General features: G+C 37.3%; 9 protein-coding genes, 1 long non-coding RNA gene and 3 other non-coding genes across 19 annotated transcripts in view; 1 reads left to right on the forward strand and 12 right to left on the reverse strand.

Moving 5' to 3' along the window:
* Positions 1-2,470: 2,470 nt before the first annotated feature.
* On the reverse strand, positions 2,471-12,098 carry acadm (acyl-CoA dehydrogenase medium chain). The gene is made up of 12 exons (XM_041993178.1): positions 12,000-12,098; positions 9,805-9,916; positions 9,509-9,606; positions 9,031-9,100; positions 8,652-8,752; positions 6,709-6,789; positions 5,896-6,026; positions 5,498-5,606; positions 4,656-4,796; positions 3,892-3,987; positions 3,494-3,742; positions 2,471-3,404 (listed from the first exon to the last, which is right to left on the reverse strand). Exons 1-12 carry the CDS (start codon positions 12,012-12,014, stop codon positions 3,333-3,335), a joined length of 1,275 nt encoding a protein of 424 aa, XP_041849112.1. The 5' UTR covers positions 12,015-12,098; the 3' UTR covers positions 2,471-3,332.
* Positions 12,099-13,751: 1,653 nt separating this feature from the next.
* On the reverse strand, positions 13,752-17,104 carry rps8a (ribosomal protein S8a). The gene is made up of 6 exons (XM_041993204.1): positions 17,051-17,104; positions 16,069-16,175; positions 15,741-15,840; positions 15,340-15,515; positions 14,652-14,781; positions 13,752-13,905 (listed from the first exon to the last, which is right to left on the reverse strand). The coding sequence occupies exons 1-6, from the start codon at positions 17,052-17,054 to the stop codon at positions 13,796-13,798; spliced, it is 627 nt and encodes a 208-aa protein (XP_041849138.1). The 5' UTR covers positions 17,055-17,104; the 3' UTR covers positions 13,752-13,795.
* On the reverse strand, positions 14,895-14,963 carry LOC121645325. Its single transcript, XR_006011410.1, has one exon. It is a non-coding gene; the product is annotated as a small nucleolar RNA SNORD38 (small nucleolar RNA).
* On the reverse strand, positions 15,623-15,691 carry LOC121645324. The gene has a single exon (XR_006011409.1). It is a non-coding gene; the product is annotated as a small nucleolar RNA SNORD38 (small nucleolar RNA).
* LOC121645326 lies at positions 15,923-16,030 on the reverse strand. Its single transcript, XR_006011411.1, has one exon. It is a non-coding gene; the product is annotated as a small nucleolar RNA SNORD46 (small nucleolar RNA).
* A 552-nt stretch (positions 17,105-17,656) lies between the features above and the next one.
* On the reverse strand, positions 17,657-28,880 carry hectd3 (HECT domain containing 3). Its single transcript, XM_041993159.1, has 20 exons — positions 28,795-28,880; positions 27,989-28,439; positions 25,797-26,050; positions 25,576-25,711; positions 25,218-25,339; positions 23,007-23,120; positions 22,805-22,887; positions 22,542-22,707; positions 22,307-22,388; positions 21,165-21,347; positions 21,026-21,078; positions 20,778-20,946; positions 20,587-20,700; positions 20,014-20,103; positions 19,549-19,755; positions 19,331-19,460; positions 18,942-19,016; positions 18,733-18,814; positions 18,544-18,615; positions 17,657-18,407 (listed from the first exon to the last, which is right to left on the reverse strand). The coding sequence occupies exons 2-20, from the start codon at positions 28,340-28,342 to the stop codon at positions 18,323-18,325; spliced, it is 2,571 nt and encodes an 856-aa protein (XP_041849093.1). The 5' UTR covers positions 28,343-28,439; positions 28,795-28,880; the 3' UTR covers positions 17,657-18,322.
* Positions 28,881-30,325: 1,445 nt separating this feature from the next.
* Positions 30,326-40,045, reverse strand: best4 (bestrophin 4). Its single transcript, XM_041993176.1, has 9 exons — positions 39,894-40,045; positions 39,721-39,821; positions 39,415-39,648; positions 39,087-39,241; positions 38,917-38,994; positions 37,191-37,343; positions 36,583-36,663; positions 36,345-36,499; positions 30,326-30,681 (listed from the first exon to the last, which is right to left on the reverse strand). The coding sequence occupies exons 1-9, from the start codon at positions 40,043-40,045 to the stop codon at positions 30,423-30,425; spliced, it is 1,368 nt and encodes a 455-aa protein (XP_041849110.1). The 3' UTR covers positions 30,326-30,422.
* Positions 40,046-43,940: 3,895 nt separating this feature from the next.
* si:ch211-106k21.5 (leucine-rich repeat-containing protein 38) lies at positions 43,941-53,573 on the reverse strand. Its single transcript, XM_041993180.1, has 3 exons — positions 53,333-53,573; positions 47,916-48,076; positions 43,941-47,831 (listed from the first exon to the last, which is right to left on the reverse strand). The coding sequence occupies exon 3, from the start codon at positions 47,827-47,829 to the stop codon at positions 46,606-46,608; it is 1,224 nt and encodes a 407-aa protein (XP_041849114.1). The 5' UTR covers positions 47,830-47,831; positions 47,916-48,076; positions 53,333-53,573; the 3' UTR covers positions 43,941-46,605.
* Positions 53,574-55,005: 1,432 nt separating this feature from the next.
* LOC121644911 (zinc finger protein GLIS1) lies at positions 55,006-104,614 on the reverse strand. The gene is made up of 9 exons (XM_041993167.1): positions 104,534-104,614; positions 82,106-83,213; positions 72,788-72,949; positions 68,087-68,200; positions 64,623-64,749; positions 62,207-62,363; positions 57,149-57,285; positions 56,958-57,056; positions 55,006-56,826 (listed from the first exon to the last, which is right to left on the reverse strand). The coding sequence occupies exons 2-9, from the start codon at positions 83,003-83,005 to the stop codon at positions 56,684-56,686; spliced, it is 1,839 nt and encodes a 612-aa protein (XP_041849101.1). The 5' UTR covers positions 83,006-83,213; positions 104,534-104,614; the 3' UTR covers positions 55,006-56,683.
* A 7,260-nt stretch (positions 104,615-111,874) lies between these two features.
* LOC121644926 (heterogeneous nuclear ribonucleoprotein C) lies at positions 111,875-119,707 on the forward strand. Of its 5 annotated transcripts, none has more exons than XM_041993186.1 (9): positions 111,875-112,028; positions 114,296-114,400; positions 115,784-116,052; positions 116,793-116,886; positions 117,049-117,099; positions 117,276-117,442; positions 117,931-118,044; positions 118,178-118,344; positions 119,162-119,707. In XM_041993186.1, the coding sequence occupies exons 2-9, from the start codon at positions 114,396-114,398 to the stop codon at positions 119,264-119,266; spliced, it is 972 nt and encodes a 323-aa protein (XP_041849120.1). In that variant the 5' UTR covers positions 111,875-112,028; positions 114,296-114,395; the 3' UTR covers positions 119,267-119,707. The 5 variants fall into 5 exon arrangements, with proteins under 5 accessions (XP_041849120.1, XP_041849123.1, XP_041849124.1 ...); XM_041993189.1 differs by having other exon boundaries at positions 116,814-116,886; XM_041993187.1 differs by lacking the exon at positions 111,875-112,028 and adding an exon at positions 112,042-112,437.
* A 2,138-nt stretch (positions 119,708-121,845) lies between these two features.
* LOC121644934 (putative ferric-chelate reductase 1) lies at positions 121,846-126,513 on the reverse strand. The gene is made up of 7 exons (XM_041993200.1): positions 126,367-126,513; positions 125,877-125,971; positions 125,428-125,634; positions 124,323-124,427; positions 124,044-124,185; positions 123,802-123,918; positions 121,846-122,796 (listed from the first exon to the last, which is right to left on the reverse strand). The coding sequence occupies exons 2-7, from the start codon at positions 125,967-125,969 to the stop codon at positions 122,744-122,746; spliced, it is 717 nt and encodes a 238-aa protein (XP_041849134.1). The 5' UTR covers positions 125,970-125,971; positions 126,367-126,513; the 3' UTR covers positions 121,846-122,743.
* A 9,809-nt stretch (positions 126,514-136,322) lies between these two features.
* LOC121644981 (DNA ligase 1-like) lies at positions 136,323-138,479 on the reverse strand. The gene is made up of 3 exons (XM_041993253.1): positions 138,459-138,479; positions 137,463-138,333; positions 136,323-136,384 (listed from the first exon to the last, which is right to left on the reverse strand). The coding sequence occupies exons 1-3, from the start codon at positions 138,477-138,479 to the stop codon at positions 136,323-136,325; spliced, it is 954 nt and encodes a 317-aa protein (XP_041849187.1).
* A 4,576-nt stretch (positions 138,480-143,055) lies between these two features.
* Positions 143,056-143,151, reverse strand: part of LOC121644942 — a 3,030-nt gene continuing 2,934 nt past the window's right edge. For all 3 annotated transcript variants that reach the window (XR_006011331.1, XR_006011333.1, XR_006011332.1), the window contains one exon: positions 143,056-143,151. This exon is cut by the window's right edge and continues 239 nt beyond it. This is a non-coding gene — a long non-coding RNA (uncharacterized LOC121644942).

Raw genomic sequence — 143,151 nt, forward strand, 5'->3', positions numbered from 1 at the left:
CGGAGCTGTGAGTCTTTCATTTTTAAGCCATGCATACTCATACAAATTTTCCACGCTGCCCTTATCACACATATGTGCCATCACTGGAGTCTGATGTCCAACACACTCCGGCATGATGCATCTATGGGCAGAAAGTATTATTTGGAAACAAATATGTGGCAAGACGATGTGTGAGCATGGGAAGAATAAATCCATTTTCAGTTGGTATGGAAAAAAACACAATTTATTAGGCCGTTCTGACACCAAACAACCTTCTTCCCTGTGGGCAGTCCAACCCATCTGCTTGGCAGCACTTCCTATTTATTACCCAAGGCCCCACCCTCTCAATTCCAACAGACCTATCACAGCAGACTTCTGAAAAATAAGGTAACAAGCTCATTAACAAAATATCATGATCCTGAGACATATTCTTATGTGCTCATGAGCTTAATTCTGCAGTATACACAGGAACAATTCAAAACAGAATTTTAGAAAAAACATATTTAGTACAATCCTTTCCCTTCAACTTCTCATTACATCCATTCAATTATTCAATTAAGACTGAGAACGCACCCACACACATACAGTCTGTAAGGAAACTCCATGGTAAACATGCCTCCTCATTGAACAACGACAAATTCTTCACTTAGAAGAACAACAATTTGACAGGAAATGATTGATACAAACAAGAGAAAAACAGTGAATGTTAGGTGCCCATGATTCACCTTTGCAAACAAGAATAACAAAATGCAGAAGGGAGCTAGTGCCTCCTAACAAAATATTCCAAGTTCTATCCAAAACGTTAACTAAAGTTTGCTCTGATGTCGCTAAGGTTTATTTATTTATTATATTTTTCCTATATTTTTTTTATCTTGTATAGTAGATTTTATATAGGTACATATGTATTACTATTTATTATTCTTATTTATTATGAGATTTTTTGCTCCACTAAAATGTTTTTATGTGGAAAATTTAGAGTAAAGTTGTTTTACATGGAAGTTAATTGCGGCCTGCTTAGTTTTTGTTGTGACGCGAAGATGTTTGTTGAGGGGAAATCCAAAATCTCACTGTCAAAGCATGGGGATATAGAGTGACCTTATGAAATGATTTTGATGAAAACACAAGTTAAATGAAAATATGACCAATACTGTACACCAACAGACCAGGTATTGGTGGGATGTCTAAGTTTGAATTATGCTGATCCAAATCTTATCTTATAATTTTTACCATAGATTATTTTCTTGATACTAATGAGTTACCCATAAATTAATAGTAATAGTAATAGTAATAGTAATATTAATAACAATAATAACAATAATAATAATAATAATAATAATAATAATAATAAGAAGAAGAAGAAGAAGAAGAAGAAGAAGAAGAAGAAGAAGAAGAAGAAGAAGAATTAAATTAAAAAATAAGAACAAGTCAGTCTTTTGAATTGCTTTTTGAAAGGAATGGCTCCTCAAGATCTCGTTCCCTTCAACGAGCCATAAATCCCATCTCTAGGACCCACTGCTTTGTATGTAACACACCTGAATGAAAAGAATGTCTCATTAACAGGCTTGCACAGAGGTTGATAAGAAAGTTTATTACTCTAAAAAAGTAGGAACACATCTAAAACATGCAGAGAATGCAGAGTAGTGGGTCCTGAGGAACACTGAGGGGATGTTTCAGCAGCACAGGAACATTAGTAGGACTCCCTTCTTATTAGAAGTATATTTTTTGCTGCAAGCACTGAAAATTGTAGTTTTCTTTGCAACCATCTGTTGGGGCAGCAGTGACTGAAAGAAACTAAAACTAATGAAGTGTAGCTCTATGATGGGGACTGCTCTTGAGCTCCTGGAGCTAATTGCAGAAAAAGGAATGTTGCGCAAGTTCCTCAACATAATGGACCACATGATGTGCTTACTCAGAGGTTTTTCTAACTTTATCTAATTTTTATTTTGGCTAGTAGACTCTTACATAATGATAATATATATTTTTCTTGTTTGATAAAGGATATTTTATTCCTATAACCCTTATATTTATCCAAACCCTGACTTTATTAGAGACAGCTAATCATTGTAATTAAAAATAACTGATAGTAACTGTGAATTTTATTCTTAATTGAAAACAAAGTATTAATCTGATTTACAAGAATGTTTGGCTTTTATCTCCAAGGACAAAATGCTTCATACAGTTACATTCAAGTATTCCAATGTGAACCATCATGTGATATTTGTTTGCTTGTTTGTTCTGTATGCGTCAGCCTCAGATTAATTACAGTACTCTATTAAATAGATCTGACTCATGTCTTCTCCTTCTGCAGTTAAGTGATAACATTTCTCTCTGCATATGGCAGAACATTAAAGGCACAAATTAATGAAAACAGACCCTACCTTGTTTGCTCATTTTGGGTTTTAATTTAATCCAGTAACAAGAATATATGAGAAAACTCTGTTAATTACCAATATTTAAGCTGGTAAAATCAAACCCATCAGGACTTCTAGACTGGATGGAATAATTTATTAAAAAGGATTGCAAACAGTCAGGATTCCTGCCTACATACTGCAATACATCCCCCATCACCTGTCAAATCTGGCCTGTAAAACTGATGCAGCCATGTTTGTGTTACATGTAGAACTGGCAGAAGGAAACTGATGAAGTAGAAAAGCATTGTGCAGTTGAACACATTAATACATCTCTACACATTCTGGTGAAAAATGTATTTTCATGCTCGAACAGTTATTTTACAAATTTAATCTTTTAAAACAGGCGCAGAAGCAGATGTGAAAGGCAGAATAAGGCATGAAGAAAAAGTTGGATTTTATGGCAAATACGAACATTAAAATGTCATCTGATCTTGTGGCTCAACCCCAAATGTGCACAACAGATCCTTGGAGAGAACAGTTTGTGATCAGACTGTCAATGGATCAAGTCACTCATGTCCACGTTTATCATCAGCAGCTTTAGTTTAACACAAGAAACAGCTCCTCATCAAATGTTAAACAATATTTCCTACAATCAATACATTTTAAAAAGGATGTGTCCCCTGCTGCCACCATTTCCAACCTGCTGAGGGTTTTTCCTACAGCTGACAGAAATATATTTACCTCAGCGCTAACCAGTACTAAACAGGACATGGTCATGCAATAAGATGCAACATGAGTTATTAAAGATTTTGTTTATGATATGCGACAGTGGTCTCTGTTTTGAGGGTCTGGATCAGCCCTATGAAGCACAGCATTAACAAACCACATTAAGGCAAACAACATTTTGAGCTGCATCCTGAGTTTAAGAGGCCAGATAGATTACAGAAACACATTATGTACAGAAAAGCTACAAATAACTGAAGACAAGTCAGACGGAGGGGCTCATTTCTTGAATCTTCCCAGGTGTTCTCTGGCGATAATGAGCCTTTGGATTTGAGCTGTTCCTTCGTAGATCTACAAAAAAAAAAAAAAAAAAATTAAGGTTGAAGTTTGACCATAAAGTTACTGCTAGCAGAGATCAGATGTACAACATAACCGCCCACCTGGTAGATCTTTGCATCCCTCATCAGCTTCTCGACCGGGTATTCGCTGTTGAAGCCGTTGCCTCCAAATACTTGGACAGCGTCTGTAGCTACCTGGTTGGCGATGTCTCCTGCAAAGGCCTTAGCGATGGAAGCGTAGTAGGTGTTCTTGCGCCCTTGATCCACTTCCCAAGCAGACCGCTGGTACGCCATCCTGGCCAACTCCACCTTCATCGCCATCTCGGCCAGGATGAACGACACAACTTGGTGCTGTGAATCATGGGAACGCAGTTTACTTGTCTTGTGCCGATCCAATAGTGAAGTTTCTTCCTTTTTATTTTTATTTATTTTGTTTTAAACAGAATTTCACCCCCAAAATATGTGTATCTGATAAATATATGACATTGGTACCAGCAAACCTCAGCAATAACTTTGCCAAAGGTCTTCCTCTCCAGGGCGTAGCTGGTGGCTTCGTCGAGAGCTCTCTGTGCCAGGCCTGTAGCTCCTGCTGCCACCTGCATTAAATTGGGCATATTAGTGATGCAATTTTTAGAGGAAGTTTGAGGTAAACTTGGGTATTAGCAGTTGAAACATCTTTTCAGCTGTTAATAATGAAGGGAATTTTGTTTTGTTTGTTTAATATCTAAACATAGAGACAAAAAAAAAACCCCCACCAATTTTAAGGACCAGAGAAACGTTTGGACAGTCAACGTTCACAACGAGGGAAGAATCTGGGTATATCCGGTATATATCCACACAAATCTACATGAGACCTAATATATGCAGGGTTTGTTCACTTCTGAACAGTTGTGAGCAGGACCCTGTTCTTTGGTATTTTAATGGTTTTCAGACTATGTGTCTGAGCTCATCTGTGACAGCTGGAACTCGGCTGACATATTACCTCCGTCCATCGTTTCTACAGTGGAGACGTCTGCAGCAGAACACATGAATCACCTTCACAAGTGGTGACAAAGTTAAAAATTTTTACTATAAATTAAGATTAAAAACTCTGATGGAACCACTAAAAATGTTTAAAATATTCATTTTTCTCTTTTTATTGGCAACAACAACTTTACTGATGTTGGTTGATAGGTTTGTTTTTTTTTAAGGCATGACTCAAAAGCCAGTCTCTCCTTCTGTCCTAGTGCCCTGTAGTGATCTTGACGAACACTGAAATACTTACTGGGGGCCTGGTGTTGTCAAAGGCACCCATGGCAATTTTGAAACCGGCTCCTTCTGTGATCAGGACGTTCTCTTTCGGTATCCTCACATCCTCAAAAGTGATACCTCTGGTGTCAGAGCACCTCTGGCCCATGTTCATCTCCTGCAGGCACAAAGCAAATACAAGCAGATGTTAACTCTTAGTGCAGATGTCACAAAAAGGTGTTTATGCACCATCCTAGATAGAGAACAGACACTCATTTCTCCTTTTATTACATAAAAGTAAGTCAGCAGGATTTTGGTTTAAACTCACAATTGTGGTGTTCAGTTTGAATTTACACAGTTATAAAACTCATGAAGTTGTTGCAGGAGGATAATTAAGTTTATCTCCCTTTACTTTGATGAAAGTATTTGCTCAAATAGTTTTGATTTTGCCTTCATATACCACATAAAAATGTTTACAATCTCTGTGTTTTTGTTTCAATGATTTTAGTCATATGATCTGATAATTATTTTTTCACTTTAACCTTTGATGAACATATTGTGCTTAAAAATTCACATCAATCATAAAAGCTCACGAAAAATGACATAAGGACTCCTGATCATCCCATCCCACTTTTACGCTTGGATTTTTTTGTGCCATCAGATTTTAAACAATCATATCTCCCATTTTACATGGTCTATCAATTTAAAACTAAATCTGGGAGCGTGTAAAATGTGCACTTTGGGATCAAGTTGTTAGCAGCACTTGAGGTGACCTAGTTTTTTTGTCATGTTGCTGAAAAATGCAAAAGTGATCTCATCACGACGGCATGATCGCAGATCTCCTATTTTGGATTCACAAAAGAAAAATGCTGATCTTACCTTCCTTCCCACTTGAACTCCTGGAGTGTCTGCATCCACAATGAAGCCAGTGAAAGCCTTGCCAGCAGAACATTTAGGATCTGGGTCAGTGCGGGCAAGAAGGAAATACCTAGCAAAAAACAAGGTTTAAACATTGTCTGCATTGATTTAAATAAAAAAAAAAAAAACACTTTTTTTTTTTTTAAATTATATATAAAAACAAATAGAAAATAAAATTTACACAAACCTTACAATCATGGAAGTCATAATTTTAAGCTACTGTTTTAATTAGCTTTATGTTAATGCATCTGTTTTTTTTTTAATTTTTTTTTTTTTTTTATTCAGAACCATAAAGATGGATCATCATTAAAAACTACAAAAAAGTAATCATTAAAACATAAGTAATACTGAGTACACACCAGTTAGCTTTCCCTCCGTTGGTGATCCACATCTTCTGGCCGTTAACAACGTACTCGTCACCCATCTTCACAGCTCGAGTCTTGATGCCGGCTACATCCGAGCCCGCTCCCGGCTCAGTGACACAATATGCCTGCCAAAAACATTACAAAAATAAACAAGGTCTGACCTAAAGAAAAACAAACAGCTGCTTACCACATATTTAAAAACATTTATCTATCCAGTGACTGAGAATCTGTCATTTCAGTGACACATTAAGTAATTGCTATGAGGCACCGTTTAAAAAAAAAAAAAAAAAAGACAAACTTATTCTTCAGTTGCTTTAATTACAAATATTCCCCCCTTTCTGTCTTTGCCACAGCTTTAAAATGTCTTTTTCTGCCAGTCCAAGAGCTGAAAACCTTTAGTTTCCCATCAAATAAAGGCCAAATTTAAACAGCTAAAACTGGCATACAATGGGGAAAAAAACCACCATTGTTAAGAAATGATCAGAGAAATTGCAAGTTTTACATCAAATACAGCAACCTCTTTTTTGCTAAAATATTTTTCTTGCAACTACTTACAACTGAACCAACCTCCCACACAAGTAGGAACTTTAATATTGGAACAATCAGATTTGATAAGTACAACTGGCTAGTTTTCATTTGCCATTTTGAGGGGAAAAAAAAGGAAAATCTAAGTAAGCTATAACCATGGCAGTTCCACAAAAATAGTGAATTCATAAGTATAATATTTTCCTCATAACATGATAGCAGAAACATTAAGATTTAAATATACTCCAGTGCAGCTTTTAAGTCAATGTATATTACACTTACACACATGAGAGGCTCCTCAGTCATCCTTCCCAGGTATTTCCTCTTCTGTTCATCACTACCAGCAAGAATAACAGGCATTTGCTGTGTGACAGAAAGAGTAACAAGTCAAATCTAACTTCCTGCAATATACTTTGTTCATCATTGTTATGATTAAATACCACTGTAACCTCAACATCCAGGGAGGACTGACTGTAGACGGATCACAGCACAGGTTTAATAGACATCTTTAGGTTATCATTGCAGCTGAATTCCAACATCTCACCTACTTTATATTGTTATGTCACTCTGTTAATGAGGTACGGCTTGGGTGCTAATTCGTGTGCTTTTTTGTTTTCATCACTGGCTGTGAACACAGATGTTTAAGAGATATTAAAGGGAAAAGAACAAACTTTTTTTTTCAAACTAAAAAATCAAACATATTTTAGATATCACCTCTGATGTTCTTGCAAAGTCCTTACAGAAATCTGTTATTCTTGTTACATCTGCAGTGTGTAGACAAACTCATCTGTTAAGAGCAGAGGTAACTAAGTCTATAACTGATTATTATGATCTTTTAACTGTAAATACAACTAAAAATATCGAGAAAAAAAAAAGCCTTTAAGTTTATTCTAGGCAGAGTACAGCAGAGGGAGAGTGGTCTTGGCCTTGGAACCAGCACACAAACGTGGCACAAGGCCACTTAGGCCCAAAGACTCATGCTGGTGGTGCAAGAGGTACATCAGCAAGAAGTGTCAGACAGGTACACAAAAGCTGTGGCACAGGCAAGGCATGGGCAGTGGATGACATAAGGAGTGGAAAAAAGGAAGATCTCCTGGCAAGAGCTGTGGGAGATGGAGGCATTCAGAACAAGCTTCACCATCAAGGCTTTCTACGATGTACTACGATCTCACAAGAACCTCAGCCAGTGGTATGGTTAAGATGCTACATGATCATTCTATTTGACTCCAGCAACACTGAAACACATCCTCGAGCGCTGCAAGACCAGCCTCCCCCAAGGCTGTTACACCTAGTGGCACAACCAGGTGTTAAAGTGTCTTGCAACAGTGCTGGAAATGCAAAGGATGAGTGCTGAACCGATGGTATCTAGGGGGTGAACCTGGGATGCTGGGATTTATTGTTGAACCCTCTGGAGGTCTTGTGGCCTTATCAGCAAAACATGGAGGAAGGAGGGTGCCCAATTGGTAACCCAGAGGGTGTCATCACTGACCTACCCATCCCACAGTCTTTTTATCCATCAATCCCTAGTGTCAGTGGTGCCTCAGGTATGGAATATGAGACAACTAGTCCTACACAACATAATATTTCCTCATACAGCTCATGTAGCTTCATCACCTGGCATCAGATGCCAAATTTAGCTCAGTCCAGTGGAAGGAGGGCTCTGTGGCTACAACATGCCAGCAGGGGATGGATAAACTTTATATAACTCATTTTAAAATCCCCCCAAAACAAAAACTATAAAATGTACTAACTAATTGGATTAACAATGTGTTGTTTCTGGACTTTCATCACTAGTACCCCTTAGTATGACATGCTCTCTGACATTTGAGACAGCAAACTCCTCCTCTGTTAGCTTACATAAGGTTTTGCTTGTTGATCATGTAGTCAGATGAAATGGTCCTACTGGCTCTTTACCCACTGAAGTTTTATTGTACTTACAGTAAAAAGTTCCCAAGGTGAGTAAAACATTTACTTTCCCATTATCTAGCGTGTAATCTCTCTTCTCTTGACTGATTCATATATTTATAAAGAGGATACACGGACAGGATATGAGCTGGCCTGGCTTTCTTCACATTCTCCAAATTAAAAGAGGAATTTAGTGGAGGATTTTTCATCACTCGTGTAGGGAAATTTACAGTCAGATGGATTTAGAGGATCAATAAACATTTTTGAATTAATGAACCATTAGCTGATCAATAATTGGCAATTCTGAAAATCAAACTTACTCCCAGAGAGTTTGCCTCCATGGCAGTCTGCATGCCTGTGCAGGCGTAAGCCAACTCCTCTGTGATGAGGCAGCTGTCAAAGATAGACAAGCCCATTCCACCTGTACACAAAATCAAGACATAAAATTCATCATCTCTCTCTCCAATACATAAGCCATTTTCTATTTTACTTTTTATTCATTCCTTTTTGATGCCATACAAACACACTCTTGACCTTGTTACTTTTACATAAGCAGTTAATTGGTTAAATGTAAACCCAGCTTTGTTATGACTAACACCAGAGTGCAAAATATTTACATAAGCAAAACTATGTAAAAGAGGAAGATCAAAAATTTATGTGAAAAGTTTGAAATAGTTGAAAAGAACGAAAACAATGTACCATATTCCTGTGGAATGTGGCCGTTCACCAGACCGAGCTCCCATGCTTTCTTGATGATGGGGAAAGGATACTGTGAAAGAAATTTTGGAGTAACTTAAAAACAGCTATAAACTATAAAATTTTAACTGCAGTATAACTGTATATATATATATATATATATATATATATATATATATATATATATATATATATATATATATATATATATATATATATATATATATATATATATATATATAAACTGCTTTAACAGGTGGGAAAAATAAAAAAAATAAAAATAAAAACAGTTCAGCACTTGGAGTTATTCGATATAAAACAATCTTCTAAATCCCATGCATGCGTTTTAAATCCTGCCCAAATAACTGCTCATTTGCCTTATCTAATTTGATATTTTTTAGCAGATTTTGTCATGTGGATGTCATGAAATTCAGTACACATTCAATCAGACAATACACACTGCAGCCTTTGCTTTACTCACTTCACCACTCCGGTCATAAGCGGCTGCTACAGGTATCATCTCTTCACGCGCAAATCTCCTTGCTAGCTGCTGGAACTCCTTCTGCTGATCTGTCATTTCTGCAAGTCAAGTGGAGATTCAGATTCCAAAGATTTATTCAGAGACAAAAATTTTCCCCACTGTCGCCACCCACATCACATAAGACGGGGGATATTTAAGAGGGGCTCTCTTCACAAACACTATGAACAAGGGGAACAATTACATATCACGTGTACATCACAATTCCCTTTTGAGTGATATTCTCTTATCTGACTCACCAAAAGAGAAGCCAAAGGATCCTGCATGGCTGCTGGAAGCTGTTGTAGCTTTGGCTGCAACAGTGCTGGTGCTCTGCAGACGGATCCCGGACTGCAGACCAGTTCTGAAGACCTGTGTGGTAGTTGTAAAGTCACCTTCACACCTTTAAAAATTATTTAAAGCGTCCAGTATGATCTTAGGAAGGCACTGGTTGTTGCACTTGAGTTGTATGCAGCATTCAAGCACATGCAAGCATTCAACTAAAACATAACTTGGAGCTGTTGTGCCATAAAGTGATCGTCTGCCAGAAACTGATCAGCCCCCGCGGGAGCGCACACAGCCTGCAGAGTCGTATTTTCTGTGTTGTCTGCGTTTACTCTCCCCGGAATCAAGCAAAACCAGCGAAAATGCGCCACGTTTTGTCCATAATAACTGGTAACGTGTGTTGTTGTGGAACTCGAGTTCTTTGACGGACATATTTGCAGACGAAGAGGTTTTTCTAAACTTTATTCTGCCATGTAGCCTATGGGGCTTTGCTATTTTGGCTGCATACGATTTGCCTTGTGTTCGCATTTCGAATATAAAGTGCATTTGGTATTAATGATTTCTCGAATCAGTATAGTAATAATAAACTCTGATTTTCATTTAAATGGCTCAATGTTTTATTTTCTTATTTCGGTTAAGAATATAGCCATTATTAATGTTGTCAAAGGTAAAGTATCATTAATCACATGCAAAAATACGTAGTATCTAGCTTCTAATGATCTCATTTATTTATTACAGACATGTTCTATAGATTTGAAGCCCACTGTCTATACTTTATACCCCCTGATGCTCTTTTAAGGTGAAATCAGGCATAAACATGGGCATTTTTGCTTGCCAAAAATGGATCAGTGCCTATTTTACATGCAAAAACATGTAGTATCTAGCTTTTAATGGCCTCATTTATTTATTACAGACATATTCTATAGATTCAAGGCACACTCTGTGTACTTTATACCCCCTGATGCTCTTTTAAGGTGAAATCAGGCATCAACATGGACATTTTTGCTTGCCCAAAATGAATCTTGAATCTTGAATCTATAGAATATGTCTGTAATAAATAAATGAGGCCATTAAAAGCTAGATAGTACATGTTTTTGCATGTAAAATAGGCACTGATCCATTTTTGGCAAGCAAAAATGCCCATGTTTATGCCTGATTTCACCTTAAAAGAGCATCAGGGGGTATAAAGTATAGACAGTGGGCTTCAAATCTATAGAACATGTCTGTAATAAATAAATGAGATCATTAGAAGCTAGATACTACGTATTTTTGCATGTGATTAATGATACTTTACCTTTGACAACATTAATAATGGCTATATTCTTAACCGAAATAAGAAAATAAAACATTGAGCCATTTAAATGAAAATCAGAGTTTATTATTACTATACTGATTCGAGAAATCATTAATACCAAATGCACTTTATATTCGAAATGCGAACACAAGGCAAATCGTATGCAGCCAAAATAGCAAAGCCCCATAGGCTACATGGCAGAATAAAGTTTAGAAAAACCTCTTCGTCTGCAAATATGTCCGTCAAAGAACTCGAGTTCCACAACAACACACGTTACCAGTTATTATGGACAAAACGTGGCGCATTTTCGCTGGTTTTGCTTGATTCCGGGGAGAGTAAACGCAGACAACACAGAAAATACGACTCTGCAGGCTGTGTGCGATCCCGCGGGGGCTGATCAGTTTCTGGCAGACGATCACTTTATGGCACAACAGCGCCAAGTATTATGTAATAGGAGCTCTATCTTAGAAGAGGCAAGAAACATTGACCTTAGCCTCATTGTTGTATCTGTGGAAATCTTTTCGCTTGAGAAAATGGTGTCAGTGGACCTTCACAGAGAACTTAGGATAGTCAAATATATTCCGACAGGAGGCCAAATTTGATATTTGAAGAGAAACAGTCGCCCAGCACTGCGCATTGAGCGTGAACTACTTTAAGTAAACGACTTAAAATGCAAGCTTAAAAATATTGTTCAGTAAAGAGAAACTACTGCGTCTTAGCCGTTGTAGCATTTTGCTAGCTACTGCCAGCTTGTGACGTAACTATCAAGCCTGTTGTGTGACTGGAGAAAACAGAAAATGTCACTTTGGAGGGCAGTTAGAAGCTTTAAGTGGTTTAATTTCTTTTTATTATGACGGATCATGTAAAGAAACCTACCTTAGTGAGCAGCATTTTTACAGCACTGATGAGACCTGTGGTATAAACAGAACAAACTGATGGCTACCTCTGCCCCACATCTACATGAATATCCTCTTGGCCAATCACAGCAGCGAGATTGATCACATGCCACTTCTCGGCATCCGCTCTGTGACTTTTGTCCCAGTTTTACGTTATCTAACGAGTTTCACCTTTTAATATATTTTATTAAGGGCTCTCTTCACAAACTGCTCACAAAATGCTCATGGCGTTGTCGCCATGGAAAATAATATCAAATGTCGTTAGTCAATCAGTCCGCGTCACAAGATCAGGTAGTAATGCAGTTTATTCTTACAGTATACTGCACGGATACTGGTGTTTGCATAAAACTCGATAAAGGTACTGAAAATGATACACAAATACGACCCTTAGTATAAGTGTAAAATCACACATGGACGAAAAGACCATAAAAAAATCACACGATATTATTTGTGTGAACAAATGATCAAACGACCGAAAATTCTCCATTTCTTGGGACTAAAGCAGCCACAGACACAAAATGTCTAGACGTTGACTTAAAACGACAAGGCACAAGACGGCAACCTCATTGTAATTAATAAAACTCAGGTATACAGTCTGTTTGACTTTGGGTCCTTGGCATCAGTTACTGAACACTGCATAGAATAAACAGAGAACAGTGTCTGCCAGCAGAGGGCGCCATATCTTTAAATCCCAAGACAAGAATTTAAGACTTTTTTTATACCAGAGTTGAAACTATGTTTATATACTACTGCTTCTTTGTTCATTTGTTTTGATTAATAATTTATTTAGGGGGAAAGGGGGCACTCTCTTAATGAATCCACGCATAAAAGTGCCACAGCACGTCTCACTTGGATCCAACAACCCATGGGGTTCTACACGACTCATTAATTTGAGCCAGGCATGTTAGACCAGGGACATACTGCAAACCTGCAGGGCTGTGGTTTTTGTAGGACCGATTTGAGGAGCCTTGGCCTAGATGCTTAGAAATAGATCTTGGTCAACAGAAACAGTGAAATCATTCCAACTGAGTAATTAAAATGAATTAAAAGGCAACAAAAACTAGTTAATGAGCCAGAAAAACAGTAGTTGAGACACAATTGTCATAAAGTCTATAAAATAGTTATTCTTACAGGTGTTTAAATTCAGAATATTGCTGGTCATTTAACAGAAAACACATGCTGTAATGGGTATTAAACTGCACTCCTTTGAAAATCTACCATATTTACAGCAGCTTATTTTCTGTGATAGAATGTTTATTTGGACTATAAACATTTTCCCTAAAAAGTGATACAGGCTCCATAAATTAAACACATCATATTACCTGTACAGTATTCTGAACTGCTTGCAATTGCTCCTCCTATGAAGCAATTATTGCTTAAACTAAGATAAAGGTCTACTTTTTCCAATGCCACTTGGTTCCTACTCTACTGCCAGTGTTCTCCCAGGCTTTTGGAAGAAAAAATAAAAAAAAAGTCTTTGTTAATGGACAGTACTTGTGCCTTCTAGACTTCCTATCTCCACCTGGCCTCTTTTTAGGAATCATTTACCGTGCTGACCTGTGAGTTGAATAACGAGGGACAGAAATGGTTTTTGTTTCATTCAAGTTGTGAAATTTTGAATACTCTGTTTTATAGTTTCTCAGCTTCTACACAGTCTCTTCTGGTTTACCAAACAGCAGTGGCCAAAGCACTTCCAATGTGAAGACAGAATAAAGCAGCAACAGCAGACCAGTGTGGGACACTTGTATTTTATTGTTGTATCAAACAGCTGTACATCTATTTGCCTTTCTTGGCCTTGATTTTCCTCAGATAGAACTCAAGCTCCTTGCCCTCCAGGATGTAGCCGTCTGCTCTGCCACACTGGCCGGGTCTGGAGGCGATGCAAGCTGCAGGATAAGATGAAAACACAACCAGAGGTCAATACTGCAATCACCTTTTAAGAAATGTTTTTATCTTGGAAATAATAAAATTGTCTACATAAAAGATTCTTTGGGGGGTTTTAAGATATTAATGCACTCAACCAATTCTACACATCAGTCTCATCTGTTTCTATGAGCAGCTGAGTGCTTTAAGGGAAGCAAAAATTATGCAATCCACACTGTTAAGATATTCTTGCAGAATTGATCAGTGGAGCTCAGTTATGGTCAATTCATGGTCACGGTCAAGTTTGATTAGTGACAAAAGTTTAAAAGATTTTCATGATTTTAAACTTGTTCATTTGATTTTTCAGCCTTAAAACATATGGCCATGGCAATTACACATTTTCAGTCAGAACAAAGACTGAGCCATTTGATGCCCAGAGTACAGAAACACCTCAGTGACAGATCTTTAAAATCAACTCAAAATACAGATTTCAAGAAGACATTTTCCAAGCAAACCTTAGACATAATTTTTTTTATATATATTTTGTCTGGGTTGTACAAACTGTCTAGTTTGTGTACAACAATTGGAAATCAGTATTGGCTTTGTACTTATATTCCGTAAGTATCTTCAATCGTTCAGTTATTTTGAAGGTCTGCAACTTCTTGCCTGCAGTCTCATTTTTTCCTCTATGAAGCACATGGGGCAGCACAACTGTATGAAAATTGGTATGTAAAGTTTAGCTGAGGACAATACACCAAAGTTTACTCACCAAGCAGTTTTCCCTGCTGGAACTGCTCCTCCAGAAGAGAGCTGATTTTGGCTGTCTTTTTACGCTCATCGTATTTCTTCTGGGTCTTCTTTGACCTCTTCTTGTTGAGGACCTCCTCTTCTTCTGGAGTCTGCAGCGGGAGAGGAAAGAAAGCATATTTCAAAAGATATGAAACTCCAAACTCTTGCTTTATAACACATGATGTAAATGTATAAACAGCAGCATCTGTAGGGTAAACAAGTCTTTCTCAGGGTCTCGAATATCACCACTTCCATTCAGTAGCAGAACTGGACAAAGTTATCATCATGGAAAGACATGCACCACAACAAATACTTTTTAATCCATGGTCAATAAAAGAGACTGCTGCATACGTTCAAATCAGTCTTTAGCAACCGCGATTAAAAACTTCAAAATATCTACACATCTAAAACTAAGGTTGAAACTTTAACCAGAACCTGCAGAACGGCACAGAAAAAGCAGGGATAATAAAGCAAGACCTGTGTTTTTATGTGGTATTACGAAAGACCATACCAAAGAAAATACTGCCTTTATTTTTTCTAACACAAGCTTGCTCTTTTTTGAGAAATTTAAACAGCTATAATAGCAGCATTATTGGGCCTACACAGAAAAAAAACAGGGATAACACCAATCTGCATGTACAGTAATAAGTTAAAACTATTTTACATACCAGTTTGGCTCCCTTCTTGCGTCCCAGAGGGGTAGCATAGTGGGACTCATACCACTGCCTGAAGGGGAGACTGTCAATGAGGACGATGCAGTTCTTCACCAGGGTCTTCGTTCTGACCAGCTCGTTGTTGGAGGCATTGTAGACCACATCGATGATCCTGGTCTTACGCGTGCAGCCTGAGTACACAGAGCAACCAATGTAAGAAAAAGATGACATCTTATTCAAATACTCTATAACCATATTTCAATAAATATTTGAAAAAAGTCAATACACTAAGCAGGTCTTTCTCAGAAGTCTCAATATCACCACTTGCATTCAGTAGCAGAACTGGACAAAGTTATCATCATAGAAAGATGAGTGTATCATCAGGTGGCTCAGCAAGTGTTGGTGGAGAAACTTACACTCAGAGCCCCATGAGAAGTTTCCATTATCCAACCTCAGAGCACGATACTTCTTGTTCCCACCACGGACCCTCACTGTGTGGATACGACGAGATCCAATCTAATAAAAAACAAAATAATTCATTCGTGTCCAAAAATTAAGCTGCAGCAAGAATACAAACCGCATCACAATTCTGCACCGAGGCGTGTCAGTGTAACTATGACAAGTCCTAACATTGGTAAGCCCAAAGCTTTGAACCAAAACGGCTCAAAAAAGACCTACCTAAGGTCAAGTTTTCATCACCCACGCTGCAACATTTAATACAGCAAACTACTGATCTTTACTCACTTTTGTGTTTGCAGGAGGACGTCCAAGCTCATACTTCCTCTTCTTGTGGTAGGGCTTGCGTTTACCGCCGGTCTTGCGGCGTTTATGCCAGTTGTCCCTTGAGATACCTGCATGAATGAAAAAGGATAACAAGCAGCATACTGGTTAGCCAACTATCACCACATGATCAAAGCAAAAAGTTGCTTGATGCTTGAGTGATCAGTTCTCCAAGGTTAAGGTTGTCCTCATTTTTTATTTGGATTCCGCATCAAGAGTTTCATCACATCACTCAAGCAATTAAAAGCCGTTTCTCTAGGCTAACTTCCAGCAGATACAAGTTTAGAAATACCAGATTTTTACTGACGTTTTCAACCACATTGAAAAGTTTCCAGATTATGCTGCAGATTGAAACTGCTAATGTTACTCATACTTAAGACCTTGAAACAACTGTGTCCTTTAGCAACCAAGCATAAAGTAGTGACTAAAGGCACCTAATGGCTAAAAATTAGCCAAATCTTTACTAAAATGACAGAAAACGACAAACAAGTATTCACATTAGCAGTTTTCCCTTAAGGGTTTTATCGGTATGACAAGATCACGACCAGCACGCTAGTTAATGCTAACACAGCATTAAGTCTACCTGTGGTATTACGATATTCACCAAGAAACTTCTGAAATTACTATAAAACTTGTAAATTGCATTCACACTGCCGACTCCTGCTAAAATATCTTAATCTCGCTAAAAAGACAGCATGCTTTCCACACTTTAGCATCTGCAGCTAGCTATATAGCCAATGAAAGCAGCCATCTTGGAGCATATCTGACCACCACTGGAAATTATTTAATTTTAACACAATAACATGACATCTGACAACAAAGTCGGCTATTTATCTATGTAAATAATATTTAGCTTCAAGATGGCAAACCATTTAAAGAATATCCTTTCGTAAAAACAAGAGATGGAGAAAGATTGTGCCTCCGACCCGAGCATGAAAACACGTACCCATTCTCAGGCGCCGGCTAGAAAGAGGAATCGCAAAGGCTCATGGGGAGGTTTCAAGCTAAGAGTTCTCGCGAGAATAATGACCATAGCGGACGAGATTTCCTTGTTCGTAGCTGAGTTTTACTTATCACAATGTTTTATTTATTAGTAACAAAGTTGTTTTATATCGCAATAAAGTATTACTAAACTACATTTGTGGTAAATATGATGAACTTTTTCTATACAAGAGAGCTTAAACTATTATATATTTAAAACAAACGTTTTCTTATTGTAGCACAACTGACATATTTTAAATTTGATATCACATATATTAAAGGTAGAATTTTGACTATCTTAGTCTTATAATGCAGTGATTACTACTTTTGCTTTTAAAGTTTTAGACACAAATATATAGATGTGGAAATTAAATATGACAAGATGATCAAATACATAAATGCTTTATAAAACTGTTCGATAACACTGTATACTAAAATTTATTTTGAATTTAGTTTTTTATTGTTAATTTCTTTGAATTTGTAATAAATATTATAAAAGTTAAGCTACAGAACCAAGGTAAAATCAATTAATATATACATCTGAAATATTCAGGCAAAATATTTTTCAGGTCTATTTACAGTCAGTTATAAATTTGCCTGAAGCTGACAAACTAGAAAACTTGTTTTACACTATGACACTCAATTCAAGATAATTTCTTACATAGCTCCTCAGCAGAAATGGTCTTCATGGCTGTTAATAAGCCATTCCCTAAAGGAGGGAAACAAGGAAAATAGGCTTAGGTATGCAAACTGACATAAGAACTGGACTGAAAAATCTCTGGCAAAAGGTCTAATGGAGTGATGAATCCTCCCAGAGCCTGGACTTGACGTTATTTAAGCAGTGTGGGATAAGCTAGACAGAGAACAGGACAAAAGGCAGCCAACATTTAAATAAGCCCTTTGGAAACTCCTTGAAGATGTCTGTGGACCTATTAGGGAAGATTGCTGCAAGAAATTACAGGAAAGCTTATCTAAGAGGGTTATGCTGAAGATTAAAGATAGTCATTCCAAATAATGACTTTCAAGCTCACTAGAATTGCACCAACTCTGAATTAAGAGAAATTATTTATGTTATAAACAAGAATCTCCATCAGTCACTTCCATGTTTCCATATAGCTCTTTATTATATACAGCTATTGTTGGCAGTTGTGAAGGTATGGTGATAAACTTGGCGAGATTTCTCCATTTTGCTGTGATCTGTGGACTAAGCAGCATTAAGTGTCGCAGCAGAGAGAGATCACTCTTCCCAGGGACTCATGTCAGTGTCAATAGCCACACAGTTGTACGCAGCATAACGTAGCTTTTCCTCACAAACCTTCGCACTGCAGTACAGAAAGAGAAGAGAGTAAAAATGCAATCAATGTTACATCTGTGGTAATAATAAGTAGTTTTATATGGATATAATAAAGGCAGGAAATTGTAAACATAAAGATGTTTAAACCACACAACTCTTTGTACCTTGGATAGTTGGGTAGATAAAGGGTGCTGGAACATGTGGATGACTGTGGAAGTGCATCAGTTGTTTCAGAGCTGAATTAGGAAAAACAAACATGTTAAAATTGAATGTTTTATAATGAATTATTTCCCCACTGGTAGCAAAAAGCACTTAATAACAATAAATGTAAAGTGGAATCTACATAAGCTCACCCTTGTTTGTCAGGGAAGATGTAAATAGGTGCAGGAAGACGACTTCTACCAGTTACAAACCTCAGAAACCTGCTGCGATCCTCTGAAAATAAATATATGAAAAGAACTGAGATTAAACCATTTCACTTATTCAGACGCATGTAAAGAAAGAGAAATATCTCCCTACTACCCAGGTCGAAAGAGAGTGGTGGTACAATTAGTGAACTTACCATTGGTGAAGTTCGTCAGTGCCTCCCATAAATATTGCACTCTAACATCACTTTGTTCCAGGTCTTCAAAACGTGCTGGTGGGGGGGATCAAAAGGTTATTATTAAGGTAATTTCTTAAAAGATTAATTTCTGATGGTTAATCTGTAACAACATGTAATAAAAGCTCATTTTCAGTACAAGCTGATCAAATGAAAAATGAAACAGAATCTTTCTTAATGTTAATCTAACTGTTTTGGGCTTTTCTCCTTATGATGAGCCAACACACCTGCTGTGGCTAGACCAGAATTAAAATAATCTGGAATTACTACTTCCCCATTACTAGTTGGTCTTCAGGTCTGACTTTTACTCTCTTGAGCTATGTATTATTCATTCCAGTCTGAATACTTACTGAGCCGTTTCAGAGCATCCACTGAGATTTCCGGGTCGCCACACACTTTTTTTTCCACTTCCTGCCAAGTAAGCAGGTCCAGCACAGCCTGAGGAACTACCTTCAGCAGGCCGGCCTGCATGGCTGCAATCTGTGGTGCCGCAAAAAAGATTCAGGCACATGATCGTACTTTACAGTTCCCGAAAGAGAGAGAAAAAAAGAAATAATACAAGTCTCACCTGCTGCTTGCTCTCCTCCAGACGAGCCTTCTGCACCAGGCGGATGAACTCGCTGCGGTCCTCGTACCGAACTGCCACATTACTGCCGCCGGGGATGAGCTCCACCATCTGACCGTCGGTCAGCGGGGTGTTGTAGACCAGCTCCTCCCCAAACCTGAACTCAAAGGTCTCCTTGTCTGTGTTTTCCATGGCCTCCAGCAAGTTTACCTGAGCACACATTTATCTGATATTTACTGAGATGAAAGTAAAATCAGTGGCCAGTCTAGTGAAATCTACAAGTATGTCTTGAAACACAGATGAGAAAATTAAAGGAACATGTGACATAAAACACATTCAGAACTGTCAGATTACAGGAATGAACATGATGAAATATAAAATGTACTAAACTGTTCTAAAGATGTAAATACTCTTGAGTTTTCTCCTTCTCTATAAGGTGAAAGCTGTAAATAATCTGAATGTCCTCACCAGCATTGAGTCCACTGCAGGGAAGTCTTTGCTCCAGCTGATGGCCTCACCAGTCAGCTGCTTCCACACCAACCCAGGCAGAGCCAAGACCTGCAGGACAGACACAGAAAATACTGAAAATCAAATATATACACTAATCTTATGACCCAAAAACATATAATTGAAGACACAACATGGAAATTAAAACCCAACAGTAGAGTTGCAGAATGTGTAGAGTAAGTACACCAGCTAGAATTAACAGAGAGATCAAAGCATCAACAAAGATTATCTTATTAAAACTTAAATAAAGCAATAAGGGGGATAAAGTTGGAATATTTCAATGCTGATACTAATCAATTAGTCTAAAATTCTGGGTTTATAACATCAAACTTATATTTAAACATTTCTATTTTCCTTGGTTTTTAATGGCTAAATTGTAATTCCTTTAGCATCTCAGCATGTGTTTTCAAACCTTAAATACAGATCAATATGAATCTGTCCCAGAGAGGTGACACATAAATGTAAATACAATAAATAACTCTTATTTGATCATGATGCAGATGTCCTGAAACAGGCTGAGACGAGGCGACTCACCAAGAAGTCTTTCCCTCTGAGAGCAGCTCCCATGAGCTGACCGATCCACTCATACTTGTGAAAGTCTTTACAGGATGGGCTGGGAACGTAGTAATCTCTGGCCTCTAAGGCGCCCTGACAGAGGATCAAATCAGTGAGAAAAGTGAGGACACTGAAGTCCAGTCTGATCCTGACAGCATGTAGGTGACTACCTGGTTGGACGTGCGGGTGAAGAATGGCAGAGGCATGGGACACTCTGCTGAGCTGGGGCAAAGCTCCTCCGACATGTCTGCCAGGCTGTCCCGAAATCCTCCTCCTTGGTCGATGATTCCCTCAGCGATAAACTTGCATTCCCACCACTGGTCATAGCGAGCGGGCCATCTGATGAGTTTAGAAATTAGATTACAACTTGAGTTACAGGTATGAAATATGAGAGGCATGAGGAAATGAGAAAACACACCTATAATCCAAAGTCTTCTCAAATTTATCAGATGGCTTCAGACCCTCAAACACCTGCAAGAGAACAAAAAAAGATCAGAAGGACTTCCCGTGTCCTGACAATGAAATTCATGTCTTTAAGGGTCCACACTGGCCAGTACCTGACTGAACACAGCGTTCTTGCAGCTGGTGTCCAGAGACGGGTTGTCTCTGTGCTCCATGGCCAGACGTCGGTTGATGTACAGTCGAGGCATGAAGTTTGGTTTACTGGTCTCTGAGTCCTTCAGGCACTGAGTGATGAGGGCTGAGCGGCGCTTGGATAGCAGTAAGAACTGCTTTATGCTCTGGGTGGAGGGGGTGGAGGGGTGGGGTCATAAAAACACTAGTTGAAGATTTATTTGATTAATGAAAAGCTAACTTCATTGGCAGTTCCTTGCATTTTATATGATATATATGATACATATATATAATAATGTATCATAACGCAGGTCAGCATTACTGTGTTACTCAAAATAGAAAACCCCTTCCACTTTGGCTTTTCAGGATTCTCATCTTAGTGTGAGACGTCGGAAGGCAAAAAGGACACAGGGACAACAAACAAAGGGACAATGATGACTGTAAATACAGGTAGGTGTCTTGTTTTCCTGCATTAGTGTGTAAAAGCATCTACATGATAAAGGAGGCATGAGAAAAAAAAGGAACTGGAAACTATTTATCTAATGTTGATAAAAAGAGCGGAACAAAAAGACTGATGCAGCGACAGATGAGACAAACAAATATTAATGAAATTCAGTCGCCAGCAGCAAAAATTGGATTCTAAATTCAATAGAAGCAGTTTCCATAGCCAAGAAAAAAACGGCATAATCTTCTCCAGTATCTGCAGAAACGCTAATGTCGACCATGGATTTGATAATGAGTGACCAAGAAAGTGGAAATCATAAAAACATCCAACGTCACATTGAAGCATTTGAAGGTGTCTAAGTAGAGTGTGGCAACAAAAATATTAAATAAATTAAATGAATAGAAATTTCACAACAATCTTTGTGTTTTTCTTTGTTCACTGTACAAAGCAGAAGCAGAAGATAACTATGATTTTGTTCAGTTTTGTGTGAACTGTTCTTGGTACGTACTCCACCAGCTGTTCTCAAAACACAGAGACTGTCAATAAAGACAATCAGGGTCAAAACTTTACATTTTTATTGATTTATTTTGAAATAATTTTGTTCTAAATTTATAGTAAATAATATGTGGTTAGTGGTTGTTCACTACACCGAGTGTATTAAAAGCTTTGGGGTGGACTCACTTTGATCTGGTTGAAGGTACCCAGGCTGTAGTCCCAGGCAGGAACCAGGTGTGGCAACACATTGTCCAGGAGACAGATGAACCTGCAGAGACAGAAGTAAATAACTTCTGCTTAAAATATAGACAATACCAGAACTTTACTGTCTTTACTCTGAAGAGGTGATGTCCTAAATAAGGATCCTAATACATGAGACATGTGACTGTAACAACATGGCAGTTTGAAGAGGCTGGCTGACCTCTGGATGACCAGCGCTCTGCGGTACAAGACGTCAGGAGCGGTGCCGTGCAGACGGGGGTAGCGCACCAGGTTAGACGGCTGAAAAACATCAGCGTTGAGACCCAGGTCCCTTTCACAGGATGACTTGATCTTTAAACCTCGGATCCTGACATCTATCCCCTCATCTGGCAAAGACAAAGGAGAGAAAAACTTTGATTTGGTTTTACTACAGAAGCTTTTGCATTAAACATGCAAATTAAAGCAGAGATTGAAAAGTCTGACCTCTACATTCCTCAATCCGAACCTCGATAACAGGCAGGTGGGAGGCCATGTCCTCCAGTACGCATATTTCTCCAATAAGATTACTAGGAACAAATTAAAAGCTACTTATGAAACATACAAAACTTTATTTTTTCTGTCCAATTCCGTAATTTGAAAGTCACATTTGTGAATCATGTTGAATATGTCATTGGAGGAAGCTCACTCGTCTATGGTGACGTCGCTCAGCTTCTTCAGATTGTCCCCTTCTCCTCCATACACTGTGACTCTCTTGGGCATGTAGTTGTCATCCGTTGAGTCCACGGTCAGTATCAGCTTACTAGTGAACAACAACAGGACCGTAAGTGACAAAAAACTTGTGTCTAGACTTTACTAATGAGATAACCAGCTGTTATGTAAATAAGGCTCAATGATTTGCTGTTTGGCTTGTTTTTCTATTTCTGTTGTGGAGAAACACTCACAATGCAAATATGTGGTAAGAAAATAAGGTGTGAGGTTTCATAGAGATGGGAAAGAGTACAAGAGCACCAGCAGGTTATTAAACATGAACGGAATCAAAGAACCAACCAAAAGAGAGAACTGAATTAATGCTGACAGCTGAAACCAAAATAAATCTGTGTGCAGGGGAGTTGTTACGAGTAAAGCATCATCGGTGTCCACGCAGAGCTGATGAATGAATCAGTGCAAAACATTTGTGGCTCCTATTGTCTATTGTTCAACACTGCTTTGTTATAGAGAAATCTGGTCCCCTGCAAAATCCCAACACCTTTTTTTTTTGTTTTACAAATTTAATAAAGTAAACAAATGATATTTCCTCTAAATACATACAGAGATGGGCTTATTTATGGAGCTACGTGTAGGGGTTTTTATGAAAGAAACTAGTTAAAATGTATTTTTTAAAACATGCAGTGGATAGATATGCTCAACATTTGGTTATTAGGTTTAAAGATAAGATAAGATAATCTTTATTAATCCCATATGGGGAAAGTTCCCTGTTACAGCAGCTCAAAAAGAGACAAAACAAGTTAAATAAAATACAATTAAATGAAAGAAACATTATATACACAATACAATAAAAGTGCATAATTAGCTGTCGGTCATACTGTCGTGTGAGTGTGGGTTCCAGTGATGCAGTAGATTGTAATGCAGCATTATACAGTCTGATTGCTGTGGGAATGAAGGGCCTGCGGAAGCGTTCCCTTTTACACTTCGGGTGTAGGAGTCTATCACTGATGGAGCTGCTTAAGGCCCCCACAGTCTGATGCAGAGGGTGAGAGGTGTTGTCTGACAGTTTTGCCAGAACTCTCCTCTCCACCACCACCTCAGTGGAGTCCAAAGGGCAGCCACAGACTGAGCCAGCTCTTTTTACCAGTCTATTTAGTCTGTTCTTGTCCGGCTCAGAACACCCCCCTCCCCAACACACCACAGCATAAAAAACCACGGATGCCACCACGGTCTCGTAAAAAGTTCTCAGCAGTTGCCTGCTCATGCAAAAAAAATGGACTGCGATATAACTTTGATGGAGGCTGATCATACAGTTTTTTTGATCTGAAGTTAGAATTTAGGGCCCAAAAACCAAAAACTTTTTCTTTTTTTTTTTAATTTTAGGAAACCTTGCCTACAGCATCATTGTGATGTCAGATTTTAGATGATACGGTTTGTCATCATCACATAAAACTCTAAGTTCATTAAGAGTTACTTCCAAATATCTTGTTTGACCATACCAATTTATAATCAAGCTAACAAACATGATGCCATTTCTTATAAAAGCACGATGGTAGATGGAAGTTGATTGATGACACTAGTTTGTTACAGATCTGTGGATGACCTTGTGATCCACGTGTGGATGTGTTCTTCTGTTCTTTACAAATTATGATAAACATAAATTACCCCCCGAGTGTTTTTTTATAATATTTTTTTATACCGGTCTGACTGTGGAATTACAGTAGTAACGTATAGATGCTTCACTTTTTGCAGCAGTCACATGGACAGACAAACGTGTCACTATAAATAAAAGTAGGAAAAAATATGATTTTAATTATAAAAAGTATACATATTTGTGTTACTGGCCTTAGATGAGATGAGAACCCACTTTATCATGTTTGAGCATGCTGTATTGTCCTTTAGGATGGCCTCTCCTTTTCACCTTGACTTAACTTTTGTAAAGGTTTCATTTAAAAAGTTTCATTCTACTTGGGTTGTGACTATGCCTGGATAAATGAAAACCATCTGTTCATCCAGTATGTTTATATTTAATAGAGTGATCTCACTATGTTGCATATTGTGTAATGAAATAATAAAAATGAACCAATGCATAACCGATATTAAAAAACTATTAACCAAAATCTCTTTTAATCAGCGAACAACATTAAACACACCACAGCTGGTCTCTCTTTGCTGCTCAGCAGCTTCTTACTTGACAACAGTGCCTCTCTTCATGTGCAGGCGGATCCAGTGCTGTCCCTGCATGCCGTCGCTCTCCCAGAAAGTTTCAGTGTCGCCGTCTGTTAGACAGCTCACCCCCCCGTTAGGATCCTCCTGCCAGCAAAGACCATTATAGTTTGATTTGTAAAATTAAATTCTAAACACCTTTAATTATTTCTATGCTGCAGAAACAAACCAGAATTTACTCAATCAACTAGACCTGTTGGTAAAACTCTTCCAATTTTATTCACACCTCTTTATTAAAAAATAATCTATCATTTTATTTTTATAGGATTACTCCATTTCAGGATTACAGGTAAAAGTAAACATTAAATCTAAATGATGCTCACTGAACATGAAGACACGTCGATGCTGGTCACGCACTGTCTCACACTCCCCAGGTTCTCGTCCTCCCTTCCTATGTGGTCATAGAAGTAGTGCACCAGGTCTTCGTCACATTCGTACGTCCAGGTGGGAGGAACATACCTTCAATGTAGGAAATCAGCATATTAATTCAACAGCCTGCAACAGCATCATAATTTAAAGTTCTGCTTCATATAAACAAGCTCACCTTAGCTTCTGGACAGCGGTGGTGTCACACTCTGCGATTTTGGGTTTGGAGCCGATGTGAAGCGAGTTCTCCACGTCCACCACCTGCTCCCATCTGTTACAGGGTTTGTGGTCGTAGCCGAAGAGCTGCTGGTGCCTGCTGACAGACTCCGGAGACTCCACAGGCACAAGCCTGTCGCCTCCTTCTGTATGTTTACACACCAGGATCCATCCTTCTTCCAGCTCCTGTCCTGGACGAAACTCCTCCAGCTGCTCCTGGGAACACACGTGGATCACAAGGTCATTAGAAATGTCACAAAACTGTGGGACAATCATAAGCCTCAGAGAAATAAAATGACAAACTGTGAAATTACAGGATTATTATTTTAACATTTTTAAGAATTGCTATTTGTCCAAGTATAAAATATTTTATTCAATGTCTTTTTGGTTTAAACCATTTAAAAATGCATTTCACGGCAAGTCAGACTCATCTATTACTTTAAATCTGTGGTTTAAAACTTCGGCTTAAAACACTTTATTTCTGTTTTAAACAAACTAAACTGATAATTCTGTCACAGGGATTTCCCATCCTCCCACTGGCTGCTTGGAAATGTAGGAATGAAGACAGACTTGTAATTAAATTTAAACAGACTCCAGCATTTACTAGTGATCTGTAGATGTTCAGAAGACGGTTATGACTGTCAGGTCATCCCAACAAGCCTGGTTCTTGGTGTTTGGGACTGAAATCATTTAGTAGTTTTTTTCTAAAAACTCTGCCTGCATTTCTTCCTGTTTCTAAGCAATATTTTGTGTTTTAGTCACAAACATCTTTTCCAGTTTGTAGTGTTGACATTAAGTAAACTGTATACCAGGGTTCTTTATCTCCAAACCTTGAAGGTTTTATATCTTTCCTGCCAACATTCACTTGGCCCAAAGTATGGCTCATTACAGGTTTGTACAGAACCCGAGAACAAGGTGTAAGGAGATCTGCTTCATTTGAACCAGGTGTGTTGAAGCAGGGAAAAAACTAAAACCTGCCGGGCAATGGCCCTCAAGGAGCCGTGTTAAAGAAGCCTGTTGTACACTAGCAGTAAAAAGTTACTTTAGGATACTTTAACTGTACCTTATTTTAGTCCTTAAATCAGGGCATAAATTAGTAGAAAAATGTCATTTTTGTTCATGTATAAAACATGTATATCCTATATATTTCCATTAGTCATAAATGTTATACACATCAAATTTTGAGAAACTCAATCACAATTTCATCTACACACACTGGTGTAATTTACAGAACATATTTTGATTCAATATCCAGTGTGGGTTTTTACAGATTTGCAATTCTGCCTTTCATTTCTCAGTTATTTTTATTGTTAATTATGCAAAAATCAGTCTTAATCCTGACCTCAGCATTTTAATAACTGCTCCATCTGTTTAGCAATAGTCTCTATCTTTTGCCTGGGTCATGGGTCAAGAGCACTATTGGTCACTCAGATCATGTCTTCAAAGAGAGGTGTGCCTTGATGCCCTCTGGGAGGCGCTATTTTGCTCCCAGCAAGAAAACAAACATGCCAAATCTTCTAGTTCTCTTGCCATCCGGCTTTAAATGCTAGTGACAGTGCTTAGTGTTACATGTGTTGTTTTTAAGTTTGAATCTATGTTTAACTATTTATTTCTACTGTTGCACTGCTGCATCTATTCTGGATCTTTTAGATGTTGATGTTCTATCCCGAATACTGACAGACCTAAGGGTAACGTAGAATGTGTGGATAATGTCCTGTCATTTGCCGTGACTCACTGCTGAAATCTAAATTGCCCCTTGGGGAAAAATAAAGTGTTCTGAATCTATCTGCATATCTTTTGAAATGAAACTCGATGAGTTGCTGAACCAGGAAGGTGTGGATTAGATCTGGAATCAAACCTAGCATTTTCTGGCTGTGATGTGAATTGTACTAATTACATTTAAAAAATAACTTTTCTACATGATTTTCAACAATCTAAAAGCTTTATTTAATCTATTGTTAGCCATGATTTAACTGTAAACATAAAACTGAAGAGCATTAGTATACAGCACAGGTGTCTTGGTACAAAGGTTAAAAGTTAGTAATGCACCTGTAAAGATAATGAGTTATGGCTGGTGTTTTTTTTCTTCAGTTTTCAAAAAGAAGCAGAAAGGAATAGCAGGATGATGTGACTGCACCAGTGACTGTAACTTACTTTATTCATTTTGACCCAAAGGCCCTGGCTGTTGCAGTATTCTTCCCCTGTCGTCCGGATGCAGGTCCCTTTCTTTGGCTCAATGTTATACTTGCATGTTTTCTTGTTGTGGGGAATTTGATATGGACTTTCAAAGACAGAAATGAGGGTTTTCCCGGTGGAGGAGCCTCCTGCAGAGGCCCCAACGGAGGCAGAGGAGCTGGATGATGAATCCTTGCAGATTTTGTAGCACACCTCTTTAGGGACATAACACAGACACTCGGGCACTGGTTCGCTCTTCCTGAAACTTTCGATGCACCTGTTCAAGAAGCGGATTCTGCCAAGAAGCAGGTGAGGGTTGTCTCCCAGAGACATGATGAAGATTATGAAGAATGAAGCAGTAGGGGGGCGTCGACTGACATAGCACTGCTGTCCTGCTTTGTTGTCCTGTCAAGCTGCTGCAGGGATGCTTCTGTCATACAAACAAAGCCGAACATTCTTGAGAAACAGAGGGCTCACTGGATACCTAAAAGTGTCCACATTATTCTGATTTAATGTTCTCTCACACTAGAAATGTACATTGTCTGAAAGGTCAGAGAGCCGCTAATCATCGGCCAACTTTTCCCCACCCAGTGGCAAAAGTATCGCCTCATTTCCACAGGCAAAAGTGAGTAAGCTAATGGAAACATGCTAGCTGGGTGTTCGGTGAATTCTGAAGCCTTTAATTGCTATCAACAAAAACGGCTTAGTAATCTTTATAATTGTCAACCGTTTTATGGGACAAAAGTTTAATAACTCGTGTTCAGAGACAGTAACCTGCAACTTACCTGCCAAGAAGTGTTTAGATTAGAACTCTTCTCTGCCCGTGTTTAACAGATTTCTAACAACGCGGAAGCTTTAAAAAATGCTTTTTGATCCTTCTTGACTTCCGTTGTTTTTTACCTTTCAAAATAAAAGAAAACCAACTTAAATGTTGACGAATTACTAAATAAATAAATTACTAAATAAACTGACGAATTACTACAAAATTACCTTTAGACTTTATTGTAGCTACATTGGAATTTTATTCAGACTTTATTTAAAGCAACACAATATGCAAATATGATGAGGCTTTTATCTGGGGGTGCTGAGGCTGTCTACAGGAAGAGGTCCGGCTTCTGGCAGAACGATGTCGGGTCAACAAGTTGTACCTGAACACCGCAAAGACTAAAGAGGTCATGGACCTAGTCTCCACGTCAACGGAAACCAGGTGGAGAGAGTGACATTCTTCAGGTCTTTTGGGTGTCTCAAAGAAGCTTTCCTTGTCGACCAGCAGCACAGCTGTGGACAACAAAGCCCACTGCCTAACCTCCAATCACTATCTACTATCTTTTGTCCACTGTGTATTTATTTTGATTTTACTATGTCTCAGTTATTGCTGTGTAAGTGTTTGTGAGTGCAAATTTCACTCAGAGGGTATTTTTTAGACTATATTTATTGTCTTTTAAAATAGTTTATTCAAGCACAATTTGGAGATAATGCTTTATTTTGTTGTATCTGTGTAGTGTCAGTAAAGTTTAATCATTTCTATTTCTGAATCCCTGTGCTATGGAAGTAGGAGATTTTCCACCATTGTGTGTCCCAACATCTTTGTCAGTGGTTGTGTAATTTCATTGCAAAATTGCTTCAATTTCTTAGAAATTTCCATCCCTTCAGTGGAATATCCACTACGATGCCCCCTATTAGATGCAGTCTAAACGTCTCTTTCCTCATTTGATAACTTTGATTTATGTGTAAACCTTTTTAAAACCAGAGTTTCTCCAATTGTGTGACATTTATTGAACAGATGCTGCCAAAATGGCAAATTGGAGACCTCACCTGAACTGTTTGTACTAAAACCTGTCTAATTTTGTTCTGCTTTACCTGAGAGTTGACTTTTGTGGCCTTTCACATATTGTATTAGAATTTGATAGAGGTTTAGAGATTTGGCTGCATCAGAATATTCATATTCATCCTGAAAGTGTTTTTTTTTTTTTTTTTAATAAGCCTGAAACTTTTTCCACTTGTGCTATGTGCCATCTGATGTTACACTTCTTAACACATCTTACAGTTGTTTACTTTATTATGACTTCAAGCAGATATCATAAAGAAAGACCCCAAGATCTTCATTATTAATAAATCTGACTAATTGCTTTAATTGGTTATTTATTAAGTGAATAAAATGTTCACAGATGTTAAAGATTTCCCCACAAATACATTAATACATTCAACACAGCAGAAAATAACTGGTAAAATTCAATTTTATGCAATTGATTCATAAAATGTAAACATACAAACTAAAACATGGCTGTTCATGCTAGTCTGTTTTTTCATGCCATCATTAATTTCCTGTGTCTTGTGAAAACTTTTATTTTAAATATTTGTCTGATCTTATATGTGAATACTTTCAAAATATCCCAGTAAGTATGAACATTTCTCAGTGTTCCACTGCAATAGCAATACTCTCTTGCTTTTTGTGACCAGTGACATCTGTGTCACCTCCATCAGCTTCATCTTCCTCATTTGGGTGGGACAAGATGTCCATCAGATAAGGGAGGCTTCCACTGCGCAGGATGCCTTTACCCTTTTGCAGGAGACCATCCAACCCATTAATCAGGGAGCCCTGAAGGGGTAAATACTGTCTGTTTACAGGTGCATCTGTTGGCTGGTGGATCTCAAGATCTTCAGCACTCATTCTGTAAATATTAAGGATATTTTATTTATTTATTTATTTGAATTATTGGACAGGGACATTGCATTTGTACATAATCACATAAGTTTGTAGGTGATACCATGCAAACAGGGTTTGTAGCCAGAGCTAATTCTCAACTTCCATCCCTGGTTGGGCCTTTTTACACTGTATCAAAGTACAATGATGCATTACAAAACCTATATAAAACGTACCCAAACACACAATACAAAATCTATAATTTGCTCATACATTTTGTAGTGGCGGTAGTGAATTGCCTTTTTGTCCATAACTTTTATTGCTTGACTGTACAATGAGCCAATGCACTTTAAGCACATGTGTTAGTTGTTGCATCCTTTTTGGAATGGAGTAAAAGTCCTGCATTTATTTGCAACTTCACTCCATTAATGTAATGAATAAAGTTCTCAAAGTATAAAAAGCAAGATTTTAGTACAGAAAAATATACCCCATAAGTTATTCTGTTCATGCTGTTATTAGAATATTGTTGTTACTTATGGATTAATGTCTGTATTTTGGTTTTAAAAGACCAAATTTAGTTTTTTTTTCTTTACATCTAGTAAATAACTTCATTGATAAATAGCTTCAACAAACATCATCCTGCCCTGTTGCCATTATGTGATTTACTTAAGAGAAAAACTGTCATATTAACCCAGTTTTTGTAAAAAAAAAAAAAAAAAAAAAAAGGAAGCAGGTCCATAGAATTTTAAATCTTTGTATTTGCATTTGAAACTTAATTTCCCCCCATTAGTAAGTTCATTGCTGTTACAGCCACTCAGTCAGTCATGACACTCCTAGACAGTCACTCCATTCACTCCTCACTTCCGTGATCCTCCACACCAGTTCCTGATCCACTCATCAGCATTAACCCAACCGGTCACACCTGTTCCCCATTGACTCTCCAGCCCTTATATACTCCACCATCTCAGTTACTCCTTGTCGGACCTTAAACTACACACCTTATGGACTCACTCCCTAGCCGTTCCTGGCTTCCGCAACCCCGTTACCTCTACCAGTATCGGTACCAGTATTATCCTTATTCTGAGTTCTGATCTGTTAATAAAGAGTCGCTAACGTGATCTTGTCTCCTTGGAGTTCTTGTGTAACAATTGCACTTTTTGTTGCAATGACAATTAAGTTTTATTCTATTTGGATCCCCACATAATTCTAAAGCAGACACACATGGTTTGAATTTGGTTATAAATCACATCTTATCTATCAATAAATAAAATACAGTCTTATTGCAAAAAAATAAAAAATCCAGCTCCAATCTAACCAGACAGACGGCTCACACAGCATTCCTAAACGATGTGTCTATCCTCTGACATGACGTCAGTCAACAGTTAAACAAATCAGATCCTACTGGATCGACGTCTCTTCATCTTGCAGCCAATTGAATTTCACCACGTCTCACATGTACGAGGTCTTATTAGAAAAGAAGCTTTACTTCCTTTGATCACCAGGACTTTCGCGTAGAAGCTACTGACTTTCACCAGTGTTTTAGTAAATGTAAGTTACTTCACAAATGTAATGTGGCTTTAATAACATTGTTGTGTTTCAGTGTAGCTGTTATCTCATAGATTAATCAAGTGTGTTAGGATTGGTGTAATTAGTAAGCTTGTATAGGAATATGTCCTATTTTACACTGTCATGTTGTAAAGGCACACTCTCTTAATTAAGAGTCTTTTTGCCAACATGGACTATATCATTGTTTTACTATTGTTGTTAGGTTTTCATTTAAGTCCGTTGTCATACTGGTTGGAGCTTTCTATTAGGAAGCTAATATTTATCTTGGCAGGTGTTAACTCTGTAATCATGGAAATTAAGACTGAAAACCATCAGGTGGTCAATGAAGAGAAGGCTACGACAGGTGCTGGCAGAACAGAGATGGCACCTTGTCACCTTTATATGCTCTTTTAGAACATTTAGTGCTGACTGGATACATGTGTTAAAGTACAAATATTATAATATGATGGATGATTGTTGGATATAGCTAAACTCTGAATATGTAACAGAAAAAACAAAAACAAGTAGCAGTATATGTAATTAAGATCCTGTATTCTTGACAGCTTTGTCTGAGCTTGAGAAACCAGTGTAGCTGGCCAGGAGCCAAACCTTGGGGTCTGACAAAAGCCTGCAGTGAAAGAGGTTAGTAAACTATAACCACGTAAAAATCTGTCAACATTGACAGCCCTTGTGTCATAACTGCCCAAAATCCACACATGACTAAACAGGATTTTCTTTTAAATGTTGATGAATTTATTTTTTATGGGTTTATCTTTATGAGTTTATAGAAACGTTCACTGTGATTTTTTTATGTGTCTTATTGAGTGTTACATTTCTCTCTAGGAATTTGTGTGTGAGGGCACCAAGAACAATGTCCTTCTGGGGCCTTTAAGAGCACAGTGGAGAACTTCGATCAAGAGAAAAATCAACTCTAAGTAAAGGTATGTTTAAGAAAGGAAATTTATAAAGCTGTTATTGCCTGTAATCTCTTAAAACCTTTAAGTTGTTCCAGGGAGCCATACCCACTTGGCATAGATTGTCCAAATGTCTTTAATTAACTGTAAAAATGGTACATAATTCAGAACTGATACAATAAGATTTCTGAAGCATGTAGCATTATGACTGTCAATACACTTTTGTAGGAAAAGTGTCTGATCCTTTTAGGTGGTCACTGTAGTCTGTTGTGGGGGGCTTCTCTTTAAAATGTAACTGTGAACAAGAGCTCCAAATATACAAAAAATAATAATTTGCTCACAAACTTTAAACTGATGTTGCTGTCTGAGGTCCTTATTAAAGTATTTAATGATGAAATAGGTCTACAGCATATTTTAATGTATGTGCTATGAAAATGATTACCATTTTATTTTGCAGAACGTTGAAAACTTGGAGGAACTCAAACAGCCTGCAGTGACGACAACAAGCAACAGAACAGTTGCAGTCTCTGGTCAGTCTCAGGATCAGTTTTGCCAGGCCGTAAACTACCCGTTTGAAGCTGCAATAGTACAACAGCTAAGACCAGTCAACAGCTCAACTGGTGACTGCTGTTGCATTTTCATTGTGAGGACATCTGATCGTGGCGGATCCTTTTCAGTGACTGGTTTTACCAGAGCCTACTTGGTTCAACAAACTGAAGGTCATTGTCAACTTTGAGAGATAGATGCTTTATCCAACCTCGCAGCTTACATAATTGTTTAAATAAGTTTAACTACTAAATATTTTCAAACAGAGTCTTTGTGTTTTGTTTCAGAGATAACTATAAGCAACCTTTATTAGATGATGGGAAAATCTAGTACAAGTATGGGAGTTAGATGCAATTTCAAGCATTTTGATAAGCAGGCCTTCTTACATGATCTTTCATCATGTGATATTTTTGAAACTTTTCATATCACAGATGTTGACCAAGCTCTTGATCATTTCTGTAAATCTTTAAATACAGTAGTTGACAAGCATGCATCTTTTAAAAACTATAGAATTTCTAATCATTCCAGCACTTCTGTAAGTGGAACAGTTGCGCCAGATTATTTGCATTTGACTCCAAAGCCCACTTTCTTCTTTCCTCCCCAAATCACTTCTGATGGATGCTTAATATCAGATCAAAGAAAAATCTGTGAAGCTTTCAATAAGCACTTTATATCTGCTGGTAAGCTTTTTGACAAAACTTATCAAGGACCACCTCTATTTAAAGCTCAAAGTGATACCGATGTTATACCAAAGGCCAGTTTCAAGATACAGCTGTTCTCTGTTAAAGAAGTTTACAAAGCATTACTAGCTGTAAATTCTAAGAGTTCAGTCGGTGAAGATGGTCTTGATCCTTTCTTTTTAAAGCTAGGTGCTCGAATTGTAGCCCCCTACATAACACATATTTTTAACTGTTCAGTTTCTACTGGTAAGTTTCCTAAAGTCTGGAAAGCTGCCTATGTTACCCCCTTATATAAAGATGGGGACAAATCTATTTTGAGCAATTACAGGCCTATATCTAAATTATCATGCCTGGCAAAAATGCTAGAATCCCTTGTATACAAACAGCTAAGCCCATTCCTTTCAGCAAACCTCATCTTGAGCCAACATCAGTCAGGCTATAGAAAGAAACACAACCCTGTTACAGCTGCTATGCTTGTTTTAAATGATATTATTACAGCTTTGGACAGGGAACAACATTGTGCGGCTCTTTTTATTGACCTTTCCAAGGCGTTTGATACAGTAGATCACACAGTGCTCCTCAGAAAACTTTCCAGTATTGGATTTGATAAAAATACTTATAATTGGTTTGAGAATTATCTCATGGACAGACAACAGTGTGTCTCTATTAGAAATGTTAAATCAGAATTCTTGAAAGTTGCAAATGGTGTCCCTCAAGGCTCAGTTTTGGCACCTGTTTTGTTCAATATTTATATGAAAGACATAGCTTCTTCTGTAACTGGGTGTAATGTTCATCTGTATGCTGATGATACCATTTTGTACTGTAATGCAGATACTCCACATTCTGCCGTTGCATCCCTTCAGTACTGCTTTAACACTTTACAAGTTGCACTCAATAACCATAAATTAGTTCTCAATGCAGATAAAACAAAATTTATGATTTTTACATTAGCCCAAAATATTGATTATGACCAACTTGTCATCTCTAGTATGAGTGGTACATCTGTCGAAAGAGTCACAGTTTACAAGTATTTAGGATTTTGGATTGACGAAAATCTGAATTTTACATATCATGTGACTGAACTTTCAAAAATATTAAGACAAAAAATGAACTTCTTTTACAAGAAAAAGTCACGTTTTCATCAAGATCATAGAAAAATGCTGGTTAAAAAAATGTTTCTGTCAAAACTTGATTATGGTGACATTTTGTACATGAATGCCCCAGCCGCAGCTCTCAAACAACTGGATAGTGTTTACCATTCTGCACTAAGATTTATAATTGGAGATAGAAATTCCATTCCTCATTGTGAGCTGTATGCTAAGGTGGGGTGGCCCTCCCTGTCTGTCAGGCGTGAGGAACACTTACTTTTGTTTACCTACAAAGCTCTTAGGGGCTTTCTACCCCCTTACATTACTTCAATGGTATCCTTTTCTGGAGATCCCAGTAATTGGATGTTACAGGTGCCAGCTATTTTTACAGAGCTTGGAAAAAACAGGTTCACTTACAGTGGACCTGCAGCCTGGAATAATATCCAGAAATATCTAAAGCTGCATCCATTTGTACCCTGGAGAAAATTTAAGTCTTTGATTTTTACTCATTTCACTTCCAAATGTTCTCATCAGTCTTGGTATTTGTCAGCAGGGAGGTCATGATTTTAAAGATTAAATGTATAATTTATTGGGACATTAGTAGCTCAGGCTACTTAATCTTTTTTTTGTTGTTGTTTTGAAACTCAAGAAAATACTAAGAAAAAATGACTATATGAATATTTAGCAAAATTCTGACCTCCTTTATCTGAACCTAATTTTAGCTTTTTTGTTTTCTCATTTGTGTTGTCTTATCTGTATATGAATATTGTAATCATGCTGGCAACATTTGAAATAATAAAGTTTGTTACTCCAGATTAAATATGATGTAGTTGACTCCATTTAATGCAGTTACTTTCAATTTTAATCTTTTAAAATAGTAGACTACACATTAAATACTTTCCACCCCTGTTGTTTTACCTCATGTCGAAGGTGGAACCTTTGAAAGCGGGTCTGAGGGTCTCTGCTGCTGTTGACAGTGTGTAAGGTATGGAGAAGCGGCTTTGCGTCCAGTACTTGTCCTTCTCAATTGGAGCCAGGTTTTGATACATGTCGTCCACAGCCAGCATTGATACCTAAGGGAGGCAGGAACAGATTTGAAAATATCACTTTAGGTTTTCACACAGGTTGAAATAGGAGCAAAACTTTGAGGGAGAACCTGAATGTTTCTGTCAATCAGCTGGTTGGTTTCAAAGTCATCATCATCTTCGCCAAATGGGTTGATGATCAGCTCTCCCACCTACAAAGCAGAGACACTGTAACCCGACAAGTGGTAGCAGGAACACTAAATTCACATCAGAAAAACATACTTTTTAAGGTAAAACGGCTTGTTCTGCAGCACCTTTGATAAAGATTAATGCTGATTAAAAGCAGTGTTAACAGTCTTCACTGATGAAGCTGTTTATGGTAAAACTGTTTTTTTACTACTTAGCTAGTTGGGCCCAAGGTCAGGGTTGGGACCCTTCATAGGTTGTCAGATCAGTCCAAATTAGTTATGATAAACAAATGTATCTTTTAATTCACTATTTTCATATAAATTATTCAACTTAATATAACTCATGGTACCGCAAAGAAATAAAAACTTGCTGCATATTTCAAGGTGATCACATTTCTTAAATGTCAAATCTTCCAAAATATTAATGTCAAAAGTCCATTTGAAAATTATTTATATCTGAAACTTAAAGATATATTAATTAAAAAGTACAGAATATTCTTCTGAAATGTAGTGTAGAAGAAGTGTGATGCAGTGGAAATGTGTCAGCTTACCTTGAGCCAGCCAGCGTAGAAGAAGAACTGCAGCAGGGTGAAAACAGGTATGTACATGTCCAGTTTGTGGCCATTGTACCCTTTTTCTGGGTTCAGAAATTGTCGGCCAATAACACAAAAGGCAAAATACGAGTAAACTGCGATAGTTACCACCTGCACAAACAGGAAACAAGTAATAAAACTCAGTAGTGTAATAGATTTATTGAATTTATTTAAAGATAAAGAGCCAGATGCAGTAAAAAATACATTTTCTTTAGGAAAACTTTAAGGTATTTATGATAAAAGGCCTTCAGACACTTTGACTTTTGATCCAAGTTGTTAAAGTCACCTTTTCATTAAATGAGAGTCTTTTGTCAAACAGTTACATGCAAGTCTGGTCTAACATTTCAAAATGGCATGAAAATAACCTTTGAACATTCAGACATGGAGTGTTACGACCCGACTTAAGGGGTAGGGAAGGGCGTAACAAAGAAACGGCGTGGACAGGTGGTATTTCAAAATAAAAGCACTTATTTACAACTCCCGTGATAAGTGATGGACAACCTGTAAAACAAGATGAGCTGGGGTTAGCGGACCTGCAGAAAGAAGCAAACCAAAACCTATACCAAACACGAGTGCACACACAGACACAACCGCAACTCGGTGAGGAAACTAAAACCAAACAAAAGCAACAGGCCCATAAACTAAAGTGACCGTCGTCACAACACAATAAAACGCTAACCTAGCCCAGCTCTAACACAAACACAAAGTAAACTTAACTCAACACTTAAACACCTATTGTGGAAAGGAGGTGGTCGCGACACACACACACCCGGTGCACAACATGAGGGGGAGAGAGGCCGGAGCCATTCTGGTTTCTCCCCCCCCCCCCAGACCTGCCTCGGCTGCAGCCTTTTCAGCCTCAGCTTTCCTTCGGGCTGCAGCCTGACTGGTCCAGAGGGGTGCCAGTCAAAACGGGGCGGGGACAAAGGCGCTGGCCCTGGCCACTCAGGGCAGCGCTCTTCCGCCCCCAATCACCACACAAACGGCCTCAGCTGTCTCTGACAAGCAGGGCCGTAACATGGAGATGCAAAGACCTGAACAAACTTAAGTTTAACCAAAGACAAGGATCAGATTTTGAAATAATCTTGCCCCATAGACTAAGAATGAATCTAGTCAACACTAAGTAAACAAAATGAGTATGAATATCTACCATCATTCATCTAATTTTAAAATTTAGCAGATTTATTTCTGTTCCAACTATGTAGAGCACTTGTTTTTGAGAAGTGCTGTTTAGATAAATTATTATTATTAGACTGCACCTATGACCCTGCACAAAAATTAAAAGGGTATAAATGATGGATTGATGGATGGATGGATGGATGAATTTCATATGGTATTGATCAGTAAATAAACATAGTTTGACTAAAACTATATTATAATTCTGTATTTCATGACCAATCTATTTATTATTTATTATTAATTTGTAAATATTCATTAAAAGAGAAAGAAAACCCTAAATGTGACACAATCTAATAACAATTTTAATTACTACATTGTTATTTTAAAGCATATAGGGACATAAATAGATGTGTTCAGTAATTATTTAATAGATGCTTTAGGTCTAATTATGTGTAGTGGTTGGGTGATTTCATGCTATGCTCTGTGGTACACCACATTAAGTTTAATGTTTAAAAAAAAGTTTAGCTCAGTACTTTTCTGGCTGTGCATTTTCAATGTATTGTACCTGAGTGTAGACCAGAGGGATGCTGATCCAGTCATAGTGGAACAGCAGGCTGCATTTGGCTCTGTAGTTATTGAGCTCCTGCAGACACAGTAAAGCAGTTTATACACACATCAGGTTTCTGCATCAGTTATTGTGTTTATAGACGTTACAGACAGTGACAAACCGCTCACGTCCATCAGCAGCCTCAGGGCAATGTCGTCCCTCACTCGGCCCTCCTCTCTGGCTCTGGACGCCAGGTTTGAGAACCAAGTCAGAGGCATCCAGTACTTGTTGAAATCAGAGTGCAGGGACTCAAACTTTTTCAGTTCTTGTGTTGTCATAAATCCTGTGCAAATGTTAGTGAGTTTTCTTTTGTCTGTTTAAAATAAGATTTTATTAACAGTGGGCGTTGCACACTTTTTTAATTCCCTGCAAACTTAAAGATTCCCATTTGGCCACGACAAAAAATGAATTTCCACTTAGTGTAAAATTGTAAATCCCCTCCAATGTTGTTCTTACCAGCCTCCACAATGTGCTCCAAAGTTGGGAAACGCTTGAGAACTCTTGTGCTGATGGAGCGCAGAATAAGGACTGAAGATAAGTTGGCGTATCTCATGAGGGTTCGTCGCAGCAGACGACCCCTCTCGTCTGCTCCATGGACGTTCCCAGACACCACCATCATCAAGTTGTCAGGCAGTGGGAAGCTGGTGTACTGACCCCACCACCGGTTAAAGGCCAGGGTCACATAGAAACCTGTGAAGAAAAAATCATAAATTACACTGATTCATAAGATTTGAATAAGACAGGCTGAACATTTAATCTTACCAAGAACAAATAATACAGGGATGAAGTTGGCATTGGTGAACTGATCGCAGTACAGGGCAATGCGCTCAAACAGGTCCTGCTGCCTTGATGTGAGGAGAAACCTGGGAGGGGAGAGAAACTTCAAGAATAGTGTAGCACCTAGTCAAATAAAAACAAGAAATAAGTTAATTTACCTGTAAAAAACACTGAAAAAAAAGTAAACTCCACAAAAAAGCAGGAACTCTTTATACAACAGCTTGTAGATGCTTCCCTTCCACAAAAACAGGAGCTTGGAGAAGCCACAAAACCTTGCATTGGCTACTTCAAGAGAGTAGGAAATTGTCATTATTAAACAGAATTCCTGCAAAATATAAGAAAAAATAGTTGAATGTTGAGGAATATTGTTTATGTATTGATGTCTCCCTTATGTCAGCTGATCCTGTGTTGTTTGTCTCCGAGGAAAGAAGGTTCCTCCTTTAAATCTCAATTTAAACTGCTGCTGTGCTGTCATAAACAAACATCAAACAAATTTACTACCTGGGAAACCTGCATCCCAAGATAAACACACCCTTGAGTACTAGGAATTAAAACATCAGTTTTCCCCCTCATGTGGAGATTTTTATCATCGGATTAGCTTTTTAGGTTTCCAACAAACACAACAGTGTTAAGGATTAAATTTCACTGACAAGTCTTCAAGGATAAGATGGATCCGGTTACAGCTAGTTCAGAATTATTAAATTATTTCTCTTTTTATTATCATTCATTCTGCAAAATGTCAAAATCATTCCATTTCAGGAACGTTTTTGGCTTGGGAAAAGAAGAAGTAGTGATGTCTACTTAAAAAGCAAAGCCATGTTTTTTTTTTTATTGAGATACACATTCAGAGAAATAAGGTTACAAAAATGCCCTAAAATATTTCCAGAAGCCAACAGTGATGGGTTTTATAAGGGCTTTTACTAACACACAGTAATCCAACCTTAGAATTTATCTGTATCTATTTGGATCTAACCTCATGATCAACAGTGAGATGATCTAATCAAAATATAACCCCCAAGTTTTAGATAGTTGTTATTTCTTATGCATTGATTGCTGTTATTAGATCTTTCTCATCTTGCTTTGTAAGTTAAATTGTTATTTTTATTTAACAAATTATGAGTTAATATTATATATTGCAATAAAGCTACTTTTAATGATCTATAAAGTACTTTTTTTTTTATTTAGCACATGCAACTCCTGTTTAATGGAAGTTTTTTTTAAATCAATATTTTGATGTGTCTCCGCTGAGTACTTTGAACATGTTATCTGTGAAGAGCTAATGCCTCAGCATGTCAAATCAAGTCAAATACACATGGACTGATTGCACAGCAGAGGTTTGTGGTGTTATTTACTGGCAGCTGTGATAAGAGTTGTCCAAATGTCAGACCTGTCAGATGGATCTGTCTTTTCTGTGTCTTAGCTTTGTGATTGGGTGACGTGCTCAAGCTCCTTTGTTTATTTTTCACATCGTTACAGCGGTCTACTGTAAATCAGACTCTTATTTCCCTGTCGTGTTTTATCCACACACTTTGTTTGCTCTCCATTGAATGGACATTTATGGGGCCGTGTATCATCCATCAGGGCCTGGACCTGTGGACTTCCCAGTTCTCTGTCTGAATCTGTGCTACAATGATGATCCCCACAGTGCTTGCATATTTATAATCAATAGATGTATATTTGTCACAGTCAATAATTCTCAGTGTGGAATATTTTGTTTTCTTAGCCAAGTTTAAATTATTGGCCATTAGATGGCACTCTTGTAATGTGCAGGGCTGAACATTTGCTGTGAGACCTGTATTTATCTCAATAACAAAAGAAAGTCTTAAGACTATCTGACAGAAATCATTTAAAAGAAAAATCTGTTATTTAGTGTTAGTATGTTATATTATAATATACTTTACAAAATCTGAGATCAGATGTTACATTCTTGCCTGAAATTCCTTGTTTTAATGTTATTGAACTTGCAATAAACAAGACTTTTCTATAATACCTTATTTCATTTACTTCTAAAAGATGCCTAAAGTCTAGTTTTGTTTTTGTGTTTTTTTTTTTTGTTTTTTTCATTTGTTAATTTCCCTCCCTCCCTCCCATATTAGGTCAGACAATAGCTTGACTGTGATCTTGATCTAAATGAAGAGCACCCCAGATTACCATCCATAGATACTCCAACAAATGTTTCAGCCCAGTCATTTCCTGATATTAGGATCCGCTGGTCAGAGCTGAGATCTCTGTGAACCATGCATAGCAAGCAGCTCCATGTCGATCATTTTGGTAACCGAATGCTGTAATTACAACTTCCCACGGTGAGTGAAATTTGAGCACAAGGAGAAAAAAAGAGAAAAGTGGGATTTCAGGTAGATGGGATGGGCCTGGGTCATTATCAGGGCAGAAAGCCAAAGATCCATGGAGAATTAACAGATCTGGAACATTTTCTCAAAGATACACCAACCTACTAGAAATTGTGAGTTTCTTTTCATTGTCACTCTTTAGGATTTAATATTTAATATGTCTTTTTATAAAGACATTAAAGCATTTAAATCACGTATAAACTACTAATGCCAATGTTTTTTTTCATTTATCTAATATGTTATTGTTGCAGCTATTATCTGGAATAACCTGCAGAATAATCTGTTCATGGGTGGCTGTTCATCTCAAGCTCAGGTCCCGCAGAGTCCTGGGAGCTTGAGGGTCCTACACAATATCTTAGCTGTTTCTAGGACTGCTGTCTTCTGGATAGAGATGTCTGATGGTTCTCCAGGTATCTGTTGTAGCCACTTCTCCAGTGTGGTGGACACAGCCCCCAGTGCTCTGATGACCACTGGTACTACTGTTGCCTTCACCTTCCAGGCTTTCTCCAGTTCTTCCTTGAGTTGTGGTGTTTCTCCAGTTTTTCATGTTTCTTTTTCCAGATATTTCCATCAATGGCTACACCAGTCAATATGGCTTTTCCTTTGCAGCTTATCCATGATCACGTTATATATATATATATATGCACACATTTGCTTACCATAAAATTATTTACATTGAAATGCTAGATGAAAAGCAATGAACTTATTATTTCATTAATTGTTGAGCGCAGTAAATTTAATCTACACTCTGGTAGAAATAACTTATTTAAATTAAGATTTATAAAAACCACAGTTTTAACTTACTGTTAGCTAAACTTTCACCATAGCTAGCAATTTCACAATAGCATGAATTGTCTACTTTCCACCAAGACCTCATCAGTCATGTGGGTTTATAATGAGAGCAATGTTTGGAGGCGTCCTTTGCACCTCTGAAAGCAACATTGTCACTCCCAACTCACACACTAATGGCTTCAGATATTAGCATGCCCAGCTAACTAGCTAGCGGTTTCTGAGTGTTTATTCAAAGACTAAAGGGGAGATCAATATGACATAATTCTTATTTGTAGGGCTACAGGTTACTTTTTTCTTTTCATATTTTATTCTATTGAAGTGGGGGTTCGTTCTGGATATAATAATGATGATGATAGCAGAAATTTAGCATAGTATGCTATCAAAGAGTAGCCTGTGTTTCATACAGTTTACATTCTGGCCTAAGAGTTGGTTTCTTTTAAAATAAAAAAAATGAAAACATGTTTAAAACAAGAAAAAACCATTTAAATATTTTTTTAATCTGTCTTTTACATCAATTAAAGGTAGGGTTTTAAATTAAAGGTATTTTTTGTCTATATTCATAACATTTTTGTACAATTTTAAGAATACAATTGTTTTACAAAATTTCTCTTTTAAAACTAAAAAAAAAGATTATCTTTGAATTTTTGGAAAAAATAATTTAGCAAGCTGTATTTCAGTCAATAAAATTTTTGATAAGGGAGAATTTGAGGTCAACATTTATTAAATCAGAGGTGGGGAAGTGGACAAAGCTACTACAAAATGATCACCAGTGTAATCACATCACCCTAGGTTACCTTGGTTACCACCTTGAGTTTCCCAAGCAAAGCAAAAAAAAAAAAAAAAAAAAAAAAAGAGGACATGATCTTTATTTTCTGATAGATGTAGTTTATTTGATTTACATAAGTTTTATAAGATTACAGAATGCAGCCGTCTTTTTAGTTGTCTTTCGGAAAGCAGTAAAATAAGCTTTGATGAAAAATATTTTTAAATCCATCTGGACAATATACATCAGCTTTTTCAATTCCAGGAAGTTCTACACCTTGGCTGTAAGCCCTCCATCCTTCCCACTGAAACCAATTAGCTTTACAAAGACAACAAGTGTGAGCTAGTGAGACATCTGCTTTCCACATTTTAGATAACAATCGAGTGCCTATTTCCTGCACCTTCACAGTGACCTTGATGTTCATTTTTGTTTTTGTATAGTGGGTCTGCACCTCAGTTTACTGAAACAACAGTACAGAGATGTTTATCTTAAGCCAGCATTTAGGACCCAGCTACCTTGGCATTTTTCAACTTGCATAACAGTTTTCTGAGTGATGCAAATAAAAAGTGAGGTTTTGTGGTTATAGCCTTCCTTAAAAATGATGATAAATATATTTGTTAGCTAACTTTTACATTTGATATTGTGCATTTAATTGTGAACTGTGAGAATTTTCAAGGGATTATTGTTTCTTTTCAACCTTCATTTCTGGTTGTACAGCTTCATCAGTGAACCTCTTGCACACCTAACAGGAATTCCTGTAAAAAATTAGAGAATGATAAGGTAAAGAAAGATGTATACAAAAGGCTGCTTTACTTGTACCAAAGTAATTCTAAAAAGTGTCCTGGTCCTGGACTTGAAAACATAAATTAAAATTTATGAAAAATTCTGCATTAAAAAGAATAAATGTTGTGCCTTTAAAAAAGAGCTTCTTTTTCTTTCCTTTCAAACTGTTAATGCATTCCTTAGGTCCCACAGGAAAAGGTCCAGATTGAATCACTTCCTACATTGTAATACTTCAGAGGTTGGACTGTACTCTGCTTTTTCTCTAGCAGATTCACACTGTCCTTTTTAAAAATGTATTTAAAGCAATAATCTAAAATTTTAGTAAATATACTTTTTTTTTCTAAAACTGGACATATAAAGCTCTCTTATCTGTCAGGAAAGTATTGCGATAGAGCCAAGATGAGATTTCCTTAGACTGACATTAAAACCAGAGGAAAGGGAAACAGCCAACCCGACTTTATTCAACTCGCCTGGCAAAAAATAGCCATCATAGTTGGGCTGAACTCCATGGAAAACAGGTGGCACATGCAGATTAAGTACAGCTAATTTGACTTACTGTACAACTGTTCCCCTCCAAAATTTCCAGCTGACCTTTATAAACATGAACATTTTAATATGATGGATAAAAAAGTCCTAAATAATACACTGCAGCTCTTACAGAGGTAAGGGCAGAGTTGCTTTCAGTTAGGATGGATAGCATCAAAGAAAGTAATACACAGAGGGATTTTTATTAGCTATACTTGATTTTGGATGGTTTTATAAATTAAACATTGGTGGTCGTTGGGCACTGGTAACCTATTCAAGGTGTACCCCACCTCTCTTGCCTGCTAGCAGCAGGCTCCATCCCTCCCTTGACCCTGCACAGGTATAAAAGGATATAGTCAATGCATGGATGAACGGATGGATGGTCAGCCTTGAGGCTCAAACATATTGGAGAACTGTGCACACTAATGAGAATAGATGTGCTCGCCAGATATTTAAATAACTTATCTTTAACTTATTTTATTGGTATGTAAGTGGGTCTGAGAAACAATAAAAGTTTAACTTATTTTTATTAAATAATTGTGTTTTTTAGACATTATATTAAATAAAGTAAGTTAAAGGACTATGCTTGCTTACTGTCAACTAGCACCTGAATAAAAATTAACAAGAGAGAGGAAGAAACATGTATATTATGGTTTTCTGCAGACTTTAGATGTTATTTCTAAGATATTTTGGCTTTTTTACATTTGGAACAGATGTTGAGAGTTGTACAACTTTTACATAAAGGCCTTTAAATGTGTGTAGTTACATAGTTGTCTATGGAAGACTGAGTTGAGAACAGTGCCAGCAATTTAGCCATTACCTGTACATTCAGGTGATATTCCTGGCATCTGTTTTGGGAGGAGGTAGCAACATGAATGAAAATGTGTATGTTTGGGCTTTGAAACTTACAGATTCATTATCTAATCCATACATAAGTACATATTAAAATTGTTGTTTGTAATGGCAGTTAAATAAATATAAAACAAAAATAGGGGGAAAAAAAAACTAATGAAAGGCCTGTCAGCAAACAACATCACATTGTAGTGGTTGATGACATTGTAAACCCTCTTTTTTATTTTATTTTTTTTTTTTTGTGGTAACTTTTAGCATTACATTGTCAAGTGCCATTTTACTTCTGTAGTATGTTTAAGTTATTGGAGAAAGGATTTGCTGTGTAAGGAGCTGTTAGGAAGATTACTCAATAATTTGTATGTGAATTTGCATGAAAATTTTACCGAAGTCAGAAAATTAGAAATGATTTACTTTTCATTTTGATCCAAACTCTCTGCTTCTGGTTTAAATTATCCTAGCTAACATTATGTGAATAAAAAAAGAACATCATTGTTGTAATGAACATTAATAAACAGTACTAGCAAACCTATGGCTTGTTGTGAAACTGTGCAGTAGTATATGTACTTCAACCACATTTATAATCGGCTCTTTATGTTGTTAGTTCATGTCAGCAGTGTGGACAGTGTCAAATGAGTCAGCATTCTGCTGCTTGTTTTGATTTGTGGTCACCAAATATGTCAATGCTGCCTTATAACGCACTCACTGAAATGTCAGGTGAAAAAATTAGGGTGAAAGAGCTCCTCGTTGAGCTCTCTGTAATAAGACAAAGTGTTTCCCCAACATATTCAACTTTCCTTTCAGATGGTGTCATGAGCAGTCAACATTCTCATACTCCCCGTGGTCTGAGTCCTCTAATTCTATGCCCGGCACCAGGCTATAGTACTCAGTAGACTGAGTTAAGTAAGCTTTCTCCCTGTCGGCTGAGTCTTTCAACACTTCTGTTACACTAACTGTGTCCAGCTCTGCCCTGCTGGTCCCTTCAGGCTCCTGAGAGCCCTGCTTCCCCTCTGTGGAGCTGGAGCATCGTGAAGAGACCTGAGGAAGAGACTCCACTGAGTCCAACTTGATTTCCACTTCTTCATAGATGTCCCTGGTGCTGCCCAGGAGTGCGGACGCCGGGCGAAACAGCAGGTGGTTCTTCAGGATCCCCTCTTTGCCAGAGTCTTCAGCTTTGCCTTGCTCAGTGGCTGATGTCTGCTGCTTGTTGTGATGTCTCTGGCCATTGATGTTGGGAGCCCTCTTCTTGGAGTTGCTGAATACAGGTGCTTCTTTCTTTTTCCTCTTCCTTCCACAGCACCAGCAGAGAAGCAAAGCAGAGAGCATGAGGAGGGGGAGTACAATAAAGAGCGCAGTGAGGCCAGCTGGGCGACACACATCATTAAGGCTCACAGACCACACAGTCCTGCCAACCTGGTGCCAAGGAGAGAAGCAAGTCAGGTTTCCCACAAGATCCTGCAGTTTGGTGGTCCTATTAGCCATCCTGCCAGCCTCCAAGCCTTCCAATAACAAACAGGAGCAGTCCCAGGGGTTTCCATCCAACTCCAGCCTTTGAAGACTGGCTACCTGGAGAATAGCACCAGGGAAGGAGCGCAGATTGTTCCCCTGCAGATACAACCTCTGGAGGTTGTCAGAGCCTTGGAGGAAGCCATCAGGAAGCTCCTGGAGGAGGTTCTCACTTAGATTCACCTCAGTCAAATTGAGCTGACGAGCAAGAAACTGCTCTGGCAACACTGTGAGACTATTATGATTCAAGAAAACCTTCTGCAGTGTAGAAGCTTCTTGTCCATTATTATCAATAAAGCTGATATTACAGTTGGAGAGATCCAGTATCTCTATGTTTGTTTCATTGGAAAACACAGACCAGAGCACCTGACTGAAAGCAGAGCCAGAGTAGTTCAAGCAACAGACGTCAGTAGGAACTTCAGAAGGAAACTGACTCAATATGGTGGCTTCTGGACAAATACACCCAGCAACAGGCCCTGTCTTCACAAGCAAGGTATAAATCAAGAGAAAACTCCACTGGATAACCATTTCTGAAACAGAAAAGACAAAAATATATAGAAACATGACTCCATCAACATTTATTACTACACCAATGTCCTTTGTCTCAGTCTTACCTGCGTCCTGGTCTCTCTATCAGAGCTGAAGGTGATCTTCTTTATGTAGGCTAACAGAGATGTAAACTCAGCAGCTTCTCTGAGGACTTCTGATTGTTGTGAGGATCATAAAAGTTGGCATGGTGACACAGATCACTGGGGAACAGGCGTCCAATGTTTGGCTTTGAGAGAGGAAACAGATGCTTTGAATCTTACGTGAAGGTTATGCTGTTTATTAGCAAACAGGATGGAACATATTACAGGATAAAACTGGATCCTGGACCAAGAAGAAGGATATTCATCACAATCTCACTCAATCTCAATTTCACTTACACAGTTTTCTGTCAGGAAAATAAGTTTATTGAAAAAATATCTTCAACTGGGTTTGTTTGGTTGCTAGTCGTGGAGAGATTTGTTGAAAATGGTATAGTTATTGGGGGCTAAACACATTCATGCCACTGAACTACAAACAGTTTTCAGTTCCATTGTGTGTAACACATCCTCTCTTCTGAGTCTCTCCCATCCTGTCTGCTTCACAAGAAAATTACTAACCAGCTCTAGTCCAGTGGTGTAACTGGGCAGGTTTTGGATGGATTTAATCCAGTTTTGTACACTTAATTCCTACATTTAGCCACATTTGGACTAATAATAAACTTTTTGTTGCAACTTGAATTTGGACAAGATAATGACCTGGTTCAGGTTCATTACTCAAACCTCAGAAAGTCTGAGTGAGCCAATTCTTCGGCATCATAATGCACTTAGTCTTAGTTATTCATTTAGGACTAATGGGCATGAACTGATACATGGATATGTTTTTCTTCTTCTTCTTTTTTTAAAGTATATTAATAAGCAAAATTTGAAAACTCTAAAAGGTTTTTCAAAAACACATCATACAAGGACTCCTTCTGCATCTGGGGGAATAAATCAGTAAATACAAAAGAAAAAAGCTGCAGTCAGCTCTGTAACAAAAATGTATACAAACCCAGAATAGAATAAACTGGGCACAAGTCAAAGACACATCTGTTATTCCAGCTCAGCCTCACAGAAAAACATGAAACAATCATAAAACTTTGTACTCATCCTGATGAACATTGTTTGTTTGCTTGATGTATAGACCTTAATATCTCCTACACACAAACAACTATGACCATAAAGTTTTATAGATATTTACGAGCTAAATTTATTTATTTATTTATTTTTAATTCTTGCACAGACTAAATATGCTGATGACTGATTCTACACACTGAGACATATGCTAATTATTCAACCAGTGAAAAGCTTATTAAAATTTAAAATTTTGGTTTGTGTTTTCATTGTAACCATTCCATAAGGTGGCTCTGCTTCCACATGCTCTTACAGTGAGACCACTATTTTGGATTTTCCTTCACCAAAAAACTTTGTGGCACAACAAAAACTAAGCAGGCTACAATTAACTTCCATCCAAAACAACTTTACTCCAAATTTTCCACATAAGCACATTTTAGTAATGCAAAAAAAAAAAAAAAAAAAGAAATTATGATAAATAGGAAACTTGACTCAGGTTTTATAGAACAGGGAGAAACAAAAGTCCTATAATATTTTTTCTTAGGGAAATTCCTAAATAAATTAAATGACCCAAATATATCTGAGTGTGACAAGTGATTAAGTTGGTAGAATTTTTTTAATTAAGAAAAAATGGCTCCAATGCTTCCTGAATCCCACATTTAACAGAGGAAACACTGGACTATTCTTTATAAGACATTTAAAGCAATGCATTACAGTCTACTATAAGAGTGTTAACTCAATATTTCTTAAAAAGGCTTGAACCTTTTGAGTATCTAGTATCTTAGTGATTTTCATCAGGCAGCACAAACTACAGTGTCTGCAATGACAACATTGACGATAAAATGACTTCAGGTTATTGTTTGATGAATTAATTTTATGTGCGCTCGTATAGGAGTTGTAGCATCTGCGTCATCACAGCAAAATATGCAAAGTGTCGAATTAACTTCCAAGCTGTTCGAGAGTCAATGAACACATCCTGTATGTATCCTAATGTGATAAACAAACCAAAGGTTAATATTTAAATAAAAAAAGCAGATTTTTCAGCCTTGACTCAAAATATTAGCAGATCAACAAAACCCATGAACAAAGGCAGGAAGTGACAGTCAGTAATGTGCCTCAAGCTGATGTCTGCCGCTTGTAGAGGTGATCTAATATAACCAGAATGTGTGAGAGAGGATAAAAAATGGACAGTGTGTTGCTTGCCATACCTCTGGCAGCTCAGTTGTTTATGGACAATGAGATTATAACACTTGCTGCAGGAACTCAGTGCTTGTATATCAAGAATTGATTGGCACATTGTAAAGTAAAAACAAACAAGAAATCCATTTGTCAATGCTTTATCTAACAGACTGTCTTTCTTGCTGCAATTTCCTGTTAATTATTAGCCAACATCTGCAATAATGTGTTGGTCCAGCTCTCCCTGACATATTGGATGCATTGGTTGACATGGCAAACATGTCATAGGTGATCCAACAGTTATATCTGGACACCTGGTGAGGTCAATGTTATTCTTATGTCTTATTATTCTTATATGACTTCTTTTTTTTCTTTTCTTTTGGTCTATAAACTTTGACACTAACATGTGAACTCAGTGTTGACATCTAGAGGCGATCATGAATCAGAACATCACATTTTCAGGCCAGAAATAAAAACGAAAGAGCAGAAAAACACTTAAACTGAGAGGGCCTGGGCAGAAAGATGAGACATCTCTCTTGTTTTGTTACTTTAAGCAACTGCTTTCAAAGTCAAGCAGTTGAGTGGTTTCTGGAAAGCATGAAAATAAGGTCGAATGTTCATGCAGCACTGTGCTGCATTTTCTATGCACTCAAAGTGAAAATATGTTGTTTTTTTTTTTTCATGAAGTGAACAATAAAACAAAAGACCTACTTGAAACACAGCATTTGTTGTTGCTTTCAAGGTCTGCTTTAGTTGGGTTTCAGCATCTTGAATGGATTTTAAAATCAGCAGAGACTTAATTTTCACTGCAGCATGAGTTCCACACTCCAATCAGCTCAGTTGTTTGTTTTCTCATGTTTAGTGCAGTCGCTCATCATGGTAATGTCGTTACTATTCCCATTTGAATCTGACTGACATCTTGTTCTCACTGTGAATATTTGAACTCCCAAGATAACCCATTTATGGCACAAAAAAAAATCCCAGAAATTATTTTATGGACAAGAATTACAGTGGCTCTCTGTTGAGAAAAAAAAGCCCCTTTGGATATCTTCAGATCGGAGCAGTGTGAGGGCCACGTTATCCATCTCATTGCTCTCGTTTTGGCTGAAGACATTTTTTATGACTGACTTTGTGTTTAAACTTGTAGAATAAATGTGTAGCGATAAAATTAATCCCTGGTGGAAATTTTGCAGGGCTACTCAGTTGGGTCCTATGAGGGCCACAATCCAGCAGGTTGTCCATGTATCCCTACTCTAACACACCTGACTCAAATTAATGAGTCATTGTTATAGGCTGTTAGATCCATTTAATTTCCTCTCCACCCAGCATGACATGCACGCCTCCCAACACCCTATGTTTGTGTCAGAAAGCAGGGAAGAAGAGGGTCTGGAGAAGTAAGTCTAGAAGAAAGCAAACTTCTCTCCAGCAGACACCCCTGTTCCCCGGGAGGACCCCCAGAGCAGGACAGGCTAGGAGCAGCTGTCTCCACAACCAGGAAACTCAGTGACCGAAGCCAATGAGCCTCCACCAACCCCAGAAGACACCCACCCACCACATGCAGGCGAGGAGAAGAGGAGGAGGAGGAGGAGGAGGAGAGGGGAGAAGGGAGAAGGACAGTGGGAAAGCCCAGACCCACGGCGCACCACCCCCGGGCCCACACAGGTCTCCCCCAAAAGCGCATGTGACCCCCCTTTCCACATACAGACCTATATCCTCGCCCACGCACACACACAATCACGAAACCTCTCAGTCTCACCCCCAAACACACCCCAGCTACAATACCCTGAAACCACTCTAGCACCTACCCTGGGTCCACTAGGGCATGCACCAACCCACCCAGTGGCGGCAAACTGTGTAGAGGCAGGAATAAATGGAAAACCTGCTGGACTGTGGTCTTCGTAGGACTGAACTGAGGGCCCTGTTCTAAGGGCTTTAAATCCTTTGCTTACTACTGCACTGAATACAAGTAAATTTAGAATTCAGCTTCTAGTCTCAGAACCTCGACTTCCTGAGGACTTTGTGATGTGAATTTAGCCCTTGTGGTTCATTGTGTTTATTTATAGCATACTGCACTTTATTTCATTTAACTCTGTGATTATTTGCATGCTGTGCAGCCCTGTGGAGGCCTTTTGTTCTAACAGATGTGTATCAAAAGGCACATACATTCAAAGCTCTGTTGCTTTAAAAAGGGAACAGGAAAGGTGCGGAGTTACACGTAGGAAGTAATTTGTCTAGATTTGGATGCTTAGGTCCAAATGGTCACATCTATATCTGAGCAAAGTTTGAACAAATTTTTTAACTAGTGCTAAGTCCACCAGTAGTCAGGAGTTAAGATAATTCCTGAGGAGCCAAATTCTCATCTCACTCTGATAACATGAGCAGTGTAAAGGTTAAAGCAGTATCTGAATGACCTGTGTGAGGTTTCTGTTGATAAATATCAAACACGCATTTAGTGGAAACACAGACAGATGAGATGATCTTGGACTCTAACATAACACACAAACAAGATAATGGTTGACCCTAAAAGAGCTTTAGTCAGAGTGAAGGCCTGCCATCCAAACAGAGATTTTATATCTGGAGAACATGGATGATCTCACTCACTAACAATGTGAGTTGCTACTTCCTCTCTGCCAGCGGAGCCTCCTCTGAAATAATGGGCTCATGCATCTTTTTTTATCACAACATGTCCAAGTAAAATCAGGGCTGCAACTCAGCCAGTTACGTCCCTGGTACCATTTCTGGAGATTTGGGAGATTTAGTTTCCAAAAGTTTTTATTCATAAGTCCAACGTTAAAATATCCTAATTTAAAACGTGAAGGTAGTTGAACTGGTCCATTCAGATGCTTAAAGATTCACCTTGTAAACATGTGGTAAGATGTTATGATCAAGGTGGGGTTGTCTTGGGAAAATATTTGAACTTATGAGCCCCAGTACCTCCAAACTCTGTTTACATCTCTGCACGAAATGCACCATGACAGCATTAATCCATGAGGCTGAGTGGCTCATACTGTAAAATTAACCAAATACAAGTGGTTTATGATAATAACAGAGACTTTGGATGGGGGGGAAAAAACAAAACAAAACAAAAACAAAGAAAAAGAACAACAACAACAACAACAAAAAAAACAACAAAAAAAAAAACAAGAAAACTAAACCATGACTAAACATCTTGGAACAGCCCAAACGTAAAATATTCCCCCACTAATGTATTTTCTTACCTGTTATTTCCATGTTAGCAGCCTGTTGCTTTTTGAAACTCTGATGGAGGGTGCAAACATCACGTCCGTCTCCTCTCCTGCATCTCATCAACTGACTGAGGCTCTCCTCCTCCGGATCTGAGGTGCGTCTTCTCCGAGCGGAATGTGGAAACACAGCGTGTGGAGGAGGTTTGTGTGTTTATCTGTTAGGGGGTGTCAATAAAGTCCATCCAAACACAATGTTTAGGTAAAGAGAATTTAAGTGGAGGTCTATCTGAAGAAAGACGACCGTTTTGATCCTCTCAGAGCTCAGGGCAAATGTTTAACAGAGCAGCTACCGCTGCGTGGACACAGAGCGCCATCTAGTGGCCGAAACAGCTGGTTACGAGTCAAAATGCTAGAAGCAGATATTTGCAGGAAAAGTCCAGATATATGATTAAATGTCTAAATGAATCAATTAAAATGATTTCAAGACATAAATTAAAGCATAATATGGTGAAAATGGTCTGTCCACCTAATGCTAATTAAAATGCTAAACAAGGTGATTTTTTTTTTACCCAGTATGAGTTTGTTTTTACTGCTTGTATTGTTTTTATTTTGTATTGATTTTATTGTTTAACTGATTTTATTGTCTTGTCTTTTATTATTTAATGTTTTATTGTTTTTAGTTGTTTTATGTTCAGCACTGTTCAGTGGTTGCTGTCGTAAAGTTCTTTTATATATAAAGTTGGCTTGGATAGCTTGAAATAAAGATAAACTATAAGCATAAACAGTAATAAGCAGATTCATCAGGTGTATCCAAGCCCATTTCTATCCACTCTAACACTGACAAGGATGACAGAAATCTCTGAACTCTGACTTTGTGACTTTGGGGAATTAAATGTTTTTCTATTTATTTATTTATGGACTTTGTGGGGGGTTTTTTTTCTCTATTTTTTATTTTATTTAAAATTTTTGATTGACTTTGGACCAACCCCACCTCCTTACATATGAGCACCATAACTTCATTTAAAAAATATCTTCAAACATTTTAACAAAGAAAAGTAAAAAAGTAAAAATGAAAAAAGTAAAATTTGAATATTTATTACCCCTTACACTCATTAGGCCTATTTTTTCCTGCCTCCTGTCCTAAACATACTCAAACATACCCAAAATAATGTACCCATATAACTGCTTGGGGGTTTAAACTGTGTTTGGTTTAGATGCCAATGCTTTGTAGTCTTATAGCTGAGTTTCTCCCCGTGGTTTTGGTATGCTACATGATAGGACTGGTGCTTCTAGGGTGTGCAAAGAGCTTCTGTACTGCACATACTTGGAGTCATCTTAATGCAGCTTAAATAGATTAAAGCAACCCAAGATAATCTGACCTTTTCTACAAATGAAGTTATCATCAGAGCCTCTAAAATTTTAAAATGTTTTACTTCATTATTTTATCCTTTCGTCTTCTTCTTCTTTCTTTCTTTCTTTCTTTTATTTAATTAGAGGACATCTGAAGGTTTTTAAACATTTGACCACTAGATGCCAGCATTTACTCACTGAACTCATTTCTTGACCATCACTGCACAACAACCCCTTGATAAGTGAATGAATGAATGAATGAATAGAATTACATTACTGTCACATGTCAATTAATATATTAAAATTGGATTGTGCAAATTACTAATAAATCAATAAAACAGACAGACTAGTTACTATTAAAAATGAAAAATACAGATTTTTATTTAGATATAAAAGACTGATGCATTTTTATACAGTCTATACATTGTTCAGTGACAATAATTTCTGAACTGCTACAAAAACAATGTAAACATTTTCTGTTTTGCTATTTTCTGAAAGGCTTCACAATGAGACAGAAAAGGTGCAGCAAAGTCATTTTAAAGGTCACACATGTATTGCTTTCACTGAATATAACACAGACAGAAGGTGTACAACAAACATGTAAAGGCAGCATGCGGAAGCAAGATAGAGAGAGAAAAAAATCAGCCATTTTTAATGTACGTCTAGTGCAGTTTTTCTTTTTCCTTGTTTGGTTTTTCAGTTTCTTTGTACCATACCTTCTTAGAGTACTTCTGTAGAGTCGTTCAGACATTCGGGAGTAGCATTGCTCCAGTTTTCTGCTCCAGTTTCAGCTCCAGAAACAAGAACTTGGTGGTTGCTCAATGTCATTTTAGTGCACTTAGTTGTTAACAAACAAGGCTATTTGGCTTCTAATAAACTCACTTTGTGATCTCAGAAGAAATTTATCTCAGAAACACTCTGTTTTTTTGGGGGGGATTTAAAAGAAGCTAAAGATGGTTAGCTTTGCATAATAATTTAGGCAGCTTTGAATTGAACCAGTTTTCCAAACTTCCTCCAGTAGGTAGAAACATGTTCTGGACTTTCCCAAAATGTTGGTTGGAAGCATTGTGCCAACCAGAAAGCAGCTCTTTGCTGGAATGTATTAATACCTATGAGCTATGGTCATTTTACCTTGATATAAACATGAATGGTACTCATCCCCTCCTAAGATAAATAGCAGATGCTATCAAGGACTAATGGATGTTTTGTGATGTGCAACAGGAACTTTAGTAAATTTTACAACTGGTGCAGCTTGCTTGTTTTTGCCAACTATGCTGCCTGTTTTCACTCTCTATGCTAATTTAAGTTAACCATTTTGCAGCAGTTGCTCACAAGTAGCGTTTAACTTCTTATGCATCACTTGTCCAAACAGAAAGTGAATGTATCCCCCAAAAAGCCTAACTTATACTCAAACTTTGCATTATAGAATCATGGTTTCAGAGATTTGTGGCTTAAAGTGAACTTACTTACCATCTACTCTTTTACATTTCTGGTGAGGAGCTCCTTTAACACTTCATAGATTGTCTCATTTGAGATGATGTTGGGAGCCAAATAGTAAAATCTGACTGTGTTGCTTTGTTTTTTATATGTCTGGTGAGACATTTTTTTTATTTACCCCAGGATTGGAGGCACTGCATTAAAGTGCAAATTGACTTGTGGAGGCAGAAATAACATCTTTGGTTGAGTTTGACATTGAAATAGATGAAAAATATAAAGTGTAAAGCTCATTCGATCCAGATCACAAATGCCACGGTCATCTCTGAATATGAAATTCACTGCTATTTACATCTGTATTGTTAAGAAAACTCCTGTTTGGTCATTCATATTTGACAGTTTGCCCACACTTTCCTATCTCCTTTTTTTTCCACTGTTAAAATTCCCATTGGCATCTTATATTTGCTTGGAGGAACAATGATGATAAATTCATCCTGAAACATGAAGCATGTTGTAGATGCGACTGTCTCACATCCTTCATGCTGTATTTTGCTCAGTTTTTATGGAAGTGCTTTAGTTTGTTTTTGCTTTAGTTTGCCATCATGAGTCAAGGTAGATGGAGTAGATCTGACTGAGACAGTGGTCGATGCCTCCTGCCTGGAAGAGGAAGCTGTCGTCTGGACAGGCAGACATGGAGTAACCACCCCCCGCCTGGCCCTGCAGGTCCTGCACCAAGTCAAACCCTGACAGAAGGAAAACCGGAAAATCAATTAACTGCCTCTCTATGTCTTAGAGATGGATCATCCTATCAGAAAGCTGTAGCTCTTATTGTTCAACTATCCAACATCTTTGCTCTGCTTCATTGTTGTCTGACCTGCAGAGTGAGAGGTGGGCAGGTTTGGGAAGTAACTGGCAGGTTCCAAGCTTCCATCGCTGACTGGAGGAACCACCTTCCCTTCTCCATACAGACAGTCTTGGAGAGCCACACAGGAATTGATGACGAATGAAAACATTTAAACAGACAGGACATGCCGTACTGACTGTAGTTTAGTGAAATGTTGGTACCTTGCTGCTGCTGCGAGAACACTGGCTGCTGGTGGTGGTAAGTTTTCTGGAAAGCCTGCAGCTGGATTTCACACCTATCTGAGGAGGAACTCACAGGGCTGACGTCCTCTGACTCAAATAGAGATGCTGGTCTGTGCCTGGAAATAAATTATGATTTTAGTAACCCAACATACATTTTCATGAAGCCATTACATAAAAAAAAACAACAACAACAAAAAAAACATACAAAAGACTTTCAGCATATGACTATAATAGATGCATGTAACTTCTAGAGTTACTATATTTTTGCTTTCAAAGTTGATTACATTTCCAGACTAAAACTTTCAGATTTTTCAACAGGTTTTAGACAAAGCATCTCAGTTACAGAAGATGTATCTGAATCAACAATAACCATGACAAAAAAAAAAAAGGAATTCCTGGATTTGTATTAAGGTTGTTATTTTGCTTTTAGCTGTAACTGTGACAACATTGTTAACTGCAGACTGAGTGAAACTCTGTTGTTTGGCTTTATGTCACATGTGGCTCCATCCACCAACACCTTCTGCCTTAAATGCAGATTGTAAATGTCATGCAGCAACCGCTTAGTATTTCACAAAATGTGACGACACCTTGTTTATTTACGTAGTTATTTTTGTGTTTAATAATGTGTTTGTTTATAGACATGAATAGATTAAGTTTTTATAAGTACAGACACATGAAGCATTTGTTTTACAAATCGCTGCTGTCGGGCGCAAACTAAAAAAAAAAAAACAAAACTGTAATTTTTCAAAAAATGATAAAAACGGTATGGTTTTGTAATAACTGGACATAATGTAATCAAACTTTGTATTGTGTTTTAATCATATATCTTTGGTTAAATATTTGTAAAACAACAGACAGACATAAAGGGTGACCAATAGTACTGATTTATGAAGGAAAGCAAAAATCACAAATTTAGGACATAGGAGGTTTTTGCCCGACAGCAGCGAAATGTTAAAAATGAAAGATAAACCTTTACTTATTTTTATGTTGATAGAAACAGTATTTATTTTTAAATGAATTCAGGCTCAAATGACAGATTTTCATCACATAGAACATTACATAACACATTGCACATTAGGGTTTTATTAAGTATCATTAAGATTTTCAAGTCAAGACATATGGCAAATATTTGTTTATCATAGGTTTTGATGATCAAAAATTCTGTTTTTTTATTTGGTTTTTTTTTTGGTGGGGGGGGGGGGGGGGGGGGGGTATAATCCAATGAAGCAACTGCTCTGACTGTAACAAAGTTTTAATAGATGGAGAAACCCCTTAGGCAGTCACTTTTATAACAGATGTAAATACTTCTCATCTTCAAACATTACAGTTTATATGAAGAAGCGCTTCCACCTCAGGGGGCGTAATGTAGACGGGGTTTGTGCAGAGCTGTATCCGTTGCTACGGTGCAGGAATGTGCTGACTGTGCACAAACACTCTGACTCAACATGGAAACGAATTAGTCAGTGCAGCCAAGTCGACAAAAAGAAAGAAAGGCGACCAAATCTTTCTGAGATGTGCAGCTGAAAACCCTCAGAACCTCCCCACTTCTCTCTCTCACAACATTTTATGTGCCCTTGGAGCTCTCCTGGATGATGTACTGTAGCATAATGGTCCCCAGAGAGCTAAGCTGCCTTGGTTTAGTGGACTTCATAAACAAGCCAGACCTCGTCACAGATACGATGGCTGCTGGCCCTACGCAGTCTATAAACGCATCTGACCAGCTATAATGAAAGGAAATATTTGGAGATTTTTCTTTACATATCTATCATTTATCATCCCCAGGTCTCTTTATTACCCATTTCCCATGTCAAATGCTATTACATTTAATTTAACAGACTCTACTTTCAGTAAAGAGACACAATAAAAGCCAAAATTAATTAGAAGTACTTTTTTAAAACCCAAACTGATATAGCTTACAGATGGCTGTGGTTTTTCGCAGTAATAAAAACCAGGCTTTGTATAGGATTATGTAAACAAAGTGGACTTTGATATAGTGTGACTGTTGAATGCAATGCAGTGACTGCAAGCCCGGAGAATTCAACATGTCTCTGGATTCCCCTCAACGGCCCCTGAAACAGCAGGGCTGACCTTAGCCATAAAAAACGGCGGCAGCTCCACGGCTTACATTCTTATATCGCTGCAGCAACATAGCTGAGATGTCTGAGCTGCGGTGGGTCAGTCTGTCATTCTGTGGCTGCGGTGCTCAAAATGCTCAGATGCATAAGCTTACAAGAGAAAGCCAATGCCTGAGGGAGCGACTGTCAGCACGACCTCAGGAAACTGTTTCTTTGATGGTTTATTACTACCCCACTTTTTTCTTTTTAACTAACAACAACCAGCTGCCTTCCTTGCTCTTTACCTGGAATGAGAAGAATCCAGCTTGCAGAATTAAAGATTCTGTGTTTATATGTTCATTCTTGCATGGAAGTAGTACCACAAGTGCTCTCTAGTGGATGAAACAAATTCCATTTTAATGTGATTTCAGCACTACCAATGAAGTACTTAGAGAAGTTCAGTTCATGTTAAAGTTGCGTAAATATAAAAATGTGCAGACACGTCAAACACACTAGTTAAAATAACTATTTGCTCCAATGTCACTTGGGGTTTCTGCAAAGTAAACTTGATCACTTCTTTTTCCTTTAAATTGTATAACAGCATATTTGTGCGTGAGCCATCCTGGTTAGTGTGCATGAATCTAATGGACATGCCGCTCTGAAAAGCCAAGCTAGCTCCATTTCACCCTTCCCCAAAATATACAAACACTGCACATCACAAATACTCACTGATGGACATGGCTCAACACCGCCGCTAAATTCTACAAGTACTAAAAGAGATGGAGATGGTTCTTTCCAGCCAGAGTAAACACTCGCCTAGCTATGAGGTCAGAGCGTGATGCAGGCTAAGCCATCGAGCTAACATAATTTAGTTTCATGTGTTTAATGTCTCACTAAGTTATTTGGGGGAAAAACAAGTGCTTGTCTGGTATTGGCTTTGGCAAGTTGTCATGCACTGTGGGCACAAGCAGGATTCTTGACATCCTCAGCCTCTATAAAGAGACGTCAGTGGAGAGACAGTGCATAGCTTTATGGAAGCTCTGGCTGTACACGTTTAGACTGAAAGATGCTTCATTAAAGGACCCATAATATACTACATTTTTAATAAATTAAGTCTCTCATATCCTTAGGATGTAGATTACGTTTCAACCCAAAATGCAGCACAGATAAGAACCACGTTTTTTGTTCTGCTCAAAACAGCCCATTTCAGTGTCTGGAGCTTTAAAGTGAATTAGATGCCGGTGCCCGTTTCAGGATGAGTACTTTCCTGCCAATGCCATGAGGCACATATGGACCAAACAGTTTAAGGACCTTTCTTGTTTATAGGGAGTTGGCAGTCTTCAAAGAATAAACACACCTTTAAGGCATTCTTTCTCTGCTTGCATACAAATTGTGTCATAAAGTGTTTTGGTAATTGCGAGGTCAGCAGTTCTGCAGGTTTGAGATGTTTCACTGCTCCAGTTCGCCTGATTGTAGTTAAATGGCTCTCCTCAACAGCTTGTTGTCAAGTACAGTATAATCCATCTGTTAATGATCATTTAATTTGTGTGGTAAAGCATCTAAAGCATGCAGGACAGCAGCCCTCAAGGACCAGAACTTGATGTCCCTAATTGTGGTAGATGAGTCAAAATAAGCTTTAAATTCTTTAATTTCATAAAGCCTCAATAAACTCCAGAAAACATGTACTACAAAAATTTATCCACTGGTCCAATTCATTGTGTTATAATCCATGGCTTGACATTGTGAAGAGGTAATTAAAGTAATTACTGCTTTTGATTGTAGACATTTGTTTGTTATTGTGTCTGCAACTTGTTTGAAATAAATCTAATAAAATGTAGTCTCAAACTGCCCAAGTAAAAACTTCAACCTGTTTGATATCAACTTGTGGAAATACAGGATAATTTCACATTGAAAAATTTGGATTTTTTGGATATTTAATTTATTAGAAAACTGGAATGTTAGCTTGGCTTCTATCAGCATTCCTTCATTGGATCAACTTCCTTTGTTGTTACTGTTGTGCCAATAAAATTCAGTTTTCAGGCAAACCTTCAATGATCAAAGATCTGAGGCCAGAACTTTTAGTAACTGCAGCCTTGGAGGCTTTCAGCTGTATCTTTTTAGCTTCACTTGTACTTTTATTCTTGGGCTAGACAAATTTTGTCTCAGTTTACAGCACACATAAGTTCTGTGGCCTCCAACTACCCAATCAGCACAACCACAAAGCTATAACTCCATCTCTGGTGATAATGTCTCTAAGCATGTGCTTTCCAGACAAGAAAGAAAGCAAAGCAAAATAACTGTGAAACCTTTAGTCACATCAAAAGAGGGTTTTGATTGTATCCATGAACCACACAGGGATGGATTGCTTAGCAATATTGAGCAGCTTGAAAATGATAAATGCCAGATTTCTCTAATAAATATACATAAAAAGACAAATGTTCAGGGTTTAAGTCTTGAAAAGGCACTGCTTCAAAAGCAGATACAAAGAGGAGCAGAAAACTGTGGTCAGTAAGTTTTCACTATTTTTATCTTTTGCAGAAAATAGCTCCGTATGAAAACTGCCAAAATGAAATCCCATTCAGCTCCGTTATATGATGTTGGCAGCAGTGATCCATACAGATAACATGAAACCCTGCCAGAGACCACAAGGAGTAAGTGGGAAAACATGTTTTTTTTTTTGTCTTTTTTTTGTGATGGACTGATGATTTAAGTTTGCCTTTGGGTACATAATTAAATATCATTAACGTGCTCTGCTTCCTGAGGTGCAACCTAACATTAAAAACATGAAAGTGATGAAATGTAAAAACATTTTTGACATCTATTGTTTATCATATCATGCAAAAGGGCCAAACTCTGGTGAAGACAAAATAACTTCTAGGTTTACATGAGCAAGGCACTTCTTTTTTTTTCAGCCAGATGTAAAATCTGATGAGTTTCCAGGGGTGACTGTTTCCAACTAACTTGTAGATAAAGTTAGACTCACCCTTCTCTCATGCTGCCTGGGCTTGTTAATGAAGATATTGGACTATTGGCATCAAAGTTTCCCTCCAGGCCTGGATACCTGGAGCAGGTGTCTGCTGCTGGAGGCAGAAACTCTGGATTCCCCCTGTTGTGGGTGGTGGTGGTGTTTGAGTACAAACCTGAAATGAAGCCACAGATAGTGTCAGGGTCTTTTTCTCACTGTAAGCGTCACTCCAAGGACTCCAAAAGAAGCCCTGAAAAATAAGTTGTTTGTCTCAGAAATTTCAATATACAGTTACAATATTTCACCTACACTGTCTGTCTTCACAATCAGTTTGTTTTAAATACTGAACTTTTTACCAAAATATGAATAAAACACGAAGGCTGAAATCACTGCAAGCACTGTTAGTCGCTTATGTATGTTGTTTGCATTTAAAAGGAATCAGTAGCAAGTGTTTTTTACTTAATAATTGAATTAAAATTAATGTTTTCTGTTGAAATGTATATAAAAATTCCATCACATAGTTGGACTGTTATCTTGGGTAATCACTGGAAATTATTATAATAGCTTGATTCATTTTTTTTTTGTTTATCAATTTATTATTTAGGAAAAAAGTAAATGAGGATTTACAGGTTAGCAACTCTTTCATAAGAATAACAACTTCAAAGTATTATCAGTTAATTTACATAACTCCAGCTTAAGAAAAACTGTTGTACAACTGACTATCTTGGGATAATGTTTTTCTGCCCTAATGAAGGCACATAAATGGGTATAAATTGTGACTGGGACATGTTGCTTTGCTATTTGTCTTTGCCATAACTAAGTAAACTGGAACTAGAGTAAGAATTAATTATTACGTATCTTGCACTCACTTCCTTAAAGATTTTTTCATTGTAAAATGTGAGAAAATTTTTATAATGCGGTCAACATATCCCTAATATAAAGTTGGTTAGTTAATTCTATGTGATCAGCAGGTGACAGCCTGTTCAATTTACAGTTTAGGAAAAAAGCAAATTAAAAATCTTAAAAGCTGGATTATAAAGTTGTTTTTTTTTTTTATAAAAAATTATTATACAATTATCTGATGTTCAACAAATCATTGCAGCACTAAAACCAATGTCAGCTTTTAATGACGCTATATGCTAACAGCTAACTAGACTAGCTAGAAACAGAATTTGTACTGTACTTTGTAATATCTTGGCAATTCCCTTATTTGAATGATTAGTTTAGACAAACATAAAATGAATAGTAAAAAAGCATTTTTCTCATTTTGTGTGTGTTTTATTTTTGTGTTTGTTTCCACTCTGCTCAGTTAGCTGCATGGAAAAGAAGCCTGTAGATATGCAGCATTTTTCAAGTGGTGCATTTGTTCTAATTTTCTCTTAGAGTAATCATTTAACCTGTAAACATAGCTGTAATCACAGCACATAAGCTGTATTTGACCTGATGTTAAATAATGAGGCTGACCTGAAATGCCTTAAAACGAATGGCTTTTAAAGGAAAATTTCAGGCTTGTTTTGGCGTTTGACAACAGGAATAAAATGTGTGGATAAAATTTTGGTTGTAAAAAAGAAATGTGAGCACAGAGATAGGAGAGAAGCAATTAGATGTAGAGTAAATGGTACAAAGCAAGGAAGCGTGTTTTTGCTTCGTTCTATTGGAAACGGTTGGCAACACTGTGCTGTTCCCATCAAGCTTTATAACCAGATGTTTAGCCTTCATCAGCCAAGTGCTTAATCCTAAAAGCCTTACTTTGCTGTTCATTTCAAACTGTTTTTGTATGTCATTAGCAGTCTTCTCAAGCAACCTGTTACAAATAAACTCAACAAAAGACATACATTTTAGTCAGAAAAGAGGTTTTGAGGTAATAACATTTGTCCATTTTTAATAAGGACGTAGTCCTCTTGGGATATTTTGAGAATTAAACACTGACATGCTTGTTTCCCCCTGAATAAACATAGAGCGTAGTTTGCCGTTTGAGGCTTTTCCCTAAAAGTCTTTTGGGTAAAACTGCAAGTAGTCTGAAGTAATAGACATGGACAGCTCTCCTGGACGCTCTTTCCTCCCCTTTGCCAACTGAGCCTCAGTGTACCTGACAGTTTCTTGATCCAAGTTCAGCCATTGAAAGGGGAAGAAAAAGAACTTGGCTGGAAAAACTTGTGTTGGAGAAGCTGAAGGACCGGTGGAGTTGGGGCCAACTTGCCCACAGTCAGTGCCCGGTAATTGGACAAGGTAAACACTGGCATGATGAGGTATCATAGAAGGAATGAGGCGGGAGGGAAAGGAAAGGAGCAAATGAGGCCATGGGAGAAAATGAAAGAGACAGCTCAACAGCCCAGGTGTTTAGGCAATTACCCCTTTCCTTTGTTTTTACAGATTTCCAGAGAGGTGTTGGAGAGTAAACACAGACATTTGCTACTGTTTCATCTGCACATACCTGTGAAGTCATCTAAGGTGTGTAATGGTGAGCTGTTTTCTTGGTGGGAAGGTGCTGAGCTGTGGAGATGCTGCCTCGCCAAGCAATCTGTCAAGATGTCCGATTCCAGTGCCGTATGCAGTTTAGCCTGCCAGTAAGACAAAAATACTGATGTTCATTTAGATACGGCTGATAAATATAGTTGTGTTGCATGTTTTCATTCATGTTAAAGCTGCCGAATAGATATTTTTTAAATGTGTTTTGCTGTTTTAGCTCAATTTTAAAATGACTTTTTCATTCTTTCTTTTCTTTTCTTTTTTTTTTACATAGAGTAGATCAATTGAAAAGCAATAGATCAAAGCAAGTTCTTGCAGCTCAGTTTTTCCAATAAATGAAGCTTTCACCAGATGCTTGTGATCCAGCATATTCAGGTACAAAATCCAGAAATCATGTTTGGCAATCCCATTGCAAAATGTTCAAAGTTAAGGCAATACAATTTATTTTATTATCCACCATTAACAGAGCATCCCTCAGGACTTTCCAAAAAAAATTTATTGACAAAGGAAGCCTGCAGAGGACACCCAAAGGACTGCCAAGAACGAAATGCATGTAATCAACAATGAAAATTTGCCCAAAACATTGTTTATCACGATGCATTATTCAATAACTGGGTCACATAAGCTTTAAGAAATATATAACCTTAAGGAGATTATACCGTGCATGTTTAATATTTCAAAGTCTTATTGAGCCCCAGAGGGTGTGTTGGCCACGTCACAACTTCCAAGCACATGTTGTTCTGTTTAAACCAACAAAGCATTTGAATACACACAAAATTTAACGTCATTAGTGGTCCATAGAAAACAAACAAGGCCCAGATAATGCAAAACAATAGACTGCCTATTCTGACTTCCAGGGAAAGAGTGTAATGCTTAGTTGTATTTCATCCCAATGAATAATAAACATGTTCACTTTTCCTTCTGCCTTTGCTCGCCATCTCCTTTTCTCAGAAACAACATATAACCACTGATCTCTCAGGAGTCTTTCTGTTTTCTGAGTGAAAGTCTTAAAAAAAAAACTCTTTCTGGAACAGCAGTATCTTTTTGAGCCTTGAGGTTTAAACGGAACAAACTGCACAGTCATCTCGCTTGCTTATAAACCATGGTGACTTTCATTAGACAAGAATCAGAACATAAAATCAGGAGAAGAGAAAACAAGGTTCTGCTTTGCTTTTCTGTCTTCTGTCCTCATTATTACTGCTGATGTTTAGCTCAGGATAACAACCAGTCCCAAAACAAAGAGTCCCATTTGTTTACAAAATTAAAATAAAATAAACAATTCTCTTATTTTTACAAAAGCTCTCATTTCAATGAACTTTTTACTGAATATGCGTGCAGCTAAGTATTCATTATGGTTCAATAATAACACAACATGTCAACATACAGTATGTCAGATTGTACACACAGTTAATTATTTCAATCTGGTATGTTTTCAGCTTGGGAAAACAAGGCCAGTAAATTTACGATTTTGAGTGAGTCACCAGTTGTTGTCTGCTGAGAGTCATTACAGAGTTGCTTTAATATTTTTTTCACGAACAGTAAGGTACACAGAAATGTGTGTCATTACTGAGAATGAGAAGATAAAACACAACCTATTGTTTGTTCATGCTTTGAGCTGTTCCTTAGCAAGTCTTACTCAAAGATTATAAAGTAGATTAGAATAAAATAATAGATTTATAGGACTGTAGACTGCATTTAAAAATAGAAGTAGTAACTTGGTACCAAAGTGAAGCTAATGCCGAGGATTGTCAACTTATGGTTGCTAAACATAGTTAATCTGAGTCCAATTAACTTACATTCAAAATAAAACAGATTCTCATGGGATGCCAAAAAATACTCATACCTGTTCACATGCACACATGCCTTTAAAAAAAAAAGATGTAGCTTTTTATATGTGTTTAAGCTTTTCACTTTTCACTGAAAACAAATATTTAGGAAAAACGTAGAAAAAGAAGACTTGAATTTTTGGCTCGCAGTGTCAGATTTCAAAACATCAGATTCTTGGTTTGACTTCAGATTTGTATTGAATTTGTTTACAAGGCAGCGGTAAACATGGCCCAGATAATGCTGTTCTAAACTAGTTTATATTTCATGTTTACATTTAAATGTGCTGTTACTCCTTAGACAGAATGCCCTATGGAGGTCACTGCTACATAATCCATCACTCTCAGAACAGCAAACCCACTGGTGTTAGTTGTTTTGGAAGACCATACTAATTTATTAAAAAATTATTTCAAGTTTGATTTTACAGACATCCTTAAACATGTTGGAAATTTCAAACACATGCTTGCATACTACAATGTTGCCATTTAGTAACAAGCCCATTGAATTCCTTCCACACACATACAGTCCTAAGGGAGCCAATAGCAGTGTTTAAATTTGTCTCATAACTTTCTGCAGGCCTCTTCACAAGGAAGAGCCTCACAGTTTGACTCCTCAAAAGTCATCAAAAAAGTATTTTGTGACATTTTTCGATGGTGAAAAAAAACATACTCAGCAACAAGTGAGGTAAGTTTACTATTCAGTGGTTTATTGCACTGTATTTGATCATTTAATCATGTTAAACTGTGAATGTGGAAGTTGCCATTTGGCAACACCGTACCATTATTATGCCATTATTATTACAATGGAATTGTTAGTCAGGCATGTTGATGGTATGCAATTATCTTCTAGAGTCTACTATTACATTGCACTTTGTGAATCTTTTCTGCATTGCATAAAATTATATTTGACACTTTTTTCTTCCATTTACAGAATGAACGCTACAATGTTTTATGGCTCCTAAAGGAAGAAAGCCAAACTAGCTCTCCTTGTGGATGGTAGTGAGGATGAATTAGGATTTAATCATGAAGAAAACGAGCAACTTGCAACCCAGAAAGGAAAGAGTGAGGATGATAGCGACACTGAGAATGATGAAGACTATAAGCCAGAGAATGAGGACAGTGGAGAGAATGAATTGTGGGTGAAAGTGCAGCTGTTATTTATGTAGTGCATTAAACTGGTAGATTCATAACATACTAAGGATATTTGTTTGTTTTCTAGGTCTACCTCTTCCACAGCAAACACCAAAAAGAGCTAAAGGGCTGGTGTGGAGGAAGATCTGGAGCATTCCTCCAGTCCCACAATGGAAATTCAGTCTACCCCATGCCACAGACTATAACCTGAGTTGTTAAATTAAGGTTATTACAGTTATAAACCAAACTCTCTTGTTTTCATTCATTTCCACTATCATACAGTTTTGCTGCTTGGCAATATCAACAAAAAATAACAACAAAAATATATATAGATTTTTTTAAATGTGTCTTGATTATGTTTACTTTGTCTGTTGTATGCCAAAAAAAAAAAAACATCCCAAATGCGGTGGGTTGCAGAGGATCATTATTTTGCTTTTACATGTAAATGTTTAATGTGTAAGAACCTGGTTGGTACCTTGATCTCCTTTTCCTGCAGGCCTTTTGAAGTATGAGCCTTGACGTGCTTTCGTAATGAGCTGGGATCAGTGTAACGTTTGGTGCATCCTGGTATCTGACAGGCGTACGGCTTCTGTAAGCCCAACACGACAAAGAGAGGTGAAAAAAGATTAATTAGACAAGGAGAGTTAACACAAATCTTTCTGATACCCTTACAAAATGAACATAAAGACATGATTATATATTTGATTATTCCTCAACCTGTCTTTATTTTCACATTGAGGCCAAAACCTGACAATTTCTGTTAGTCCTTAATATACCACAAGTTATTAAAATAAGCATAAAGTTTGGGGGTTATGCTTTCTGACACTGAACAGACTGAACCCTGTCATTTTATATATAAAAATAAATTCACATAATCTTCTTGATCTGGGATGGGTGAGAATTGTTTGTTGCACAATCACACATATGGCATGATGCCAGACATGAACTATGTTTACAATTAACAGTACAAATTCAGCTGAGTTACATCCACACTGTGCACATACACATTCAGATAAATATTTGAAGTTGTTGATGAAGGCACTAACAGGGAAAGGAAGGACATGTAGTTATGTCAACATGTTACATAAAGTGCTCCTCAGCTGAAAATGCAATATATTTACCTTTCATCTGCAAGCTTAAAGAGTGGAAGAGAAAAATTCAGCATTTATTCACATGACAATCTGTCAAAAAAACAACCTGCAAAGGTGTATATTTATGTACATTACTATTCCTTAAAAGTCCCCTTCCAAGAGACTACTTTGTCCAGGGAAACCCTACCAAGAGCTGATACCCTAGATAACACAACCCTCAGGTTTATAGAGGTACAAAAATCAGTACTTAAGTAAAAAATAAGTGGAGTTGGGAATGAAGTCCTACTGCAAGTAGAGGAGTTAAAGTATCTTGAGAGAATGGAGCAGGAGATCGACAGGTGCATCGGTGCAGCATCCTCAATGATGGCGGCTCTGCATAAACCAACTGGTTGATATACATTTCTACCCTCACCTATGGTCACGAGCTATAGGTAGGGACAAGAAGAACAAGATCGCGGACCCAAGTGACCAAAATGGGTTTGCTCCACAGGATTTATGGGCTCCTACTTAGAGACAGGGGGAGAAGCTCATCTGGGAGGAGCTCAGAGTAGAGCTGCTGCTACACCTCTATATGGTTTGAGCCAGATGAGGATTTCTCCCTTGTGAGGTGTTCCGGGCATGTTCCACTGGAAGGAAGCCCCAGGGAAGACTAAGTACATGTCTTCCAGATGCCTTGGAAACACAGTGGGATGAACAAGAAGAAGTGGCTGGGGAGAGAGAAGTCTGGATGGATGGATGGATGGATGGATGGATGGAAGTCAACATTAATCTGACATGAGTACGTCTCCCCAGTATTGGGGGTGGCCTAAAAATGGGAAGGTTTTTCTTATTATAAAATTTTTTACCAAACAAATAATCAACCAAGGTGGGGTACTCAACAGAAAAAAGAATTTGCAACATATATTTTTTTTTATTTTGTTTGGCTCCATTTTATTTAGTAACTTAGCAGAAAATGTAGACCTATGGTTTGATCTACTAGAACTGGGTCTAAACATTCCCAGCAGCTGGCCATACACACAAACACTTCCAAACTGGGGCTTCCCAGGTTGGGACCTTTTTGTTACAACTTGTAACACTCCAGAGAGGCGCCTGGATGAAGCACACAGGATATGATGCAAAAATTAAGTTAAAATCTGAGTGTTTTGCTTACACCATGTTTAAACTGATGATGCTCCCGTCTTTCCACTAAGGATGTCTTTGGTTCTACAGATAAACTTTTAGGTAAAGTATTACTGGGCCATCAGAAAAAAACATAATGCAGGCATTATGGATATGATTTCTCCAGAAAATTACTTCGTTACTGATTACCATCAAACTGGCAGGACAAATATCAAAATTAGTCTGATTTAAAATTATAAATATTCATGGCCATACAAAAAGCTTCACCAGAAAATTGCTAGACATTTTCAGAAGTACATAGCAAGTTAAAAAAAAGCCCAAAATAGAGAAATGTGCTCATCATGTAGAATAAAAAAAAACATCTTATGAATAAATCTGCAAATGTAAAATACTTTGTGTTATCAAGACAATAACAAACTTAAACCATTTATTCAACATCATATTTTGTGTTGTTGCAGAAACTAATAGCATCCCAAAATTAACTGTAAATAACAACTGTTGCAAAAATGGATGAAAACCAGCTCTTAAAACTTTTGAAAAGTAAAAAAAAAACTAAGTTTTCATGCTTGATGAGCTTCAAGCTTTTGTTAGATATAGAAAAGACATTTCTGTGTGAAACTGACCTAATTTTAGAGAAAAAAAATCCCCTAATGTGTAATTTCAGTAACGCAATACAAGTCATTTAATCAAACTTGAAAAACAAGTCTTGCCTGACTGTTATATTATATTTAGTAATTATTTACATTCAGCCAGTCTTCCACTGGGCCTCCGTAACGGCGCCAGATGTGTCTGATTCCTGATTTGTGACGCAACTGTGAAACCGCCATTAGCCAGCATGAAACCACAAGAGAGAGAAAATAACTTTCTACTTTTGTTGTAATAACAGCTGAATGCGACTTGCATCCCCATCTCATCCGTGTAATAAGAGATTTGATTTGCTGGATTACTACTAAATCCTCATTGCTTGTCAGCAGGGGTAAAAATAACTTTGGGCTGTAGAATAAATCCACAGAAAGAATGCAGTTTGAAGTGTCCCACCAAATTCAGACTGTATATCAGGCTGCTATGCAGAGAGGGAGGATTAGGTGAGCTGTTGCACTTTAAATTAAACTGATTATATGTGTGTGAATTCGGGACAATGCACACTGCCATTCAAATATTACTTATTAAACATTAGAAGCTATAAAACAGCCCAAAGGAGCAGCATATATTTCAATATTCTGCAGCTGTTTTCAGTAGTCATTAATAATCTAAAACTCCAGACTTCTCATCATTCGTTGTTTTTAACAATTTGACAAAGACTTGAAGACTTGAAAGTAGTTTTTACAGCTGTATTTGTCCACTCCAGTACCTTCAGAGGGAAATATTTTACTTTTTCTCCTTTATGCTTATTGGAAACATGAAGTCATGGGTATGATTGATTTCTTTCTAAACAATCAAAAAGGGCTGCTAGCAAAAAGTCACTGATTATGATCTGTAATCTGCAATAATTATTTGATATATTTTAAAAATAGGTAATAACATAACTGCTGAAAAGGTCATAACCAAATCTATCAACACAGTCTGTGTAAAATATATTTATTCTGTAGATGCATACAAGATATGGACCCCAAACCAGCTGACATTGATTGAGTGGTTAGGCTACACCCTGCACAGCCTGTCAGCCAGTTAAAGCTAACTTAGAGAGACAAGCATGCACTACACCTACAGCACTGTGCACTAGTCTTAAGTTACCCCTCATTTCTTTAGATTTTATTTCCAAGCAGCCAGTGGTTTTGGGCTAAAGTTCTCCAGGTTTTCTGAAGGTCTTTCAAAACTTTTCTTTGAACATTGGCTGAGTTTCCATTAATTTTGAGTCCAGTCCTTAATCATGACTGTTTAATTTTCTTCTTGTTATTTATTTATTTATTTTTCAAAACACTTAACACTGACCTGTGAATCAAGCATAATTAGGGCATCTAAATCATGAGCTAGAGTCATGTGTACACATAAGAAACCACTTTTACAATGTACTCTGAGACTGGCAGAAAACTACATCTAAAAAATGCCAAAGATAAAACAGCTTGACAGACATAAAATAGTATTTTGCAACAATCGTGATTCCTAGTAGCCAAAAACTTGACTTATCTTAGCATGATGTGCTTTGTGTTCTTAAAAAGTTAAAATGAAATGGAGAGCAATATAAGAAATGCCAAGACTAAAGAAATACTATGAAGAGCAGATACAGATTTTATGAAAGTAATGCCAAAACGAAAAAAAACCAAAAAAAAACAAAAAACCTTCTTTTCTTAAAAAAACAAAACAACAAAAAAAACTGGTTTGGCATATCATGCTGCATTACAATGCATAACAAATGCAGGCTCATGCACTCACCATTGTACCTTGTAGGACTTTTTTAGATGGTCTTCTTTAAACCAGAAAAGAAAAGTGCACATGTTTATTGCAAAGACATTGTTGGGCAATATACCTACTTTCATTGCCAGCCTTCTGTCACATCACAGCATCCAGTATGAAAATATAATGTTCCTGAGGTGCACTCAGAGCCAAGCAAAACTGCTTTCTCCTTCTGTTCTCCTTATGGGATTCAAAATATCATCATTTTACAAACATGTTCCTCTTTAAACACTTAAAAATTGTTAAGAATGGGAAGAAAAAGAAATGTCCTAAAAAAACTTGTTGCTGTTTTAAATAGTTGGAAAGCTGGAAGAAGCTGATAGTTGTCTTTATTTTCCCTGTATCATTTTTATTTTTACTAACATTTGAACATGAACATTTTATGTGAAACTTTGTTGGCACCTTGACCAGGACTCCCTGGTTTGTTATACAGGAGCTGAGAGAAGCATCTGGACCTTCAGCTGATCCATCTACTCTTCACTGAAGCCTCATCAGGCTATTGGTTAAAACATAGATTTGTATGTGTATGATTCTGTGCTTATTAAAGAGTAGTCTGTCAGGTGTTCACTGACCGTATCCAGGTGCGTGCGCTGGTGTTTGGCTCGGTCGCTGGAGTTGCTGAAGGCTTTGAGGCAGCCAGGGTGCTGACAGATGTATGGTTTCTCTCCGGTGTGGCTCCTCAGGTGAATCTTCAGGTTCTCCAGCCGTGAGAAGGCTTTGGAGCAGCCCTCAAACTATGAATGTGAAGAGTTGAGAATGGAAGAAATTAATAGATAAATAAAATAATGTGTATGATGTAATAACCACCTTCCCCCTCGACATTGGTGCATGAAAACTAAGCTGTATCTGTAATTAAAACTAAAACTGTACACTGATTGAAGAGGCCACATGTTACTTAAGATAAACGTTTGTCATATTTTAATCGTGTTGCACCAAATCTGGCACAAATCTGGTTAAAAAAATACTATGAATCACTTATTGCATTGAGGCACTTATTAACATGAATCAAAGATTAAGAGAATCTGGAGACATTTCAGTGTGTAAAGGACACATAAATCAGTATTGGATCCATTTGATGATCTTTAGGCATTCAAGAGGCACTGCATTGAAAACAGGCATGATTTTGTCACTGAAGGGACTCAGGAAGTCTTCCAGAGCGCAGATCACTGTGACATCCACAGATAAAGGTTAAAGCAAAGAAGAAGCCACATCTGAACATGAAACTCTGCTGTTCCTCTGAGCCAAAACTCATTTAACACTCGAAGCGCCAAAGTCAAAAACTGCAACAAGCACCAAGCTGTATCTCCAGAGAGCTTAAACCTGTTATCACTTTCCACCGCTAGATGGCAGACATGTCAATCTTCAATGTAACACAATTGGTGGGCGAGGGGAGGGAAGGGTGGGGGTCTTTTCAAAGTATATGAGGACATTACATTTTAAAGTAGGGCTGGACGATAACGCAGATTTTGGTATTGATTTGATACCAAGTAAATCCAGGGCAAGTATCGCAGATACCGATACTTTTTGCTTAAAAATTTCACAATCATTTATGAGTTTGCCTTTCATTATCTATCAGTATTATTATCATAATCAGAGTATAAAGATATTTAATGAATGGCACAACCAAAAAAATCAGACTGAAGCTTTTTTGTATTTGTAAACAATATAAAATAGCAACATCAGCAATGTAAGTTTCTTTTATCACAAACAATTGTTTGGGAAAATCAAGTCAACAGTGCAAATTGTGTAAACAAAAATAAAACTTACTATTGGCTGGCTTTCATTCACATTCTTTGGCTTTTTGCTCTCAAAGCACTTTGCAGGAAAAATATCGATCTCATCACGCTGGTATCGATCGATACAGATACTAACCTTGGTATTGTTAAAATCAACATTTGGATTGATCTGCCAAGCCCTATTTGAAAGACGCCATCTGCAGCCGATGCAGAAGAGCTCATAGTCGGTGATGCAGGGTAGATTACAGAGAGCAGCAATATGTTCAAACATTTTTCATTGTTGATGAAGTATTTCTCAGCTATTAGCCACTGAATATTTGCCTCCTGATGGCGACTGGCCATCTACTAACAGTAAAAGTGATGCTTCTGTTACAAATCAAGGTGTGTCTGTCCATAATAACGTACCTGAAGCAACGCATGTGGGAGATGACCACTGTGAGGCTTTACTTAACAGAGGCTGTGGAGGCAGAATTCTAATATTTAGGAGAGTTTCTGGACATGGATGATGCAGCAGGGGTTAAACATAGCACTGAAAAATCTGTGGGAGCAGGTACAAATAGTGCTATAAATATCAATGATGATGATGTTACTTGAAAAATGAGGAAGTGCACTACAGGGGATATGTGTAAAAAAAAAAAAGAATAAACAATACATATATATATATAATATATATATATATATATATATATATATAGGCCTTGAATAGTTCAACAAGACAATGGTGAACCGGTAAACCGGTATAATAAAATCTTGATCTATTATAGGCTTCAGTAATGGTGCTGGAATGACCTGCAGCCGAGACCATTTCACTAACTGAAAACAGAAAAGGTCTGGCAGCGAGCATTGTTGTTAATAAAAAGAAGAGAAGCTACATGATGACAAACATGAATCTGTCCCTATGTTTTCATAAGTGGGTGGATGAGCTAATAAGCTTCTTAAAGTAATAAAAAGTCTCACTTTCAATATTTGACATGTTTTCTTTGTTATATTGTGAACAAAATATTAGTTTATGAGACTTGTACATTGTTTTTCTTCCTAATTTAATTACATTTTACACAGTATTTCAACTCTTTTTGAAATATAGGTTTTATATAGTTTTTTTTTTTAACTGTCTGACCTATATTCTTCCTGGTATGAAATCAAAACAAAACAATAAAATAAACAAATAAGATTAAGACATCAGAACTTTAATCCTTCAAATGCAATCACATGTCACTCTCTGTACTTTATTAACATGTCTACAATGTTTTTCTCACATTAGAGTTGAGGAACGTTAAAGTCAGATATATTTAAGAGGAAATATAAAACCATTTAAAACTTAAAATTAAGGTTACAGACTTTTCCCATATAGCAAATTGCAATAAAACCACACAACCACACACACACACACACACACACACAGAGCAGGGTGTGGTGTGGTGTGGTTGGGATCGAGTGTTTCTGTTGGACTGAAGCATGACAAGATGCTAATATCAGCATCAGCAGTTTTTACAAACTGTAAGCCATAAGCAGCACTTTGTGACTTTACTCAAACTGTCAGAATAACTACGATCTAAGCGAATAAAAAATTAGCTGTGCTGAGCTTCACGCCAATGTTTTACTGCAGTATCTTTAGGAAGCAATACAATCATAATACAAGACATTTTTCTACAGATGTTCTAAATGTGTAATATCACATATTTTAACAGAAACTTATATGTTCATATTTAATTAGAATAAATAACTGTGTTTGTTATAGGATAACATTTTCATAGAATTTTAAAAGAGTTCCTCCAGGCAGATTAAATAATGAAAAAAGAAAAATAAACTACTCACCATGTCTTGGAAATTAGTTCTCAACAACATTCTGGTGTTATTTTAAAAGTCTGAAAAGAAACTTTCATCGCTTTTAAACTGTTTTTCTTCCTGATATTTATTCAATCTTTTATTAGGTCTCACTAATGAGTCTGTAAATGTCACTCACCTCATTTAGTTTCATAAGTCTGTAAATAAAAAAATATCCCACTACATCATGATGATTAATTAAATCACGATTTAAAACTCCTGCATGAAAAAAATGCAGCCCAGAGAGTGAAATATGCAAACAGATGAAGTTCTGAGAGACTTTAAAACATAATTATTTTCAGCTTTTTCTCCTTTTTTTTAAAATCAAACTGTTTAAATAAACTTTAACCTGTGTTTAAACTGTAAAAAAGTTTCACATTCAAGTTTGACATTCAAGATTCACATTCTTGCTATGATAATTCTATATCTTAAAATCTGCCAGCAAAATAGCATTTTATACTTCCACTATTATTAAATAGATCTAAAACAGCCAAGCCAATAATAGGTAAGATGAGCTGTTGATATTTTCTGATGTTCCTACGCTATGTGCTTCTCAACTTCCCATGCAAATCCACAAATTTGCATATTTCCTTTCCAAATATACAAAGATGTAATATTGGCCCAGTCATGACTCATAAATATAATGACAAACAGAATTCAAACTAGCTCCACCGCAGCTACTGAAATGATGCATTCACGTATAATTTACTCTGTTGAAAAGCACAAAGACAAATGTGGCTGATATTAACCATGTTCAGGCTCCAAGCATCAAGCAGCTCAAAATGATGTACAAAGATCAAAAACCGGCTTTAAAAAAGCATTAGTGTATTTGTAGTAAACATTTGAGAACAACTGTGTTCCACCATGGTTTAGTATATTATCTGAGCTCAATTAAGTATAATAATCAGCAGAATGTTTATATTGACAGGACAACATCATAAAATTGTAAAACGAATTAACTTATAAGAAATATAAGAAAATATTTAAAAAGTTTGAGTCAACTTATTTGTTTTTGTGCATGTAAACATAAAAATAATTACATTACAGTCTTACAACATGAAGTAACTGTAAATAAAGGAATATTTCCCTGTTTTAAAAAGTCTTTATTTGGACTTAAATTTCTCACCATCATCCAGGAAACCTTTGATGTCTCTCTTCCCGTTCAATTTCTTTATAGCTAAAATTGTCCTTTGAGAGTGTGGTTAAGTTTAGGCACTCAAACCTACTTGTTAGGTTTGATATTTAAAAAATCTACTTCTCTGGATTTACTGTTGATGAGTAAATCTTCTACTAGTTTATTTAAGTGGTATTCTAGCTGCAAGAAATGTAACTAAAGTGTAATAATTAAGACACCTCCCACTATAACACGTGTCTGAAAAATACAAAGATGTGTGGTCTTCATTGCCTGAACTACCTTGTCAGGAGTGATGATAATTAGGGTTCAGTATCTCCTTCTACTACCTTATTAGGTTGCAAGTCATATCTTGGGTTTAAAAGACAATAATTGGAGTGTGGGCGTGAAAGAAACCTCCCACTATAATACTTTATTTTTTTTTTTAAAAAGAAGAGGTAAATAGCTTGCTAAGGGTATATTAGGGTTTATGTACAAAAATAACTTGTCTAGATGGGAAGAAAGATCACAAGCTCCAGATGTTAGAGATGTGAATCTTTAGTGGTGTCATGATTCAGTTATGACTCACCGCTTTAGTATTCCATGCATCTCAATATGTTGCATCTTCAAACACCTTTTTATTTACCCATTATGACCTGCACACATGTCACATACAGCACCAACTGGTATTGTTAAAGGAGAGAAATAATTAACCAAAAATATGTCCTTATTTTAGTGCTAAGTTAATTTAATTTTGGGACAATTGCTGAAGCCACTTATGTTTATCTGTCTTTAATTTGTCTTCTTCAGCCAATACAACTTTGTGTGAAGTTTTTGGTATTTGTCCAACAATAGAGCTCTATTTGAAGACATGTAAATAAGTGAGTAAAGCTTTATTATATAGCACCTTTTAAGATAAATAATCGGAAGGTGCTTCATAATAAAACAAAACAAACATGAGAAAAAAGGTTTAGACAGAAGAAAGTTTAAAGTTTAATGAAAATTTCAGATTTCTTTCATTTACTCCCTTCAGAATGTAACTGAAGCCCTATGAATTATAACTTAACCACATTTAAAAACACTTTAGGGACATGTGTTTACAGCATGAAAAACACCTGTCGACGTTACGAGCTGGTAAATAAGGCTGAATTCATTAACAAACACTGACCACATTCATGTGAAATATTCATTTTCCATTCCAACACCAGGTCTGACTTATTTCACATATTCAGGTCTTAGCACTTTATGAAAATTAAATGACATTGCTGAAGTAATTTGAGTGTGGCCAATGACTAATTTTTGTGTGTTAATGTTGATTCAATATTAGTCTGTTTGCAGGCGACTTTACACTGGAATACATTTATGAGCTGGCAGCTGAGTAGGATACTATAATGAAGTAATTCAGCTATTTAGGCGGTGTGTTTCCCTAACCAAAAACCTCTGAATGAATTATTAATCTGAGTCGTGGGTTGATGACAGTTGGGAATAACAGAGAGTTATTCAGTCTCAGGGATGAGGATTTGGCTACACAGAAAAGGTCCCCATGGGACAGACGTGAAGAGTCAAGTTTTAGAGCATGACTGATGACAGAGATGATGGAGAGCGATGCAGCTTTGTTAGCTCAAAGGCCACTGTTATTATGGTTAATGCATAAACATCACAGTTTCTTTTCTCAGACCTCATGAAGGTCTGCTGTTGTATTCATCTCTGAAATGCATTTTGAATTATTCAGAAAACTGTTTTTTTTTGACAGGCTGAAGATGTTTCCACTGACAGTGAGAGGAGCAATTTTATTTAGGAGAAAAAGCACTTTTCTCACATTCAGCATTACTCTAATGATAGAATGACATACACATTCCTGTAGCCTTTAAGATATTTCCTAATAAAGCTAAAACTGCAATGGCAGTGTACCGATCTGATGCGCGTTGAGTTCCATGAGCACCAACAGGAAGTCACATCAGATTGCGGCTAGGTCTTCATCAGGGTCAGTGTCTGCTGTGACTCACACACTTGTCGCAACGCCTTGGTCTTTTCTGGAAAAATCTTTTCGGCAAGTTAAAATAAATGCTTTTAAGAAGTTTAAAAATCAATCTTGAGAGTGCCTTTGATCATCTTTTGTAGGCTATTTGCTCCTTCAAAGTCTTTTCATTTTAAGCAAGAAGTCCTACATTAACTAAAAACTGCACACCTGAAGATTCAAAGCGCACCTTGTGAGATCACTGCAAAGGACCCAGAAGCACTTCCAGAATCATTGTTTTTCAAAGCTACTTACTTACTGTGAGAAAAGGATTGTGGTTAGGACTAAAACATTGTTCTATGAAATAAGCGTCACCATAAATGACCATTTTGGACGAGGGTGGGACTGAAAAGTAATCTTGAAAACTGATTGGATTGTGTTATTATTTGTTATGGTACTACAGATTTTTGCACTTTGGCGCCCCTAACAACAGCTAATTCAGCATTCGTCTTGCAACTTGCCTCTTCTGTGAGCTCTCTCCAGCAAGTAAAGGTCAGCCAATGCTCACTTCCTCTGATAATGCTGTCTTAGGTTTCTTTACTGAATCAGCCATGGTGCACGTCTAAAACCACCAATGTGTTGATATCCAGTTGCTGGCATGTGATAAGGTGCCCTAAAGCATTATGTAGCTATTGTGTAATGCTCCGGGCTGGAAAAAGAAGTTGTAAAGTGGGGTTTCTCAACCCCAGAATGCTGCAGGATAATGTGCATGACAGATGTCAGTGTGGCATCAAAACAAGTTGGAAGTCAAAACTGTATTTGTCAGAGTGAAGAAGATATTATTAGCAGATTTCTGACTCTTCAGCACTTTACACAGACCGTTCGTTGTTCATTCGTTCATTGTTCATTCATTCATTTATTCATTTATTCAGCATAACCCCATTTCTCCCTCAGCATGTATGAGTAAGGAAAACATGTGACAAGAGGAGAGTTTTTGGTTATCCCCATTTAAAAGATAATGATCAATATGACACAAGTGAGACTGTAACGTGGTCAATGCCAAACCAAGTTAAACCTCTAAGTTGGCCTATTTTAAGAAATGCAAAGTTGGAAAGAAGGAGATCATAAGATTTGTTTTGATTGTCTGTTCCCAGTGTTGACAGTTTGATTCCAACACGTATAAATATCTCCGCGTGCTTAGTGACTGAAAACCTTTCTTTCATTACTGCCAAGTGGAAAAAAACATCTTTTGACAGAAACTTTTAATTTGGACTTCAATTTGATTAAGTTACAAAACACTTGGATCCTGACTGAGGACCTCACTTCAACTTTCAGCTTTGTGCCTAAACTAAATAACAGCAAATCAGCTTGAGAAACAATATCACCTGAAATCATGAACAAAAAGGAGAAATATACCAGGTACTGCATGCTTGATGTAAACCTCAACAGGAGTCTTAATCTTACTTAATGTAGTACAACCTCAGGTTTTATTAAATATATATATATATATATATATATATATATATATATATTTAACCTAAAAAGAACCCCAAATATATCCATGATATCCATTCATTTGTTCTGTCCTTTTAAACGGTCAACGGCAACATTGGAAAAACACCAACACAAATAAATATTCATACCTCAGCCTATTCAAAACTATAATTTCTATCATTTACAGAGTAAATAATAGCCTTATGAAGGTGAGTCAGTCACTGACTGAACCTGTTGCAAAAGTTAATTTTTAGCAACAATACAAAAATCATGTCGGTCTTTTGTTTTCCCAAATGTGACAGAATGAACTTCTGTCCCCTAAAAAAACAAAACCTCATGGTCACAAAAAGGTTTAAATCAAACAAGATTTTGATTTTTAAAAACCAAAACATTTAAAATGACAGTAATTTTGTATTAGTTTGTCCTTTATTGCAACTTTGCCACCAGTACATCCCTCTCTACTTTTAATCTTTACTATGATTGTGTGCGACATTATGAACAGCACCTTGGTCAACCCTGGTTGTTTTAAATGTGCTTTTTGAATACATTTGATTTGATTCTCGAAATACACTCCTGTTGTGAAACATTCTTGAGAAATCTTGATGTTGAAATTTTATTATCTCACAACTACAACAAGTAGATTAATGTTTTGCATCCCCCACCATAGCAGCAAATTAGTTCGGAGAAACTACCTAAGACATTCTAAGTAAAATAAATTATATTCTCGAGACATATAGAGTAATTTTATTATTCTGGTCTGCATTTCCCCCCCTAACATTCAGAATCATTTACTGGCACAAAGAAACAGATTTTATTTTCATTTAAATTTTTGGGCCTCAGTAGTTTTTGGCAAACAGTTGACTGTTCATGACTACAGCTGAGATGTATTAGCTGTGAATCCCACTGAAATTGCAGCCTGAAGCATTATCAAGTCCAAATCTCCATTTGAGAACAAGACTGTACAAAAAAATAAGTAAATAAATAAATAAATTTAAAAAAAAAATTGAAAGTATGTAATATTCTAATGGATGTAGGTGTTTTACAAATTTAAAGGCTCTAAAATGACTCTTTGTATACATGGTCATATTGGATACACTTGAACAAACAACTTTGAGCCGTACTGAAAGGTAATGTTACCCATATTTCAGTTTGACAGCTAACATGAAAGTTTATAAAAAGCGTATGATTGAAGTTTGGCGTAAGGATCGCATCCCATCGCTCCGTGTCCATACGCTTTCTCAATTTGAAATTGGAGTGATGAAAGAAATTCTGACCTGGACTCTAAAGGCGGATGCTGTTGTGGTGGAGGGACTGAAAAAGCATGTAGCATGAAAAGCAGACAGCATATCATGTTGCAGTGTATAGGCAGCAAGTATGAGGCAGAGAGCAAGACAGGAACTTGAACAGACCACCCAGATGGGATAGGTACGTTTGATTCGTGGCATGTAGAGTGTGAGGCAAATCACATGGGAAACAGCAGAACAGTTCAACTTGCCTGTCTGAACTAGTCTGCAGGCATTGCTTCATTTATTATACTTATTTTTTTTATTATATTATATTGTGACAATAATACATAATATCAATAATATTATTATGTATTATTAGATAATATAATATTGCATATGTTACCAAAGTACAAGAACACAGTAGATGTTTTACAGGTCTGCAGGGACATTTAGTGCACCAGTTTTGACTGTTATTTACAACTCTACAATAAAAAAACTGTAGAATTTGTTCCAGCTGATTCAACAATAACCAACAGACTCACCATGCATTTATTGGGTTTTTCCCCCGAATGGACCCTCATGTGGATGAGCAACTTGTAGCGAGCGTTGAAGGGTTTGTGTTGACGGATGCAGCCGGTCCAGAAACACGCAAACTCTTCTCCTTTGCGCTGGTCAATGTGCTCCTTCTCAATGTGCCGGACCAGCTCCTCCTGGCTGCTGTAGGTGGCGCTGCAGTCAATCCAGTGACATGACTGCTCCTGCTGGTCCAGTGTGGAGTCCTGTCCCGCTGGTGTGTTGAGCCTGGGAGAGTGAAGGGGAGACTGGGTGCTGTCCTGATCAATGCAACCCTGAAGAGACTGGTCAATGTGGAGCAGCTCTCCCTGATGTTGGTTCATTTGACACGGTTCCCTTTTACACAGTAAGAAATCATCTACAGGCTCTTGTTTAATAGAGCGATACTCCTCATGTAGGTTGTGCAGTTGCTGAGACACTCTGTTGTGGTCATCAGGATGAGGCAAGTGAGAGATAAGAGTCAAAGATGAAGAAGAACAGGAAAGCGAGAAAGGTTGAGAGGGAAAAGATGGAGATGTGGCACAGCTGGTAAGCATGTAGGGAACAGGAAGTGAGGGTGGAGGATGAGAGCCAAACCTCTGAGGGCTGTTTTTGGGTTCTGTTTGAGCTTTGATGGCAAAGTCCTCCACATTGTTTTCTACATGGGGTCCAGCTGTCTTACAGTTGAGCAGGGAGGTGAGGTCGCATCTCAGTGAGGACAGGGACAGAGACGTCCTGGAAAGACAGCACAGGCCCCCTGAATGGATTGATGGCTGGCAGAAGCCACCAGAGGACAGCGGCGCCTGTAGATCCTCAGCATTCTCAAACACACTCCCAAAACCAGGAAGAGTCAGCTGCACATCTGGAGGCCCGAGGTCGGGGGGCCACATGCTGGCCCCCGCTACCACAGAGAAATTTCACTGACAATGATTCTCTTGGAACAACTCTAGGAATCCATTGGAGATTAAACAGTCCACAGCATCTGTTGAGACTCAAAACTAATCTGAATAGATGGATGAGGAGCTGCTGGCATCTTCTGCAGGTATAATCCTCTGTCATTTGTTCCAAAGTGCTGCATGGTCAGTACTCATTCGAACACTGCAGGAAACAGAAACAAAACCAAAGTTAGCCATCCGAAAAGAGAAAAATCACAACTTTCTCTGAAACATCTCACATCACAACTTAATGTCCCTGTATCAGAATATGTACTATGATCCCTATAGTCAAAAGGAAAATATCCATGGTGTATTTAAAAGCATTAGTGCATCTGGAAAATGGTATAACTCAATTATAAGCAGCTGTTAACAGCTTGTTTTTAAAGCACTCTCAAATTTCCCTTCATGATTCGTCCTCGTGTTGCAAAGAAGTTATTGTATCACTGCTGCTCAGACAATAACTGTCCTGTCTTTTTCCCCAGATTGACCCTCAGGTGCAAAATTCAGCTTTTCTCTAGTAAATATTAAGACCGATCTCCCAGCTCGTCCATTCATCATAATATCGGCTTAACAACTGCTCATCCTCATCAGTGCTCATCTGGTAGGTCTTGAAAAATGCACAGAGGGGTGTGTACGTGCAGCACTTTACTGTAGCTTCAGTGTTGTAACACATATAAAAGCATTTTTGCATCTGGAGGGAAATTTAACTTTATAGTGTTTACAAGCCAAAATGTTTGTGTACATCTGGCCTGATGTTATACAGATGTATTATAAATATCTTATGTAAAATCTTAATCTAAAAATTAATGTATAGTATCTGACAGAGGGAATGTATACTGTATACAGTATACTGGTGCAGGTGATACGTATGATTAAAATTTGCTGGTATTGTCATATTTAGATTTTTATAGTTTTGTCATATTTAGTTCTGTTTTCTTTTTCTTATTATGTAGTTCTTTCCCGTGTTTTCTGTTTGCTTTCTGCTACCTGTTCATTAGTACATCTGGTTGGATTTACTCATTCACTTCTCCTGTTCCTCACTAGTCCATCTGTGTTTGTATACCCCTTGGTTTCCTTTTCACTTTGCCACTTCATTGGAGTCTTCATGTCATGTTTTGTTTATTGACACGTTATCCTTGTGTGTCCTTCATTTCTTCCACGTTGGTCTTCAGTTCACGTAAATAAAACCTTAATTCCTGCTACAAGTTCTGCCTTTTGCCTCGTCAACCTGCACTTGGGTCCTAACCTCATCCATGCTCATTGACAAGTATAGTATTATTGCTATGAATTATTAAATTTTTCAACATGTTTTTTTAAGCATGTACTATAATTTTAACAACCCAGAGTCATTATTTCTACTTTACTTTTAGATTTTGTGTTACTGGCAGAACTGTGCAGAAGTCTTGAGTCACCACTCATTTCTTTATATTTTGCTTCCAAGCAGCCAGACTTTATTGTAAAATTTAAAGTGATGTTCAGCAATAATTCTTAAAGCTTTACTGAAGACTTTTCAGTTTTTTTTGTTTGTTTGTTTTTTTTGTTTGTTTTGTTTTTTGTTTTTTTTGTTTTTTTTCCCAGACCAGTTCTACATATTCAAACTCATGTTTTTGTTTAGGCCACTTAACACTGAGCTATTCAAACCTTTAAAAAAGTCACCAAACTCGTCTTGTAGCCTGAAGGTTGCCGGTTCAATCCTTGCATGGAGAGCTCATGTGGAGGTGTCCATGAGCAAGACCAGAAATTTCATGCAGAAACTTAATATTTTCCTTTAAATACAGCATCAAGCAAGACGTTCCACCCTATTAGCTAAACGGAGTCAAGATGTGCTGCAGTGCTGCTAAGCAATGACTCGGCTGCAACAACTTTCTGGCTATTCATCAGTCTTAAACATGAAGCCTGTAATATTTTACTCTCTGTTTCTCAGTCATCTTCACACACTGTTCAATAAATTAACAAATGGACCACAGTGACCAGTAGGGAAGGTATGGAATAGGCTAAAACCCAAACAAACCCAAACAAGCTTGGGGTCTTGTCTGCATTTAGGTATTTCACTGTTGCCACAGTAAGTGTGTATTTAGTTTTCTTTGAGCTGCTGTAACAGTCAGAGTTGATTCATTACAGCAGACATCAAGGCCACCCTTGCAGCAAACAGCCAGGTGCTGCATGGAGGCCAATTGCCTGGAACATGCTCCAGATGCTTGTTAACTTTGGAGAATTAATGGAGCACATCTCGCCACTTGCTACTGATGCAGTACAGGGAGGCAGGAAAATGGTGGGACTAAACAGAAGCCCCCATCCCCCCACCAACACCACTGTCACAAATACAGGAGATCCACTGTGTTAAAAGTCCTCAACTGGTTATTGGACTGGACTTGAGTTCCAAAGTTCTCTGTAGCCTACAAGATATTGATGATCTAATTCACAGCCAGATTCCTGCCATGTGTAGTTAGTCACTGGAGAGCTTCAATGGGATTTTATGCTGATGGTTATTTTACGAGTCAGAAACCGGCACAGCTAAGAGAATGACTAAGTTCACTTCTGTAGTTATATTAGCTGATGAGGGCGTCACTAAGTGTAGGTTCAGGCCCATAGTTTACTGGTATAGTCTGGTTTACAATTTTATGATTCTTCCAGTAAATCGCTGGAGTTCCCCCCACCAGAGTCATGTAGCAGACCAGTCATGGGAACTGTGGTTAAATCTTAATTAGAGAGGCTGCACTGTGCCTGTGTGTCAATGAACTCAACAGTATTAATGATACTTGTGTAGCAGAAGTGGTTTTGTGTAACTGAAGAATGATAATTGCAACCTATACCTGCTGGCTTTGAGAGCTAAAAACCAATATTAGAGTTTTGAGGGCAAATAAAACATTGAAAGATAAATAATCTCCTTAGTGTTCAGAATCACAGAAATGTAAGAGAGCCAGTGGTGAGTGCAGCTGTGTCTGTTCACCAAAAGACACTTTGGTGCCAATCCAAAAAGAAGATTCAGACAGTGAAACTAAGAAAAGTGTCCCACAAAGCCCCAACTAAGCCAGCGAGCGTTATAAAATAGCAGCCTCATTTCATGTGGTGTCTTTTATAGACTCACTTGCTGAGGTTAGCTAAACACAGCTGTGGCATTTCAGCACAAGCAAATGTGTATTTATCTCAACAATAAGCACTTTGGTGCTGGAATTACAAAGTTTTTTTTATGCTTTTTTGGTTAAACTGAAACGTGGGAAAGATAGCCTCATTGAAATGAAGAGTGTGAATATACAAGAAAAGACTTTTCTAATTATGGTTCTTGTAAATCATCCACTAAAGTCTTTTAGATGAGTGAAATCCTGCAGGGGATCAATACAGACATATACTAGCCTGTCATTATATCCATACAATATATCCATAGAAACTTGTACTTTAATTAAATATTAATTTTATTATTGAACAAGGACTCAATTTTCCTGAAGAAATCAGCATGTTTTCACTTCCTAAGTGTTTATGTGTGTTGGAACGTGACAGCAGCCGGCCTCCTGCTGCTTTACAAGCTGCAGTAATCAATGTTTTTGTTCAATGTATAAAGAACAGACAGTTATCACCAAACCCTGCGGCTCTGCAGCATTTAAATGTCTTTCAGCTCATTTTTTTTAAAGTAAACTGAGGCTAACACTTTCATTAATCACACAGGCAGCGGTTTCAGTGAAATAAACTGCAATCTGGCAAAAGCTGAACCGCAGAGAAAAGGCATTAACATCTGTTAGACATAGAAGAACAATTAGTTATTTATCATTTATTCATAACCTTATAACCTTATCACGATATTTAATTAATCATATAGTTTGTAATATGTTAAACAGCTACATCAACCTCCAAATAAAAATGCCTGGTAAATCTGATCAACAGCCACACTGTGTTCCTCATGTAGTTATTTTTGTTTCCAACAAAAAGACTGTTAGTGGACACAAAACAACAGGTTAATTTTCATGAATACTTCACCTTTTGTCTTGAGATCTGCTTGCATATACAACCGAGTCCAAACAGTGACCATTTGATGTGTCATTCCCTCTCTGTCTTCTGGTTTCTTGTCTGATATTGCTTATTTCTATTTTTTCAAAGCTGTTTTCATTTGTAGTAAATGTGATTATATTAAGAGTTGTTTGTTCATCTCACAAGAACAAGCCGTTACGACTACGGTCTAACGTGCTGTGTTTCTGTACTAAAGTAAAGTCCTCCAATCTCCTCATTGCACCTTTAATGTCAGCTGTCTTCAGATTGCGCAACTGAATTTATAAGAGACACGTGTTAAATTGAAGTTTTTCTTTTGAATGTCAAATCCCTTTTATAATGTTTAATAAAAGAAAAATGAAAAGATTGAGCAAATTCAAGAGTTATTTGTATTTTAAAAGCAACATGTAAGCAAATAAAAACTTTCATTATCTACCATACAGGACATCACACGCTATTAAATGGTCCAATAAAAATTATGAAATTATCATCATTAATTTCAAAGATCTGATTAGCAACATTGATCATTTATGCACAACTTTTTAAACTTTGTTTGATTGGCAAAATATGTGTTAAAATCCTGGCTTTAAACCACAAGCAGGGGAAACGTTTCTGGGTTAAACTCCCAGCAGGAACCATTTATTTCAGCTTTGGACAATATGTTTGCAAGAGAAAAAAATCTCATAAATGCAACTGGCTCAGCATAAAAGAAAACATTAGAATTACGTAACAAGTTTCACAACTGTCGCTTGTGTTTTTATAACAGACAAGAGAGACTAGTATCCCAGTAACAGTCAGAGCTGGCTGAAGAGGGAGAGTTTACACTTCGCTGAATAAGTCCACCACCTTCACAACACGTCAATCCTGTGAAACCAGTTTTGATGGCTTGTGGTAATAAATGATGATTTACTTTCAGGTCATTCACCTTTGTTTGTCCAGAGGAAATTAAATGACTTGTGCTTTACTAACAGCTGCCTGCAGTTACCACACTCTGAAAATTCCCCACGTTTGTAGATGAAGCTGGTGTAAAAGATCAATTCAATGTCTTACTGGCTTCATTTCCACAGATTTGTATTTTTTAAACTTTCTTAGAAAACAAAGGCATAAAACACAACTTCTGTAAAGGGTTTAGGCATATGTTATACCTTACCTCTACATCGACATTACATATTAGTTCAGTCAACACTGACTGATATACTGCACAGAAATAGTGCCAATATTATAAGTGTACAGCATTGGCAGCTATTCTAATCCTGTTAAATTAATAATACGCTGCGGGTAGGTGAAATAAGCTTGGGTTTCTGCTTATTCCTTTTTATACATAATGTGGTTATTTCAATTTTTTTTAATGTCCAGGATTTCTGAATGAATAAAGTGAAACAGAAAAAAACAGGAAATTCTTCGCACAACTACCTCATCTGAAAACCAAAAATCATCTGAAACCTGACTTAACTGAGACAAACTTCCCTTCCTGATTAATAGCAAGCTAATATTTTAGCAATAGTTACAGAATATACACTAGGGTGAAGGGAGAGGAGGAATTTCAGGGACAAACGCTGATTTTAAGTTATTTAAAAAATTATGACCCCTTTTGAGATCCAATTTTTATGTCATGTGATAAAAAATCATATGGTTCTTATTAGATATATTTACTTTAGACCTAAATAAATAAACCTCAGATGAACAAACACACCACATATTTCACTGTGTTATCTAATTAAAAAAAAAAAACTTAATCAAACTGAAATGAAACTGTTTTAGGAAAAACTAAGTAAACCTTCTTGATTCAATATAGTAAAACCACCTCTGGCAGCCAAAACCTGAAGTTTCTTTTGTTAAGGCTCTTTGGGGACTAGTGGCCTTTATTTGAATGAAACTTAACAGTTAAAAGGTCAGAAAGTGAGATGAGTGAACCAAAGTGCTGCAAAGGGCCTGGGGCTAGCTACATCGAGAAGCTTCAGCCTCTGTAGAGATTCTCATCGTCTTAAGCTATCTAAGACCCTGAAGTAAAGAAATTGTTTTCTGCATTTCCACATCAGTCCCTCACATCCTTGTGATGGAATTCTGGCTCACTCTTATTTACAACGTTGTTCAGTTCATTAAGATTTGTGGGCATTTGTTCATGCTCTCTTAAAATCCTCCCACAACATTTTAATCATTGTAACATCTTCATTATTTTCTTTTTCAGCCATTCTGTTGTAGATATGTTGCAGTCCCTGGGATCATTGCTCTGTCTGTGTCCCAGTTTGGACAAAACCTTATCTGCTGGACAGATGGCCTCACATCTGACTCTACTGAAGTTTGGTGATGCTATCGGGCAAGAGGTGGGATACACCCTGGATCGATCTCCAGTCCATCACAGGACCAACACAGACACAGACCACTCATAAACACACAGTTCTGGGGTCAATTTAGAACCACCAGTTAACCTAACATACATGTTTTTGGACTGTGAGAGGGCTACCCAAAGAAAACCTGTACAAGCACGGGGAAAACACACAGCTGAGATTCAAACCAATAATATTCTTGTCGTGAGGTCACACTGATTCTTTGGAGAATCTGTTCATAAAAAGGTTTGTTAATGAATGAAGAGCTCCATCAGGAAGTCAAAGCTAATAAAAGATGATGCAGAAACACTTGTGTAGAGCAAGGTCCTGCCAACAACCAGGCGCACAGGGACTGTGGATGAGAGCTGCATGGCTGACAACTAGAAGGTGGCGGTGCCACCTCTTTTCTGAACATGTCACTGTGTGCCAGTTTGAGTTAAAAAAGCGTAAAAATATTTTTTTTAAGTAAAAACCACTGAAGCATCCAAGTGAGTGATCGTCTCAATAAAGAGAGCAGTGTGAACCAGCGACAAAGACATGATTCCTGATGTCAGTAAAGACACAACCATGGACTCATGCCTTTACTCTGAGACAAAGTTTTTCCAGTTGACACACCACTGATGTCTGTGGAAAAACAGCTTTAAACTAAGGCAAGGAATGCAAAGCTGCACCACAGGACCCCAGCAGACAAGGTGATTACTCTTCCATCCACGCATGTATGGAAACTCTAGCTGAAAAAAGCACAATGACAATGAAGTGAGCAATCTGTCAAAGACAAAGACACTTAGAGTTTTATTTACATTACAAATAACCATAAAGCTTAAACGGTTACGTTAACGCCTTATCTCAACACTGGAGAAAATAAGAAAATTCAACCAAATGCAGAAAGGAGATGCAAATAGCACAACATGCATGGCAAATAAAATGTGATTTATGGGACTAGGACAGACAGGTTGTTGCCATGGTGACACATAAAGTTTGTGGAAAAAAGCTAACATGAGTTAGTTTGTTTTTTTAAGGTTAAAATGGATTGACTTATGTGCCACTAACCAGAGTTGGAATTTGTTTTATTATCAATGTAATAATTCAATTAAATGGAATAAATTAACTTAAATAAAAAGGCAGTTTATGTTGTTTTTTTTTGTTAGTTCACTTCACAGCTTGCAGTAGAGATTAATCTAAGTCATAACACATAGATCGCCATTGATAGAAGTAAACATACAAACATGTAGCTGCACAGCAACTATTTTTTTTATTATTATTAATATTTAATGTTTATTTTTACCCTGTCCTTTCCAGCATCATGACAGCAGAATGATATTCTGGCTACTATAGTGCCAAACAAATCTGCTTTTCCAAGAGGAGCTTTATATATATATATATATATATATATATAAAGCTACTTTTAATACTTAAGATTATTCTTTATTTTTAAATTTATTGATTGCTGAATTTACATATTAATGCTGGACCTGACAAAGAGGACAAAAAGAGAGCGTGAACAGGAGGGAAAATGAGAAGAAAAAAAAGATAAAGATACAAAAAATTATTTTGAATATTTAGCATAAATAATCTAAGCAAACTGGGTTTAATTAAGTTGTTAAAATAGCATCTTTATTTATTTTCAGCACTGTTTGCTATTTAAAGTCTTTTGTAAAGTCTTGATCCATTATCTTTTTAAAAATGTATATTTGCTTCTACTTTTTCTACTGTTTCTACTTTTATTTTATTTTATTTTTTTTTTAAAGTGGTCTTGAGCAATAGTTTTCCAGGCTTTCTGAAGGTTTTTCAAAGTATTTCTTAGGACATTTTCTGTATTTTCACTCAATTTCTACCCAAACGTTGTACCTGTCTATTTTCAGAGGAATGTTTTTTTCTGAAGCCCCTTAACAGTGACCTACAAAAATGTACAAACTTCAAAAGATAAGTGTTTTCCCTTAATAAACTAAATAAATCTTATCAAATAACCAATTTAAATGGTAACTTAAGGCACTCAGTTATTTGCAGCATATTGTGGGATAATCATGTGTTCTTACTTCTTTAGCTGATTCTTTCAAAATCCCCCCCAAAAATCCCAGTTTGACAGAAATAAAATATTATTTTAGCAACAAGGTGATTCCCAGAGAGCGACTGGCTGAAAACCTGTCATATCTCAGCAGGTATGCAGTGTGTCCTTAAAAGACTTGACAGGATGAAAGAAGAAATTTCAGGCCCTAAAAGCTATCTACAGCAGCTATACAGTATTCTGAAAGTGATAGGATCTGAAACGGGACCAGATACATCCAACATCCAAAAAAGATTTTGGAATTTTGTTCTAGAACACATTCCTGAAAATTACTTAAAGAAATTACTGTCATGGTCTATGGATTTTAATGACTTATGGGTTGTTTATTTTTTTTGTTTTTTTTTTTTTGGTTGGTCACTTGGTTGATTGATTGATTGAGTTCTTCTCATCCTGTGCATTTAGCTGGTATCTGCATGAGTTCTATATGATGTTTTTGGTTGTAGGAAGCTTTTTCAGTGTGACTTTCTTTGTTATTTTCTGCCATTATGCCTCTACATTCTTTTGTCTTTGTTCTAAAACAGGGGTACCCAAGTTCGGTCCTCGAGATCTACCATCCTGCAACTTTTATATGCAACCATTCTCCAACACACTTGAATCAGATGTCATCTGCATGTCATTAAGCTCTGCAGAGGCCTGGTAACGAGCCATTCATTTGATTCAGGTGTGTTGGTGACAGGTTGCACCCCTGTTCTAAAACCTGATTATAATGTTACTACCTAGCAGACTTGTCACTCACCTGCATCCACTCATCTAATCACCCATCCGAGTGAGTATGCTACTTCTTGGCTTTTGCCAGATCCACACTACAACATTGTTTGGTATTACTTTTTCACCTGCCAACCTCTAGTTTTTTTTTTTTTTCTCCTTCATTCCATGTTTGGGTCCTTCTCCTGCCGTTACAGACTGTGACAGTGATAAGAAAGCTTGTTTATGAGGGTTTAGACTGTAAAGGAAAATAAAGGTGATCATACCAAATATTGGATTTTAAGTCTGTTAGAATTGTGCAAACATTTTCTATTTATGTTTGCACATGTTTCAATAAGTTGCTGCACCTATTTCCTGGCTCAAGACTTTCGTACAGAACTATATTTATGTAAGTTTCAAACTGCCACTTATATGAACTGAATTTTACACATTCTGCTTTTTCAGAGGAATCCTACTAACTGTATCATTAAATTAATAAATGACAGAACTTCTCTACTCATCCAGTTTATTATAAGGCAAGAAGGACACACTTTAACTATCAGCCTATAAATTAAAATAACGGCTATAGGATAACAAGCAAGATGAGAGCGTTCAACCTGAAAATTAGCAAATTCTGGCCTTGAACCCTGTGATGTCTATTTGTTATGACTCTGACAAAGACAGGTTAATCTTTTCAGGGTAACAAAGCTTAGATCTTTAAAGAGCCAGAATTTTAAAAACCAGAAGTACAAGTTACTTAAGTTAAATTTGTAGTGATGAAACGTATTTACTTTTGCTGCATGATAGGAAGAGGATTCCTTGATGCCAAAAATGACTCATACGTCCCGTCCCTGGCTGTGAAGCAAGTACACTTTATTTTGTTTAATTCCTGTTACTTATACTTTTCTCTCCTCATGAGTCCTTTTCTATCATCTCTGGTGAAAAGAACTGACACAGAGAGGAGCTGAGAGAAATCCAAGATGTACAAACTTGGGCAATGAGATCAGGGGGAATCCCTTGGAAAAAAAAAATGGGCCTTTTTTCAGTACTGGAAAGCACTCTTTGTAACCCAAAATGGTTTATGAAACTGTACAGCCTTTAAATCATTTGTAGCAAAAATAATGAGCCTTTCCACACGTATGCAAGCAAGCAAATTGATAACCGTGAACACACCAGATAACAGAAAGAAGAGAATATCATTCACGATATTAGAAGTCCAAAAAACAAATTGCTTGGTTGTCACTAAATCACGTTTTTTAAGCTACATTAGTACCAACAATCATCCCAAAAAAGACTTGTATATTATGTCTTAAGATATGCAGAAAGTGAACTTAAACAGATATTTTGTGAAATAGGAAATATGTCAAATAACAGTAGACAATTAAGATTAAGCAAATCATGCCTTTATGTGTTGATTCAGCAGGGATTATATTAGATGAGAAAAGATGGTCTACAGAAGAATAAATATTTGAAGGCAGTACAGAATTCCTGTATTTTTACAGCCTTATATATTCAGATTATTTTGAATTGACACTTGGTGAATGATTCTGTTTTTCTTTACATAAATCAAGACATTTTCATCGTGAATGAATGCAGAAAATGTGCAAATAAGCTCCTAAAAAATTCCCCACGAATCCAGGAAATTCCATTCTGTTTTCCTGTAAGAAGACCCCCAGGCAGTCCACTTAATGTGTCCCTCAAACACTGAAACAACGCCTATGCTCATGCTGCATGACTATATAACATCCAGATTTACCACTTGAAGTGTATACAAAAGCTGCTTCTCCTTTCTGCCTGGCTTTCATGGGTTTTTTACAGATGTATAATGCAGTCTAGAGGAAAATAATATCAGAATTATAACCTACTGTGTTATTATTACTTTAAAGATCTTGTAATTATGGCAAAAGGTTACGATGGGCATTAATCACTGCTACCTGAGAGGACCTGAGCATTTACAAGCAGGTGTGGATCTGTGAGAAACTTTGAGTACAGATGGCAGGAAATTCCAGTGAAATGACAGCGGCTAAGTCCAAACCACAAGACAGAGCCCATAGACCAGATACAGCAGCAGAGCCTATAGGAGCAGCTTCATGAGGTGTCTGCTAAAGCTCTCCTTTGATGGCATAGGTCTGTTGGTGGATACTGACTTTGTCTTTCCAAATGAATTTTGGGTGGTTTTTGGTCTAAGGAACCCTGTGAAAACAGACTTTGTTTTACATCTAATGGTTCATTAGAGCCAATGTTTGGTGAACCATCAGTATTTTAGTAAGTAGATCAGTCAGGACGACATCAAGCAACACTTTCCAGAGCTCCTCAGTATGTCGTCATGGGAGAGTTTAAGAGCAACCCGCAAACTTGACACAAGAAGGGCCATCGGATAGCCTTACATCAAAAAGTGTTTTTTTTTTTCTCCGGATTTGGAAACATCCAGTTATCGTAATTAATTATAATTAGTACGTGACTTATGGTTGGATAAACCATTTACCAGTTTGAAGTCAGCATGTGACTTTAACAAGTCAGATACTGTGGCTTTGTTACTGTAAATTTTCATGTTTAAATTTAATTTATATATTTCTTGGAAAATAAATGTTCACTAAAATGTTGACCACCGAGGCTAGGCAGGGTCAGATCAAGCCACTGGAGCTGACCAATCAGTGCAGACTGAGCTTTTATAAAAACCGGTTTAAAGGAGGTTTGTAGGAGGACCTTTTTCATTGCTGCACCAATATACAAGCAGTGCACGTTAAGGGCTATAAATATGCAATAACAGAGAAATGTGTGTTCTTCAGGTGGCAACCTGAACACACAAGAACTACAAGAAGTTTCTCCGCAGGCAGGGGTTTGTGGGGTTGTGTCTGTCTTTTTATGCCTAGCATGATGTGTTTTAAATATTTTTGTACCTATTCACTGCCTCGGCCAGCTGTTCCTCAAAACTATCCATGGCAACTTTCCACTTTGTTCTTTTCTGAATTAACCACACATACCTCAAATTTCTGACTAATCTCACAGCAGATGTCAAACATATCATAAGAAAAACTCCCAAATTAGAGTTGCATGAAAAAAACTATGATGTCATTCTTTTGTTGCTCCTGCGATAGAGAGAACAAAAGCAAGCAGTGGATCAAGATAACCCACACATCCACAATCCACATAACCAAAGAAACGGTTTCACAAAGTAGCCTACTGCTGGGAAGGACAAATTCAGGATTATGATAAAGACACTGTCAATTGTTGTGATAATGGAATATACTATTATTTGCCAATCTACTCCAATAATTGTCTTAAATGGTGGAAAACACCCAGTCATGCATGAAAAACAATATTACAAAATACCGTGAAACCCGTCTAATTTTGAAAAATGCATATAGTTTTGCTCATGCCACCCAGCACTACTTTAATATAAATCTGTAGCCCACTATTTTCCCTAGATACCACAGTAGTGGAATAATAAAGCAAGGGAAGTCGAAATAAGACTGGAGGTTAAAGTAAAGATTATAAGGAAAAAAAGAGTCCCTTGGTAGCTGGGTGGTGTCCCTGGTAATTGTTATTTGTTAATTAGTAATGACTCAGTATTATGATAGTTTCCCATCAACATTTATTGCTTTCTGCTATTGAAGGATGGCAGACAGTACTCGACATTCAACTGTGCATCACAAAGTGAATTGGCGAAGGTACCATAAGAGCTATTAGCATGGGCAGTATGGGATGAACTGTAACCTTTACCATTTGGTAGAGAAGATTTTTTCAGGGATTATTATGAACTGTATTAAACATTTGTGGAAATAAACCTGCCTGAGGCATCTCTACCACTTGGTTTGTTATCTCATTACTGCTTCAGATTTGGGCTATTTTTTCACTATATTATTACCTCAACCATTTGTTTAAAAAACATTTATTTTTATTTTTATAGTCTGCAGGAAAAGAAAAAAATGCAAAGAAACATTTTAATTGTTTTTTTTTTTTTTAATCTTCATGCAAACTTTAAAAGGTTAGAATGTGCTTTAATGAAAACAAGCACGTCATCAGCAACAAAAGATGCAGGGCCCGGCAAGGACATGGGAGACACCATTGCAAGCCGACACCTACACTGTCCTTTGAAGAACACTGAAATTTCTGGAGCCACATTTTAAATGCATGCAAGGAAAGAAAGAAGTAAAAACACAGGGTACAGAAAGACTAGATAAAAAGTTACACAATTTATTCAAATTAATTATAAGTGTAAACACATTGTTTTTCAAGATTTTTTTCAAGATATATTCTTAATTTTACTAAAATCATTCATGCTAAATCAACTCTGAGCAACAATCATGTCTGGGCATCACTGAGGTTTACATTTTAGTACTTTTCTTCCTGTAGCTCCTAATGGACATCTCTGCAGCCTTAAAAAAATTCCTAATTTCTGTATGAAACCTTTGAAATGCAAATACATTTTCCTCTGGAAGCAGATGAAACGAGGAAGTCCATATACCACTGCTTTACAGATTCTGCAAGGCAGCATCATCTATCCTGACAGATTTCTCCTAATTCAGCTGGTATATTTGTTATGCTTGTATGTGGGTCTAGGTGGTTCCCAGTAATAATATTTAAACTTGATTGGAACTCTCTTCACACTGAGTCTGGCCTTCTCTTTAGCGAACATGTCCCAACACAAACTAATGCAAAAATGGTATCACATTACACTTGGCGATGATTATACGCTGTAGGAATTGCAAAATAAATGTTGTAAGTCACTTCCTTCTAAGTTTTAAAATTTATTCTGTTGCCTCAACCTTATTAATCCCATTCACTGCTATTATTGCTTGTGCCACTACATTATCAACTTTCTCACTTTATAATTAATGGGAAATAAACTAATTAACTGGATTGTTTTTATCTTTATTTAAAAAGTTCAGTCTTGTGTGCACTTCTCCAAAATATTCAGTTAAAACAAAAACACAAAAGAGGTTGTTAAACTCTCTTCTGCAGCGGTGGATGGCATTCTTTAAGCTGCTATTACTCAATATTATTTACATGAACAGCTTAAACAAATTGCATTTTGTAATGTGGAATAACTTGTCAAGAGAAGCTCTCTTCAGTTGTATGAAGATGTTCTCTATAACAAACCTTAAAGATTAAGCGTTGAATGTGGATTCAATATTTAAACTAAATGTGTTTTGAATCAACTGGATTTTTATCATATCAACTTCATAACGTAACAGATTATCACTGTTTTGCTTTAGGCTAGTTTTAATTTACCATGAGGATAAAACCATGAAACATAGGTGTGTTTAATCTATTTCAGATCTGAAGAAACAGCAGTGTGCTTCACATTTTAAGGCCTGATACAATCTTAGTGTGTTTTACATGATCTTACTCTTTTAAAGCCATGTGGCCATTTTTATTATCATTATCAATAAATATAAGCAAAAATCTAATCTCTTAGTTTCAAATGCTATGATGTGAAGTTTTTTGTGAACAATGTCAATAAAAACTCTCAAGCTGAATCATTTCCCTCCTTAATGTATAACAGACCTTGTGGCTCTTAAACACCAAACCAAAGTGAAGAACCAGCAGCAACAATAGGGCCCCCTGCTGGGCCTCTTCGCTTTGGTAGCGCTTGGGCAAAGAAATACCACTCGAACCACCTCATCCATTCCAGCTAGGATGTAAGATTTATGCCTGTTCAGGAGGACATAACTCTGTAGCACAGTCGGGGGTGGTAGTCTATTTATACAACCAGGAAACTGGACGACTGCATAGATAAAAAACATAAACAAAGCAATGTTTGCTTATTTTAAGACTGCTGGCATTTGCTCATCGTAGACGTTTGTTTGACGATATATGGAAAACGATGTTGTAGAAGTGCTGTTGGGAACTGTTTGGATGTGAAGGAGGATAAGGAAAGGTGGAGACATATATTAAAATCATTCACCTTTCCTTTTCAAGTAGGAGAAATCATGTATTCTCCATTTAGTCTGGACAGTCAATCAAAGTGATATCTCTCAATGAAAATTAAACATGCTGAACAGACTGGAAAAAACATCAAAGGCTCATTGATAATCGAAAAATTTGCAACGGCAAACTGTCAGCTTGTTGTATATGGACCTTTCAAAAGTTAATAGAGCTTTAGTTTAAGTAAAACTCAGAAAAATCATTAGCTACAAGATGTTTTTAAACAATGAAATACTCAGAATTAAGCTTTTCTTTACATTAACTCTTAAAAATGAAACATAAAACACTAAATTCAGACTTCTATCTCAGATCAGAGCAGCAACCACAACAAAAAAACCTGAAAATCTCAGTTTAAACGCAAAGAGAGAGAGTGACTTCAGTTAAGAATGGTTACTCCAAGACAGCTTTGCATAGCTATTGAATGTTCATTTATTTAACATTTATTATGTTGTATTTTGTAGGACAGTTTCAGTTTTGTTAAAATCTGAATCAAGTGCATTTTTTAGTCAGTTAAATCCAATTGGATATCGATTAATTTACTGCTAATCATGGAACTGCACTTATTTTTCTTAAATATTAAAGACATTCTCAGATAATGATTTTTATAAAACACTAAGTCTGTTTATGTAAATGGTCAGTATTTATATAGAGCTTTTACTGTACCTGGAATGATACCCAACGCGCTTTACATCATATTCACACATTGATGGCGGAAGCTGCCATGCAATGTGCTCGACCATGACCCATCAGAAGCAATCTGGTTAGGTGTCTTGCTCAGGGACACCTCAACGTGATCTAGACCGGCCGAGGATCGTACCGGCAACCCTCAGTCTACGAGACAACCACTCTACCCACTGAGCCAGTGTAACAATCAAAATCAGTTATCTGGGAGTAATCAGATAATTGTAATGATCTGATCTGACACATCTACATGCATGTCTGAAATACCGTAACAATACAGTGTTTCCTCAGATTCACAGCCAGAAATGCTGCGATGAAAATCAAACAAAAAACAAACAGGACAGAAAAAAAGTTAACTTTTTAAATGTCCTGAGGAAACCGTTTCATTCAGTGGAGTCACTCTAAATATTCTTAAAGTTCAGATTATCTCAGATAACGTGTTGATGTTAATAAAACTTACAATGAATACTGGCTTCATTTTAAGCCATAATACGACTCAGAAATTCCTCCAATGACGTACAGTAGACTCAGCTTGTTCATCTATGCACGTTCCTGTGACGACCGTGACGTTTTCGATGAGAAATACTCCATCTACTTCTTACTGGAGCAGATGCTTCCATCTACACCCCCTTTTTCTAAATCCGATTTTCAGTTGGTTGATGTATTTTAAAGATGCGTGCACGTCCGCTGAGGGAAATGGAATCACCTGTGTGTATGTGCACGTGTCTATGTGCATGTGCTTACTGCCATGGACACAGCAGCTATAACTTGCTGTCATGTAAATCAGATAAATAACGTTAGACTGTTTACTTTTTGATAAAAGTGATAATATTTGATAATACGCTGCAAAATACTTGTAATCCGCACTGATGAATGAAAATTTTTACATTCTTTTGGCAAAAGAAGTTGATTTTGGATGGAGGCGACACAGACTAAGATCTCACCCAGTCTCTGTAAGTCATGCAAAAGTAAAGTCACATCACCAGAAAAGAGGACGTATAAAAACTAAATCTCCAAGTTTTATCATTCAGTATTGGATTGATTAAATCTTAATAGATTCAAATTGATAAACTGATTTTTTAAACCCAGCCCTAGTCATCACACATACACACTTAATGAGATCTGGACAGAATCCAGGTGGAGACAAAGGGCTGAGGCATCCTTGATAAACGGAAACCAACCAGCACCTCTGCCCTGAACACTGACCTCACAAGAGACTCACGGTAATATGACAACAAAGGAGAACACACTTTTTACTTTCTCAACAATCCTTCTAAACAAACATTATTACAACTTCTAGTTTACATTAATATATTTTGCTGCTATTTTTGCTTGAGCTGAAATAAATGGTAAATAGTTTTAGTTTTCATCTATGTTGTGCTATTTTACCTGTCACACACACATGCATACACCCATGAACACATCAGAGGCAACATGCGGTTCAATCTTGTCCACTCACACCTCAACATGGGGTCTGGGGAAGCTGGGATTGAACTACCAACGTTCCTTACTTAATCTTTAGACAAGCAGAAGAGCAAAGTAAATATAATTCCTTACAGAACACTTTTTAATTGTTGTGAGAAAGAATAGCAACATTGGTAAAATATTTACTGTCCCAACTTAATTTGTTTGTTTGTTTGCAATGTGTTGTGGCATAAATGAATGCATATTAACAAATCAAATAAAGTTGACAAATAACATAAAATATCTTGGGTTTATATTTTCTGCAATGACTTTCTCTGACTTGGTGTTGCATCTTTACTTTAGTAAGGTACCTAGAGTAAAGTTTGCTTGTATCAGCTTAAAAATTTGGTATGTAATGATTTTACCATTTTACACACAAGCCATTAGACCTCATATCCTCTGTCCATCTCCTTAGTGCTCATTTTCACTTGAGGGTATGATGACATAATATTATGAATGGTATGTTGATATTGTGATAATAATACATATATGATAATATCACAATTTAATCTCAGAAACTCTCAAACAGTTCCTCATTTCCTATTGCAGATGCCTAAAAAAGTATTTTAAAAAAATGTGTTTGATAGCAATATAATGTTTTCAGGACATCATGAATGGTTTTGGACCCCAGTATAAGTAGAGAAAACCTGATGTTGTAATGGCCCTACTGTCAATATAATTACAAAACACTTCCAAAAGGAAAACTGTAGTTTTCAGTCACACATTTGGCTGCTTGTTTGAATTAAAAGGCAGTGTTAGTTTAATTCAATAACTTGAGCATTTCCACATTTTTCTGACACTGATCAGTAAATCTCAAACCATAATTTTAGACAAAGGTTTTTTCTTTTGCTAAATATGGATTCAAAGTGTAAAGACAAGAGGAATTACACCCTAAAACTACCCTGAACTAAAAGAGCTAACATAATCTCCATGTATTAAGTGGAATTCCATTAATCCTACTAAATCCCCAGACTGTGCTAAGTAGAAAGATTCTTGAAGTTGGAATAATTTACCGAGTGAGAAAGATTCATAAAGACATTGAACTTCAGTTAATACCCACCAGCTGAAACAGTTACCTCTGATACTTGTATATAGTTGTATCACCCAGCTGTCTCCCCCTTGGGTGTTGCAACAGAGCAGGCACCTCTGGCCAGGAATAACATTTCTGAACCAAACCAAAATGAGCTCTGCTTGTGGGCAGTCAATGCTAAGGTCCGTGAAAGGTATGTAGGAATCAGGGAGAAAAACATTTCATCAGAGCAGCTGCCATAAAACAGCAGCTCAAACTAGGGCGATGTTAAACGTGACAAATTCATTCTGCAAACTGTTTTGTTAAAGATGTAACAAATACATTACCAATCAAAAGTTTGGACACACTTTCCCATTTAATGGGAAAGCAGTGCTGTACTGTATGTGTGAGACATCTAATTCATTTCTTGCCTAACACAGATTAAACCAATATGATCAGAGTTGTTTTACTGCAACTTTGGACCCTTAGTTAAATATATTAGGTCATCTTGCTCTACGTAATGTAAACATGAGTACTGAAGGAAGCTTCATAACTGTGACTTTAAATGAACTCTATTAGTCACCAGAGGGAACTGCAGTAATGAATTGTTTCCATCCAAATGTTGCTCAAGCCTTTATCCAATTTATAAAATATCATCAAAAGAAATACTGAATAAAGTTTTTTTTCCATCTGCTGCCTTTACGTAATCATCCTGAAGTGAGTGTGACATGATTACATTATCGTTCTGAAAGAAAAAAAAAACAATGATTTCATTTGTGTCCCCCATTTCTGGATTTTTCCATTTTCTATCAGTTTCTGCTGTTGACTTTTGGTGTAGCCCTGGTTAATGGAACCATTTTACTTTTCCTACCCATGTAAGAAAAGTGGACGGTAACCAGAAGATTATGTCAGAATGGTTTTCAGAACATAAATAAAAAATTACCAAGTAACTACGTGCCTTCTTCAGAGTGCAATGTGTAACTAAATGTCACAGACTCTAAGGATGTCCTCAGCTATTGCTAGATGCTATTGAAGTTTAGTAAGTGGAAAATTATGATTTTCATTTCAACTTCCATGTTAAGAGATTAGATAATCCAAACCCGTTACGTGACACGTGCATCTCAGCCGCAGCTTAAATTGCATTTAAGCTGCATGTTAGCAAGAGACACCATGCAGCCGATGTAAAGCAGGCCTATCTAAAATTGAACCAAACCTAAAAGTGAAACTTAAAGCAACACTACTGAATTGTGGCAAATGTTCATACTTTGGTGCCTCCTGATTCAGCATCTATTTTGCATTCTGTCTCTTCTCTGAGCTCTTTCAAGCAAGTAAAAGTCAGTCCAACGTTGACTCTTGTTTTATCTCTTGCTCTGTCACTTTCTTTAGCTGAGTTTAATAGCTAAACTTTCTGTGTACATTTTTTGATGTGTAAAGGCTTATTTTGATTTTAATATGCATGAATTGAATTGTGCTTAATTTTTATTATTATTATTATTATTATTATTATCTTGTAAAGCACTTTGTATTGCCTTTGGTATGAAAAGGGCTTTATAAATAAAGTTTGATTGAGTTTGATGTTTTCTACCACTTGATGAAGCTTGCTGAAAGTGTCTGCCTAGTGAACATCATCTCATTACTCCCTGTGCTTAAATGTAATGTGTAATTTTTGTTTAAAACCAATAAAGGGACAAACTGATTTTTTTTTATGTTCCTGTATCTATTGGCAAAAAAAATAAAAAAAATTTAAAAAGTCATACCTCACCAAATGCTTAAGCACCCCCCAAGGGGTTCCCCCAAAGAACACTGGGGATCCCCGAGGCTTTGAATATTCAGAGCCACTGTTGTTAATGTCCACACATTGACCCTATTTAAAAAAAAAAAAAAAAAGAAAGTAAGGATATATGTTGTTAGTTTAATTTTGGTTTTATCTAAGGACAGGACTCAGACAGAATACAGTATTTATGGTGAGAATCTCACTTTTGAAATCATAAAACCAAGCACAAGGGGTCCACGGCTTTTTAAGGGGTCCCTGAGGAAAATAGGTTGGGAACCACTGGCTTAGCTGATATACATATTCATGACAGCCCTGTTATAGTGCTTGTTAATCTCTTAGTGCTTAGGGAAATAATGATATTTTCAGCATTGATCAAGGACCCAACAGTACATTTTTGCCCAGGGATCCGTCCAGCGGTTAATCCGGCCATGTTGTAACACAATGACACACTTTGACACTGTCGTTTACGTTTAGAGAAGTCTGATTTGAGAAATAATCCACTCAAAGAGAAATGCTTTTGTTATTCTCTCTCCCTGGTGTGAAACTGAAATGAACATACAGAACATCTGCCAATCCAAACAAATATTTCAGGTCAACACAAATCTTGGCTCGCTGTTATTTCATGCTTTTAGCGCCATGCTTCATCTGGAGCACTTGACCAAACAATCCAAGCATCTGGTGAAATAATCAGAAAGTCACTGATATTGATCAACAACCTGATCGACCTCCAAACAGCATATTAAGGTAATTTTGTCATTTTAGAAACAGTGCAAATCTTGTTTATTACCCTTTTCACAGCCACATAGATAAGATTAAATAAAACAGATAGTTTACAGTGATTTAACCCTGGCTGCACATACCTCTGTTCCATAGTATTGCAAGCCACAATTCCCCAGTTCATACTCTGTGCCAGTGATATCATGAGACTAATGATTAAAACAAGCCTTCTCATCTGTTGGACTCTCAGTAAACCAGATTTCCACCCCCTGCACTGCACTTCTCATTCCAGCTACATTACATAAATCAGTGGACTGCAGAGGAGTGGAAAGGAAGAGTAATATGTAAGTGATATGAGGAAAAAAATATCACAAGGAACCATTTGGGCATGAGCTCACCAGTGTATGGCAACCAATGTATTGATTCTCCAAATCTTTGTTGCACAATCAAAACAAGTTGTGAAATCCATGAGATGGAGTTACAATTAGACCTGAGTGTAATATTTCTAAACCACAGAGCAGAATAATTCTGTGGTACCCAGGGAAGAGTTTCCTCATTAATCATAAAGTATTGACAGGTTACTGCTAATTCATCCACCGAGTGTTGCTTCATGTCTCTGCTTGAGTTCATTTCCAGAAAATAATCCCCCCCCCCCCCCCTTTTTTTATCACTATGCTCATTGTCAGGAAACACAGTTTTATTATCACAATATAAAGTTTAAATTAAACCTCCAACACACAAGTTAAACTTAAACTGCGCGATAACTTCTTAAGCCACAAAACAATTGTGTTTTTGTGAATATAAATACTTTACGACAGCAGTAAATTTGCACTGGAAGCGCTGCTCTTACCGTATTGTGTCCAGCCATCCAGCATTTTTAGTTGGTGTTTTCCTCGCGCTGGCTGCACGCAGACTGTACTTCCCACTGTCACTGCAGCGCGCTCAGCTCACGGGCTCCTTCTGCTTTGTTGTGCGCGAACGCGCGCACGACTTCCCACCGCTACCCCTCACCCCATTCCCTTTTCTACACCAGCAGCATTTACTTGGATACGTTTATGGAACTAACACTACTTTTTCTAAATATACACTTAAGCAGCTGTGTATATTTACCTTGTAGTAGTGTGTTTCACGAGGGAGTCAGCGCATTCAAACATGTAATTGGGTAAATGTTACAAAATGGAATTGGCAAAATATAATGATGATGATGATGATCATAATAACAGGGTTTAGTTTGACAGGGAATGAGGGAGATTAAATGTAAAAACATCAAGGTATGACAACTTCCTGAAAAAGGTTGTCTGAAAGTAGTGGTTTGACTCCATATTTCTCAGTCGAAATAAAACTGACTGGATGCAGGTTAGATTCCTGAAGATAGTTCTGATGTTGCCAATGAGGAGTTCAGTGATGAATGATCTCTGGTCAGGGCAGATCCAAAACCTCAGTCCTAATCTAATCCAAATTTAGGGTTTATAAATAATCTTTGCATTAAAGGTTGATATTTTTTGTGCAGATATATACCTGTAACATTAATTCCTTTAAAAAAGAATGAGAGGATGAGTTTTTTTTGTTTGTTTTTGTTTGTTTTTTTCATCCTGCTTGCTAAATTTGAAGATTCTGCTTTGTACAACCATGGAATAATGTAAGCACTTTGAGATTCCCTATAATATAAAGTGCTATACAAATAAAATTTATTATTATTATTATTATTATTATTATTATTTCTCACCTTGTTTTCTCATCTCACAAATGAACTGTTTTACTGTAGTTTATCAAAACACAAAATGGCAGTAAAGTTATTTCAGAAATGCTAAGCTAATTTTATTGTTAGCAGAACTTATCAGCTTTGTTACCAACTTATATAATTATGTAGGTTGAAAAGCTAAAAAATTATAATAATATTTTTCATGCAGCCAGAAGATTACAATTTGGGAGGGACACTGAAAGTTTTGTCTAAAACTAGGCACAGCTAACTTGACAGCTAGCATACACTTGTTGCCTGAAGAGAGAACAACTTCTGATTTAGATGCTTAAAACATTGAGTGGTTGCATTTGTGTATTAAACAGAACATAAACTATTACTTCTGCCAAACTAATACATGATATTTTATGCCTGTTTTCTCCGTGTAAGGTCTATCACTTTCCATAACTCATTTAGCTAGCTGTCACCACGGGACCCAGTTTAGCAAGCAGAGTAGCGTACAACAAAGAATCACTCTAACCATGCATCATTCATCTTAATGTTCTAATTATGATATAACATCCAAGATTATAGCCTAGCATTTATCCTCGTTTAGCTTGTGTAGAGCAACTGGTGCCTAAATACCTTTTTAAGTTTGTATGTTCATTTTATCTATTTTTAACCATCAGAAGCTAAAATACTTTTTTCATTCAACTGAGAGCAATAATTACTTTGGAGAGTAAAGTTTACATACAAAACATACATTGGCATAATGCTAAGGATGATCATGTGGAGAGATCATTTATTGATTATCGATTTATCTGTGATCAGGGATAATTTTTGATCATTATTTGAATATGTGAGTCAATGTAATCATGCAGAAAAATAGACTTCATTTGAATTTATAAATAATAGAGAGTTGTTTAGAATTGTTTTATGTATATATATTAAAACTGTAAGCTGTTAAAATGTATGATTAATGTGTATTTGATTATTTGTTTCATGTCTTTATGACACTTATGGAATGGCATATGGACCTTATTATAAATAAAACGAGCTGGTGAGTCTCTCTGCCATTTACTGATTACCAGCACCTGCTGCACGCAAATTGAAGTAAGACATCAAACCTTAAATAGTTGCAAAAAGTGGAACATAAGACACTTTAAACTAACACTTCTGCCAAACTAATACATGGTATTTTATAGCTGTTTTCTCCCTGTATGGTTTACCACTTTTCCTATATAACAACTGACAGTTCACATAACTTCTCTTCATTTTCTGGTATTTTTGTTTCCAGTGGTTTCCCTATAATTTTAGCTCAGTAGGTTTGAGGTGCTCTGTACTGACCCCACACTGACCATATTCTGGTTTCTGGTCTGCTCAGTTTCCAGTGGTATCTCTGTCATCATCAGTGCTGTGTAATTTGTTCTGGAGTGAAAATTAATGACACAGATTAATGTCCTGTGACTGCCAGCTCTGACAAGCAGGAGGTGATTGCCCTCCTTGTTGCTTCCACATCAGTCACATCAAAACTTGGAGCCAGTGTCCAACAGCTTGTCAAACATCTGGCTCACGCGCTGTCAGAAACACACAAAGGAGGCAAACAAGCACAGAAACATTTCATCTGTGTACATGACGGTAAAACTGCACGTCAGAGTTACATGTCTGATTCCCAGGATGATGCACGGAGCTGTAAACAAGTCCACTGGGATGGCACTCCAAACAAAACCAGATGTGCAAAAACAATTCACAAAAGAACATGTTCTCTATGAAAACTGGGACATAGGGGTTTTCATTGTTAACTAGATACAGAAAACAGCTGGTATCAGTCTGTTTTGTTTGCAGCTCTTTCTTACTGAAGTGGCTAAATGAAAATTTAAGCAAAAGGTCACACGAAGATTAAATCTAAATGGAAACACAACATCTTTAATGATATGTAGCTCAAGTTCATCTTAGTTAATGAAGCAAAGGACAAGCATACAACACTTGCAGAATAGAATGAGTTTTCAGATTTATAAGACCATACAAGACTTTTTGATATTAATGGTTTTGTATTTCATGAAGGTAGTAAAATGGTTTTGACGTCATCCCCTGCTGAACACGACCCAACAACTGGTTGCGAAATAAATATAAAAAGGTCAAATTGTGGTTTTCTATGTGGGATTTAAAACACAAAATGAAAAAATTCAACTTTTCATGACGTTTGAGAAGGTATGTGATATTAACCGTTAAATTTCGATCTCCTTCTGCAAGCCAAAGTCAGATATTTGTCACTCACATGTAGCATGTCAAACTTCTTACTTTTTTTCGGAGTGGTGCTCTACTTTCACTATAAACTTCTAAAATTTTCAAATCTTCAGGCCTTTAAAAAGACATATTACTGGAATGACATGGATCACTTCTGTAGAAAAAAAACATTATTTGGTAAATGATAAAGATACATGCAGTAGTATACTTATTTTACAATAAGTAATGGGAAGATTTGATTCCATCATAAAGAGGTACCAGCCAGGTACCTCTTTCCCTGTACCAGGGAAACATCGTGAAATAAAAATCTGAATTGTAATTAACAATGCTGACAGTAACATTACATTCATGTGTGTTGTTCCAAGGGTCCAGCTCATTTTACCTGTTTTTTTTTTCTTTATTTTTTTTAAAGATATGCTGCATGTCTGTTTTGAAGAACATTGGTTGTTCTGCACCTGTACACTGGATGTGCTCAGTGAGTGTTCCTTCTTTGCATCATTTGGTATCACCCACCTGTCTGCTTCATAGTTTCCATCCATCCATCCATCCAGCCATCCATCCATCCATCCATCCATCCATCCATTTATTGTTCACGTCTGTTTATTCCAATGAAGAGTTGCCTCTCCCAGCTGCTACAAGCCTGGGCAGGCTGCTACTTCATCACAGAGAGACAAAGAACCACTCACACTAACTCCTACATAAAATTTAGAAACACTAATCAACTTAACATGCATTGGTGGCAACCAAAGAACCCAGAGAGAACCCACATATGTATGAGCAGACCTTTACACAAAAAATCCCAGCCAAGGTCTGAACCAGGAATAGAACCAACAGTGCTAACCACCACAGACCATACCACCATGTAGCACCTTTACATACTTGTATAAACTCTGTTTGTTCTATTTTCTTTTGTTTAAATCTTACTATAGCTCATGAAATCCCTTCACTGTCAGCATGTGTACAAACCTTTTCAACAACCTTCCAAACTTTTGATTAATCTGTCAACTTTTTTTTTTTTTTTTCAACCTTTATTTAACCAGATAGAAAAAACCTATTGAGATCATGATCTCTTTCACAAGGGTGACCTGGCCAAGAGGTCTGCAGCACGTCATAAACAGACAAACAAAACATATGAGAACCAAAACAAAAAAACAAAACAAAATTAAAACATACAATATCACCAAAGCAATTGCATTTTTAACATAGAGTGCATGTACTATCCAAGCAATTCAACAACAGACAACGAATTAAGATTGATAACACAGGCACTGTCCAATAGTCTCACTCTGTCTGTCCTTTAATATAGAGCGGAAAGCTCCAAGAGAAATAATTTCAAGAAGTTTCAGTTTGGACTGTAGAGTGTTTCCATGCTGTGGGGGCAGCAAAGCTAAATGCTCTTTTTCCAAATTCCGACCTTACTCGTGGAACAGATAAAACAAGTGTAGAACAAGATCGCAAGGCATAGCAGCTGCTTGCTTTCTGCAGTAAAGTGCACAAATAAGGAGGACTCAAGCTTAAGAGAGCCTTATAAATTAGGGTCAGCCAGTGTGCATACCTACGGGCACTCAGAGAAGGCAAGATTGATTTTGCATATAGTCCACAGTGATGGGTGAGATAACTGCAGCCTGTGACAAATCTCAACTTTAATTGTGAGCTTGGTTGGGGAAACTGTTTTCAGCTTGCACAGTGCCGATGACATGCAGCAATAAGAGCTATATTCATTTTATATGACTGTTTCACAGTTATTATCACTTTTCTCGACATGCAGCTCTTCATAATCCCTTAACTGTTTATTAACCCTATACCACACTCAATGGGTCAGACTAATTCAAGATTCTTATGTTGATCCCAGTCTCACTTCTTATTTATTTTTGTTCCAACACTGCCACCTCGTGGTTGATTGTGGCAATGAACAACAGGCCAGTCGCTACACACTTCACAACTAGAATAGCAATAAGGATACATTTTTATTAGCTCATTACAATGCTATTTAGTAATAGAATAAAGGACTTCTCCAGGGTATACACTGCCTCTCGCCTGCTAATTGCTGGGATAGGCTCCAGCTCCCCCCACGGCCCTGAATTAGAATAAGCAGGATAGAAAATGAATGAATAATTGTATGAATGAATGAATAGAATAGAATAAAATAGAATAGAATGTCTGAGTATTTAATGTAAGCTGGTTTGCTTGGATTATTTCCATGTAGACAAATATCCCTGTTATTAATCTGAAAAATATCCCAATAAATAGGGGTTTTCCCCTATTATGGTAATTAAATAAAACATACAATGTTTGTATTTTGTAAAGTTTGATTACAGTGTGCAAAAATCTTGAGCTGCCCCCAATTTCTTTATATTTTGCTTCAAAGAAGCCAGATTTTCTTGCAAAATTTTAAGGTGGTCCTGAGCAATGGTTATCCAAGCCTTCTGAAGCTTATTCTGAATTTTTCTTTAAAAATGTGCTGCATTTTCACTTATTTTTAATCCAGTTATTCTCCCAGAGCATTTATAGAGGAATAACATTTTCTTTCTTTGAGGGGAAGAAGGGGAAAATGGAGAAAAGACTGGACCGAAACTCAGTGGCAACGGGTTTATAAAGTGATGACTCCCCCAATGAGAGCCTTGATCTCATTGAAGCAGTGTGGCATTATCTTGACAGAAAAAAGAATAAAAGGCAGCAACATCCAAAGAAGAGCTTTGAAAAGTCCTTCAAGCAGCCCAGTAAATTATTCCAATAGATTATTTAAAGAAATTATAAGAAAGCTTGTCTGTGTTGAAGCATGAAGGCGTTATATTAAATACTGACTTTCAATCAGAATTCAAAGATTCAAGATTCAAAGATTCAAAGCATTTATTGTCACATGCACAGCAAGGAAACAGGTTTCCCTGTACAGTGAAATTCTTACTTTGCCGCCCACACTGAATGCCATAAATATTCAAAGGATATAGAAAAGACTAATTTAAGAAGAGCATGCAAAAGAGTAAACATAAAATATAAACTATAGGTAAAATATAAGTAAAGTAAAGTAATCTATGTACATAATGTGCAGCATGCTACATAAACTGTGCAACATTCAGCATTGAATGATTAATTGTGCAAAAAAAGAACTGTCATGAGGTAGACGGTATGATACATGCACAAATACTGAATAATAATAATAAGGTGCATTGATAATGTAAACAGTCAGTATGTGTAAATGTACAGTCCATTGTTACAGACTCCAGTCTGCTGTTAACTGTTAAGGAGTCTGATGGCTGAGGGAAAGAAAGAGTTTCTGAGTCTGCTAGTCCTGCATTTCATACTCCTGTACCTCCGGCCTGAGGGGAGGAGAGTGAACAGTCCATGTTGAGGGTGGGTGGGGTCTTTGATGATGGAGGCAGCTCTCCTGAGGACTCTGCGCTGGTAGATGCTCTGCAGCGAGGGAAGGGGAGTTCTGGTGATCTTAGGTGCAGTCTTCACCACTCTCTGCAGGCGTTTGCGGTCCGTGAATTGTATAAGATCTGTTTTTCCTGTATACTATATTTCCATGTTTTTTTGCAAGTTTCAATAAGTGCAACCATTTCATGTTCCTTGGCAAGATATAAAGAAATATGGAGTGTCTCAAGACATTTTTAGTGTGGGAAATCTGAAAATACAGACTTTTGAGTTTACTGTATGTAGTGGATACATCTAAGAATTTAAAATTTACAAACAAGTCTGGAAGAAAGACATAAAATTATAGGGGGGAAATGTCATTTAAAAAAAATAACATATTATTTTATTTGCTTTTTGTTTGGTTAAATACATTATATTGTATTACTTAGAATGATCTATATAGTTAATGTACAATATCTTTTATCGTTTCAGCTTAAGACATAAACATTACAGATAAATTCCATGCAGCTTACTGACATATGCAAGCTTTACCATGACATAATGAGCGTTCAAATTATTTTGAATTATTTAAAAATAATGTCTTTCTTTCTTTCTTTCTTTCTTTCTTTCTTTCTTTCTTTCTTTCTTTCTTTCTTTCAGTTCAATCACTTTACTTTAAATTCAATACAAAAAAAAGAAAGATTTCTTTGAAAACTGTTAATGGTTTTCCATGAAGCCGAAAGTTGTGAAATTTTGTTTTGGAGGGATACCAGACTGATCTCCATAAGCGACTGTTTAGTTTGTTTTGTATACCAGTGTGCACCGGATGTGGAGGTGTTCATTCTGTAATATATTAGTTAGACACTCCGCCTAATTCGAGTTGGTCTGTGTTACAAAACAAGCACCCCTGCCCACTTCTTCACCATCGTCTGCTACGTTAGCTCGTTTGGCTACAAGAAAGCTAGTTTGAAGCTCAAGGGGGCGAATCGCTTGTACATTAAAAGGACGACCTAAATAATTTGACAGATTTTACTGAAAGCAAGACATTTTGCTGGTAAAGGTCGTGGTGAGTATTTTGTCCCCAGATATTTTTCATTTTTCCTTCCTTTTTCTTTTCTTTTTGGATTTTTTTTCTACGATGCTTTTTCTATTTTGCGAGTGGACAGGACATAATGTGCTGGCTAGCGGGGTGGCTAGCTTAGCTAACGTGGAAATGCTCGTCCCCCAAAGACAAAAACGCTACTTGTTGTTTTTAGAGACTCAACTCTTTGGATGCCTCTTAGATACAGTTTCACATATTTTTGCAAGCTTGTCTAGCTTTATTTTTTCTAGTATTGTGGATATTTCTCCTTGCCAGGACTCATTTCTTTTTGGCACGCTTTTCAGCCAGACGGCCAGATAACGTTAGCGCTAGCTAACAGCGTCAGAAGCTCTGTTGGTCTGGTAGCCGCAGCATCTTCCTGATCGATGAATGAGTACGTGTTATCCGCTTCATATTTATCAGAATTTTGCAAGCGTCGGTTTTTGCAAGCACAAGAACTGATCAGATTGCTGTTTGTTTTTTCATGCTTTTCAATTTGTGGTTGGCTAACGTTAGCCATGCTAGCCGGCTTTGAGCCTCTGAGGCTAGCCCAGGCCTGTGGTTCACACTAAAGCCTGGTGATGGCGCCGTCGATATCCAGGCAAATGTGTTGTGGATGGTTTAGGTAAAACATTTTTGTAACTCCCAGATTTTGCTTTTCTGGCTTACTCTTCTCGGTCAGCTTGTTTTTCACGGAGTGTTTTTTCCCCCATTTTTTTTTTCCTTTTTTCTCTCCCCGCCCCCACTTTTTTTTTTTTTTTTTTATCTCCCTCGCATGATGATTTTGTTTTTTCCTGATTTTGATTGCTGTGGACTGCCAGCGGCCTTGGTGTTATATAACGTCACAATACACATGATTAAACATTTCATATTAAAGAATATTATGGCTGATTTATGTGTATCTAATTTAAATCACGTCCTCCCATTCATCTTTTGGCCGCAGGTACACCCAAGGAACCCTTTTATTACCCAATCGCAATTCCAGGCCCTCCCTCTTATTTTTAATAAGATGAGCTATTAGGGCTACAATGTGCTTGAAATCACAACCTAGAAATTTGTTAACCCCTTTGTTTGGGGTCTGCAAATGAAAGCTCCCCTTATCCAGATGACCACAAACCCTCAGACCAAAACAAAAAAAACAACCCCCAGGAAATGGAGGGAGGATGGCCAGTGTGAGAGTTTGTATTGGGCCTTGCATTAGTATTTATAAAAGAGATGGAATCTATGTAAAAAAAACAAAATGGTGTTTACATGAACTGCAAACTACCTACACCTCCAAACACATAATTAAGAGATGGCACTAACAGGAGCAGTCCTGCCATGTAGACAGCTCTGGCATTTCATCACTGTTGATATTGAAACATTGAGATTTTCAGATAAGTAAACATGCATTTCCATAAGCAGAGGAAGTGAGACACAACTCCATATTTTTGATAACTGTAATTATGATAATAGCAAGACTCCTTTCTGCTTTGGATGGTGCATCTAATGTTGATTTATTTGCACATTAGTTTGTAGTAATTCTGAATCTGTGTAATGCAACGTAGCCCTTCACCAAGGCTCCTCCATAATTTAGAGAAATGGGATGAATGAAACAATCCATTTATGAAATGAGGGAACATTTTTACTCCAAAAATATCACCTTGTTTGTCAAATCTGTGCATCCACCACAGTCTATTAGTACTTAATAAATCAACTTTAGCTTTCAGTTTGTCTCAAAATAAAGACAAAAGGCTCACATAACCTAATGCTTAGACATGTAGGACATTTTAGCGTTTATAGAGTCCCAAACACATTTATTTTCAGTGTGTAGGAGCATTCAAAGTTTTGATTGTGCTACATGTAATTATCTTTGTTAAAATGCTTGTGTGAAAAATACTCTTTAAGGGGTTATTAAATTTACTGCTAATGAAAAACATAACTCCGTTCTTAGCTGCTATAACCACATTTTCAGGCTGTTCTCACCAAAGCCAATGTGGACCTACAAGTGTTGAAGCCACTGCACCCTCCTTATGATAAAAATATAATAATCTTTCTTGCCACTTCCCCTGACCCTGTCAAGCAACATTAGATGTTGCACTTAGCATGTATTAGTATTTCTTAGCTCCCCAACATGGCTAGCTGTAGCACCTCTTTTTGGAGCAGTGTTACTATGTTTTCCTCACCACTGACTCCACACACTACAACCAGGTAAGACTTGGTACAACGTAACCCTGCCCAGCTTGACTGAGGTGTGTTTTCTGTCACCTCAGTATAAATCGCGAGGGGCGAAGGTGAAGGTCAAGACACCAGCCCAAACTGAGCCCAGCCCACAGTGTCAAACATCAGACGACTGCCCTGCACACAGACGATATGGAGTGAGTGCTGAATGTTAAACCCCCTGTCATTTCGGGGCGGTTACTGCTGATAAAACTGCTGTTTTTATGTTCACATCTCTAGAGTCAGACAAGCCCCTTCCTTGTGTCACAAAAACTGTTCTTTGGTTATTTTTTTTAATTCCCCCTTTTAGTCATCATATTGAATTCTGCCAGTAAAATGGCACTAAAAGAGGATGTATGCAAATTTTTATGGGATATTGTTTGTGGTTTGATGATGGTACATACTAGAAAGATGAGAATTATGTTTTATAACAGGGCTCAAGTGTTCTTTAATCTTAATAAATGCCTTATATTTAATGCAGCTTTACTTGTGTAACAGCACTGCTGAGAGAAATGAGACAATATTAAAGCCCACAAGTAAAAATTAAACAAAAGCATCTACAGGTTTTCAGATAATATCATGGACTTAACAAAAAAAACTAATTTCATAAAGATCACCACTTCTAAAACATGATTAAATCAAACTCAAGCTTGGGTAAGTCTTGGGAAGTCACATGTTATTTAATCTAAAAGCTTTTTTCTCCCCTAAATCTAAAGAATAACCCTGCACTGTCTGCTGGATTACAGGAAGATGGAACCGTGTTGAGCTTCTAAGAGAACAAATGTTTGGCAGTGAAAGTGTAAAGTGCTTATCTTCTAGATGAGCATGGATGTGTGCTGATGCGGTTTGTGTTGTCTGTTTTAATAAGCACTGTATTTAAACCTAACTTGTGTGGAGTCTTGGGTTGTCCAGTGTGGATTTTGGTCCTAATGTTGGAACTCCAGGCAAAGCTTATAGCATAGCAGATAGCATGTTATGCATCTTATGTACCGTGTGTTAATTACTTCAATGAAGACACTTTTGAAACCCTGGATTATATATGCCAATGGCTCTGCTAAAGTATAGCATTTAACCTGCTTTATAATCTGGTATTACATTTAGTTGTCAATCCATTTCCTATGATAGCTGAATGAGGAATTCTATATTATTCTGTTCTGCTACATATCTGAGTTCATTAAGTTTATTAAGTGTTGTCCTTAAGCATTTAAATGAGGTTCAAACAATTTAGCCTGTTTAATAGAGTTTTAAAAATTATTATTTTTTTAAAGCAATTTCAAAGGAACTAAAAAATATCAAAATACACGTTATGTCTTCCTGCACCTTCCTCCTTTGTCCATCATGCTCAGCTGTTGTTCTATTAACCTTAATTCCTCAGGAAACCCTGCGGATCATGTATCCTGTTGTCTAGATTTATAGTCCATATAGCTGAGGACTCCTCGCATTTGAGTCGGTGTCAGCAGGAGCACTTCAGAGGGAGCCATTGTTTCACCATCTGCCTCTAAATCTTGAATATGTGTATCTGTGTGTCTCTTTACTGTCAGACGTTCATCCTCCACCTCCAGCCTGATGGCCAGCAGCAACGTCACCAACAAAACCGACCAGCGCTCCCTCAACTCTCGGGTCTTCATCGGCAACCTCAACACCCTGCTGGTCACCAAGGCGGACGTCGAGGCCATCTTCTCCAAATATGGAAAGATTGTAGGCTGCTCTGTCCACAAGGGCTACGCCTTCGTTCAGTACGCCAACGAGAGGAACGCCCGATCCGCTGTCACCGGGGAGGACGGGAGGATGATTGTGGGACAAGTTCTTGGTGAGGACTGAATCTTTACACTCTGTTTCAAGGAATTTTACTCGAAAGATTATCTTTTTTTTAGGCCCTGTTATTGGTTACTGTCATTTTTTACTTTAAAAATCAAACAGATCATATTATTTTTGATTCTTTACACAATAACTCATACAGACCTCCAATAAGATTGTGCTTAATAATAATAAAAATAATAATAATAACCTAAAACCTGTTGTTTTAAGCCTGAAAGGGAGGTACATGCATGCAGATGTTGCACCCCATTTGAATGAGTTGTATCTTCTTGAGAAATTGTGAACGTGTATAATAGTCATAACAATGAAGTTTGTAGTGCTCAATTAAAATTTTTGACATAAGGCAACCCAATGTGCGGTAAGGACAAAAATAAAATGTAGAACTTGATTAAAAATGTGAATGAGGAAGAGGCTCAGCCCCCCCAACATTTGCTTCATTAGCTTCTTGTTTCACTTATTAATAATGAACACAAATATGATCAAAATAAACACATTTACCTAAAGATTGAGTTGGAATTATTTACAAATTAGGATGTTGTTGTTGATGAGAAATTAGGCGCTCACAGAAGGATTATGTGGGAATCTTGTTGGTGCCAAGACACTTACGGGGTTTTCTTTTTTCCCTGAGTAAACCTGTGACAAATGTATTTGTGTGATCTGAGGAAACTAAAATCACTGAGCCTTTAAAACTGCTGTGATCTCCTTGTAAACTCTCCAATGTGTCTCCTTCAGCTTATGTCTGTCATTTTTCAGACATCAACCTGGCTGGAGAACCGAAACCACACAGGTCAAAAACCACCAAGCGTTCAGCTGGAGACATGTACAGGTGAACTTAGAAGGCTGTTTTCATCATTTTTTTAAAAAAAAAAGTCATGTGTGATTGTTTTGGAGACATCATATTACTTTCTTAAAGCCTGGAAAGAACGTAGAAATGCTGTCACAACTGCATATTTCCTCACACTGACTTCCTTCTTCTCTCTATAAGCAGCAGTTCCTCCTTCGACCTTGACTATGACTTCCAGAGAGATTATTATGACAGGTGAGTGAACAGTATCACCAAGTTTTGAAAGAACACACACACATTATCAAAATATTTTCTTCTTCCGTCTCTTAAGTATCCATTTAACTTAAATTAAGTAAACATTTCTGACAGCTGTATTTACTAAAGCTAGCCTGGAGAGAGTTCATTAAACATTTGTGTTTGTTTGGCATCAGAATGTACTCCTACCCATCCCGTGTCCCTGCCCCCCCTCCTCCCCTGTCCCGGGCTGTTATCCCATCCAAGCGCCCGCGGGTCAGTCTAAGCGGAGGAAGCAGCCGGCGAACCAAAAGCAGCTTCTCTTCATCCAAGAGCAGTCAGAGAACTTCGTCATCCAGAACAAGTGGGTGTCCTGACTCCCTCGTATCGAAATCTAAAAGAAAAAAAGTACAGATTGAGTAAAAAGGAGCAAATTAGTTAATTTGTTGATGGACTCTGGAGCACAAAACAGGCTGTTTGTTTTGGTAGTAACCACAGTATGGAGTCACGTGAGGTGGTTCATATTTCTTTGTGTAAATATTAAAGTCATGCATGATAATGAGTCTGCTGTTATAGGGAAGAAGAATTTATGCACTGGGTTTTGAGACTCTTGTAGTTACAGAACTGTCTTAAATAGCCTTTTTTTTTCATGTGAAGAGCTTCAGCTGTTTTAATGAAGTGTATGTTTTTGAAGATCACATTTCCTTTAGAAAATGAAGAATGTGTTGGTATGTTCTGATTATCCTTTCCTCACACTGAGCCCAAGCTGTGTGTGTTTTGCTATCGATGGGAATGATGTGTTAAGGTAATAAGGTAAAATGTACAAGTCTTTGTCACCCCGTCTCTCTGTAGTGAGGGTGGATGAGCTGCAGACCATCAAGCGCGAGTTGAGCCAGATTAAAAGCAAAGTAGACGACCTGTTGGATAGTCTGGAGCGTATGGAGAAGGATCACAACAAGAAGTCGGGTAGGATGGTTTCAGACATGATAAATATTAACGAACGCTTCAGAGAACCAGTTTCTCTCAGATTCTGCCGTTTAACCTCAGATTATAGATGACAGATAATTATTAATGAATGTGCGCTCCTTTTTGTCAAAAGCTAAGAGCATAAAACCGGAGCCTGGAGAGGTAACTTCACCTCCACACTCCAGCAACAAGAAGGACGACGGACTGAAGAGAGAGAGGGAGAGCCAGGACATGAATGACTCGGATGAAGAGGAGGAGGAGGAGGAGGAAGAAGAGGGAGACCTGCTGGAGGATGAAGAGGTGAGAGCAACAAATGGTGACAGTATTAGGAATGAGGGTCTGGTATAGCTTTTAAACAAATCAGGTAATGGCTCGTTTATGCACAATGCAGGGGACGGACAGTTTCGTCATACGTTGTCGCCCTCAATCCATCTTTTACATTTCTGTGGGTATTTAGTCAGTTCATCCACAAGTGGTAGGTGCCAAGTTCATTTCCACGTTTTAACCCTGGTTTGTGGTGGTAATGCACCGTTATAAAGTTGCTTACGATTGTCCAAAAACACCAAAAGAAGGAAGAAAACCACAGAGAAGCACTTTCTCTTAACTTTTTATTTGGCGGTTATGCGTCATCTCCTTCCTGTTCCTCTTCTTCTCTGGTTTGTTCCTTTTGCTGGTTGCGTGTTAGCGCAGCACTGCCCCCGCGATTTCTGGTGGTATTGCTCTATCTTCTGCGATAAGCGACGCATAGCTAAGCTCCCTGAAAACTGATACAGAAGGCGGATGAATCTGTCTGCGTATCTTTATTCTGCGTCCAGCATAAATGGGCCTTAAGTCAGTTTCAGAACGATGTATGTTTGACTTTTTATCCAACTTTACAGCTAGATGTCCACATATCCCTATTAGGAATCCCCATCAACTAATGGGCTTGTAAAACACCACTTAAGATTTCCTTTTGGTTCTACTTTTATTAGAAGTTGGATAAAAAGAGAAGTGAATAGGCTAAACTATCCACTAGACAGGTATGTGTAAAGATGTAAGTCTTACAATACTAGAAAGAGGAAAATATGATTTGTGTGCATATCTTTTCTGGTATTAATCTCTTTTGTTAATTCTGCAGGTGAAAAGTCAAGAGAGAGAGGAAGAAGAGGAAGAGGAGGAGGGAGAGCATGTGGAAGGCGACGATGATGATGCAGACAGCGTGAATGGTGACGATGACTCGTAGTTTCGTACTGCAGTGGCGTGCACAGCGTTATCAGCTTCCAAGGAGCTCGGTCTCCTGTTTTAACACTCACGTTGTAGATAGAAAACTCAAAAGTACAAACACAAGCATGGTGCGCACACACTGTCACGTCCCTGAAGAATTTTCTTTTTTTCCTTTTGTTGTTTAATTGTTTGGTATCATTGTAACATGAATAGTTAGCTGTAGGTTTGTGTTTTTACTCGTCTTCGGGAGAAGGCAGGAACATGGACTGGTAATGTTCTCAGAGGCGACAGCTCGACGGACATGTCTTAATGCGAAGGCGTAAATTCAGCTTTTAGCTTCTGGTTTCTTTTCTCTTCTGTGAGTCTGTTTGATCTTGTGTGTCTGTATGTTAATGTCAGTTTTTTATACTTTTCAGTTTAACTGTAAAGAAATAAATTGCAATAAAATATTAAAATGAAATGTGTACTGATGTTTTTTTTTTTTTTTTTGTCTGTTTTCATTCTCAACCTGCAGTAAAATATGCTGAAATCAAATTTTTGTTTAACAGATTTATTTAGATCATTTATAGTTTGACAGATAGAAATGAATGTAATAGCAATTTTACACCAATAAGTGAATTTAGTTTGATGCATGAAGACCAATAAAATCTGCCAACTGGAAACATTCTGGATGATTTAATGATGGAAGATGTGTATATTTGTGTAAAATGTATATGAAGCCCCTAAAGTATCATGGTGAGATAGATATACTACTCACAAAAAGTTAAGGATATTCATTTTTGTAGAGGAATTTACAAAAAATGTAAGAAGTGCATATGTTGGTGCTATAATATGAATGTAGGACATTTTAGTAAAAGCATGTAATAGTAATTCCTTCATATGTATTGACAGAACAGCTAACAGTGGTGAGTATACCACAGCATAGAATTAAATGTCTCAATAACTTTTAATGTGTTGGGTGTCGTCCTGGTCTGATGACATTACAACGTGATCGGTAAGATGAAGACTGTTTACATACAAGCTAAGTTTGAACCAAAGCTTTTAGTTAGTTGCAATACTCAGCCTGCTGTACACAGAAACCCATCCTTCAGTGTATTTCACTGACGTTAATTTTGTCCATTGGTGTGATGAGAATTATCTCTTTATTAATGTTAAAAAAAAAAGGGAACGGGGATGGTGCTGGATCCTCGGGCAATAGGGGGCACAATATTCCACTGTTCATCCACCATGAGGAAAATAAGTAGGTTAAATCCTACAAGTACCATAGTATTTATATTGAATGACCACATTGTGTTCTCGTTTTCATACTTTTTACTAAACTAGGGAGAGTAGGAGTGTTTTGGTGTGGATCATTTTATCAGGCTGGAGAGCATACAAGATGTAAGCACAAGGAAAATCTGAACTGCTTTGTTTGGTACAGTCTGTCATGAAGGTGATGGGGAAGACTGGAAACGTCTCCCTCCAGTCCATCCATGAGCAGTCTAGACAGACATGCACACATTCTTTATCCTGAATACAAGTTATTACCTCTGGTAGAAGGTAACAAGTTCCAAAATGGATACTGAACCATTTTAAGAATTAATTTGTCCCCATTTCTATCAAAATCATAAATTATTTTAAATAGTTTCTGTTATGGCCACTTACACAGTGTAATATCTCTGTTGGGGCTGTAGGGGTTAGCATCTTGTTTTATTCTTTTTTTTTTAATCTCAAATGGGTATTGTGGAGTATTTTTATGATTTCTGCTGTGTGGCTCATGCTTGTTGTTTGTACTGTGTTGTGTATTAATGTTGTCAAGGCAGCTAATGTAACAGCACTTGAGTCCAAGCCAAATTTCCCTATGGAGATAATAAAGTGTATATTTATTTAAGAATAGGGACAAGGCATATTAATGTAAATATGCATAATTAATGTTTTTTTTAAGAGAGTTTTGCAAATGAATTAAAAACACCAAGTATCACATGTACATAAGTATTCACAGCCTTTGCCATGAAGCTCAAAAGTGAGCTCAGGTGCATCCTGTTTCATCTGAGATGTTCCTACAGCTTAATTGGAGTCCACTTCAGTTGATTGTTCATGATTTGGAAAGGCACACACCTGTCTATTTATAAAGTCCAACACGTGACATGGTAGAGCACAAAGGATATTTTTGAGGCACAAATCTGAGGAAGGGTACAGTAAGGTATCTGCTGCCTTGAAGGTCCCAATGAGCACAGTGGCCTCCATCATCTGCAAATGGAAGAAGCTGGGAACCACAAGAGCTGGCCGGCTGCCTAATCTAAGCGATCGGGGGAGAAGGGCCGTAGTCAGGGAGGTGACCAAGAAACTGATGGTCACTCTGTCAGAGCTACAGCATTCCTCTGTGGAGAGAGGAGAACCTTTCAGAAGGACAACCATCTCTGCAGCAATCCACCAATCAGGCCTGAACGGTAGAGTGGCCAGACGGAAGCCATTCCTTAGTAAAAAGCACATGGCAGCCCACCTGGAGTTTGCCAAAATGCACCTGAAAGACTCTCAGAACATGAGAAACAAAATTCTCTGGTCTGATGAGACCTTAATAATGTACTGTCTTTTGAACAAAACATCCCAAACCAAAAGTTTTGTCCAATAGCAAAAATTTATTCAGTTCAGTCAAACAGAAAACTGATTCATCTTGAATTTACCATTCCTCCATTAACTGAGTGTGTGGACGTCATGTTTTATCCAATAGAATCTGCATTATTTCATGTTTTATTTCAGTTAGTTGGTTTGCAGAAGTTTGTTACAGCTGCACACATTTTAATACGGGCTGTGCTTGATCACCTAAAATCTGAGCATTAGTGGATGTTTCTTGCAGCAGACTTTAGGCCAAAACAATTTCATGCATATGAGAGAGAGTCAACTAAAACATGCTTTATGTCACATATGAGAACTTCAGGGATGTAGGAGTTTTTAAAAAAAAAAAAAAAAACACCACTAACTTGAAAATCTGGATCAGAGGTTGTAGCAGGAAATCAGAATTTAACCATCAGACACGTCCTCTCCAAGACAAGGAGTTAAATGTACATTATCAAACTGGCTGTTGAGTGTATCATGACGAGAGGCGCAGCTCCCCAAGACCAAATGTTACCAATTACCCAGAAAAAATTAATCTCAGTTTGACTTGTTTTCAGGTAAGTAAGCTGGGGTTTCATTTCATACAGTCAACAAATAGATCAGAGATAGATAGAGTCACAGTAGAATTAAAACACAAGAATAATATAGTTTGTACATTTAATTAAATATATGTTAATTTATATGTACAAATTAAGAAATAGATTTTGTATTTGATGACTGAAACTCTGTTAACTACAAGTGCTTATAAAATACAAAAATAGTACAAAAAGATCAACTTCATATTTGAATATTAGTTCAGTGTAAAAGCTTTACAAATTCTCTGACACTCAGTTTGGACCGGTGTGTAAACCAGCTCCTTCATTGCATCTTCGTTTGGTTACAGCTTCATGTCTGGACTTTGTCAGGCTGCCTTCAGGAAGGACAGAGTGAGCACGCTCAGCAGGAGTAGCACAGCTGGAGGGGAAATGACAAAAAAGACATTAAGAAAGTTAAATGTAGAAGTTATAGGAGAACTCCTGATAAGGACATTAAACAATTACTAGTACTCTTTGTCCTCAAAATAATCCTCACCTCTTTTGATGATTTTTATTTTATTTTATTTCATTATGAAAACCAGACAATCTTTTTCTTCTTCTTCAGTTCTATTTTTGTAAAATGATTTAATTGGAGTTTGCCAAAATGCACTTGAAAGACTCTCAGACCACGAGAAACAAAATTCTCCGGTCTGATGAGACAATGATTGAACTTTGGCGTGAATGCCAGGCGTCATGTTTGGAGGAAACCAGGCACAGGCCAATATCATCCCTACAGTGATGCATGGTGGTGGCAGCATCATGCTGTGGGGATGTTTTCAGCTGCAGGAACTGGGAGACTAGTCAGGATAGAGGGAAAGATGAATGCAGCAATGTACAGAGACATCCTGGATTAAAACCTGCTCCAGAGCACTCTTGATCTCAGACTTTCGGCAGGTCAACAACCCTAAGCACACAGCCAAGATATCAAAGGAGTGGCTTCAGGACAACTCTGTGAATGTCCTTGAGTGGCCCAGCCAGAGCCCAGACTTTAATCCAATTGAATGTCTCTGGAGAGATCTGAAAATGGCTGTGCACCGACGCTTCCCATCTAACCTGATGGAGCTTGAGAGGTGCTGCAAAGAGGAATGATAAGTGTGCCAAGCTTGTGGCATCATATTCAAAAAGACTTGGGACTGTAATTGCTGGGTTTAAGATGGCAGCCTTAGTTAAGTTAATTATGTCTGTAAACTTTGATGTATGTCTGACTGTCTGTCTGTCTGTCTGTTTATTGAGAACTATGGCAAGATAGGCTGTAAGTAATGGAGCATAATTAAACTGTTAATGTGGATTTACGCATATTTGGTGTATTGTCCATTTAAATTTACTGAATCCCCTTGAAATATAGCATCTTTGGGCATAGAGCTTAAACAAGTACATAGTTTACCATGAGAGTGAAGGTTCGTCCCTGATGAAGGTGCTGCTGTGGTGGAAGTATTGCTGGTCAGGTTGGCCAGGTTCAGAGGGCCAGTGGTCAGGGAGGCAGTGAAATTCCCAAGACTGTCTGAAGATAAGTGTTGAAACAAAATGTTGTCATTGTTATGACATTTTATGAAAATTATGGTCTCAAATATGTTTATGTAAAACAAAAAAAAATAAAAAAATGCATGGTGGAATGCTGTGCCTTACTTCCATTTACAGTTCCAGACCCAAGGATGATGATAAATGTGGTATCACTGGCACTCCTGGTGTTAGAGGCATTCAGATTTGGAACAGTGAACCCACACTGAATACTTGAACCATTTACTTTGCCTTGGATCTGTGTTACAGTCTGAAAATGTTAAATGAAAGGAAAAGCAGAAGGACATAAAGAACATTTAGTGGAATGAAATATTTTGCCTCATGTTTTACATGGAGGATAAATCTGGAGAGTGTTAATTTCACATTTCAGTGAAGTGGAGGCCTCACCCTGTTTAGTGATGTGAGCGTGTTATCTGTGTTGTTTCGAGTCTGTGTTTGGAAGAAAAACGACCCACTGCTGTTTTGAGCACAGACAAAGAGCATCGAAGTACCCTGAAAAACAGCAGCAGTGATTAAAGGTTGAGCTGGATCCTCAGAGTGAACACAAGGAGGAAAGTCAACATCATGTCTCTGTTAGAGTCAAGTAAATAAAATGAGGAAGTACTGCACATGATACTTGAGTTTCCAACCTTTCCAGTTTTGTCTGTACTTATCTACAACATCATGTAACAGACAAAGCTAAAACATATTTGACTGTTTTTTATTTTCCATTCCTTAAAATGAATTTTATCTGAATCAATTTAGTTAAAAACAGACATGTTAAAGTCATCTAAATGATCTGTATTATTTTATAAATATTCTGTTGGATGAAACTAATGTAATGCCTTCATCTCTTGTTCTAAAAAGAGCTGTTTAATTTATCATACAGTACTTCAAATGCATATTTGGGTCACTAAATTAATGGTCTCACTCTGGCTTTGACTTCTAAAATTGACAAAAAGTCTCATATTGAATGAACATTACTGCTGACATAATATTTTCCTGGTAAAATAGAATGCCTGAGCTATTTGTTGAATTTGGAAAAATGGAAAGATTAAAGACTAAATAAAAGAAAAATTCCTTTGGCTGTATTTTTTTCAGTCACACAAAAGTTTTCTTTTTTATTTTAAAAGTCAACTGGAAGTCTGTTAGTGTTAGCAGGAAAATTTAGGGATACAAGCAAAAATGCTTAATTATGTAATTTGATACGTTTCATCACCATCATTTAAATTTGTGTAATTATATCACTTTTGATAAGAGAAATTTAAATGGATGGAATTTTATTTAGGAAAAAAGAAATGGGTAAGTTTTTGTTTATTAAACTTAAACCTCATTTCAACCTCATTCATGAGCACCAGACAACTGAAACTGCTCACTTTTACTTAATCATTAACAATGTACTTTACTTAATTTCACCACACAATCCTCTTTCTTGTTAAGTTGATATTACAGTTTAAACACTTCAGATTTTGAGGAAAAGCAACTTGATTTAAACTAAAGTGTTGTGTTGTACCACAGATGCATTCGCGATGAGCCCCAGAGCGATGAATCCAGAGGAGTTTCCACTGAGCTCAAAGGCCATTTGGTTACCATTTGGAGGCGATGGGGTGCCGGCATTCACAGATCCAAAAAGACATACGCCATTTCCTGCAGGGTCACAGCTATCCGGTGTACTCACACACAGTTTGGTGACTGCACACCCTGTCCTTGTAATGTTAAACTGGTAGACAACATAGAAACCATAACACTATTAGAAGGCTGCATAACCATTAGTGATCTATCTGTTATATTATATATTGTTATATTATATTTCCCACTTCTGACAAAAGCCTGCAACCCAAAGCAGTTAAAGTAAACAAAGGAATCGCTGTATCTAAAAGTGGTTTTCAAACAAATGTAGTCTACTGGTTTAAAGTACAAAAGTCAAACTGCCAAGGTGGCGCCAAATGAAAGAGAGCTAACCTGCTGATTAGCTGCAAATGACAAATCTGCATTGACACCTGGTGCCACAAAAAGCATCACAGTGGTGAACAACAGGATCAATGTTTGCTCCATTTCTGCCAAAATGAAACACATTGACACAGAAGAGTAAATGTAAATGAAACTGATAAAAAAAGAAAGAAAACGTACATTTTTTTTTTTACTGGAAAAAGTTTAACAATACATTTGCATTTTTTTCAAATGAAAATATCATTATAGAATATGTCACTGTACAATATATTATAAATATATTTTATAATTGATTATTATAAATAGAAAAGGTACCGATTTCTTAGACTTATTTCAACCTTTTTTTCAAATGATTAATGCAAAATTTTTTCAAAGTATTAAATTTAAATTAAATGTATTTATTTGTGTTAATAAAATGAAGCGAAACTGACTTTCTATAATCATACAAATAAATAATGAAAATCAATCACAAGCAAGTGTGATTAAGGCTGAAGAGACTTACCTTGGTATTGTAAAGATTAAATGTTGACTTGAAGGAATATTTGATGTAAAGTTTAGTTCTTTCAGCTCCTCTGAGCTTGATGCCTGCAGGTGCAATATTTATGTCAGCCCTGACGCAGGAGAGGAGGAGCTTTGTGCAGCATCCTAAATGGAAGCTGGGCGTTGTGAGGACATACCTGTGTTGGGTAGGGGTGTTGGGTGTGTCTCAACTGAAAACTTTCTGTTAACCCCTTATGATGCAGACATACCGGTCCCGGTCAGGCAAGGCAGTTTTTTTGTACAGCACATTTCATGTACAGGACAATTCAAAGTGCTCTACATAAAACAAAGGCATTACAGATATTTAGAATAGTAAAAGGCATCAACACAAAATCACAATAAAATAATAAATTACATTAAAATGATTAAAAGCAAGATAAGTTAAAAAGTTAACATGCAGATTTCATGCATAGGCGCATGAGAAAAGAAATGTTTTTTAACCTGGATTTAAAAATGTCTACATTTGGTGAAAGTTTAATCTCCACTGGCAGTTTGTTCCACATGTTTGCACCATAACAGCTAAATGCTGCTTCTCCATGTTTAGTCTGGACTCTGGTTTGGACTAGTTGACCAGAGTCTTTGGATATAAGAGCTCTGCTAGGTTTATTCTAGGATATTCTCTGAACATATCACAGATGTATTCTGGGCCTAAACCATTCTGGGATTTGTAAACAATCAGAAGGGTTTTAAAATCTATTCTGTGACTGACTGGAAGCCAGTGTAAAGATTTCAAAACTGGTGTGATGTGTTCAGATCTCTTAGTTCTGGTTAAAACTCTAGCAGCAGCGTTTTGGATGAGCTGCAGATGTTTAATGCTCTTTTTAGGAAGTCCTGTTAAAAGACCATTACAGTAATCCAGCCTACTGGAGATGAATGCATGGATGAGCTTCTCTTGGTCTTTCTGGGAGACTAAACTTTTAATTCTGTTGATGTTTGTGAGCTGGTAAAAAGCTTCTTAGTGACAGCTTTGATGTGGCTGCTGAAAGTCAGATCTGAGTCTATCAACACTCCAAGGTTATGAACTTGGTCGGTGATTTTAGGAGCCCGAGTCTCCAGGTGTTTACCAATGCTGACCCTCTTCTCTTTGCTACCAAACAGAATAATCTCAGTTTTGTCTTCATTTAATTGTAGAAAATTCTCCTTCATCCAGGTGTTTATTTGCTCCAGACACTGACACAATAAGTCTATTGGACTGCAGTCATCTGGTGACAGAGACACATAAAGTTGTGTATCATCAGCATAACTTTGATAATAAATGCTATAGTTCTGTAATATTTGACCCAAAGGGAGCATATACAAGTTGAACAGAAGAGGTCCAAGGACTGACCCCTGGGGGACTCCACAAGTCATGGCCACTCGCTCAGATTCATAGCTGCCGATCGTGACAAAATATCGGTACACGACTACTAATCAACAACATTGCAGCCATGTGTGCAAGCCCCTCTGTCATGAATGCCCACAATATACACATCAAATGAAAGCTCAAAGTCTCGTCTTTCCGATGATATAAACCATTTTGACACGCAACAACCACAGCGCTAACACTAAAGCTTTTTTTACAGAAAAGCAGAAAGTTTAAATGTTGACTTTCCTTACCTTTGAGGGCTCTCTATAGGTCAAACATCAATATTTCCCATCAAGATTGCTCTCATTCTGTCCGTACAGGTTAGGCGAGGACAAAAAAAAAATTTCTATGTGTTCTAAAGTGTAGAACTTAAATCAGTAATACTTACAGTGATTCTGATTGCTGTGGGTGAAACTAGAGAGTGTTACCTTTACAAAGAGCCCAAGCCTGTACTTTAAATTCAGAGGGTTCAATAACAGCAGTAATTCTAATTTGGAGAGGTCATATTACAGGCGTTTTTGCCAAAATGACCCCGCTTGATAAGGGGTTAAACAAGCCCCGATGCTATGTAAGGTCTCTTCCCTTAGATGACCTAAAATTGTTGATTGCACAAAGCACTTCCATGAAGACTTTTTTAAAAATAAATATTTTGATTCAGATTTTTGATTATCAAAGGAAAGACAATTAAAATTTTCCATCCACTTTCATTATGGTCTCGAGGTTCAACTGAAGTGAGATTTCCTGTCAAACTTCTGTCAAAATTTAACAAAGCAAGTAAAATTAAGACTTTTTTGTTGGAATTAAAAAAAAAAAAAAAACACATAAAGATGAGAGAAGAGTGTATTTTGATAATAAGTTGAAGTGAATGGGAATACATTCCATGAATATACGATTTGGAGATAAGACTCAAAAGCTGAACATTGCAGCACTTAACAATGTTACGTAGTCCTTGATCAGAAGACATGATCATTTGTTGTCTTTCATATGCTATTTATTTTAATACTTTTTAATGTTATGTGCACATTGTAGCACTTTGTTGCTTTTAAGGTGTGTTATAAACACAGTTGTAGTTGTGGTTAGTTCACAGAAACTAATGCGTCAAACAAATTCCAATTCATGCACCAGTTCCTCAGAACTTGGAGAAAAACCGGACTGCCTGGTTCTGTTGTATCAAATGTGGCTTGTGACTGGCAAGTTGTTGTTGGTGCATCTTGATCTAAAATTTCTTTCACATTTGTTTTTCGTATCAGAAATTGACATACCATTGTTAGATGTTGAGACGGTCATATCAGCCAGCATACTTTTTCTTGGAAGAAAAGTTAAATCAGATAAAGAAGAAGAAATATTAAAAAGAAAAGGGTGCATTATGTGATGTAGCTACATCACACATATTAAGCAGGAAGTAGGAGGTTTTAAAAGCGTGGCAAGGGTCCCTATCCTGACATTCAGACCCGATCAAGTTGTTCCTTTCTTTTGCAAAATGAAGAATTAGCTCCTCGACAGACATCACTTCACAAGATGTCACCAAACTGTTTTAAAAACATCATAAATAAACTACAAAAATAGGGGAATAAAAGCACACCTCTGTCTTGTCTTAACGTACTGATACTAAAAACCCAACATTTACTCTTGAGATGTTTTATATATTTTTTACTGGAGTGTTCAAAAGAAAGCTCACATCTGTAAGCTTTTCTTTTGTCTACAGTTTACTGGAAGACATTTCTAGCAGTTACTTCCTGTAAGACACACCTTATGAGTTACCTTATCTTTCAAAAATGGCAAAATATTCTAAGATCACTTGCTTATCAGTCTCCGTCTGAGCCCTCCTTGTCTGAATTCTTGGAGGCAGTTTAAATGAGCTGTTGTAATATATTTGCTTAAAGAGCAGCAGACAACCATAAAGGAACAAAGGGACAGTAGAAAAACAATAAATCTTCACCCAGAAGAACTTCCATTAGGGCAGAGAGTGAAGGTGGTCATCAAGAAAAGAGCTAACTAACAGCTAATTATTGTGGCAAAAAGAGATGAATATCTATGTTTTTCTGTGTCAGTAGCTGGAATTATTTAAGCTGGTATTTCTAACACTGTTATGAAAGCTTTAATGCCAGAAAAAAGTTGTTCATATGTGGAACTGAGCTTTTTCCAAAGCCCAGGTAAAGCCAGAATAGAGACACCAAATCCAGACAAGTTCAAAAGGAAAACCGTGGAGGGATGGCAGGAGCAAAATGGAGAACAAGAAGAAGGAATTTGAAACATTGATGCCTTTGGTTGTTATGGGAACATAAGATCACATGCAAAAAAATGGGCAAGTCTTGATGACAACACAGTAATAATATTAAAAAAATAAAAGGAAGACACTTCAAATCCTTTCTACACAGTTATCAGACTTGATGGAAAACAAACTACAAACAAAGCAATAACAGTAAAGAAGGAAGGATTATATTGTTTGTCAACAATAACAGCGTAATCCTGGAGATCTTGCTTAATCTGTTTGAGTTTTAGATTTGCAAATATTTATTGCCATATTTTCCTCAACAATTAAGTTTAGGATTAATAATTTTACTTTGGGATTAATAAATTATCATACTATTCTGTTCAGTATCAACAAAAGACCAATAAACTACTTGAAAGCTAGGCATTGCCACTGTGAAGCCACCTATTGGTTTCTGAACCTCTGTTTTGGACACGAAATTGCTCCTTTGGGTGTCTTAAGTGACTAATTTTGCTCTGGGAATGTTACATAGTTCTAAAGTGTATCTTAGGTTTTGTGGAAGCTGGAGATCTCCCTAAAGGATTACATACTTTAATAAACCTTTTTCTGTGGTTGTATTCACATCACAGTTACACTGAAATAAATCCATAAAAATGGAGACAATAAATACCTGACTTCACTGTCAGTACATTACTCTTAATTTTTTTTAAACTGGAAGCTAACATTATGCACTTTCGTTTATATGTGCAACATTTTCAGGTTGTTTGCGGCACCTTCAATTGTCAGTGACCTTAAAACTTTCTACTCTAGATTTAAGAAAGGAGAACAGCACCCAGCTAGAGTCAATCACTTCCACACTTAGACCTGGTCTCTCTGTCCTGTCCATCAACACAGCAGAGGCAGTGGGAGTCCTTACAAGGACTAGAGAGACCACAGGTCCAGGACCAGACGACATCTGTGGTCGCACTCCAATACTTGCACTGTGTTCCAGCATCTCTTCCAGAGCTCTCTGACCACTAGCATAGTCTCAACGATATGGAAACACTCAGCAGTGATTCCTATTCCAAAGAAGGGTGCGGCTAAGGTCCTGAGCGACTTTAAACCCGTGGCTCTCACCTCTCTGGTAATAAAAGCCAGAGAGAGAGAAATAGAGATAACCATTACATCACCAAAGCAACAGACTCGATGATAGACTTTACCTATTCAGCAGGCAAATATGATTATGTAAATATATTCATCCTGAATTCTATTCACAAGCACATGGAAAACCCTAACTCCAGTCTGCAGGACTTTGCAGAGTGGTGTGGAAACTCCTGTCTTCTGTGTTCATGTGTTTAGTTACTGTATACTTAAATCTTAGCCAGTGAACATATATTTGTGCTGTCTGGTTTGGTCACAGTACAGACACATCACAGATGGTTCCCCTCATGTCAGTAAAAATTCCTACTCTCAGGCTGGAGCTAAAAAGAACTTCTATGAACTATAACTGACTATAACTGACATTTTCTGTGGTATAGACACAGACACAAAATAAAGATGATGGATTGACATCAAGTTTTTTCAGAACGATGAAATGTTTCAGTGGTCTGACAAAACTTTATTGGACCCAAGGATGCTTGTTGCAGCCATCAGTGGCATTGCACTCTGAAAAAAGTTCCCGATTGTATTCTAATGTCAGATCTGGTGGTCAGGTTTATGAAAAAAAAAGGGGGAGGGGGGGTTCAAAAATTCATTAATACAGGATCTCAAACTGTTCAACATTTACCCAGTGTTTAATAGACAAAAAAAACCTACTTATACTACTGTGCTGTAGTGTGCATGGTGTATAAAATATACATTTTATAAGTCAGAGTCACATAAACCAGATTCACAACTTCATCCACCTGGAGAAAAAACTAAACAAATCAAACACGTTTAACCACAAAGTTTCTGCATATCAGATTCAAACTGACAAACAACAAAGTCAGTCTCTACGTTTTTGTTCCACTGGTCACAGATTCTCCCCCCCTTTTGATGACTCACAACTTGCAGCATCTAAAGATTTGAGACATGAATCACCACTAAATATAAACCTGAAGCAAAATTATCACTTTTTCCCTTTGACTGCCAAAAGATGTTACACAATCAAACAGTCTAACAGGCCTCCTCAACAAGTACAGGAATGTCTGTATCATGGCCCTCACTGAGACATGGCTTCCATCTACGGACAAAGACTCCGATTTGACAGTCACCACCTTCAGAGCACGTATCAGACTTGAAAAGAAATCCAGAAGGGGTGGCGTCTCTATCTTTGTCATCAAGCAGCGGTGCAAAACGTTGTTATTAGAGTCTGTATGGACGTGTTATTGATATCTGTCTTCGTCCCTCCTACTTGCCAAGGGAGTTTCCTCAGCTGTTTGAGACTGTTGTATAAATACAACCCAAAGCAAATGGACAAAAAGCAGAAGACATCATTTTTCTCTCCCCTGATGCCCCTTTCCTATTGATAGGAAACTTAAATAACTGAAAAAGTCCTTAAATTTGCTTCAGTATCTAACTTGCAAACCAGAAAAAATAAGATTCTGCACTTGTGTTTTGGTACCATCAGAGATGCCTACAAAGCCTCTCCTAGACCCTCTTTTGGCTTTTCCAACCACAAAACCATCCTTCTCCCCCCCTGTGTTCAAGCAAGTAAGCTTAAGAGGGACAAAGTAAGAAGTAGAGAAATTAAGGTCAGGAATGAAGCGACGATCTCCAGGTTACAGGGAGATATGATCAGTCTATATTCAAGGACTCCGCCCTGAATGTAGATTAACTGACACGGTGTGCACTCATATTGTTTTTTTTGTAAAAATACAGTAATCAAAAAGAAGTTTGTTAAAGAGTACCTAATAGCCAACGTTGGGTCACAAGTAACTAAAGGCAGATATTGAGGAAAAAGCATACAGCTTTTAATCAAGGAGATGAAGGAGACATAAGAGAAGCACGCAGAGAAATTAGAGCAGAAATTAGGAAGGCTAGACTTAGATATGAAGATAAGCTAGAGGAAAAATTGCATCATCAGTGATCTTAGAGTAGTATGGGATGGTATGAAAAATAGACGGGTGTAGCTAAAACTGATCAGAAATCAACTACACTGAAAGGTTATGGCACAAATAAAGAACTGGCTGAAGCTCTGAATGGTTTTTATTTAAGATTTGATAGTTCCACAGGAAAGAAAGTGGAGATGCCAGTCTGTCAGTCTACTGCCCAGTTTAAACTGGAGATAAATGATGTCATTTCAATGTTTAAAAAAATAAAGGTGAACAAGAGTCCTGGACCAGATGGCATCACAGGAAGTGTTAAAAAAACTGTGCAAAGTACCTCGGCCATGTTTTTCTGGTTATATTTAACATGTCATTGGAGCAGATGAGAGTCCCTAAGCTGTGGAAGGAGTCTGTCATTGTTCCTGTAGCCAAATGAAACAGCTGAATGATTTCAGACCAGTAGCCCTGACTTCTCTGGTGATGAAGTTCCTTGAGAAGCTGGTTAAAGCAGATCTTTTAAACCAGAAGCAGGTCCTTTTAGACCCCCTGCAGTTTGCTTATCGACCCGGAAGGGGATGGAGGATGCTTGCATCACTCTATTTCCCCTTCTGATAAGACATATTGAGCATCCCGGGACACATGCCAGACTCTTATTTGCTTTTAATACCATCCAGCCAACTATTTTCACTCAGAGACTGCTTAATGATCTTAAAATTCATTATAATCTGACACAGTAGATGACAATTAGCAGGTGGAACAGTATAAATATCTTGGTGTGGTTTTAGACAACAAATTAAAGTTTGATGCTAATGTGGAAGCAGTGACAAAGAAGAGCCATCAACACCTTTACTTTCTCAGGAAGTTACAGGTTTTTAATGTGGAGAGAAAAATGATTTGTTTTTTTATATAAATCTTTTATTTATTCGGTTTTAACATTTTATTTCCTGGTTTGGAAGTGTGACAACAAAAGATTTTATCAAGTTAAGCTGGGTGGTGAATGTGGCCACTGCTCAGCAAAATAATAGGCCTCCCTCAGTTCTCACTGCCTCCTGTATATGAGCAGCAGGGTGTGAGGAAAGCCAGAGGCATTGTGGGAAACTGGAACCACCCTCTTCCCAAGGACTTTGAACTGCTTCCCTCAGGCCTGAGATTCATAACCCCAAGACTAAAAACCAACAGATAGGATAGGAAAATAAATTACTTTAGCATCACCTTTGGTAAACAAAGTCACAATAAGAAGAGTTTCACCCTGTTCTCATAAATTCTTCTGTACAACATGACATCAGTGAAACCAATAAAGCAGTAAGTTTTGAGAGTTAAGTGGTTTTTTTACATGGTTGTAAAGCAGGGTTTGTCTTGAAAGGGAGTGCAATTCAGGTTACCTTAAAACAATTTCTGTTTGAATAAAACTCATATAATAAACCTACGAGAATCTTTACTAAGCATCAGAATGGGATGGAAAGGGAATTAAGGTGACGTTGAAGTGATATGGTTGTTGATAGGCTGGTCTAAGTTGTGTAATGGTGTGAAGGACATTCACATTTCCAACCCAGAACTAACAAGATGGCCCTAATATAGTGAGCAGTGAGTGTATATGTATACTGTGTAAAGTTTAAAGTACTAAAAACTGGTATTATAATCACATGTTAGACTGTTTTACAGATTAATGTTGTCCCCTAGTGGTAGTCACATGTTACAGCTCAGAACTTGAACATGCATTTTACAATCCTTTTAAAGTCAGGGAAATACTTCAAACCAAACGCTTCAAAGACAAGTAGTAATTTCTGCATCTATTAATAATTTATTTTTTCAGGAAGAATCCTGCACCATACAAAAAAATTGTTTATCCATAAAAAAAAGAGATTTCATTTTAGAAATCTTGATTTCTGTTAAATAAAATTCTAAATCTTAAATAAAAATATCTCACAGGCCTATATTTAAATTAAAAACAAACAAGAATTTAATACAGTATGGAGAAAAGAATAATATTTATCCTGAAACACCCACAAAATTAGTAAGACAGACATAACGTTGTATTTTACAGGAAACATGCTGGTTGGTTTTGGCAGCTTTGTTACACAGAATAAACAATCAGTCTTGTTAAAAAAAAGGAGCAAAAGCTTAAGAAAAAGACACTGAAATACATTTACACAGTAGCTCGTCGTCCTCACAATATACTTCACAAGTGTCATCACATCAGTTTAAATTAATGTTTAATTTCTTCCATCAATCAAAAATATGCAGTGGACCCACATTACTAAAAAACATAGTTTTGGTTTAATTTGTTAATATAACAGTCTTCAGCTCGAGATCAGAGTATTTTAGTTTCTGTCTTCTTAGGACTGAAACACAGACTCCGTTCTCCTCTAGGTAATTAAAAGTGGCTGTTTCTTTAATGAGAGCATTACATTTGTTTGTTCAATGCCATGAACACAAATAAAACCATCTGCATGGTTTTTCCATAGTATCCTGCAAGTGATGGACTGGTGACTGGTAGGTGGAGAAACCAGGGGGTAAATTTATCAAACGTCTTAAAACTTATAAGTAAAAAAATTCCTCGCTAAAAGCTGCACTTAAACATTACTTATCAAGTGTCTCACTCCTACTTTAAGTGAAGTGCAGGACTCAATCTTAAGTGTCAGTATAAGAGCGGGGTTATGACAGTACTAGGTGCCGTAAACAGAATTTTAGATGATGTCACTTCCAAATCACTGAATCACTGCTCTATTTCTACTGCAGTCACAGTCCACACAGCCAAAACCAACATGGAATCAAAAAGAAAGCCGAAATAGAAAGAGGAAGAGATCCGCCTACTTGTAGTATTAGTTGGCTAAAGTAAGAACACCATAAAAGGGAAATTCGGCAAAATGCTTACAAGCCGTGATAAAAGAAACACATGGGAGGAAATTGCAAACCAACTAAATACGCCTTAAGCCTTTCTCCTCTAACTTACCAAACCTAACTCAAGTTAAAGGAATCCAACAGCCTGTGAAGTTCTGTGCAGCGGCTTATTAATTGGAGTCAGGTGAGTTAGAGGAGAGACACTAAAAACCTGCTGGATTGCAGCTCTTGTGCAATCCAGCCCTTGTGGCACCGAGTTGAATAGCCCTGCTCTACAGGCACCTCCTAACCACTTATGACACTTCTGGAGGTCTCTTAAATATGTGGAGGAGTAGGAGTGATTCTTAGACTTCAGAAAGTTGATTGAAAGCTTTGATTTTTAAGACTGAGAGTAGGACTAAATTCCACAATTTCTCAGCACTTAGGACTAAAATGACACTCTAAGATGCTTGATAAATAAGGCCCCAGGCTTTTATGTGCATCAGTGTTAAAGGATGAAGAAAGACAGGTGTGCTTCAATCCCATCTGGCCAGCTGCGGGTAGAGAGTGAGGAGAAGTCGACTGACACCAGGAAGTGCTGGAATGCCAGGGAGACAGGGCAGAACTTGGAGGATAAGATCTTATCTTAAACCTGGTGAAGGCACCTTAAGGTCATGGATATCTGCACAATGTTGTTCAGACATTTCTGCAAAGACATGGATGGACTAGAAAACAAAGTCACCGTGATGAAAAGAAATCCCTTGACAACCATGTCCAAGTACCATTAAAAACCCAGCAGCGAGTGGACGTTTTTCCTCAGGAGAGCTGAAGTATTTCACATAAAGATGATATACTTTAAGTGGAACTGTTTTTGTAGGAGGACTTACTATTGATGTGGATTTCTCTGCAGCAGCAGCTGTTTTCTTCCTCTTTAGATCAGCTCAGTGTGAAAATTGACTTTGTGCAACCTCAACATATATCTGATGCAACAAGACCCTGTTCAGCTAATCATTTGTTGTCGTCTTGGCAACAAAGAAGTGGAGACAGTTGATGTCATGATCATTTTGGTGTTTGGGTGAAAATTAAATATCCAGTCCATCTGTCCACAGAGTGTGTGAATGAGGACAAGAGCCTCTCTGACTGTGTTTATGCTCTCTGTCACTTCCTCTCTTTTGACTCTCTCTTTTCTCCCTCCTCTTCACCTTTTCCTACTCCTCATCACCTCCTGCTCTCTCAAATTGTCCACTCTATACTCTGCTCCCTCGTTTCTCCTCTCCCCTCTTTCTGAGCTCCTCGTGTCCTTTCCTGTAATGACTCCTAACTTCTTCCTCACCGACTGCGTCTCTTTCCAAACGCTCTCTTCTCATCTTTCCCTCCTCATGACCTTGATGTGATTCTTTTCTCCCACTTGAGTTTTTATTATTTTCTTTTTTCGTTTCTTTGTGTCCCTTTTCTCCTCTCTCTCTCTCTCTTCACCATCTCTGCTCTCCAGTCTTTCAGTCCTCTTTCCTCCTTTCCTCTTATCAGCCAACTGTCTAAACTCCTATCATCTTGTTTTGAATCTCCTGAGCTGTTTCTGGCTTTCTCAGGCTTTTTTTCACTCTTCTTTCTATCCTTTTCCTTCCTGTCTGTGTTCTTATTTGTTAAAGTATCTTCTTTAGTCTTGTCTTGCTTACCATCGTGTTTCTTTTCTTTTCTAACTGTTATTTGGTTCTCCGTTTCTTTGACTTTTTTGCTTCCTTTCTCCAACTGTTCTTCTAAAACAATTTTGATGCTGGTTTCTTTTACTTGTTTAGTCTCCCCGTCAGGAATCTTCTCCAATTTAGACTCAAGCATACTTTCTCCCATGTCCCCTTCCTTGTTTCCCTCTTTCTTTGCATTATTTTCCATCTTCTCTTTGTCCTTCTTTTCCTCCAGCTCTTCCTTTTCCTTCACGCTCTTCTTCTCCCTTTTCTCCTTTTTAAGTTTAAAAATTCCCTTCTCCGACTCTTTACTCTTCTTCGGCTGCACTTCATCTTTCTTGTCCAGTTTCTCCTCTATGATGTCCAGCTCCTGCTCCAGCTCAGCCAGCTTCTTTGGGTCTGACAGGAAGTCATCCTCAACCTCCACCTTCACCTCTTCAATCTCCTCAAACTCCTCCACTTCGATGCCATCCATAGTTTTCTGCAGCTGTGTCTTAACCTTGTTCAGCTCCAGGAGGCCATCTTGAAGGTTTTTACAAACCTCTCTGATCTTGCTGGCAAATTTGGTTTTAGTACCTTTACGGAGTTCATGAGAGTCCTTGGCAAGGAAGAAAACATCCAAAGCTAAAAAGAGGGCAGACATGATGCCTGTGGTGACACTGATGGCCTGGGCGGCTTTGGCAGCACCACCTGCGACACCTAAAACCTGCACGGTGCTGATGAGCTTGTCAGTATTGATCATTAGGGCTTTTCCAGCGCGGCCTCCCTCTTTTATCACATGTTTAGTGTTGTGGTTCAGAGCCTTTTTGGCAGCACTTTGAGAGTATTTCTCCAAACCCCATTCCTGCAGGGTGTTCATACCTTCCTACAACAAGCAGAGACAAAAACAGAGGCTCAATTTTTTTCCCCAGATAACTCTCTTATGGTGATATCACTCTATATATCTCAGGTTTTTACAAAATACACTGCTACATGTTGTCTTTTTTTTACAGAGGGGCACGGGTGCCCCATTACTCAGATCCCATTTTTATTACAAAGACCAGCTATGTTAATAAAATGAGCACTGCTATGTTCCATCTACCCCCCTTGCTAACCTGACTGTTACCTGCTGTCTTAATATGAATTTCTTCTTCACTGTGTCTGACAACATGCAGAATGAACACTTTTCTTGTGAAAACTTTATTTTCTATTTGATGCACTGAATTAGGTTATTAAATAGTTGTTAACACATTATTGTCAGTATTAAGAAATTCAGCATTTCTAGATTGAAAGAATTAAAAAAAAAGTTGATGTGAAGAACTAGAACTGTAATTTTATCCAGAGTACAGCATGACGTCACACCATCTCTCTGTGTTGCTCTCCAGCCCGTGTTTGGCAGCTGGCCCGGCCATGTGTTCATGTCTAATCATGCGAATCACTGCCTCCTCTCGAGCCCTCAGCCCTCCCTCTCTATAGAGCAATCGAAGCTCATATTTTCGAAGCGAAATGGCAGAGAGTGGAAGAAAACGTTCACCTGCAGACGACCAGGATCTGACATTACAAAAAAAGAACAAAAAAAAAGAAACATACAGTTGTTGGTGAAGAAATTGTCTGATAAAGAAAGGGACATAACCTGTATTAACATTGGCTTGTTAATAAAGGTGAGAGCACTGCATGAGCTAAAGAGGCTACAATTTGACTTGGAGCTTTCCCTCGACAGTAAGTAACAACATAAATGTTACAAGTTACTTAAACATGTTCCATGAAATGGTCATCTTGTTTTGCTCAGTGTGTTTGTACTTTGCACATTTGTTCGCAGGTGAGGCGAATGGGGGCTGGGGGAAGAGGTAGGGGGAAGGAGTATAGGAATATCATGTTTTATTTGATTACTTTTAACTAAAGATCTCTTGTTAACATCATGTTATTTTTAAGGTCTGTTGCCTTAAGTTTTTCAGACAGAGTGATGTGGCTTTTTCCACAATCCTGGAAACATAATGAATCCATTGATATTAAATGTATTATAACTGATCACCAGGCAAAGGATACAATATCAACACAAAGCCAAACTGTTTGTACCGTGACATCTCAAAGTCTGATGAATTTCTGATTTTAATTAATTGGTATTGTCTTTAAATTAATCCCAACGTGTTATCAGCTCAAACTGTTTTGGTTCAGGTGTGCTGCTCACCAGCTGCTTCTCTCTGATTTTCTTTCTTTGCTTTTCTTTTTTAATATTCAGAGCAAACTGGAGCTTAAATTTCTATGAAACTGCATTCTTTGATTTCCCTTTTTAGTCTAAGATAACTGTCTTCTGTCCATGTGACTGTTATATCATCTTATTTTTCACTGTTGGATGGTTAACACCTGAGATAAGAGGTCTGGCGACCAGGAGAATCAACATGTTTAGCTGACCCTGTAGACTCTTAAATAGCAGTTAACAATTTTGTTATAAACAAGATTTTATTTAATTTTATTTCTATTTATATATATATATATATATATATATATATATATATATGTATGTACACATGTGTGTGTGTGTATGTATGTACGTATGTATATATATATATATATATATATATATATATATATGTATGTACACATGTGTGTGTGTATGTATGTACGTATGTATATATATGTATATATATATATATATATATGTATGTACACATGTGTGTGTGTATGTATGTACGTATGTATATATATGTATATATATGCTTGCTCCTGAACATCCCCGAAAACCCAACTTTTTTCTCCTGTTAATAAATAAGAAAAAGAGACAATAAAGTATTTGTTTTTATTGTAGAAGATATAAACATTTTTAAATATGATAAAAGTAAAGTCCCTAAAACTCACCTTTGTGGTACTTGTGGCTTCAATAAGATCATCATTACTGGTTGACAGCTCACCTTGTGCAGGAACACTCTCCTTTAAACACACACACACAATTATTTTAGTTTTTGTGCTCTGAGTTATTATCATTGATTGGGCAACAGTGTCATAAAATGCAGATGTTTACACTTGAACATTTCAAGACTTCTGATCGCTTACAACGGTAAAGACATTTGTCCTCATCATGGACAATAAAACCGACAATTGTCCTTTGATTAAATAACTGCATCTTCATTGTAAACTAATAGATGCAGCAGGAAATAAATGGTTAAGGGGACAGAACATTTCTGTATCCTTTCTGGGTTATACTGTCATCCAGAGATGTTTCGGAATTTGTGTCTTAGTGAAGTTAGCTTAGAAAATAGTAAATATTTGGTGACAGCACAATATCTTAATGAGCTTTACAATCTGTTTCTGTTTGATCTGTTCTGTTCTTACCATCCCAACTTCTGAGAGGCTCTCACAGCTGGCTGACAGTAAGTCACTGAGGGGATCCTTAGAAAGAAAACCAAAGTAAGTGACCCACTTCCATTTGCTTTCACTTTGTGGTTATTTTTATGTTTCTAAAGTAATTAATTATTTTGTAAAGGCGTGCATTTAGGGAACTGGATTACAATTTTTTTTTAAACTACAGCAGGTGATGCACTTTCCCTTAGTTTTATTTTATGCGCTTTTTCCATCTAAACTAAAAAATAAAGACATTAAAATAACTTGTGATCTGTGAAGACATCAAAAGAAAGTGAATTCATTTGATTGAAATGATTTAGACACTCTTTTAGCAAAGCAGACATATGTGATCTGGATCACTGCAGTGAAAAATATTCTTAAACTGAAATAGCTGTCAATTTATTGCCTGCATGGTCTAAAATATAGTTAAGTTAATAAATCTGAAGTGGACAACCTAAATTTTTAACCTCTTTTTAAAAACTGAGACCAGACTATAGAGATAAGTTTACATATTTTACATTCACAAGATGCCTGCAAGTCCACCTGTTTTCTCCTGTAACAATCAGTCACTCATCAAATGTCAATTAATAGAGACAGAAACCAGAAAAAGACCAGTAAAGATTATAGCTGCTGCACCTTTGTTGTGTTTGCTTCCAAAAGGTTTTCACTACTAGACCATAACTTCCAGTCATCGGCTGCTGTGTTTGATTCCTAAACAAAGGCAGGAACAGAAAATAAAATAGATTAATTATTGACACAAACATGACTGTAATCATGTGAAGTTATGCTAATCTTTGTATAGGTCACACCTCATCAGCTGGTTTTGGTGTTTTCATGAACACGCCACTTAAAATATTTTTGTCCTTAAATCAAAACACAAATACACAATCTTGTTAAGTCACATCATTTTTATATTAAATCTGTGTGTCAAAAGTCTTAGTTGAATGAATAAAAGAGATGTTTTTGTCAATTTTAATCGACTTAAAAAAACAAAACAAAACACAAAAATATCTTCTCGCTCCTGAAACAGAAAGTAGTATCCAAGTGTGAAATGGTTCAAAGTTAGTGTTTGCAATATTTGATTAACTTGAACTTTTCAAGTGACCTGTTTGTTCTCAGATGAATTTTTATCACTGACTGCAGGATCGTCGTCAGAAACGTCATCCTGCAAAGAAAGTCCTGTTACCTTATTGTTCAATCAGTGTGCGTTAATCATTTTGAATGTCTCAAGATTTTATCACATCAAGAGTCTACAGACCATTTGAGCAAATGCTTCATTAATCACTTGTAGGAGCCATTATTTTCTCTTCCTTATTTGGTCCAGGTTCATCATGGTGGTGGTGTTTGTTTATATTTGGGAATGGCACAGGTGACCTGTATTTCCCTCCACTATTGGTGGTGGGGTGGAGGGGAAGGGCATATAGGCGTGGAGGTGACAGAGCACCGGGTGTTTGGGAACGGGAGGTCGCACGGTTTTTACCGCTTGTAAACGCCTTTGTCTGGACACATCTTACCGTCTTTCCACCGCCTTTCGTTATACCTCCATCTCATCTATTCATCCTGTATACCGCCATCCTGGACTTCAAGCCATTATTTTAATTCATTCAATCAATGGGAACAAACCCGAACTTACCTTTCTGTATGGACATTGGTTCAGTAAAGCGCGTTATCACCAGGATCCCCCGTACCCAGAGCGACTACCCAGGTAGCAAAATTGGTCTGGCCCGGTTCTGGCCCACACAATACACTTAAACCTGGCCCACATACCGCAAAGAATGACGGCCCTTTGCTGGCCCAGATCTGGTTTGCCAAAGGTGGCCCACACATGGGCCAGCCTGAGGCCAGATGCAGACACAGTGGTGGCCCAGTACTGGCCCAGAACAGTTTCCACACTGGCACCGGATGTCAGCCTAATGGTGGCCCTGTACTGGCCCAGAACAGTTTCCACACTGGCACCGGATGTCAGCCTAATGGTGGCCCTGTACTGGCCCAGAACAGTTTCCACACTGGCACCGGATGTCAGCCTAATGGTGGCCCTGTACTGGCCCAGAACAGTTTCCACACTGGCATCGGATGTCAGCCTAATGGTGGCCCTGTACTGGCCCAGAGCAGTTTCCACACTGGCATCGGATGTCAGCCTAATGGTGGCCCTGTACTGGCCCAGAGCAGTTTCCACACTGGCACCAGGTGTCAGCCTAATGAATACCTTAATAAAACTGTGCAATATTCAGCCTAGATTAAAAATACTACAACAACGGTGATACAATTATACAAATAACATTTATTTTGATTTGAATAACTTGTTTAAATTAACAATATATAATAAATAACAATATAAAAATCAAATAATATGTGACACTGTTGG

Source organism: Melanotaenia boesemani, chromosome 8, assembly GCF_017639745.1.
Source record: "Melanotaenia boesemani isolate fMelBoe1 chromosome 8, fMelBoe1.pri, whole genome shotgun sequence".
Taxonomy (NCBI): Eukaryota; Metazoa; Chordata; class Actinopteri; order Atheriniformes; family Melanotaeniidae; genus Melanotaenia; species Melanotaenia boesemani.

Excerpts from the sequence above, each read along its gene's own strand:
- LOC121644911 (XM_041993167.1), bottom strand. The coding sequence starts at position 83,005 with ATGTGGCCCCCCGACCTCGGGCCTCCAGATGTGCAGCTGACTCTTCCT. Across the intron at positions 68,201-72,787 it reads AGCGCACGCACCTGGATACG|AAGCCGTACGCCTGTCAGAT; the intron begins GTCAGTGAACAC and ends TTGGGCTTACAG. Across the intron at positions 64,750-68,086 it reads TGCAGGAAAAGGAGATCAAG|GCTAAACTGCATACGGCACT; the intron begins GTACCAACCAGG and ends TCTTACTGGCAG.
- best4 (XM_041993176.1), bottom strand. The coding sequence starts at position 40,045 with ATGACAATTTCCTACTCTCTTGAAGTAGCCAATGCAAGGTTTTGTGGC. Across the intron at positions 39,649-39,720 it reads CCCTGTATTATTTGTTCTTG|GTTTCTATGTGACCCTGGCC; the intron begins GTAAGATTAAAT and ends TTTTCTTCACAG. Across the intron at positions 38,995-39,086 it reads CCCTGAGGCTGCTGATGGAC|GAGCTCAATAACTACAGAGC; the intron begins GTGAGCGGTTTG and ends CTGTGTCTGCAG.
- LOC121644934 (XM_041993200.1), bottom strand. The coding sequence starts at position 125,969 with ATGGAGCAAACATTGATCCTGTTGTTCACCACTGTGATGCTTTTTGTG. Across the intron at positions 124,428-125,427 it reads TCATCGCGAATGCATCTGTG|GGTACTTCGATGCTCTTTGT; the intron begins GTACAACACAAC and ends GCTGTTTTTCAG. Across the intron at positions 124,186-124,322 it reads CGCTCACATCACTAAACAGG|ACTGTAACACAGATCCAAGG; the intron begins GTGAGGCCTCCA and ends TAACATTTTCAG.
- hectd3 (XM_041993159.1), bottom strand. The coding sequence starts at position 28,342 with ATGTCTCTGGGAGACAACCCTCACCTGCTTCTTGGCAGAATCCGCTTC. Across the intron at positions 22,708-22,804 it reads TCGGATTGAGGAATGTAGAG|ATGAGGGGATAGATGTCAGG; the intron begins GTCAGACTTTTC and ends TGTCTTTGCCAG. Across the intron at positions 18,408-18,543 it reads TATCTACCCAACTATCCAAG|TGCGAAGGTTTGTGAGGAAA; the intron begins GTACAAAGAGTT and ends TCTGTACTGCAG.
- LOC121644981 (XM_041993253.1), bottom strand. The coding sequence starts at position 138,479 with ATGGGGCACCCGTGCCCCTCT. Across the intron at positions 138,334-138,458 it reads TGGGGCACCCGTGCCCCTCT|GAAGGTATGAACACCCTGCA; the intron begins GTAAAAAAAAGA and ends TGCTTGTTGTAG. Across the intron at positions 136,385-137,462 it reads AAAAGAAAAGAAACACGATG|CACTTCCTGGTGTCAGTCGA; the intron begins GTAAGCAAGACA and ends CTGGCATTCCAG.
- rps8a (XM_041993204.1), bottom strand. Across the intron at positions 15,516-15,740 it reads CTTCTCATGGGGCTCTGAGT|GCTGCACGCGTAAGACCAGG; the intron begins GTAAGTTTCTCC and ends CTGTGTACTCAG. Across the intron at positions 13,906-14,651 it reads CCAGCAGGGAAAACTGCTTG|CTTGCATCGCCTCCAGACCC; the intron begins GTGAGTAAACTT and ends CTTATCCTGCAG.
- LOC121644926 (XM_041993186.1), top strand. Across the intron at positions 117,100-117,275 it reads CAGAGAGATTATTATGACAG|AATGTACTCCTACCCATCCC; the intron begins GTGAGTGAACAG and ends GTTTGGCATCAG. Across the intron at positions 118,345-119,161 it reads ACCTGCTGGAGGATGAAGAG|GTGAAAAGTCAAGAGAGAGA; the intron begins GTGAGAGCAACA and ends TTAATTCTGCAG.
- acadm (XM_041993178.1), bottom strand. Across the intron at positions 9,101-9,508 it reads CTTATGACCGGAGTGGTGAA|TATCCTTTCCCCATCATCAA; the intron begins GTGAGTAAAGCA and ends TTTCTTTCACAG. Across the intron at positions 8,753-9,030 it reads CCACATTCCACAGGAATATG|GTGGAATGGGCTTGTCTATC; the intron begins GTACATTGTTTT and ends TTTTGTGTACAG.
- si:ch211-106k21.5 (XM_041993180.1), bottom strand. The coding sequence starts at position 47,829 with ATGGTTATCCAGTGGAGTTTTCTCTTGATTTATACCTTGCTTGTGAAG.